The 144,179-nt window shown below is 38.1% G+C and overlaps 5 protein-coding genes across 5 annotated transcripts; all 5 read right to left on the bottom strand.

Moving 5' to 3' along the window:
- Positions 1-33,104: 33,104 nt before the first annotated feature.
- On the bottom strand, positions 33,105-36,370 carry LOC140245727 (protein rolling stone-like). The gene is made up of 2 exons (XM_072325260.1): positions 36,289-36,370; positions 33,105-33,607 (listed from the first exon to the last, which is right to left on the bottom strand). The coding sequence occupies exons 1-2, from the start codon at positions 36,368-36,370 to the stop codon at positions 33,105-33,107; spliced, it is 585 nt and encodes a 194-aa protein (XP_072181361.1).
- Positions 36,371-54,455: 18,085 nt separating this feature from the next.
- LOC140245725 (protein rolling stone-like) lies at positions 54,456-70,833 on the bottom strand. The gene is made up of 3 exons (XM_072325259.1): positions 70,741-70,833; positions 55,463-55,691; positions 54,456-54,964 (listed from the first exon to the last, which is right to left on the bottom strand). Exons 1-3 carry the CDS (start codon positions 70,831-70,833, stop codon positions 54,456-54,458), a joined length of 831 nt encoding a protein of 276 aa, XP_072181360.1.
- A 15,090-nt stretch (positions 70,834-85,923) lies between these two features.
- On the bottom strand, positions 85,924-92,665 carry LOC140245724 (uncharacterized). The gene is made up of 6 exons (XM_072325258.1): positions 92,393-92,665; positions 91,475-91,622; positions 89,313-89,438; positions 88,539-88,660; positions 86,956-87,181; positions 85,924-86,432 (listed from the first exon to the last, which is right to left on the bottom strand). The coding sequence occupies exons 1-6, from the start codon at positions 92,663-92,665 to the stop codon at positions 85,924-85,926; spliced, it is 1,404 nt and encodes a 467-aa protein (XP_072181359.1).
- A 5,904-nt stretch (positions 92,666-98,569) lies between these two features.
- On the bottom strand, positions 98,570-105,049 carry LOC140245723 (protein rolling stone-like). The gene is made up of 5 exons (XM_072325257.1): positions 104,848-105,049; positions 104,269-104,393; positions 103,931-104,062; positions 100,812-101,037; positions 98,570-99,087 (listed from the first exon to the last, which is right to left on the bottom strand). Exons 1-5 carry the CDS (start codon positions 105,047-105,049, stop codon positions 98,570-98,572), a joined length of 1,203 nt encoding a protein of 400 aa, XP_072181358.1.
- A 127-nt stretch (positions 105,050-105,176) lies between these two features.
- Positions 105,177-134,320, bottom strand: LOC140245722 (uncharacterized). Its single transcript, XM_072325256.1, has 10 exons — positions 134,305-134,320; positions 132,427-132,726; positions 130,971-131,270; positions 130,032-130,370; positions 129,439-129,564; positions 129,051-129,181; positions 126,510-126,735; positions 118,299-118,727; positions 105,885-106,053; positions 105,177-105,189 (listed from the first exon to the last, which is right to left on the bottom strand). Exons 1-10 carry the CDS (start codon positions 134,318-134,320, stop codon positions 105,177-105,179), a joined length of 2,049 nt encoding a protein of 682 aa, XP_072181357.1.
- Positions 134,321-144,179: the final 9,859 nt, after the last annotated feature.

The following is a 144,179-nucleotide window of genomic DNA, read 5'->3' as shown; positions in this document are numbered from 1 at the left end:
GAATTTGTATTGTTACGAATCTAGTACGTCCCTACCTTTTCCTCGGGCCGGCCATCTTTTCAAGCAATGTTTACAATGGCGGCCATCTGCATAATCGCTTCTTAAATACAATTGTTATTGTAATCCCTGCTGCATAGACATGCATACAGTATATTATATCATTAATATCCTTTTATATCGTTGTTTATGCAAGTCAGACGACTCTGTTTTAAATATACTTTGTATGTTTACCACATGTTCATGATTATGTAATTTATGTATATTGATTTGCAGAAAATAAAGTATCTATCAAATAAACAAACAATAATAGATATTTGAAAAATAGAAGGGATTGAAGACTTCCATAGAGATAGCAGGAGAGAATAGAAGAAGTGAAAAAGAAAAAGAGAGGCCTGTCTGCTTTCACTAAAAGTTTACACATTTAGATCATCTGGATCACTGATCTGCAAGGCATGGCAAAATATTTTTACAGTTAAAGGTCATGTTCGGTTACATGAATACGTAATAGATTGAAGGTTTATGAGATACAAATGCATGTTGATTTGCGTTGATTCATAATACCCTCAACATCACTTTTGCGGTGAAACGAATATCTACCAAATAATCCGTGTATTTTTAGATAATTTTCTTCTATTTTTCTTCAGATTACTTGTATACAGCCACACACACACACACACACACACACACACAAACAAAATCTTTCAAACCAAGATTCTTGTTGTGATCTCGTTTGTCAATGAATTGCTAAAGTACTTTATGATTAACAAAAGACATTTGAAGGCACCCTCCCCGAGACAAAGCATAACAGTCATGAGTGTTCCCTCGCCATGTCTTTTGTTAGTCACACTGACATCACAGAAACACGCAAGTTACGCTGAGTCGATAGGAAGGACTCAAAATCCATCAAATGATGCGCTAAATAACAGTACTTGGCCCGAGTATTTATGAACGCACCTGGTTCCAGCTCACACTTTAGCAAAAAGATTGTGACATATACCACTTCCGTAATCTATATGGCAGTCGAACCCCCTCGAGAGCAATCTGACAGACATTCACACACACCGCTCACCTTTGTACAATAGGAGAGCCCAATGCATCACTATAGGTATAAAGAAAGCAACAACAAAAGACATGCATGCATAATAACCTGTGATTAATGTTCCACGTTAATACACGCATGAGTACTCATAGATCAAACAACTCCAAACAAGGCCACAAAGACGGCTAAAGATGGTTCTGATTGCTGATCATGCCTGCGTACATTTTATTGCAAATGCCTCGTAGTTGGCGTTTACAGTAGCTGTGGAGGAACTGTCAATTGCAATTTCACAGCAAATATAGAGGAGTGTAGGCCCCTAGTGAGGGCCTACTGTAAGTTCAACCCTACCACGCTTTGTTCGCTTATACATCCCCATGGATCCCCATGGATCATATTCAGTCATTATTTTGGCAATTATTCTCAATACATGAAATTATACCCCCCCCCAAAAAAAAAAAAATGATTCGTGGGGAGATTTTTCTGATAAATTTCGTATTCTGCGTGTGGATTAATTTTGCTCTACACGGCGCTTACTCACGTGTGGTGTGGACACGTCCCTAAGTCGTCTGCAACAAAGTTTGAAGTCCGGCCGTTGTACGGAATACCACTTTCTGCTCTCATCTTCACTATATATCGTTGTCTGCACGGTCGGTGGTGAGTCCGCCGATACTAGACTGCCTTCCGATGCCATCATGAACGGTGATTTTATCAGTCCTACTCCGATAAAGCGAGAGCTAGTTAATGGATGATGCGTTTTCACCGCGTCCACAGTACAACCTACTTCTCGAGATTCTCCACATAATATAAAAAGCGAAGTCACAGATTCATGGCGACACATTCATGTAGGCCTACATCCAAATGGACCGGTTGACTGAACTAGTGAAAAAGAACCCAGCAGAGCATGGCTTTTTCATCGCCGGGATCATAATTACAACGGTGTAGTACAATAGTCGGATGTTGCTCCCATATAGTATATATACAGTCATGTAAAGTCCATGGTGGGTGCGGAGTATGCCTGGTGGGTGTATTTAAAAGTAACTGCTGGTGAGGCTAAGCACAGTTTGCGTTTTTTTTTTTTTTCTGGGAATGAAAAAAGTAAATTTACGTTGGACGATCTGGTACGGGAATCGAGTTGCTTCAATGCTTGAATTTCCCATTCGGTACATGTACTTATTTGTACAAACGATGCGTGTGGGACAAAGAGATTCCAGGTAAAAAAAAAAATGCAAAAAGGGATCAAATAATTTCTTGTCAGAATTTTGAGATGATAAATTCTCACTAAAACTTTTTTACTAACAGTTTTAAACTTCAGGACAAAGAAAGAGAGTCTAGGGAAAATAATATGCTGAGATATTGTGATCTAATTTTCGAAGTTTTTTTTATTACTAACACTTTTCTTTTATTTTACTAACATTTTAAAACTTCAGTACAAAGAAAGACAGTCTGGGGAAAATGATAATTTTATACTTAAGCATTATATTCTATTTTTTATATTTTTTCAAACATCACATAACATAAGATAAAACAAAATGCGAATTGGTTTTTGTGTAGGGGATATATTTAGATGCGCATATACAATGCAGATGACGGCTAAATTTGAATAAAGAGGAAAGCAGAGGAAGAAGAAGATAAGAAGAAGAAGACGAAGCATAAAAAGAGAAATGTCCGAGATCCGGGTTATGACCGGCTGTGGCAAAAATGCACTTCTCACTCATGAGAATTTGTGTATTTTGTGATTTTGAACAGGCAAGGATAGACAACATGGGGGGGGGGGATTATTGATCATTGCCATATCACTGCACTTGACAGCTTTTCTTCGCGATTTTGACTGAAAATGAGACTGCTCACCACACTTTGAATTAAGATATATTGAATTGATAACAGTCTTTATAAGTTTTGAATTTTACGACAAACTTATTATCATGAGAGGTATCTTAGGTAATTAAAGTTTCATATACTGTTTTAGACAAGAGGACTATTTCTGACCAATGTTTTCCTTTGTAATTTTCCATTCAACTTAAAACTTTTACCAAAATGCCATCATCACTTTCAAAACATGAAGACTTTAAAGGTATTATTTACCTTTGGGAGCAGTGATTTAAAAAAATGCTCAAGGTATTATATTTGATGTAAATGTCTAGGTCAGCTGTATCACAAAACATCCTACCATACGGAATTTTTGAAATAAAGCCTAAAATATGAGGAGATATCACTATCTTTCTAAAAAAAAAAAGCATAATTGTAGAAGGTTTAGTCTTAAAATCATAAGAGTAGTGAGCGCCTGTGTGGTAGCCCTCTCGTCTCTCTCCTCAACTTTCTACTATTTTATGGATTTTTGACATCTGCAATATACAAATCAACTACTACTGAATTTATTTGTGACTCTGGAATCAGCAGGACCAACTTGAAGCTGAGTGAAGCTAGAGCTGCACTGGTGTAAGTGATTGCAGTTTTTGGACTTGACTTCTATCTTGTGTGAGCCCTACACAGCCATGTTCTTCTTGTCTCTCATCTGTTCACTCAAGCCTAAAAGTCTCCCATTGTTTTGGTAAAGAAGCTGAACAGTTCACAATGGAGTTGACCAAGCAGATAGCTATTGTGTGCTTTGTACTTCTTGCAAAAGGAATTTGCCTCGGTGTACAGCACAACTGCTACAGCTTTCTTGCACAGCCCAGGTGGAAATCTAACACACTCAAGTACTGTGGACCACGTGTTAGCTATTATGCCAACACAGTAGCAACTTATCAACTGCTCCTTATGAGATCTGGGGATGTTAGTCCCAATCCTGGACCTTTGGACTCTGCGACTGCCTTGAACGTGTACTCCTCTTCTCAACGAAATCAGCATGTTTCATATGATTCGACCGCTCTCCGAAACATGAATCCTTCTGTTTGTCATGGTCCATCGTACAGACTTAGGAAGGAAGTCCATGAACGCATCAAGCTTCTGGGTATAAGGAGAAGGCAGACGCATCGAGGAAGAAGGGCAATCGGGCGTAAATCTCGACATGTTGAAAGTGCAGTCTCCTATCCCTCCTTCAGTGACGTTTTGCCTCAGGTAACAAGCCAAAGGCAAGGTGTAAAATCTTTTTGTCATCTGAAGAAAGTATCTGCTGATCAAAACATCTCTCTCTGCATGATGAACGCAAGGTCGCTGAAAAACAAAACATCTGACTTTGTCGACTTTGTGATTGACAACGATCTAGATATCGTTGGTGTTTGTGAGACATGGCTCACCACTGATGATGCAGCTCCCATTGCAGATCTTACTCCAAGAGGATTTTCATTCAAGCACATACCAAGAAAGGGTAAAAGAGGTGGAGGTGTTGCACTTCTCTACAGAAGCAATCTTGACATCAAGATGATTTCTTCAACTGATGTGAAATCTTTTGAGGTAATTCAAGTGGATATCTGTCAATCCTCTAAAACTGTACATTTGATTGTGGCATACAGACCTCCAAACTGTAATGCTTTAAAGGAGTTTCTAGAGGAGTTTTCCAATCTTCTGGATGAACAACTCTTTCGATCTTCAAGCCTTGTTATCTGTGGAGACTTTAACATCCAGATGGACTCTCTCAATACAAACACTCACAGCTTCTCGGAAATTCTGTCAGCATATAATCTAAAGCAACATGTAAATGAGCCTACCCACATCCGAGGACACACTCTAGACTTGCTTATCACCCGTTCAGATGATGGAGCAACAATATCTGATGTTTCTGTCAATCATGGTATATCTGATCATATGGCAATCATGTGCAATCTGAACATTCCAAAGTGTGCTGCCAAAAGACAACTTATCATGTCTCGGAACATTAAGGCGATAGACCATAACAAAATCTGCAGCGATCCAATAGTTCTCTCGCTGGATGACAAGTGTACTGCTGCTGAAAGCACTGAGGAAGCTGTTACTGCATATAACTCCACACTTTCTGCCATCCTGGATGATTATGCTCCGGTAAGACGTCGCTCTGTCGTAGTTCGCCCCATGACTCAATGGTACAGTGACGAAATACGACAAGAAAAGTTAGTTCAAAGGCAATTGGAGAGGAAATGGAGATCATCTAAACTTGAGATCCACAGACAACTGTATTGCCAGCAACGACAGCGGGTTCAGGCCTCCATCCGTGCAGCTAAAGTAGCATATCACTCAAAGAAAATTGAAGACTGTGGGAAAGACTCTAGACAGCTATTTAAAGTTGCAAACAAACTCCTGAGCAGAAAGCAAACGTCCTCTCTTCCTCAGCATGAATCAAGCAAAGATTTGTCTGATCAATTCAGCAAATACTTCGTCAGTAAGATTATGGACATTCGTTCATCTCTTCCTGTTGTCCATATGACTGACTTCACTGTGAAGACCTCTGAATGCCTGGAATATCTTTCTCCCACATCTATTAATGAGATATCTGAGATCATACAGAAATCACCATGTACGTCTTGTGAGCTGGACCCAATGCCCTCCTCTCTTCTGAAGAAATGTTTGCCTGCATTTGCTCCCTGCATTGCTAAAATAGTTAATCAGAGTTTTTCAACTGGCATCATCCCACCTGCCCTGAAGACAGCTGTGATTCGTCCAACCCTCAAGAAGCCCAGTTTAGACCCTGAAATCCTGCTGAACTATCGTCCTATATCCAACTTACCTTACCTCAGTAAGATAATGGAACGTGTTGCTTTCTCACGGCTTCTTGCACATCTACAAGACAACAATCTCTTGGATTGCTTCCAGTCAGCGTATAGGCCTCATCATAGTGTTGAAACGCTTCTTGCAAACCTTAGTGATCATATTTTGAAGCAGATGGATCGCGGAAACATCACAGCGCTTGTCCATCTTGACATGTCTGCCGCCTTTGACACTGTCGATCACCGAATCCTCATTCAACGACTAAGATCTGTCGGGGTCTCTGGTACTGCATTGCGCTGGTTCACTTCCTATCTATCTGGCCGTCTCCAGTACGTCAAGATTGATGATTCAGCGTCAAAACCTGTAGCCACCGAGTTTGGAGTTCCACAAGGATCGGTTGGCGGCCCACTCCTCTTCTCACTCTATCTTCAGCCCATTAGTCAGATCATTCGGAAGCACAATGTTCATTATCACTGCTATGCTGATGACATTCAATTGTTTGTTTCCTTCCCGCCATCTGAAACTATAGCAGCAACAGTGTTAAAACAACTTGAAATTTGTGTTGATGAAATCAAAGGTTGGATGAGCAAAAATCAACTAAAGTTGAACGACAATAAAACAGAGTTACTGGTACTTGGGTCAAGACACATGCTGACAAAGGCTAACATGAAGAAGTGTCAATTGAGAATTGGTAACAGTGTTATTAACTCTTCTGAAAAGGCACGCAATCTTGGTGTTGTTTTTGATAGTACCATGTCCTTCAAATATCATGTTGCGTATGTATCACAATCTGTAAGGTTCCAGTTGCGTAATCTTGGTTTTATTCGGAAATATCTCACTAAAACAGCAGCTGAACAGATTATACATGCTCTTATTTCCTCTCGAATAGATTATTGTAACTCTTTGTTTTTCGGCATGTCACAACAACAAATTAACACTCTACAACGTCTTCAAAACTCTGCCGCAAGATTACTGACCTATAGTAGGAAACTGCTCACATTACGCCAGTGTTACGTTCTCTCCATTGGCTTCCTGTTGAAAAGCGAATTATTTTCAAAATTGCTCTTCTCGTGTATCATGTAGTTCACTCAACTGCACCTGAGTATCTCCAGAATTCTTTATATTTTTATAACCCTCCTCGCAAACTTCGATCCTCTACTTCCTTTTCATTTCAGATACCTAAGGTTAAGCATTCATGGGGAACTCGTTCTTTCTCCCACATTGGACCTAAAGTTTGGAAAGATATCCCTGTCTCTGTTCGCCAGTCATCCTCTGTGGAATCATTTAAATCATCCCTAAAAACATATCTGTTTAACATGTTGTAGGAAACAAAACAAAAGTGAATATGTCACATAATTCCTTTTCTCTCTCCCCCTCTCTTCTTTCTTTATTTCTTCTCCTAACCTTAAGACTAAAAGCGCCATGAGCATCTTTTGATGGACTGTTGCGCTATAAAAGTATACACTATTATTATTATTATTATTAAAACATTCTTACTATAACTATTGTACAAATTTTACATTATTTAAAAAACTTAACATGATTATACTGGTTCAAACTTTTATACCGATTGTTTCTCTCCCTAACTGACATTTAAGAACTATTTTGAAGCAGTAATGTTCGGTTTTTGTTTCATCTGCAAATGGGAAATTATGCCTTTAATCGCAGAATGGGTTAAGCGCTACAGTTCTTATCATTAACTAACCTTTTGAGTGATACTTCACTTACTACATATATATTATGATATTACGATTACGAGAATCCTATATTTTCTTTGTTATCATCAGATACAAAAGCAAAATATCTTAAAGTAGCCGCGAAAAGGGAGAATGCAATGGTGATGAAATCAGACACATTTCATATTTTACGATAGGTAAACATCTCTTGAACATGATTCTGACCATTTTTATCATGAAACTATCTTCATAAAGTTAAAAAAGTGATATTTAAACAGACCCTCGTGAGCACCTGAAGAGGAATTGCGAAACGAACAATTTTGCGATCTCTGGGCAGTGACATAGGCGGTCCGTCGTGCTGCTCCAAGCGTCAGCGCTGCAGCAGCGCTAGCGCAGAGAAAATAAGCGCACGCACCGTACAGGCATACACAGTTTGCAATTCCGTGCATGCATCACTTGTTTGCGTTTTCTCTGTTCTCTGAGATTGATCATAGCTAGAAATTCACTGTTTGCACAACCTTTCTTTGCGAACGTTTTATATCGAGTGTATGTTGCCCGTCGGTAGGTCTTTCTCAGTCTAGATTTACTTGTATTTTCTTAGTTGGAAAAAAAATGACATTTTCTCGAGTTATAAGTGTAACTAATTTTTCTTACGATCGCCAAAAAAGTACCGGTATGGTAGTACCTAACCAGTATAAAACTTACCTATTCCTATCCAAGCCCAGGCCCGGCATAAATTCGGCCGAATGTGAATGATTTAAGACATTTTATGACTTAAGAAAATGTCGGCCGAATCAAGCAGTTGAAAAGGGTGATATTGACATTGATCGGGACATTGTGATTCTCGATGTAACTGCGCCAAAACTTCCTCACACTCACACTGTCTATGTCAGCTGCGGTAAGCTAGCCTAGCGCTTACTGTGACCAGCCCGCCCACGGAAGCGGGAGCGTCCCGGGGCTAGCCTAGGGCCTAGGCTAGTATAGGCCGCGTGTAGCCCTGTCTTCATATCGCGTCGAAAGACTACGGCTCAACTGACGGATGGGCCTGGGACTGGTGCGTGTGTGTACCTGTGAGTGTGAGGCTGTGTCTGTGAGTGTGAGCAGCTAGCAGTAGCAATTAGATTGTAACACAACTATTACAATAACTGGAAAGTATATACTTTGTGTAATTAAGTAAAGTTAAAGAACTTGAATAAAAAAAAATACACTTAGTCTAGATTGAGATCATTTTACTTTTTCAGTTTCAATGGCAAGCTGATTCCTTGATAATTTTCAAGAAAAGTGGATCTTTCACTTCGGGCTTTTTTTTTGAGGAGGAGGATGGGGTGCATACACCCCCCCCCCCCTCCACGCTACGGGCCTGTTGTCACTACATACATGTATTTCGTATAGATTAGACTTTGTCACACAGTATCCGTAGCCCTTGCATTATAGACATACAGACACACTAGACTATCTAAATACAGTCTTGTACAGTATGCTATGCCTGAACACCTCCCCCCCCCCCCCCCCCCGGCCAGGTCTACTAAAGTCAGATTAGTATAGGGGCCTGCTATTACTTAGTACTACAAATACCATAAAAGTGATTCTAAATATAGTACTACGAGTAATACTACAGACTAGTACTAGTACTTTGTAGTATACTGTAGTCTGTACTAGTACTATTGTAGTACTAGGATTAGGAAAAAGTGGTAGTAGATGAAGGCTTCAATTTATTTATTCAATTATCTATTTATTTATTTATTTATTTATTTATTTGTTTATTTACACCATGTATTCATTTTTGGACTTGGCCTGGGTATGTGCATGAGTGGCCCAGTCCGGCCTGAACAGGGCCTAGAGGTCTTTAAAGTATAACTTAAGCCTTCTGACTTAGCCTAATGTTAATAAGGCTAAGCCTAAGGGTAAGGAGTAATGTGTACCGTGTACAGTGTAGGCCTACCCATTCTAACGACGTTTCGGTAAGCATGAATTTATTATTCTCTATCCAATTATATCTTCTTAGTCTTACCGTTTAAATTTTCATAGGACTCTAGATACTACATTTTACTAGTCTCCCTTTTAACAGGTTAAAAAGGGGGAAATTCAATATCCAATCTCATGTCCAAAACTTACCAATTCCGGACATTTCCGGGATCAAGCCTGTTGGGATCACAGTTTTGGCCAGGACCAGGTAGCCCGCCTCTCGCTTTTGGGTTCATCCCGCCGGCTTGGGCCAGCCGAGGCTCTGGTTCGTGCTTGTACGCTTGGCTGGCCGTCAGCTTCAACACCGCCAGTGGCAGTGCTCAAGTCATCATCTTCTCCGTGAAGTTCTCCAATTTCTCCGTCTCCTTCATCGCTAACGTTAGTGTTTGAGTTCCAACTCCAAGAACACTCGTCCTCGATTTCAATGTCCATATCCAGTCCAACATCTTCGTCGAGTAATCCACGAAACATTTCTCCAATCAAAGTGTAATACTAATACTAATAGCTAGCGCCGTGAGGAAAACAGTAATACCTACTTTTTTAGACCAATACGCGTTGTTTACATATATATGTTCTGCAAGCCAGCTAGCATAGCTAGCAAGAGCGCGCGCTCACTGCAAGCAAATTGGACGGACTGCCTACGTCACGCATGTCCCGGATGTAAAAAAGTTATTTCGGGAAGGAGGCAAATTTCTTCCCTCGAATACCTCTTTTAAAACCAAAATTTCCCAGTCGGGTAAATAGCTCTGGTTTATATTCTTGCATCATAGCATTCATGAGAGTTCCCTCTTTACATAGAGACCAAATTTAGCACACTTTGGCCCGTTGTAAAATCTTCTCACAGAAACTTTAAACTAAGAAGAATTGAGTTAGTTCCTTTTCATATCGACCTGTTCAAGTATGTCCTATCACTGTTGATGATACTGTTAAGACACAACGTCATTTCGATTTAGGAGTAAAGAGACCAAGGATAAACCTGTACCTCCCCATCTAATGAACATCATCATAATTATTATATCATTATCAGTTCTGTTAAATTTCTAGGCATGTTTATTGATAAAAACTTAAACTTGGAATGATCGTAGAAACGTTATTTTACAACCTGTATTTCCAGAAATATAGGTATTTTTAAAGACGAAAAGTAATCTTCATGAACATGACCTTTTTATGTCTTAACGATTTCTTCAAACTGAATACTACTACAGTAATACCGTCCATTCATATCCAACTCGTAATTCGCACAATTTTCATTTAGTTAATTCCAAATTATTACTGCACAAAAATCTATAAGACATAATGGACCAAATCTTTGGAAAACACACCCAGATTATTTCAAATTATGCAAAACGTTATATTGCTTGAAGGCTAGATTGAAAACTATGTTACTGTCAGCTAGCTTACAATCTATGTACATTGAATCTGAGTATAGATTTTGTTTTGTTGGATCACATCTTTTTTCCCCTTTAAATAGGATTTAAAACTACAACAAATATACGGAATGTTTCTGTGTCTATCATTTCATTTCATTCCATTACCTTCATCATTACCACCATCACTTTTATTTTCATCATCTCATTTTTTACTCATCATTACTCTGTTGTTATCATCATCATAACCTTATTTCTATTCGTATTTATGCTCTAGAATATAAAACATGATGCATTACAGTGTAATATCACATTGTGACCCGCTACAACAAAAGGTTCCGAAAGTCGGGGTAGGACAATTTTTTGAAAATGGCATGACGTTATTCCTTTACTCTTCAGTATCACCGTGTGATGTGCATCGATCGGTCATGGTGGAAAGAAAAAACACATACGCGACCTTTCTAAACATTCTACAGCGAGTCCACCATCAGAGCAAAATAAAAGTTTTCCAGTAATATCTCAGTTGTTACGTAACAAGGAATATTCTTTGAGCTGCAGCGATTGGAAATATCCCATTTTATTATAGTCTCGTCTTTGCTTTTCAGCACCTTCGTCAAGTTGCAAATATCTCGAATAAGCACCAAAGGACTTACCTCTTCTTGCTGTCAGAGTCTTCAGGCATATCACTTATATGAAAATAATCCTTACACATCCATTCTCCCTCCAAACTCATTCTCACATGCAAAATGAAACCGAGCAATGACAATTTTGTGATTGTCATGAATTAGTCTGTTATTTTTTTGTGAATTTTATTTTCATATCCTAATAATACAAAATTAGTCGAAATAACACTGACAGTTTGTACAAGAGAATGAACTGGTTCGTGTATAAAGCAAACACAAATACATACAATAGCACAGAAACATAATACGTATAATAGGCCTACCTGCACATACATGTACATAATAATCGATACAAGTAATTACAATTAATGTGTTAATGAAATCACTGTGAGTTGTAATAGCAATAAGTATTATAAAGGAATATGTATGGAACTTGCAAATAAAAAGTTGAGCTTGTACATGTAGCAAGTTCCCTGAAACGAAAACAAAGGTCGTATATCGTATATCATATGCGTATGTATCCATATAAACGAAGAGAAAAGAGAAAGAGGTACAAGTAAAGCAATGCTACAAGATAACACAGACACACACACAAAGACATGCACACATACACAAACACGCACACACAGACAGACACGAACGAAGACAAAGTTCAAACAACAATGGGAACCCAAGCAAATAAACAACTTGGGACAAAATGGTCATGAGCCTAAGAAGACAATGTGTATCCAGCATGTCAGATACAGCCTAATAGAATAAGATCCGTCTACCGTTTGGTGAACGACAAGATAATGACAATCACTGGACCTGAAAGCAAGGTTATCCACTGTGTTTGGCTTTTTTTTTTTAATGGTAACGATATTACTAGTAATATTAATATTGAAAACAAAAACAAAACCTAAATTGAACGTGTCAAAACTAACATTTTTTTTTTTCATTCAGCAGGAACGGATTTCTACATTTTGGGTTCACATAAGTTCTGTTATTGGTATACAATTATTTTCTCAAAATGCTGCATCGTCCAAAAAAATTGATATTTCCTTTAAAGTAATAATGCTATGATTTCATAAAACGTGCACACTATACAGAGACGAGATAGATAATTTCTCAACTGTAAAAAACAATGCAACATTGTTACAATTTTGCTTCTTTTTCAAGAAATAACGTTTAAATTCTTTGCATAAAATATTCTCATTATCTCAAAATTTTATCATCGAAAAACATCAGAAACCTTAAACCCCGTCTCTACCGAAACTCCACCACCCCTTCAATAAAAGAAACTTAGGGCCGTAAGCACGTTCAAGAAAGAAAAAAAAAAAAGAGGAGAGAGCATGCAAAAGAACGGAGGGATAATCTCACGAAGGGACATCGCATGATCTCGGTGACACATACCTTCCATAGAGATCGGTGGTAAAATAAAAGTCAGGCTTACTGACAATGGGCGATTATCTGGAGACAAAAATTTATTTGGCACCATGTAGACATAACGTCTGTTTGTTGACTTCAGCCGGGCTTTCTCTTATTGATTACTTTCACTGTATCATCTGTATGTACACAAAAATTACCTTCCCTTAAATATTTTTGTGCATAGGCTTTCAAAGTTTTGAATTGAGAATATTGCATCATATTCCCACTCGTGACAAAAATGTCAGTACCTGGAGGGTTTCTTCGCTCTGTTGAAGAAATGTGTTCTGAAAATAGTGTGACAATTTAGAAATGTCATATCTTACTTATTTCTCATCCGAGTTTTTGGTGTCATTTGTATCATTCTGTAGCGAATATTTTTTTCTGTCTTTTGAATTTAATTTAATTCAATTTAATGTAATTTTCTATTTATTATATATATATATATATATATTTTTTTTTTTTTTGGGGGGGGGGGGTGGATTTCTTCTTAAACCGAAAACCGAATTGGCCACACACTTTCATATGGCTCTCAACTCCGCAGCCAGTGGTTCGAGCTCGACGGCTGACATCTCCTCTGCAAGGAGAGCGGCATCTGTTCTTTTACTATCCATACATCTGACACGGTGGGCGTACAATCCTTTCAAAATGGCCTGAGCCAACAGAGCTGCAAAGGTCGCACCAAGCGTGGATGCGGCCGCTATGCCGGGGTGGTTTTTGTAGTCGAGAAAGGAAATAATGAAGTGGTTTCCAGAAATGTCCGTTCCCCCAGCCGTCTAGTAGATTAAGGTGAAGAGCAAGTACACAAACAGGTACGACAGTGGGTAGACGACGTGTACGAAGCGGACGACGATTAGGGTGAGGAAGATGTCAATCAGGCAGACGACAATGGGTAAGTCAAGCCAGCTGACAGTATTAGGATGATTACTCCATCATCCTCCTTCCTTCCTATATGGAACTTGGTCCACCAGTGAAAAATGGATTCAATGATGCAATTAACGACGGTGACGTTGAAGAGAAACCATTGAATCTGGTAACGAAATTTGTCTGAAAATACAAAGAAATATGTTTAAGAGAGAAAGATATGATTTCATTGATCAACATCATAATAATGTCGCACGAAGCAAGAATCAATTATGTAGTATGAAGCAACAAAAACGTAGATGATCAGTTACCCTTTTCTGTGTTCTTAACACTTTGGTGGACATGCATATGAAAAAAAAAAGCAAAACAAAAACTCTTGATTAAATTCTTTTCTCCAAATAATTGCGCCCCCGCAAAAAAAAAAAAAAAAAAAAAAACAGACAAAACAAAACAAAACAAAAAAACAAAGGTAAAACATTGCTTGATTTTTATTTTCAAATTCGATATGAATGTTGATAGAGAAAGAAAGTAACCTACAGTATATCAGAGGCATGGTTTTCAATGGGAAAAAATATTTGCTGCGTGTTCCAACATTCTTGAGCGTGTCTTACTTTGTATGAACCGCGGCAAAAATTTGAATCCTTGAGTACTTGAGGAAGGGTAAAATCTGTGACTGAATTTACTGCAATCATATTTTGTTTTCTTCCCATACACGTGTACACAAAAGATTTATAATAGGCCATTGCAATATAGATTGGTTGAAAATCATGGTAATGCATTGTATTTGTTTTCATTATTTATGAAATATTATAGTTTACTGTAGATGTCGGTGAAATCCTGTATTCTCAAGTGTGAATGAAACATATTCATTATTTCGATCAAGTTGATCAAGATAACTTATTCGTTTTTGCTATCATGAGATTTATGCAAAATTTGATATCACTTTCGTATACATGGTACGATTTGCATAAAATATTATATTTTATATTAAAAATGAATGTGATTCAGCAGCAAATTAGTGAAAAGAATACAGCTGCTCATTTTTACTCATACATGTACTAGTTTCATTGTGAGAATGAGTCGATATCGAATGAAATTCCAAAAGAGAATATCATTAAAAAGACCATGAGTGCAGCATAAGTTTCATAAATTCTTTGAAATTAATGAAATCATCACATTGCGAAAGTGTGTCTCGAAATAAAGCTTTGTCATGGGTAAAGCACGGAAAAGTCTCACGTAAGTTTATATAACCTGACATGGATAACCTTTGAGGAGAAACAAATCATCAACAGATGAATACATCTGGTTATTCTTTAGATATCCTGTCGTTGCTTTTTGTATTAGCGTCCCCTTCCCTACCACCTTTTGATTCCGACCTTACAATAAATGTACCTTCAAGCGTTGCATTCATCCTGCCCTTCCTAAAGTCCAATGCAGCATTCCAGAAAGCAAAGCAAACAAAGCATGTGACGGTTTGAAACTTCCAAATGGCGAAATAAGCGAGGAACTTCGGGCCCACAGACATTCCAAAGAGTACGTTGGCAGTAATCAAAATCGAGAGGAAGTAGGCAGCCACGACAAATCGATAAAGGACGTACAGGCAGATTGGTAATCGTGGCTGAAAGGAAAAAAAAAAAAAAACAACCGATAGGTAGTAATCGTTTGAATATACGGTGCGTATATATAATCGGAATTATTGTAAAAGTCCTTTCAGATAAAATGAACATTGCGGTTGATTACAATTCAAATGTGAAACCCGGAAAAATATGAGCCATAGAAGTGTTTTAAACAAAATAATAATGTCAGTTACATACCTTAAGCTGAAATATGAAAGGAGAATAAAGAAGAGGGTATCAAAATTCTCAGCAGGCTGGCTACACATTTTTTTTTTTCTTTGAAAATAATTCATCAGATGATTATTCTGGTGTCTTTGGTATACACTGCAAAGGGGCTCCGGTTGGTCTACCTCACTTAGATGTAGAATTTTCGTTATTAGCAGATTCCATCTGTTGTGACATAAATTGTCGCCCCGTCAAAAAATGTCGCCCCCTGAAACAGGCGACATTTTCTGTTTGTTTGTTTGTTTTTGACTAAATTGGCGGCTTAAATTGTCGCCCCGTCACAAACTGTCGTCTGGCGACAATCTATGATGAGGGCTGAAGGCAAAAATTGTCGCCCGCCCTCGAAGCACATTTTTTTTTTTTTTTTTTTTTTTTTTTTTGGGGGGAGGGGGTTGGGTAATATCATTCTTGACATAGTCATTGAAATACCAAGTTATAACTTACATGGCTACATCCATGCAAACAAGCCATGTAAAACGTCACTGTGAGGTTTCAAAGAAGTGTGTATGTGCGCGCGCACATGATAATTGAGTGTCAGTAGGTGCGTGTGTGTGTGTGTGTGTGTGTGTGTGTGTGTGTGTAATTGTATATATTATGGAAGAATGTGATTATTATGTGTTTTGGCTGGGCGTGGTGAGGGTACGCTGTATTGATTATTTATCAGCAGCTTTGAGTTTGATGAGTTTGACAGATTTGTATTTGAATTCGGAGTGGTGCTTGCGTGCGGGTGGATGCTGCTTTTATGCATACGGTCCATTATGTCTTACGTATCAACATTGGGAAGTCGTTTTATCAGGAAGGTAGTATCGGTTTGTGTGTGTGGGGGGGGGGGGGGTGTATGTGTGTGCGTGTGTTTGTGGGTTAGTGAATGTGGGTGTGGGATGATTTAGGTTTTGGTTAATCGGGGGTCGGTGGGATGGAAATTTGATTTGAAGAGGGATAGTTATATTAATGGTATGACATTATATTGGTAGGATTTGATAATAATATGATGGATGTAGATTTGTTTCGGTTGGAAGGGGAAGGGTTGGTCGGGATTTTTTATGAATGATCTCATTCTAGATTTGTATGATGTATATGTTTTTTGTGTTTGTTTTTATGTATATGCCCTTGTGATAAGTGAGAAGGAGTTAAATGATCCAATATATTCAAGGGATATAGGTTTGGTACATGTCACAATTTTTTCGTGAAGAAATTGTTAGTAGGGTTGATTCATAATCGAGTTATATGTTTAAGCGATATTATTTGTAGTATAAGTTGACAAATGGATTTGTTTGTGTTTTGAATTGCTTTTGTACCGTTTTTGTTCATGTTGCACCCAGAATGGGTTAATTTATGAATGATTTGAATGAAATCAATAAACATACAGGAAAAACAAAAAAAAAATGTTGAGGTGGTTTATATGCATTATGAAGATTTGTTTGAATGTTTGTTGGTGTTTGTTTATAAATTCGTATGTATTTGCCGTGTGCATGTGGCAGTTCGTTTGTGCTAAAATCAACTATATATAACGATTGAGAAGTTATTTACGGCGTGTCGAAATTATTCGTTCATGCATAAAACTTATTCTGGGAAAAGAATAGTGATATGGAAGTTGAAATTACGACTGATGGAAAAATATGACTGCAGTGAAAAATGAACAAAGAAAGATAACATTGAGGGAGGGTACCTCCCTCGTGTGCCTTTTCTCAGGGTCTCACTCTCCTAGCCCGCCTCACCGCTGAAATTGACACACTCATACTATTTTGAAATCAACGCCGCTGTGAACTCTATAAACACGTGCTCATACACCTTACAGGCATTTTCATTGCCACAGTAGTGCCTGCTGCTCAAAAAGTTCGTTCACACAAACGTCAAAACACAAACACAAACAGACACGTATATACGCATACATGCACATGCATACACACAGACAAACAAACCACTACCACTATACAACCACCTCACATGCACAGTTTCCACATATTGTATCATACTCCAAACACACAAACACACACACACACACACACACACACACACACACACATACTTGGATAAGCCCCCAAACGTGGACTTGCGAAGGTTACCAGTCACTTTTTTAAAATTTCTTGTATAGGCCTTCAATCGTGGACTTGATATCTTATTACCTAACCATTGACCTTTTGACAATTCTAGAAAAAAGAAAACCTTTCAATCGTGGACATGGTAAGCTATTCAAAACGAATAATTGTGGACCTTTTGACATTCCCAGATAAAAGACCATCAAAAGACCATCAAAAAGACCATCATCCAAACCATGGACTTCACACACACACACACACACACACACACACACTCACTCACGCAAACAAAGCTATGCGCAAACGCATACACGAGTAACATTATACGCACCTACAAATCATCCAGAGTACTACCGCGCAGCCCTCCCCCCCCCCCAACACACACACATACACATATACACATGACTTACCAGTCATACCAACACCCCACCGAAGCATAACACCGGAGCAACCACCCCAACCACACAATTCACAATGCATGGCCGGCGAAAATTTGTGCAGTTACGTTTCATTTGGCATTCACAAATGATTGTCGCCATCGAGGTCAAAAATTGGGAAATGCACAAGCATTGTCGTCTGGCGACAGTTTGTGACAGGGCGACAATCTATATCGCAACAATTGCTTTTGCCATCACAAATTGTCGCCAACGAGGTCAAAATTTGGGAAATGCATAGTCATCAAAATTGTCGCCAGACGACAATTTGCGACGGGGCGACAATTTATGCGGCCAACTTCATCACAAATTGTCGCCCCGAGCCGGACGACAATTTTTGACGGGTTGACAATTTATGCGGCAACACCAAAAATAGTTTTTGGTGCTGTTCATATACATAAACATAAGCTGTTAAGAAAGTATCTTTTCTTCATTGGCTCTACAATACACAGCAAAATGTATCAGCAATACAATGAATAATGCAGAATGGCTACAGCTTTTAAGCGTAGCTTGATTTACATGCAGCGCTCGTACATTATGCATATGAAAAATAGGAGGGAGGGATGACCGTGGATAGAGATAGGATAGGATAGAAGAAGGGAAAATTACAAAAAAAAAAAAAAAATGAGAGGCCTGTGTGCTTTCACTAAAGGTTTACACAAAATAACATCACCTGGATCACTGATCCGCAAGGCATGGCAAATTCTTGAGTGGTCCACAATCTACAATTTGCTTTTTAGTGGAATAATAATTTATTTCTATTATTTTGTTGACTATTGTTTATCCTTCGCACTTTGTACTGTGTAAGCATGCTTATGATGGATTTTCTGATTTACCTTGTGTTTTGTTTGTTGGAAGAAAAATGAGAATAAAATAAATGAATTAAATTAAGTTGAAATAAAATATTTTTCATCGAGGTACAGATGGACAGTTACATGTCGTGTTCAGTTACATGAATGCGTAATAGATTGAAGGTTTCATGATACAAAATAGATTAGTGCATGTTGATTTACGTTGATTCATGATACCCTCAGCATCACTAATACCGGGGGCAGACTTTTGCGGTGAAACGAATATCTACATAATCCATATGTGACCCTGCACCACAAAACAAACAAAAAGTCGCCAGACATGGATCTTTAGTTAAGGGCAGATTCTAAAAGAGCAGACTCTAGGCTTTAAAATGGTGTATAACTCAATTCAAATGGACTCACCTAACCCATCTAAATATTGGAAAGAAAGGACACACTATGGAAAGTGTGAACTGATAAAAACAGGCTCTGAAGTACATTAGTGTATTCAAGCGCTTATTCTTTACCAAGCCATGTTAGCTGTGGGATGAAGTGAACAAAAAACAGGATGTTGACCACCGGAGCAACAATAATAAAGGAATTATCCGATTAAGCTGAAATTGAAAATGCTTCATTAGCACATTCAGTACATGATTAATACCAACTGTCAGTGCAGTAGCAGCATTCTCTTTAAAGTTATTGGAGTTGAAAGTGAAGTGTATGGAAAGGGTTTTTGAGAAATGGGAATAGGGTTCTATGAGAAACAACTAATCACAATATTTCTCCAAAAAGTGTTCAAGAAAACTGTTGAAAAAGACTTGCTCTTTCAGAAAATATGAAAAACTCAAGATTGGTTTGGTTAACCTATTTCACCTATTTTCAGTCCTGTGCGACTTATGTTCGTTTTGTGGTGCACGGTCACATTATATTCTTGATAACTTTTTTTTTTCTATTTTTCTTCAGATTACTCGACTACGGCCACAAGAAAAAAAAAATCCTCCAAACCAAGATTCTGGTTGTGATCTCGTCTGTCAATCATTACTAAAATACTTATGATTAACAAAAGAGATGGATGCACCCTCTCCGAGACGGAGCATAACATACATGTGGTTCTCTCGTCACGTCTTTTGTTAGTCACAGTGATATCACAGAAACGTGGAAGTTATGCTGAGTCGAGGGGAAGGACTCATATATATCAAATGATGAGCTAAATATCAACACTATTGGTCCGAGTATTTATGAACGCACTTGATATGGGTTCCGCTCAAGGTTTAAAAAAAATGACATTATCACTTCCGTAACATATAATATTGGCAGTCGAATCCCCTCGAGAGCAATCTGAAAGACATTTACTCACACCCCTCACCTTTGCACAATAGGAGAGCCCAATGCATCACTATGGGTATAAAGAAAGCAACAACAAAAGACATGCATGCATAACAACCGCTATGCTTTGCTGTCAGTTGTGATTTGTTCCACGTTAATACGCGCATGAGTACTCATACATCAAAGAACTCAAATCAAACACGACCAAAAAGACGGCTATAGACGGTTTAAGATGGTAATGCCTGGTTACATTTTAATGCAAATGCCTCGTAGTTGGCGCTTACAGTGCCTGTGGAGGAACTGTTGATTGCAATTTCGCAGCAAATATAGAGGAGTGTAGGCTCCTAATACATAAGGGCCTACTGTAAGTTCTACCCTACCACGCTTTGTAAGCTTACATCCCCATGGATTATATTCCGTCATTATTTTGGCGATTATTCCCACTACATGGAATTATATCTCACTATGAGGAAAAAACGAAAAGGTTCATGGGGAGATTTCTTTGATAAACGTCGAAATCTGCATGGTAATTTTTCTCTAGGACACGGCCCTTACTCACGTGTGGGGTGGACACGTCTCTCAGTCGTCTGCAACAAAGTTTGAAGTCCGCCCATTGCACGGAGTACCACTTTCTGTTCTCATCTTCAATATTTATCGTCGACTGGGCAGTGTGCGAGCTTCACGCTTCGGTTAGCAGCAAGCAGCAAACTGGCCAATGAGATCACTCTGGTCGTTGTTAGGGGCGGAACCTATCTGTGGCGCTCAATCCAAATTTTCGAACCAGTTTCTGCTTCGTTGAAACGCCAAAAAACATGGCTCAGAAAAAACGCTATTTTTTAATCTTTCCTTTGATCATTTTGCTTCAAAATTTCGACAGATGATAGAAGACATGTTAGACTCTAATAATATATCAAAATCAGAAAATCGTAAGTTTTGACCAATTTTAATGCTCTGACTTCAAACTCGATTTTCACGGCTTCGACCGTGAGCGACTTTAGGACCTTTTTGTTGTAGCGGGTCACTTTGGAGTAATACCCACTGTTTTACGGCCTACGGTGGCATATATGCACTTTTGTGAAATGTAAGAAATTTGAACCATGTTACTTTTCGATTGCAATCAATTAGACCAAAATAAGAACGCTGTATATTAGCAGTTAGAAGTAGGCCAAGATTTGTTGTACATGTATAGGGCATACACAATTTCACTTGGCCAAGAGCAGAAGAAGGAACTTTTTCCACATTCAGGCGTGTTTGTCTTTAATTTCACTGAGATAAACATCCGTGATGTAATGATTATTCATGCATCCTTGTCATGCTTAATATGTGCTTGCTATCACATCCACCTGAAAGCAAGCCTAGTATTTGATTGGCAATATAGAAAAGTTTGTTAAAGTATTCAATACAAAACAGTGAAATGGGTGCCTGATACCGACGTGTCTATTAATGGAACATTCTGGTCACCTATGGTTACTCTTTGTTTGAGCAGGAATTCCATAATTATGCCGTTATGTGCACATAACCTTATATAATGGGATGGCTTATTGAGCAGATCTGTATTGAAGCATGGATAGTTTTTTGACCGGTGATAGAGCTGGCTAATTATGCGTTCTCCATCTCGAGTTCGACAGCTGCCACTTCTTCCGTAGCAAGACCGTCTTCTGTTCTTCTCCTATCCATACATCGGACACGGAGGACGAACAATCCCTTCAAAATAGCCTGAAACAGCAGCATTGCAAAGGAAACGACCAGCGCGGTTGCGACCGCGATGCCGGGATAGTTTTCGAAGTCGAGTACGAAATAGATGAAGGGGTTTCCGAACGGGTCCGTTCCCCCAGCCACCCAGTACATAACAGCGAAGAACAAGTACATGATTAGGAACGAGAGTGGGTAGACTATGTGTACGAAGCGGACGACGATCAGGGTGAAGAAGCTTTCGATGAGACAGATGATGGTGGGAAGGAGATGGGTGCCCACGGAATGCAAGGTCACTACGTTTTCCCATGTGCTGTAAATACTAAGAAATAAAAGAGAATTCTTTGGTTCATATTGGCGCAACATATCCGTAGTTGAATAAGAGTTGAATGTTTTGTCCCGTTTGGGTCAATCTGTACTTATTGCAATTCAGTTTTAATTTCAAGAAGGTTTATTAATGTTGATCCTATACACAATTTCAACAATTAATGAAAACCCATTTCAAAGTAATTTACTTTAAAATACGAAATCAATTTAGCATTTACCAAAGACATTAACACAAAACTATCCCATGATTACAAACATTGTATTATAACCAGTTTATTTGAGTGTAAAACCGCGTAAATTTGATCATCGGATTTTTTTTTTTTTTTTTTTTTTAATGAGATCACAAGGTAGCTTTGGTTTACGGCGTCCAATTTAAAGCTCAACTTATAGCCTTCATATGTGCACTGCGTACGTACCTCATTTCTTGAGTGTAACGAGGGATAACACTGTGTTATTGCAAAGGTTCGTTATTTCGAAGGTTGGTAACGAATTCCGAAATAAGTTTCGTGAATTTGGAGGTTTGTCAACCCTTTCTGCGTCAATGAGTCAAATATGCACAAATTTCACACATATACCTATGGGCAGGAAATTAATGTGGCATGCAGAGGGTTAATTCGAAAATAATTCGTTGATAATAAAAAGAAGAAAGAAGGTTCGTTTAATAGTACAAACATTTTGTTTTCTTTTTCATTTTTGGATTAAACAAATCTTATTTCATTTTCGTATTAAAATATGATATGAAAAGGAAATTGAGTAATTTGTGTTTAATGATGCATTGTATGCGAGGCTTCATGCAGCTTACTAGAAAGGAATAGGCAGAAAGAGACTGTGAACATAACTTACAAGGATAATTCCACAATATACTTGTAAGTAATGCCTTATGGTTATTCATCCTTCGTCTCACTGAATTTTAAAGATAATAAAAAGTTTTGGTACCTCAAAAGTTTCCCTGAATTTCCGTGTTTCAGGTTAAAGTATCTATCATAACACTGTGAGACTTACTCGCCCCAAAGTGCTCTCATTTCTTAGTAATCATGCAATTAACTGCGACCAGCAGCCCCATACGCATAGCGACCAGCAGCCCCATACGCATAGCGTAATGGAGCTTCGCATTGTAGCATTCAGGATCATGACAGATTTAGTATCGCGCGTAAATATCAACTTAAAATCCACAAAATTCTTCAATTTGAAGACTTACCAATTAAGTTGAAGTCTTGAAAACAGGCTTTGGGCAACGTTTGGTTCTGCCAATAGTCCCTTTCTGTTCAAATTGATGACTGAATGTGACTCTGTCGAGAGGACCTTGGGAGAGCTACATACACTGATTACTACGACCAGCGCATACGCACACATCACATGCGAACAAATTTCAAATCCATCAACGGATAAGATGTTTGTGTGCGCATGCGCTGGCCGTCAATTCAGTGTAGCTCTCCCAAGGTCCTCTCGACCGAGTCACATTCGTTCATCAATTCGAACAGAAAGGGACTATTGGCAAAACCAAACGTTGCCCAAAGCCTGTTTTCCATGCTTCAAATTAACTGGTAAGTCTTCAAATTGAAGAAATTTTTGGATTTTAAGTTGATATTTACCCGCGATACTAAATCTGTCATGATCCTGTAAGCTACAATGCGAAGCCCCATTTAGCTATGCGTATGGGGCTGCTGGTCGCAGTTAGCTACACAGTATGCGTATGGGGCTGCACGCTGCTGGTCGCAGTTATCTCGCACAATACGTGTACTACCTCGCCGCCGCCGTACGGCGGCGGCTCTGGTACGAAACCATTATTGAATGATTACTAAGACATGAGAGCACTTTGGGGCGAGTAAGTCTCACAGTGTTAGTTATATGAAAGGTACTTTAACCTGAAACACAAACTAAGACAAGGAAATTCAGGGAAACTTTTGAGGTAATACCAAAACTTTATATTATCTTTAACACAATCGCTTAGAAGTACACAATAATTATGTAAAGTTGAACTTATGTACCACTTAGGGTGCTTTAATGAACCTTAAAATGCTTAACCTAGCCATTCCCACATGGATCATTGTTGAACCAATAAGATGACAAGTTGAATAGTACAATTTGTTGAGGTGCAGGTTCGAACCCAAATGGGTGCCGTTTTTTTTTAACCTTGGAGTGCAAACTTGAACCTTTATTTCGTAGTTAAGTGTAAAGTACAGCACTTACCAGTCAAGAATGGATACAATGAAAGAAGGTGTGGCTGTGATGTTAAAGAGAAACCACTGAATCTGGTACCGAAATTTATCTGAAAGTATAATGAAAGATGAGAAAGAGAGATTAATAAGCATTTTGCTTGAAGAAATGCTTTTGAATTTTGGATATTCTTATTTACAAAAATCGTCTTACAAATCCTCAGATTAAGGGAATAGATGTCCTCAGCACGCGGCAAAAATATTATAGTATTGACGGATTTTTTTTTTAAATCTTTTATGTGTGTGAATTGTTATTCGCTCTAAATTAAATGCCGAATGCGTCTTTCAGTTTGCCGTAGAACAAGTATAAGATATATCGGAGAAAAGGTGGGAATGATAATTTTACGCTGTTCTATCTTTTTATATAGGTTTTCATCTCCATGAGAAATGAGTACTCCCATTTTGCATAACTCGTCAATAATTACCATTTTTATATTTTTTTTTACGACGTGTCTATACGACGTGTAGAATCCAGACAGAATCTTGAGTGACAGTCTTAGAAGATGAAACAGGATATTTATGAAAATGAAGGTTTTTAAACCTTCATCTTCATTTTCATTGTTTGACAGTCTTTCCATTTGGGGGGAAAATTATGAGCCGCGGGACCTTAAATTTTACAAGTATATCTGAGTGTGAAGTTATATGTTATTAGAATAAGCAGACTAGTTCTGTGTCGGCGTAAAGGTTGAGTTTAAATGGTCCACTGTATTTTATCGTAGTCATTTGTTCCTACTTGTACCCATGTTACAAAAAAAAAATAGATGGAATATCAAATAGCAGTCTTAGAGGTTGTTGTTATGTTTGTTTGCTTTCTTATCACATTCCCCTTTCCCCGACCCTTTCCCACTCTAGAAATATAAACACTTTACCTTCAGATGCTACGTTTTTCCTGCTCTTCACGAAGTCCATTACGACATTGAAGAAGGCACAGCAGACATAACATGTGGCGGCAGTAAACGTCCAGGCCTCGAAGTAAATAGAAAGCCTCGGGTCCAATGTCTTCGCTGCGAGTACGACGTAAGTTATCAAAAGAGAGGAGAAATACGCTGCGAGTGCGAACCGATAGAGGGCGTAAAACCAGAATGGTATTCGAGGCTGAAAGATAGTATTGAGAGCGAAAAAAAAAATGAAAAGGTTTCAGGTTTCAATTCCAAATGCACCAACTTTCTTCATTCCGGTCATGCAATTTGCTAAATTTGCTTAGAGCTCTCTGAAGAAAGACTATGGTTTAATTATGCAACAATTTCATTATTTTCTGAATCTACGCTGAACCAAATGTAGCCCCCACGATTATATTATATTGGTATCACATATTCAGATAGGGCCTCATCCACGTCAAGCTCTGCTTATGATGACGGTCCCCTGTATTGATTTCTCCTTTGTTAATAGATACAGTATGCCTTAATATGTTATTTTGATTCATATGTCACATCAGACTAATGTTATTACGCAAATGATATTTTTTTGTATTGATTCGTATGTTATCTGTATCGTTCTGTTTTCATTTGCAATTGTATTTGGAGAAAGAAAATGCAAAAATAAACCAAACAAAACAAACAAACGAAGTTAAAACAAAGTGTATCCAGAATCCAAATGAGGATCAGATTGTAGAAGGATTCACCCGATTCATCTACACCTAATACGTTTCTTTACAGGCTGGTTAGGCTTATTTCACAAATTTCGGATGCTTATCATTTTTGTTTTCATTTGGTCAGATACAGGAAGGAGCTCGGGCTGTAATTTATTCAAAGGTGTGATATGGGGGTGGGGCAGGGGTTGAGGTTTTTACTTCAAATCAAAGGTCAAACTGCAGGCACATTTCACTGACTTCACTTTACGGGCCGTTAACGATCGCCGCGACACTGTACAGACATCCTAACCTGGAAACATTGAACTGCACATTATTTGAATATGAGACCATTCTGAAGCAATTTTTTCGCAGAACAATAGATATATAATGTACACTTAAATGAACCCTACACGGATTGGAACAATCATCCCCCAACATTCCCACTGATCAGTTACTATAGCCATCCCCTTTAATGGCCAAGCTTTTGACCTTCTGGCGTGTCTTCTTAATAGAGCTTTAAATGGAATTCAACAAACAAAAAGCAACCAAGTGCAATTTTATGTGAACAAAATTAGACTGAAACAACGACAGTAATATGACATAAATGATCATGCACTCCAGGCACAATATACAACATAGTCGTATTAACAATACAACAGCAAATGATATAATTTAATATTTACACCATACGGTATAGTGGTATTCTAAAAAAATGATTCAAATTAATGCAGCAAAACTAAAATAAGGTAAAAAGTTTTGCTCTATCCTATATTAGTACAGTCGGTACAAAAGTGACTTGAAATTACAAAGAAAGTGCTTTTGTTGAGCAAAAACAATAACAGAAAGGTCTCATGAAAATTGTCGCTTCCTCACAGCATCCACTCACTGGATATCAACAGAACCTAGTCATCTCAACGTTTTCCTGAAAATTTCCTGAAAACATATTAAAGGATATAATACTTCTCTGAGCAAACTTATACCAATTCATTACTCTTAGTTATATCAAAAGTCGTTTTCGAAAACCCACTTATTCAATAAAGCTAAATAAAGCAAAAGGCAATGAACAATCAAGTAGTTAGAAGAATAACATGAAATATCGATGAATAGATGCAAAATCAATTCCAGCCTTGAACCACTCATCATTCTGATCAACATTATCGCAGTGAAATAAAAGTGACTCTATGCCATAACCTGACATTAGAGCTACTTACCACGCTCCTGCATGTGTGATAAGGTTGTCAGGAGCATGTCATTAGACTCATAAAATTGAGAATGGTTTAACAATGCAAATCAAATCGAAACACATCAGTTCTAATTCCGTACTTTAAAATGGGAAAAAATGATCACGAGACTATAATACGGTTTAAAATGAAACGAGAGAGAGAGAGAGAGAAAAAAAAACCACTCAGTACGAGTATGCAGCTATCATTATATGTGTGTGGGGCGGAAGGGAGGGGCACGCATGAGATATCAGAAAAAATAATGAAAGAACTCTGTACTAGACCACAAAAATGACTTAAACAGCGGACATGCCTGCAGTCATAATCTATTGTGTGCGGCACTACGCTCTGCAATTTCGAAGCCTTGCACATAATGAGTGTCATACATATTGCGATTGCGAATCTGTTCAAAACTAACACATATACTTCCTTCCAAAATACTCAATACGCTCTAAGAAAATAGCCTAATATAGTCAAAATGCTCACAGGTAAAGGTCCTATAACTGTGTGAGGCACTGCGCTTTGCAATTTCGAAAACCTAACGGGAAGAGTATGGTTCCTTGCAATTTGTGGATCGTTCCAAAGTACCACGCTCTGCCTGGTTATATCCCATCAAAGAAATCATTGTCGCCATTCAGCGATTGTTCTCATGATTCAAGAACCATACTCTCTTATTATGTATACTGGCTTCAGCAATGTTCATGGTGAGATTGAACTGATATCCCTCATGTCTTCACTATAGAGTATTGTTGTTCTATATTACAGATATCACTTCATACTCACGTGTTGTGTTGACACGTCCTGCAGTCTTCTGCAACCAAGTTTGAAGTCCGCCCGTTGTACGGAGTACCACTTTCTGCTCTCATCTTGACCGTGTTGACTATTCATGGCTGCCTGCACGGTCGGAGATGCATCCTCCGATACTGGCCAACCTTCCGATGTCATTCTAAACCACGTCTTTATTAATCCTATTTTGGTAAAACAAGAGGTGATAGTGTCTTCCACAGTGTAGCCTATTAGAATACTTCTCTAGGTTGTATGTAATGCTATTTCAACACTCTGTTACCGGAGGCAACGACACCACCGTTTACCGGAAACATGCTGCGTGGGGGATTTTGGCCGTTATTTTTTTCTCCGCATTTAAGTTTTCTTAGGTCTTGCTAAGTTTGTTCTTGGCCTGCAGTTATGGCTTCAGTGACTGGGGAGGGGCGGGTGAGTCCCGAAGGTTAAAAGGTCAGCCACGGTTTGGTCGGCGGTCTACCACGGATGCCAGTAATTTATACGCTGTCTCCCGGTCAGTCGCGTCCTGACACTCCAGGTCCCTCATTTTGAGTTTCCTCATATATCTTCTGTCAAGGCTTTCCTCGGATGGAACGTGGCCACCGGGCAGCCTTAGAGCACGTTTGTGCCCACGGCATAAAAAGAAGGCCTCTCAAGCAATAGCAGTCATCGTGCTCTAAGATTTTGACGAGACAACATCATGAATGCCCAAGATGAGTTTTACGGGGGTCACTGAATAGGAATCTGGATGATGCAACTCTTGCATCCAGGAGAGTTTTGAGGTATTCAAAATGGCCGCCAACATTTGAAATTTGTATAATATATTCCCTATCAATGGTGAAAATATGCTTTGAAAGTGACTTGAGAGATTTAACATAGAGTAAATATCACTAATTCATATTCCCTTAAAACGTGTACAAGACTCCCAATATTGGCTAATTTACTTATTAGAGTGGTCATTGATTACAGAGACTGATCCTCGATAATCTCAGCAAACTTCGTCCACAAATGTTTAGTGTTCAACACTACTGCATGCAGAAGAAACAGTATGTCTGACTACGCAATGAGTTAACAGAATATACATCTGGCAGAGTCTTGTAGGGTTCGTTACTGGCACTCGTATATCGTAATAATAAATCACATCCAAGACTTCTGCTGGCGCTGGTTTCATGGCCAATACTTTGATATGTATTATCGAAATCTTTGTTATGAAAATCTTTAATGAGATCTGTCAATTGAAAAAAAAAAAACAACTTTTTTTTTTATAAACTAAAGTCACAAAAAGTAACGAAGCTAAAGGTAAATATGCTAAATTTTGTAATATTCTTACTTCTGTGTTACGTGAGGCAAAAAATAAAAGTTTTCTTTACTGTTTCTTCTCCATGAGAAGGTCATCAAATCCACGTGGAAAGTTATTAATGATTTACTTTGGAAGAGACCAAATAAATCGAATATTCACCAGATAGGTTAAAACGATACTGAGTTAAGGGATGATAAAGAAATCTCTGAAGCGTTTATTGCATATTTTGTTAATATCGGACTCAGTTTAGCTAATGCAATCCCGGACACGGATACACCTTTTTCTACGTATTTAAGTAATCGCAATAATCAACCTTTTTTTTTTTTTTTTTTTTTTTTTTTTGAATGCCTGTATTAGAATCCGAAATTGTTGATATCGTTAACAATCTTAAACCTAAAAAAAGTGCTGGTCATGATGGTATTCCTGATTATCTTTTCAAACATATTGTACATGAGATTCCTGTACCTCTCGCCCATGTATTTTATTTGTCATGAATGAATGATGTACAGTATAGTGCCCAACAGGTTGAAAATTACTAAAGATGTCCTAATACATAAAAGGGGCAGAGAAGGTGAACTGGGAAATTATCGTCTAATAGCGTTAGTAACTACCTTTTCTAAATTACTTCAAAGATTGTGTGTACAGGTTAAACTATGTTAAACTACTGTAACGTATTGATAATAACCAATTTGGGTTTCTCAAAAAGCATTCCACAATTCATGCTATTTTACTATTGATTGAAAAAAAAATCACTAAAGCCATCGATGCAAACTGTCACACAATACACATGTAGGTATCTTTCTAGACTACTCCAAGGCCTTTGACACAATTAACCATGGAATATTATTGTACAAATTACAACAATGGGATTCGTGGAAGGGCCTTTGATGGATTGGTTTGGAAGTTACCTTACTGAAAGAACTAACTTTGTTAGGTTGAATAACTACGAGTCTAGTTCACAGCCTATAACTTGTTAGATACCGCAAAGACCTCTTTTCGGTCCTCTACTGTTTATTCTTTGTATGAATTATTGTCGCAGTTCCTCCTCTCTGTTCTATTTTTCACTCTTTGCCGATGACACCAGCATTTTTTACTCGAATCAAAACGCTCAAGTTTTACTGAATACCATTAATACTTAATTAAAGACAGTACAAAAATGGATTCAGGCAAAAAAAAAAATGTCACTGAATCTTATCAAAACCAAATTTATGTATTTTTCTTTTAAGAATACAATCAATACGCTACCGGGCAAATTGTTTGTAAACGGCATGGAATTGAATCAGGTTCAATCTATAGAATTCCTTGGTCTTTATACTGATTGTAAGTTAACGTGAAAAGTTTACGTTGATTTTCTGCGTAAACTACTATAAAAAAAAAATGTTGGTATTATGTTTAAGTTAAAGCAATATTTTCCTAAGCATATTCTGCATTCATTGTATTCTGCTCCTTTTTTTGGCCCTACATTGTATATACGTTATGGATTCCTGGCATGGGGAAAATACTGTACAACAAGACTTAATTCTCTACTTGTGATACAGATACGAGCCATACGGATAATCAAATTCGCAACATTTATGGAACACATAAATGCTTTCTTCATTTTTTCCCCTGTAGAACACTCAGGATCCAAGATTTGCATTATTTCAATATCGGATCGTGCATGTACGGCTTAAATTCAGGTGGTATCCCCGACGTGTTTTTTTTTTTTTTTTTCGATGTTTAATTGATAAGAATACTGACGTCCATTCTTATCCTACCGGAGGAAAAAGATTCTTTTCATCTTTCATCTTGTACGAACCGTATCTGCTCTAAGAACAGCAAGTACCACAGGAACTAAATTCTGGAATGACCTGCATAGAAAAATAATCCAATCTCTTAAATCATTAAGCATAAACTTAAACTATTTTTCTTTAATTCGTACTTATAGCGACTTTTTTCAATCCTCCTAAACGTTCTTTGTTCATACTTTGTGTTTCGGTCATTGTATCTGACATGACGATGTCTCGCTCGCAATTTCTTCTACCCCCTGGACTTTCTTTGTGCATACTTTTTATTTCTGTCATTGAATCTCACTTGTGACAACGACGCTCTTTGAACTGTCAACTGTCATTCCTTTTGATTGTAAATAAAAATTACCTCATATCGTCATCTTGAAATCTGAACCCTACAAGCAATGCTTCTATGTAGATTCCTCGTATTTCACTTGTGTTATTGCCTTAACTGCTATATTTCACAATTCACCCATGCGTATTTTTTCGGGTTTGTTATCATGTTTATGGTTTATTTGTTGAAACATGGAATATGGAACAATAAAAGCAAACAAACATATAGGATTCATACAATCCTTATCCTTTTGTCAGCAGAATACAACTGAAAGGATCCACACAATTGGGTGATCACAGCGAAAATACCAAGAATAACAGACAATGTTTCTTTTAGATCATAATTTTGGGACTACATTTATATTAATTCAGAAATTATGATACAGATATTCTGGCGAAATCGAGAGGTGACATGCATATGATCAGCTAAAAGAAGAGGAGAAGAAAAAAAAAGTTTCCAAAAGTCAGATATTGTACAGCATATGTAGATGATCAATTTTTTAATGTATTGAAATGCTCTCTCACACAAATGAAATCAATATGTACTATGGTATTTGACAATTTTTAACAATACATAAGTAGTCAATGATTGAATGAAGCTACATTCTTAGGATCTAGCCATTTACGGACTAAAGTTATTTGTGCTTTCTCACGACCAATGCCAACTGTGCGATTTGGGCCTACGATAGTGATCTACACAGATCTTACCTAAGTGGGAGCGATATACGACCCCCTCCGATCCGCAGAAAAGTCGCGTTTTGTTGTTGGCATCACCAACAGTCGCACCTGAACTCGTGCCCGCAGTACAGGGATGTTGACTTGCTGCGGTGACCGGATCTCACTGATTGGCCAATGTTTGCGAACGTAGCGCCAATTTGAAGTTTCATCAGGGTTTGTATAAACAGTTGTAATCAATTTCACAATTTTTTTTTTCTTGTAGCAAAGTCATTTGGAACATGTTCAAAATTTCTTTGCGACAAGAAAAGGTGTTTACCACTACAGCAATGAAAACAGATCAGATTGCAAAACTGTTTACGAACCCTGACGAACGTTCGCAAACATTCACCTAAGTGAAATAAGCAAGTCCAGATCGGCCTCGATCGCATGGAATCAGGCTGACTTGCGGCAAATTGGCGCGATTCACACAGATCCGAGGTCGCTATCACTTCGCGCTAATTTGAAGCTGTAAAACGCACAGTGCGCATTCTGCCTTATACAAGAACACATAACTGAATTATTATTTTAGTGACTTAATAATAACACAGAAGTAACATATACTAATTGATCTTTAAGTATTCTTTTTTGTTATTGTTTCGTACATTATAATCAATAGACTAATCTATTGTCAATAGATTATTTTAATCAAATGTCCACTATATGGCGACTGATATGCCTCCATTACTCTCCAAATGTGTTAAGTGTTCCTTCAGCCAGATTTCATTTGATAACTAAATTGTTTCAGAGCAAGTATCTAGGTATTTGAGCATGTTTACTTGACTTTTAACCCTTGTCCCCCCCCCCCCAGTGATTGTGATGGCCCATAATCTACTTCAAACAATCACTAACTGGTATTTTTTTTTTTGGCAGTACTTTGAGCTATTTTCAAAATATGAGAAAAATAGTGACATCTTATCATTGTCACTTAAACCCTTGACGCCATGGCCTAAGTCTTGCCTTACAGAACCATTGCGCACCCTGAATTTCCTAGGCACAGCTCCGTATACTCATATATACATAGCTCCATACACAAGTTTCACCACTTCGTGGTGGAGGCATAAAAAAAAACAAAAAAAAAACAGTGATATGTTAGCACAGTAACATGTTCATGTTTTTGCCGTGCATATATTGAACAGTTTTTTTCTTCAAGTCATGAATATTTTTTGAACGGCGAGGGCGCTAGTATGATAACTACATGCTCATTGATCCGAGCTCAACAACTGACACCTCATCTGTAGGGGAAACGTCTCCTGTTCTGTTACTATCCATACACCGGACACGGATGGCGTACAACCCTTTCAAAATAGCCTGAAACAGCAGCGTTGCACAGAATCCGGCCACCACAGTCGCGGCCGCGATGTAGGGATAGTTTCCGAAGTCGAGCAAGAAAAAAATGTAGTTGTTTCCGAACATGTCCGTTCCCCCAGCCGCCCAGTAGATAACAGCGAAGAAGAAGTACATGATCAGGTACAGCATTGGGTAGACCACGTGTACAAAGTGGACGACGATCAGGGTGACGAAGATTTCGATCAGGCAGATGGCGGTGGGAAGGTGAAGATTGCTGACTGAAAACAGGGTCGGCACTCTTTTCGTTGTTGAATAGAACCAAAACCACCAGTCGAAAACGGATAGGAAGATGCAAGGAGTGGTTGTGATGTTGAAGAGAAACCATTGAATCTGGTACCGAAACTTATCTGAAAAATATGAATGTGGATTGAGTGAAAGCAACAATATTAGTAGAACACATCAGAGAAGTATGAGGGAAATCGAACGATCGACTCAAAAGTTTGGGATTTTTTAATATCGGTGCCGTCATCTCTGGATACGACAACGACTACATTACATGACGTCATTTTTATGGGCAATGAAATAAATAGAAAATGCAAAGAAAATATAACATATTTTCTAGCATAATAAAAGAGCACTTGACTTACCTTTCTGAGAAAGTAGCCGGAGTAAAAGTTAGCTGAATGATTTCAATTTTGATTTCAAATTATTTTATTTTCCACTTAAATAGAACAGAAAAACTACAATTAGGGAATTCAAAATCATTAACTGAATAAATAAACTTCATTGGAATGTACAACAGTTTGTCTGAGTATAAACACAAGGGTCTGTTTAGAGTTGATCTATGGTCATAGTTTGCGAAATATGATGGGGCCTACGTAAAAGCAAGCTTGTTCAGCCGCAGGTCCCAGTATAAATCAGACTTATGGAATTATGAAGTAAAAATATCTATGTAGACCCTACTGTTATTGGGAGGAACTTACCAAAACAAAACAAAAAGTCAAATAAATGTTACTATCAAAAGCACATTACTAACTAGAAAAGCACTTAGAGAGCACAGACCTCCGCCAAGCCAGCAACTCATTTCTACCCTTACACGCGTGCAATTTCCCAAAAATCAAAGCCTTTTGTTTACGTCATTGCACGGCGCCTTGCCCGGCGAACATGGAGCACGCGCTTTAGTTCGCGTATGTAAACCTCCAGTAGGCACAGCTTCAACCCTAAGTTTGTTGATCTTATATGCCAGAAAAACACAAATTTTTCAAAATTGGAAAAAAAAAAAGAATCCCGGTTCACAACCAAAATTGAACGAGGTGTTACTTGTGCAAACATCGACTTTTCATGCAAGTTTCATTCTAATCGTACACAACTTTTTGAATTATTTTGCAAACAGACAAACTAACGCCCATGAATACTTAACCTCCTTCTCCCTTGGCAGAGGTAACAAGTGAAGGACATTGCATGGCAAAACGACTGAGATTATAAAATGATTCAAATGGTATGAAGGTAAATTGTGTAGATTTATGGCGTAAAAGTATGGTTATAAGTACATGATTTAAGAGGTGGGATAGTGTGAAATCTGTCGGAGATGTACGCAATACACACAAGGAGGATACAGCTCAGGAGTCGCATTCCAGCAGGGTTCGTTGAACAAGGCCGCTTGACCTGGCACGCTGTTGTAAGTTGTACTACGCTGTACTACGTTTCGTCTCATGGTGCAGATCTAATTATTATCATTACCCGTATTAACCCTATTCTAACTGGGCTATTTGAGACCAAGTTTTTACTGAGGGGGGGGGGGGGGTCAATTTGACCCCCCCTTCAGATCTCGGCCGCCGATCGCGCGATTGCCCCGAAATTTTGCCTGAAGATAGAGCTGGATGTCAACTACAAGATTACATCGTCATACAATAGAAAAATATTGCCTTTCTATTTTTAATAAATTAATTATGCAAATTTGTGCATGAAATCATATTTTTACCTATAACTCCATTAAAAAGACTGGAGGATTGCTAAATGTTTGTGTCAGAATTCCTCAAGACACTTCAAACAATTTTCGTATAAAAAAAATAGCTCAATTGAAATTAATTTCTTTGTTTTTTATTGTTTTCTTAATTTCTTATGTATATTATTGTTTTTTCAACCTTTTGTTTTCTATTGTTTTTTTTGCCAAAACTTGTTGCAGGCACTCTTTCAGGCTTATCTACACTAGAATCAATTAATTTCAATGGTTAAAAGTTGAAATAATCTAATGTATATCAATTTAACCAAAAAACACAATTTGCATTGGATTTGCACACGATATCATGAATTTGAGCTGTTTTTTGGTTGACATGCATATGCAAAACATTACGTAACTTCAAAACGGTGTACCCGGACGTCGCAAATTTGGTCTCAAAATATGCGGGAGACTTCAATGAAAAAAGTCGTGAAACGACGCGGCAAAAGCTTTGCGCGTTGCGAAATCGTGGCGCGCAGTTAGAATAGGGTTAAACATCTGAACTGGGGCTCTACAAAAATGTATTACCCTCGTCATTACACGCGGAATTGCGCGCCAGCAGGGCGAAGAGGGGTGAATTTTTCCCCTTTTGGCAAACGCCTATGGGATTTGCGTGTTAAAAAACGAGGGGAATAGCCTATAGCATCCGGGCACTTCACGCTCCCAGTGGGGAAAATTTGCTGTTGATGACAGATTCTCGCTGAGTGGTTTCGCGACGAAGAGCAAATACCCAAGTAGGTTAACAAGTAAAATTAAAGGACGGTCGCTGTTAAGCTCATTTTAAATACACCAAATCCGGCACGGGTCAAGGAACGGGGTTTTCGCTATGGTGCACCAAAAGGACCATGTCTGGCTCTTTTACAATATCACTTCCCCGCTAATAATTTTCTTACAATATTAATCTTCTATTGTTGATTTTGGTCATCTTGATTTTGACATAAGGGAAACATTTTGTGCGATTTTTTAACAGAACCAAAACATGGTTCCATTTGGCGTACCATAGCAAAAACCCGGCCCGTTGCTCATACCGTGCCCGGTGTAAACGCGCCATTTCTGTGTGAGCTGGCTGTTTCTACGCGCGCCGCATACCTGGGTTTCGCGACAGAGGGCAAATTCCCATAATACCGATATGGACCTTCGGGGGATTGCCGTCACTAGAACTGTTTACCATCGTCTTCGACTCGGGCAATATAATTCTACTTCAGGCAAGAAATGTCGTATCCCCTCAAGGCAAGTCCATATATCATTATTACCTCCGCCACGCATGGAAGGAGGAGGTTAAGTGTCATCGGATTTGGTTGGTCTGTTTGCAAAATAACTCAAAAAGTTTTGTACGGATTAAAATGAAACTTGCATAAAATGTCGATATTGACACAAGGACCACCTCACATAATTTTGGTATCAACTGGTCCTTTAATTTTTATGGATTTTTGAACGATTTTTCATCTTTTGCCATCATAAGGTCAACGAACCTGGGGTCCAAGCTGGGCGTACTAAAGGTTTACATACGAGCACTAAAGCGCGTGCTTTGCTCGGGCGAGGCGCCGTGCAATGACATAAACAAAAGGCTCCATTTTCTGGGATATTGCACGCGTTTAAGGGTGGAAATGAGTTCCTGACTTGGCGGAGGTCTTTGCTCCCCGTTTTCTTTTCAAATTATCTACCTCTGCCAAGGGAGGAGGTTATGTTTTCTTCGGCGTTTGTTTCTTTGTCCGTGTGCAAAATAACTCAAAAAGTAGCGAGCGGATTTGAATGAAACTTGCAGGAAATGTCGATGATGACATAAGAAACAAAAAATTCAGTTTTGATGGTTATCTGGCAATTTTTGTGAATTTATTGAAGGATTTTTGATGTTTTTGCATATACAGTCAATGAACTTGCGAGTTCAAGATGCACGTATATTTCTTGTTAAGGTTTCCATACGCGCTCTACAACGCGTGCGCATGCTATGATGGGGCGAGGGACCGCGCGGCTAGAAGCTGATGACGTAAGCAAAATGATTCTATATTGGGAAACTGAGCGAGTTTCAGCATGCCTGTACGGGTGGAAATGAGCTGCTTGGCGGAGGTCTCCGCTCTCTGAGTGCCTTTCTAGTTGTAGTGACTATTTACATCGTGTAAAATCTTAACTGATCTCAATTCGTGGTCCTGCAAGAGAACATGAGCACAAAAGAGTTTTGAAGATGTGGGTGTAAAGGCATTGTTTACAAATGTTTCCACGGTGAAAAATGTGCTCTGCATGTTCCTGATACTATATTAAAGGAAGCTATGTGAGAGAAATGTGGTAAGAAAATATTTGAATCTGTGAGTGCTTTAGAAGGAGTGAAATTATAGTGTAACCGAATTCACGATTATCATAGTACTTCCCCTAGACAGTAGCGTTATAATTAGAACATTACAGAAACATTTTAAAAGTATGGTAGTACATTGTATTTCTTTATTGACATCATAATTTTGTATGCTTGTGTGTGTGTTTATTCTCTTGAGCATTATGACAAAGCACAGCAAAGTTTTATAATTCACTAGAATTAGTAAAGTCATCACAATCAGTGCTGAACGGTGTCTTGGGATTAAACAAATCAAATCAATCAAACAAACAAACAAACAAACAAAAAACAGGGGTAAATACTGGCAAGTCTCAAGCTGCAGGTGTCAACGACCCTGCATGCCAAGAATAACCTTTGAGAAGAAACTAAGCACAACAGTGGAATGCGTCTCTAAATTGGGCTTTTGAGGTCCTCTCGCTCGATCGCTTTCGTGTTAGTTTCCTCCTTCCGCAGCCCTATTCGACTCCAACCATATTACAATAATTGTACCTTTAAGCGCTGCATTCCTCCTGCTCTTTACAAAGTCCAATGCAGCATTCAAGAAGGCAAAACAAACATAGCATGTTGCGGTAAGAAACGCCCAGAAGTCGAGGTAAACGAGGAACTTCGGGTCCGCTGCCTTCGTTACAAGTATAACGACGTAAGTTATCCAAATCGAGAAGAAATAGGCGGCGAGTGCGAACCGATAGAGGGCGTACAACCAGAATGGTAATCGTGGCTGAAAGTTAGATAGGGAGAACAGAAAGATGATAAAAAGATACAATAGTTTTTACCGTTCATTCTTAAACCTATTTCATTAAGTTCAATAGATTTGTAGTTCAATTTCTCCCAGAGAAATTTGGAATATGCTAATGCTAGATTCAAAATCGTCTTTTGTCGATCATTTTCGAACAAAGACTCTTCAATTCAGTCATTTGTCACACATTTTCGTAATTTCGAATTCTTATTCGTCCGTCACACTCGTTGCACATATAAGAGCAAAAGCAGTACGTCTTTTAGCGATCATTTCGATGAATTCTTCTTTCAAATTTTTCTCATATCTTTCCTATATTGGATTTCTTGGTTATTTCATTTCCTGCAACTGTTCACCTCTTCCTCATTTAAGATTAACACACACACACACACGTGTTTCCTACCACATACTTTTTCACAATGATATTTTTATTGGAATTATGTTTGATGTCACCATAGTTTTCAAAATGAAACGAATACTAACATATTCAACTAAATCAAAGTTATCAAACGAAAAAAAAAAAATCTTCTGCTTAATCGTGCAAGGCAACCGAATGGAAGAACAGCGTGACATGAAAGCCTCCTCAAAAAAAAAAAAAAAGATACACATACTCACATACTCACAGACAAACACACCCTAACCAGCAAAACAAAGTGATCCACTATTTCTAGGCACATTATGTTTAAATATTATTTCACGTGTGCAGTGTCGCAGAGTTAAAACACGTTTTATAACGTAAAAAAAAAAAAAAAAAACATAAAACAAAGATTCAGTGCCTTTCGGGTTTCATGTCCAAGTAGATCAACTTATTAATTTTTATTCCAAGTAATGAATTTTTCAAAGTGGAAGGGATGTGTCTTCTCAAACTCTGCTCAGAGATTTTTAAAGACTTCAGTCTCACTGTCTCACTCGGCGATTTTTTGCATGATACATGGACAACATTCAATATCCAACCATGAGAGAGCTTGAAAGGAGATTCGTAACAGCTACCAAAGGATTGCATTTTTGTTCTGTCATAATTTATTAGCAATAATCAATCCATATTTCAGCTGGAAACACTCGGAGAGCGGATACCTCCGCCAACTACCTCCTTTCTATGGACCCATACACGCATTATTTTATAGATATCACTTTTATTTCCCCATGATAGAGAAGCCAGACTTCGTCATTGGGCGGCTAGCTTCAATTAGCTATTTCATGCAGTGCGCGTGTGCACACCTCAATACGCGCACCTGGAACTCCCTCGTTTGTTGACCCTACTCTCTCTCTCTAAAAAAAAAAAAAAAAAAAAAAAAAAAGAAAGAAAGAAAAAGAAAAAAAAAGAAAATTGATTGAAAATATTTACACTTGAAGGAGTAAATGCAAAAAAAAGAGTGAATTTTAGAGTGAAATTGGAGTGCATTTTGAGTGAAAAATGTTCATTTTCACTCATTTTAGAGTGACCTCAGTGTTTACTCGAATATTTAGAGTGATCCCTGAGGTCACTTTAAAACGAGTGAAAATACAACGTTTTTATTCAAAATTCACTCCAATTTCACTCTAAATTCTTTCTTTCTTTTTTCGTATTCACCTTTCAAGTTAATATTTTCACTCGTTTCTTTTTAAAGAGAGTAATGCCAATGATTCATATCCTTTAAAAAATTATAAGAAGGTGTCTTTCATCCGATCACTACCGAAATTTAAACATCTGTTCCTTATGTCAACTTCAACTTTTTCTTTAAGTTTCATTCAAATATTTTACAGTTCCCTTGAAAACTTACAGACAGACGGACAATGTACAGTAAGCATGACAGTGACATTTCATTTACGGTTTCTACTACTGATTTCGATATTGATGACTATGACATTATAGACAATGATTATGATGATACAGAGTAAAATGTAATCCGCTAATGTTACTTTTATCACTTTTACTACTGATGATAGGTTGTTAAAAATAGCAGGCTCTGCTTTAGAACTGATTTTAACAATCGAAATTTAAGTAGCTGTACATTAAATCAATCTTAAAATTTTTTTGATGACAAACCGTGACCTATCCACACACACCTTCATGCGAAAACTTACTTCGAAAACGAGTCATTGCCACGGAAGCAATACTAGAAAACTCTGTTTAAAAAAGATATAGACCAAAACTCCAAACTAATGTCTGGAAATGTTTAACAGTCCATCATCAATGTCAAATTGCAAACATTAATTGACATGGTTGTGAAAGGCCAAAGCCATGCCATGTTTTCAAGCATTTTCACAGTAATACTCATGGTTATTATTATGCGTCAACATTTAGCATGGACAGTACAAGTGAAAAGTTATTTCGTTATAGTGCTGATTGTTTTGTTCAAATGACAAATGTTTATCAATGATATTATACGTATTTGTTCACATCTAAACATGACTGTATACAATATTGAGCTGCCTGTGTGTCGCATTACAAAAAAGTTCAGATCTTTATGAACTTTAGATTAAAAAATAAATAAATCAGCCACAGTTCCATTTTTGGAAAGCGTAGCAAATGACAACGTCAGTATGGCTTACCAAGCCACCATAGACTGTGCATGAAACGTTTAGAAAGTGGGAAGCACTATGAAAAAAAAAAAAAAAAAAAAAAAAACTGAATCTAATCACCATACCAAGGTTAAGATAATTGTCTTGGAATGTTCTAGTTGCTTATACCCCCAATCTGTTACCCTTTTACTGTTACCGTTATTCAAAATCTGATTGAAACAAAAGTACTTAGAAAAGTAACATATCCACGGGAATATACACATATTCATATATATATATATATATATATATATATATATATATATTCATATATATATATATATATATATATATATATTCATATATATGATTGCTTTTTTATCGAAACTTCAAACTGGATGTCTGGATATGTGTGATGAACCCATCAATGTGTGCCAAAAGGATACACATTTTCAAAAATACACAAAACATGCATGTTACATATTGTGAAAACCGAAGCATTTATAAATTTAGCCGCTTCGTGTATCATTTCTATAAAATTTGTTGATGATTTAATATCATCTTTCTGAGTCCATGGTAAGGAATTATGAATAATTGATATATGAATATTGCTTTCTCAGGGCACTTCAAGATGCAGGCGACTCCTGTTATAACGATAATCCATGTAGTTAAATACAGCAAAATGCTATAAGAAGAATAACGAAATGAAATATCAGTGAAATAACGCCAGATTAATCATTCCAGCTTTCTAGACAATAACAACAGCTTCACTATCCGCTACAAATATGGCTGGAAACCAAGAAAATACTTTCGATGAGGGGAAAAAAATATGAAAAGTGTTATTTCCTCATCAGCATCCGATCACGGGACATCAACAAAGCCTAGTTATCTAAATGTTTTCCTGAAACCATATTCAAGAGCATCGCATTTCTCTTTAGCTTCCCCATGCATCAATTCCAGCTATATCCATAGGCAAAAGTACAAATTCATTACTTCTACTCATATTAACATGAAAAACACCCAACAGTTATTCATTGTAGCTAAGTAAATTAAAAGACAATTCAGAAACGTGGAATCATGAAAATAACACGAAACATCGATAAAGACATGTAAAGACACTTCCAGCTTTGAAGTGTTCATCACTGTGATCAACAGTATAATAGCTCAGTAAACAAAAGTTATCACTTACAATAATAGAACATCAGCGCTATCCAGCATGCCTCAAAGTTATATGCTTGTCATTTAGCAGTCGTTTTCACGATTCTTTAACTTTAATTCTCTTACTGTATACGTTCCGTCTTCAACATCAAAATGAGAAACAATATTCGTTTTTTTGTGAAATTTAGCTGATAAAATTCATGTTTTCATTGTAGAGTTTAATCATTGTAGTTCTATAACAGCTACCACCTCATACTCACGTGTGGCGTGGACACGTCCCTAAGTCGTCTGCAACAAAGTTCGAAGTCCGTCCATTGGACGGAATACCACTTTCTGATCTCATCTTGACTATTTGTGGTCGTCTGCATGGTCGGTGATGAGTCCCCAAATACTGGACTTCCTTGCGATGTCATTATGAAGATCTACTTTATTACCCTACTTTGGTAAAACAAGAGGATATGGTGCGTCCCACAGTATATCCTACTATACACCTGTACTTCTCTAGGTTGTATGTAACGCTGTGTTACTCTATTACCGCTTTCACACCAAACTCCTCCTGACGTCAGCCGAGCGCACTCTAAACAGAACGTCTCGGTTTTGATTCCAGTATTAACACGAGGTTCTGGTAGAGCACAGCTTTATACTATGCAGTTACAGTTTTATACAGTTTTCATACAGTTTTATAGTATGCTTGAGTGCGTTCAAGTGAGCTCTGTATACCTCGGCTATATAGTGAATTCTTCAAATAAAATCCCTTTGTTGGTAATGCAGCTCATTATACCCTGAAAATCAATTCAAAATATGAAGTAGAGCCTTAAACATTAAAAGGTGAAAATCAAACTTCTTGATTATTAAATTATCAATAGCGTCATCACTGATTTTATTTTCATTGTCTATATACGCTATTATTTCATGCATACTGTGCACTAAATTGTGTGTAAGATGTTTGTTTGTTGATTTGTCTATTTGGTTGTTTTTTTTTTTTTCCAGCGTAGGTAAGTGATACAAAGTACGCGCTAACGGCCACGTTCTAGGATTTCTGGTTCCTGTCGACGTCCTGGGTGTTCATGCGGAGACCTTTCATTCCGGAACGACAAGCAGTGTTCTCCACTGTTCGTCCACTGTTCGTCCACACTTATCATGCTTATCGTCTAAACTGCTCACCAGGATGTCTCTTTCAGGTTACGTTTCATTCACCAACAGTGGTCTAGGGTGAACAGTGGTCGGCCTCTGGACGTCATCCACTCTTCAGCGTCCGGTATGAAAGGGGTTTATGCTACCGGCGGCAACGACAGCACTGTTTGCAGGAAACATGCTGCGCTGAGCATTTTGACCATTATTATCATTTTGTTTGTTGCTCCACATTTAAAGTCACTCTTGACCATGTGGAGCAGTGATTGAAAAAAAGATCAAACAAAGGGAGTTATCACGTTCGATGCATATGTTTAGTCCAGCTGTTACACAAAACATCCAACCATATAAAGTATCCCAATAAAGCCACGAGAATAAGAATATCACTATTTTCTTTTCTCAATTAACGATAAAGGTAGACGGTTTATTCTAGAAAAAAATTCATTAGAATATTGTTCACGTTTTGCATATTTAACAATACTTATCATTAATTGTGACCGTGCACCTCAAAACGAACATAAAGTCGCACACACTGATTTTGCGTGAGGACTGAAAACAAGTAAAATGGGTCAACATAGCCGAACTTGACTTTTTCATATTTTCTGAAAAAGCGGGTCTTCTTTTACATTATGCTAGAATTTGGTATCATAAAACGGGCAGGAAAGTGTGTTTTTAAGCAGCTTATCTCGAACATTTTTGATAGAATAGTGTGATTAGGTGTGTCTTCAGAATCCCTTTTTCATTTCTGAAAAACCTTGTCCACACTCTTCACTTTCAACTCTATTAACTTTTGAAAGGATAATGCTACTGCTTTGAAAGTTGGCATTGATTATGGACAGAATGTGTAAATGAGGCATGCCTAATTTCAGTTTAATCTAATAATCCCTTCATTGTTGTTACTCCGGTGGTTTACTTCCTGTTTTTTGTCCCATTCATCGCACAGCCAGCACGGTTTGGTATTAAGCGCTTGAATAGGCACTGTACTTCATAGCCTCTTTTCTCAGTTCACACTTTTCCTGAGGTTGTGCTTTCTTTCCAATATTTAGATAGGTTAGGAGAGTCCATTTGATTTGAGTTATACATCATTTTAAAGCTTAAAGTCAACTTTTTCAGAATATGGTCTTAACTAAAAATTCATGTCTGGCGACTTTTTGTTTGTTTTGAGGTGCACTGTCACAATTATACTGATTAAACACTTTTACATTGTTTGTCTCTGTTCATAACTCGCATTTTAGGACAATTTTGAAGCACTAATATATATATATATATATATATATATATATATGAATAATATATGAAGAGTTTGTTCGCAAAAACTCGGCCGTCAGATGGTAAAACGGTCTATCTCGAAAATTGCTGTTCTGAGAAAAATGACTTTAAAGTTTAGAGGTTTGAGCTTTTTTACGAGATGGGTATAATGCATTTTTTAGCAATGGGACAAGAAGAAGCATATCAAACACTGATAACTGAAGAATTTTGTGCGTATTTGGGGTTTTAATTATAAAATAAATGAGATTTTTGTGCAGATAGACTGTTTAACCACAGCACATGTATACACTCCGCTACACATCATAAGATGGTAAAATGGTCTATCTTCTAGATAGACCACAGACACTATTGCCATACTATGGTAAAATGGTCTATCTTTTATAGTTAGACCATTTTACCGTTTTATCTTGTGGTTTTAAAGTGGTCTTTCTTCCCAGATGAAAGTTTTGCAAAAATACTGAAGTTTAGCGTACGGCCGGATGTCAAGCGCGTTTTTGCCGAAAAATGCCTTTTTTAGCCAAAAATTTGAAAAAATATCAAAAAAAAAATCAAGATTTTTACTTTTTTATCGAAAAAAATAATAGTTTATAAGTACCTTTTAAACTAGAAATGTGTTATCTTCCATTTAAAGTGTAGAACCTAACTAATATACATTTGAAAGTAGAATATTACACGCACATATATGGCGCAATGAAACATAAAACCGTGATTTACTTAAAATTTTACTTTGCAGAATCTACCAATATTTCAGTTGTTTTTTTTTAAACTACCGAAATCAGTCTATTCAAACGTTTTTATTTGTTCGAAATATAATATATGTTCTGATATCTTATGCAGCAAAGAAATTATAAGATAAGGCGAAAGATAACTCGTTTTATGTTATCCTAAATGGGACGATGTATTTTTTACTGGACGCGCATTTTGAATGGAAAATCGAATGTATAGCGTAGGCCCACATATATTGTACATGGTATAGTGCGTGTAGGTATACTTATCTTACATAATCGGCGAAATCAATGGACAGGTTGGATAGCTGACTGCAAAAACCCTTTGTGACACCTTGATATGACTGAAATGTGCTTATTTGCCAGAAAAAAAAATACAAAGAGGGCTGGTCAGTAATGTTGTTACCATGGCAACTGATCATTTAGGTCACTCCCAGAAAATTTCAAATATTCATGATTTTAAAACGTAGAAGTGTTGAAACATGTTTTTGTATGTGTGTGTGAGAAATGTATTAATCTTACTAATCTGTTTAACAATGAAACCTGCTTATACCAGTTATATATAGATTGCTTACTATGTTTGGAAATGGTTGTCATGGAAACCGTGATAACAAATCACGTTTTACTTGGCAAAATTACGGTACCAAATCTCCCATCCTGCATACTCAACCTCCCCCCCCCCCCCCCCCGAGAAGCTTGGGAATTCATGGTTATCAATACAATACTATATAGTTTGCATTCTCGGGCCCTGAAACGCAGCCCTGCAAGGGATAGGCACGAAAGCACTTTTACATTTGTAATGTTCTAAGGCGAGGTGTTTGCATTTAATTTTGATCTATCCTCCCGCAGAAAACTTACTAAATGTTTCTTTTATGATTGATTGTTTACATGAGCGTTGTTTGGAACGCACAATTATTCGGCGACATAAGAATATCATATATGTATCCTAGATATTTGTGTGAAATAATAAGGCAAATATCACCCTCAAAAAAAGAGAGAAAACAACAAGTAAAAAGGAAGTAGAAATGAAATGCGAACAATGCAATAACAGCCTCATTTCCCCTTCCCATCATTAAGTCGGTTAAATCATCGAGTCTATAATATTTATCCTTGGCCAAGTTCTATGACCTTGGAGCAGACAGTCATGTAACAAATGGTTTGTTTGCAATTCGATTGTGGTTTTTTTTTTTTTTTTGCGTGTGTGTTCTATATTATCACATCTTTGTGATTAAAAAAAAAAATCATTTCAGTTATCATAAACACTCTAAATTCCCAGTCAACCAACAAAACGTATTACACAATGTGCACATCACGCTCGCAACCATCGTCTCAAACTGCGTTTACGGACTATATCAACACACAATGAAATACAGTAAACAGTAAACGAAGCAATTTCTCTCTTTCTTTTTTTTTAATAATGATTTGCCATCAGCGCACATTTACTAGAAAAGCAGCACTTGACATCTATGTTGTTGGTTATCAAAATGCTTTTTATTTATTTCGTTTTGGAAGGTAAAGAACCTCAGTCTCGATTTGTGGACATCTAAAAACAAAAACAAAAATTCCATCTGAAAGCAATCTTCTTAAATGAAAGAATGAGTCCTCAGTGATTTTTTTTTATCATGAACAAATGTCTGTGACATACATCCAAAGACTTTGAAAATCAACAATACAAATTGCACTGACTACATTAACTGCATTGATAAACTCTATTTGTTTAATGTGACGTATGCTATGTGTCCACCATCACAAACGTTACACCAGTTAGAAAAACAAAATTTTCTCTTTAGGCGATATTTCAATATCTCTATCTTTTTCACAGTTTCTGGTTACATATCCTAGCTAATTATGACTGTACGCTGTTGCATTGAACTTTCGTCACTGTATAACTAAATTAGAATGGTGACTGCCAGAATTTTAAAATTCTACCTTTAGTCTGATATTATTTTTGTGTTCTGCAGACCAGTGCGATAAGATATCTGTACTGAGCATTCCTCTCTCAGTGAAGAAAAAAAAATCACCTCTCCAAAACATGTGGGTAATGCTTCCCTCTAATACTTTCCCTTATCCCAAGTACCAGAATACATTGCTGGGGCCCTGAATAGCTAACATAAATTATATTTAGTATTACTAACATCATGACAATTATGGCACATGTGAAAAAAGAAAAAACAAAACAAAACAACTGGAAAAACATACATCTTGACCAGATCATATTCTTTTCACTACTTCTTGTACTTGGTGTTTGGGTTGGAACCTTTTACTGATGTCTTATATATCTTAAACTAGAAAAAAAAAAACATGCTCTGTGCTATTTCCTTTCAGATTCAGCAACTGTTCTTTTGTGAAGTTTTCTCTTTTTAAGCACTTTAATGTGCAGGTTTTTTTTTCTGACCAACATGTCATATATTTTCCTCCATCTGATGAAGAAAGGCAAAGTTCACTTCCCTTTTGTTGACCCCCCCCCCCCAAAAAAAAAAAGACATTCCAATCTGGCAGACCTCTACTCTAGAGACTAGTATTAATTAGTGCTAACGTTCAGAGCTAATGTTAGGATATTCTATTCAGATCAAGATCTAGAAATGTTAGATTTAACGTGAACTCTTACTTTTATGGAGCAAAGTTAGCCTAACGTTAGATGTATAATATGTATCATTTATGCATAGATTTTAGAACCTCAAGAGGGTCTAGATGTCTAAACTTAGGTCTATCTAACGGTAGGCTGGGTCTTACAATAAAACTGCCATTATATACTAGCGTAAGGTTACTAGAAGCCTCTAACGTTAGGTAGAATCAGTGGCCCAGATTTTGACTAGACGCCAGCTATTTCTACTTAAGACTCGTTAGATTTTATAATAATTATACAGGTCTAACTAGGGTGAGTACTATATTTGATTAGACTCTAAACGTTAGTAATAGTAGATCTAGCGTTAGAGCACTACGCTATACGGTACCTTCTGTATAGACTATGCACAGTCTCTTGCCCTGGACCTGGCTCTAACGTTAGCCCTACAAATACAGTGTACATCTAACGTTAATAGTAGGCCTAATAGGGTGGGCCTGTACTGTCTACGGTATACAACTGCTAATGTGCTAACGTTAGGTGTTAAGTTCATTGTGATTAAGGCCTAACGGTTAGCTCGATTGAATAATTGTTTTGGCATAACACTTAACACCAACAGGCGTAGAGCCCTAATTCACCTAACAGTTAACACATTCTAACCCCTAACGATAGCTAATGTCCAGAGTTAAAGAGAGTGTAATCGTTAGATCCCATAGACCTAACGTTAGACGAGGATTCAGTCTAACTGCATGTGATGAGGCCATAGATTAGAAACCTTAGATCGAACAAGACACCTAAATCTAGACGTAAACCTCAAGCAAGGCCTCTTTTCGCACCGTGTCAAGACGTGCCTTACGGAATAATCGGTGTTCCACACCGCCGGCACGGTCGGGTGGCGGCCCGGGGGTTGGTAGGCATGCCCGCTGGATCGGTGCGAAATGCAGTCATAAGGCATCGGCCTATACGTTAGATTCTACTAGCGCTTGAACCTTGATATTTTATACCAAATCTCAAATCAAAGTTATATATCTAACTGTTAGATCAAAACAAATTTAAAAGTTCCCTTATGCAGTGCAGTAGAGAACTATGTATTTATTTACTAATTTACTTACATTCGAGGAAATAGTCCCCTTTTCAGTCACCACGTCTCCAACTCAACGACTGTTCCAACATTTTAGTCCCGCGAGAGATTTTTACCTGTAGACGATGTACGCACACGTATACAAGCAGCGCGCGGCCGTGAGGTGGTAAATTGGTCTAACTCGAAGATAGATCATTTTACCATCTGACAGCGATGATCAAAAAATCTCACTTAAGAAGGTTAAAAGGTTTATGTAAAAGATAGCTCGTTTTACCTCCAAACGATATTACCGACAATGGGCTAACTCAAAGATAGACCGTTTTACCATCAAATCTGAAGGAAAAATACAAAAAAGTACCAAGATAGCGGAAATTATCTCTAAAACAAGACATGATGGGATTTTCTCGATAGCACCATTGGAAAGAGCACCCTCACATATCCCGGAAAGTGAACTTAACTCAAAAAGTCAAATTTTCGAGTTAGACCGTTTTACCATCTGACGGCCGAACTGCTAAGTCCAATTTTGAAGATTTTGAAGTACAGTCTCTGTCATAAAGTACAAAATAATACCTTTTAAATGATATACTGGTCACTACATATAAAGGTACATTTTTGAAGTTGTGGTCAAAAGAAGCAAAAATTTTTCTTATTATTCTCTTTATTTTTCTTGACCTTTAATCGCAAATATCTCCATTTGGCAAATATGGACTTATCGGTTTTTGCAAACAAACTCTTCATATATTGTATACATCACATATATCACTTTCAATATCAATATCACTGAAGGAGATTGTTAATACATTCAATGCAAAATAATAAAATAGACGACTTCCCAAGTGTTAACTAACTGATTATTCTGGTCATCTGGTCAGCGCAACTTCATTCTTTGTTTGAACAGGATTGCTGGAATTGTTACGTAAAGCGTATGCATTATAACGTCGTTCTGAAAACGGGTTTCGTACCCCTTACCGACTGAGAAAAAAGAAAGAAAGAAAGGTCAGTCATAAGTATGCTCATGAGCTGACTCCGAACTGGCTTATACACTCTTTCCCATTCAGTCACATTCTGACAGGTACCTCACATTGAGGTTTCCTCGTTTTCTCTCATGTTCTGTCAAGGCTTTCTACTGCTGATGGAACATCGACACCAGGCAGCTTTGGAGCATATTTTTTGCCCATGGTGTAATCATTGTACTTTGAAATTTTGACGAGACAACATCGTAAATGGGGCACAAAATTTCAGAATTTCGATGAGGTAACTCTTGAATCCAAGAGATCTTTGAGATTTTCAAGATGGCCGCTGATATAGCCGCCTATCAAAACTCGAAATTTCTATAGAGCTTTTTCCTTTCATTTTTAAACTTCTGTCATTGAATTTAATACATTAGTAGTTTAATTTCGTCCCGAGAAATCTGGAATGTGGCAATCTTAGTTTCAAATTCGTTGTTTTTTTTCGACCATTTTCGAGCAAAGTCTATTCAATTAAGTCATTTTCAGACATTTTGCTGCACACATATCAAATAGCTAAAACAGTTTCGTCTTTAAGCGATCATTTTCGTCAAATTTTCCTTCAAATTCATCTCATATCTTTTCTGTTGTGATTTCTTGGTTATTTCATTTTTCCTGCAATCGTTCACTTTTTTTCACATTTACACACACACATACACACATAAATACACGTACACATACATGCACAAATACAAACACACCCTAATCAGAGTACACACGGAGACAAACGCTTATGTACTGTCATGCAAACGAAAACATTGATCCACAATTTTAGAATCATTTAATTTAAGACAATTTTGCATGTGTAGAGTTTAAGCCCGTTTCAATGTAAGGTAAAATTAAAAGACATTTTTTGCCGTTTTCAATGTTGAGTAAGTTTGTTTCATACAGAAGATGCAATAACATAAGATCAGAAAATAAAAGAGCTCAAGTCCAAATGTTGTCACAACATTGTCTTTACTGTGTATATTTAATCTTCTCTGATAAGGTCTGCTTAGAATTGGTTCACCTTCACAATAAAAGATCGATTCCATGTTTGGAAAATTCATCAAAAATTGCGCGAAAAGAGAAAAGTTTGATCCTTACATTTTCCAGGTGATGGGCGACGGGATGAATTTCAATTAAAATTGACGATTTTGAATGCATTGTCTTTGAGAATGGGTGACAAAAAAAAAAAAAACATACGATGACAATTGACTAATTTGAAGTTAGGATTTGCATTCCGTGTGCTTCTCGTGAAGAATTTGAATTGATAACAATCTTTGAAATTGATACTTAAAAGTGTGAAAATGAACGGGAAAAGCAATGTATACCTAACAAATGGTGAAAATGTGTTTTGAAAGTGCTTTCAGAGATTGAACAAAGAATGAATATCAATCATTCATATTTCTTGAAATTTCTAGAAGACTCCCAATATCGGCTAATTAAGTTATCTGACTGTCTGAGTGGTCATTAACAATAAGGACTAATCCTCGATAACCTAAGTTATCTTTTCCTTATCAACATTACCACTACGATTGAGATGGGCGTGTCTTGTCCACTGGATGGTTAGTATTAAGCACTACTGCATGCAGAGAAAACAGTGTCTGATGATTGTGAACTGAATTAACCAAGAAAAAAAATAATAAATTTCGTATAGCCTCTCAGGGTTCGTTACTGGCACTCATATATCGTATCATCTCCAAGACTTCTGCTTGCACTGGTTTCATGGCCAATTAGAAATGGGATTTGAGGCGTACTCCCTTTGAAAGCAGAATAAATCTGAAAGGATTCATGTTGCACGTTTGGAAGAAATGAAACCTGCATTTTCAGCACAGAGATATTGGCTCATGGTGGTACTGTGTCTAGGATATCGATAGGCCTTTACAAGTATAACAGAGACCGTTACTGTGTTAAAAGTTTTGATGGGCCTGCAAGATGATGGTAAGTAAACAATGCAGATCACTGTGCACAAGAACGAGCCTGATGAGTGCAGAATTTCTGATGGTGTGGTGAGGGCAAATATTTGTAAGTAACTCAGCACATGCAATCTATCTCACACCCCCTCCCCGCCCCCACGCTCCGTTCACCCCCAATACTTATACCCTCGATAAACATCATCTATATTTGTCAACCGGGCTGTTTCTGCTTTCAAGCTTAAGCTTTCTAGGATGCAGCCTTTTCTGTAATTACCCCCCTTAGATTGCACTTTTACATTATTTGTCTTTATTATCAATGTACAGTGTAATTTGTATTAAAGAATTGTCAATATTTTGTGTTCACCGAGTCTATTCATTCTTTAAAAAAAAATCTATGATTGTACAAAAGAAAAATGTGTTTGTGTAATGCATTTGTCATGAAATTGCAGAAACAAATAAATATCAAATATCAATCGTGTGGAACCAATTCTAAAGGCATCTGTCTGCCGAATCCCAATGAGAATCATGAATAACAAGACGGTATCATCAGCTGAAAATGTACATACACTGTATACGCCTCCATTACAACTTGTCTTCAAAGTAATTTTTGATGATAATTATATATTGATGTATTCCTTCTACGTCATTTACGCTAGAAAAAACTTGCTCTTACAGGTCTCAATGAAAGCACAAATATGAATCGGGTAGTTGCAACATTAGAGACACAGTAAGCATCAGCTTAAAATTCCGGATCTCCTGCCGCTTATAAGGGCTGGCATCCGCTAGGGCCCAAATAAGATTGGGAAAGATTGCGCTTAGGCAAATATGGTCAATTTGGCATTCTTTCCGCGTCAGGCGCGAACATTGTATGCGAATAATGGTCGTTCCTTGGGGCAGTATATCATTTTGTGTATTGATGAGAGACATGCCTGAGAATCAGTTGGAAAAGGGTGCAAAATGAAAATGCTGACGATAGCAGGACAGCGAGGGCACATCCGAAGATCACACTCAGAGGGATAAAACCATGGACTATAGAGGACAATCAGGATGGCATTCCGACAACCATTTTGATTAGCGGACAATAATGATCAGAAAATTATGCAAATTAATAAATTCTAACATTGGTCTTTTTCAGCTTATTATCATGCTTTCAACTAGTCGCATGGCTAGTTCCTCCTCCTCCTGGCATTGTAACCAGCCCCAGACTAACCACGCATCGGGGCATCCGTCATCTCCACAGAGAGCCAATCCTGATGGTTGCTGTGTCTCAATACTGACTTTAGATGTGTGTAACATTGATTGATTTAACAAGTGTAACGAATGAAACGATTTGCATAAAGTAGATGAGTAACAAACATGAAGGGAACTTAAACTTAGAAGAACTGAAGGGACCTGCTAAGAAAAAGTTCGAAAAGAATGCATGGTAACAAAGATGACATCCATGCATTCATGTATGATTATGCCAATCAAAGAGAACGAGGTCTGTACATGCACAGACCATGTAATTAGAGTGAAACATGCATTTACATAGGTTAGGAAATTGCCACGACTTATTCAAATGAATGTTAAGTGGTATATTTGTGAAATGTTATCGAAGTACTCTCATTTGATAATAATGTCATTTCTTATACACTCCGTTGTGTTGCGTATGCGGCATAGCAGATGTGCATAAGTATGAATGTAGAGAACCTAAGATTGCAGGTCAATGTCTGGTCAGTAACCAATATACCAATCGCCAATACTTATTGTGGGCATTGTCTTTAACATTTCACATTAGCAGTAGTCATACAACCATCTGTGATACTTTCCTCTTCCCATCACCTTCTCCCACACATATTAACAAATTGTGCTGTTTCGGTGACGCCATTTCTCCATGAGGAGACTATGATATTCAATTACGTCACACATGGACAACGGTATAAAAACATAGAAAATTCAAAATGTAGATTTTCCTAACATAATGAAATAACACTTGACTTTAAGTACCTCTTTCCGAAAACAAATAGATTATATTACCTTTAACATATATAAGTATCGAGAGGCGGAACTAATAATGTACATTGCAATAAAAACAAACAATAATTTTGTATAATTATATTCTCTGTATTGTTGTCCATTATTCACTTATCAAGCGACGACAGCATCGAAGTTTAAAAGATTTTGTCAGTTTTGAACAGATTGCCGGATTTCTACAAGCTTCGCTGATATGTTCAATTACATCGCTGCATTCACTGAATCGATATCATAAGTTCCAATCTCTTACAAAGACTACGCTTATGCCACTCAAAACTGTGTAGAGTTTTCTAAATCTACGCCAAAGTAAATGTAATCCTCTTTGATATACACAATAGTATGTCCAGCTTCCAAATGACATATATTTTGCTGAAAGATTCACCATCATCAAACCCAACTTAACTAATTTTCCACAGACTTCGATCGTTGACTAATTTTCTATATTCCCCCCCCCCCAGATTTATCATGGTATCTTTTGTACGAAAAAGTGAAGAGGCTCGAGCTGGTTCACTTTATTTACACGAATGAGACCTATATTACAGGCAAGTTCCATAAATCATTTTTCATTCTTCATCAAAACAAGAACAAGAACAAGAACAACAACAACAATTCTCAATGGAAGAATATCGGAAGTACTAAATTTAGTACTTTTCACTAAACCTCGTTAAACCACTTTTAAGGATCTTTTGTGAACATTGGCACAGTACATGATATATCCTATGGGTAGCTTGCGTTCCCATGAGATGTGTTTTCCCAGAGAAGCCAAACTCAAAGTGGGTGTACAGTTTCACAGAGAAATTGGTAATTACAAGTGTGCAACTTTCTAAACCTAGCCCTGTTCATCTGCCGGTGTGAAACCTATAAACTTAAATTACTCAGTCTGTGCTTTGAGCTGGGCAGCTTCAGGTTCCTCCTTCCTTCGAGCACGAACGGCTTCTGTTCTCCTCCTGTCCATACATCGGACACGGAAGGCGTACAATCCTTTTAAAATGACCTGAACCAACAGCACTGCAAACGTTATGCCTACCACGGTTGCGGCCGCAATGCTGGGGTAGTTTTCGAAGTCGAGTAAGTAATAGGTGAAGTGATTTCCGAACGGGTCCGTTCCTCCAGCTGCCCAGTAGATGGTGATGAAGAGCAGGTAGATGATCATGAACAAGGCTGGATAGACCGCGTGTACGAAGCGGACAATGATCAATGTGAGGAAGATTTCGATGAGGCAAACGACGTTGGGAAGGAGGTAGATGCTGACGTAAAGTAAGAGCGATACCTTTTCTGAATTGGCAAAATACAGCGGCCCCCAGTCGAAAGTGGTAACGATGATGGAAGGAGTGGCAGTGAGGTTAAAGAGACACCACTGGATCTGGTATCGAAATTTGTCTGGAAGTTAAACGAACGATATTTAAAAGAGAAAGAGAATAATCATGGTTAACACATTTAATGGTAACACGTAAAGCAAACAAACATGTAATCATTATACCATTTCAGCTAAAATCATCTTTTACCGATTGTGACCAGAAAATCACATTAAAACGCCCATGGAATCTTTGGTGACAATCCTAGCAAATTACGAATGGAAAGTATGATCGAACGTGAGGATTTACAGAAAATAACTAGAGCAATGATTGCAGTGCAAGTTAAAACAAAAATATTAATAATATGTACTTTATGGTCTTAGTGAGTGTATTTCCGAGAGCCACCAAAAGGGGGAAATCAGTCAGTGGCAGAATTCGTCATAATCAGTTCTGTCAATATGCTAAGTAGTCAGAAGGGTATAATGATAAGGTATTACAGAAAGGGTATGAAACATGTCACTATAATGTTTGGACATCATAACTTATCATTTGAGGCTTTGTTTTTATGCAAAGAATACTGTACCTTCAAGTGCTGCATTCTTTTTCCTGCTCTTCCTGAAGTCCACCACAGCATTAAAAAGGGCAAGGTATACATAACAGGTGGCGGAAGTATACGTCCAAGATTCGTAGTAGATGAGGAACTTCGGGCCCAGTGTCTTCGCTGCGAGTATGACGTAAGCTATCAAAAGAGCTATGAAATACGCGGCGAGAACAAACCTATAGAGGACGTACAAGCAGAAAGGAATTCTTGGCTGAAAGAAAGAAAGAAAGTAGAAAAAAAATGATGAGCAAAGATGTAAGGATTCAAATAGTGTACGGAACGGCTTATCACTGCAATTCGAACACGCCTTCCTGACCCGAGAAGTCCAGCGCGACTTTACCCAAGTAAGAGTTTTTACAGAATAATACATTATGAATGAAACTGAAATCTGGGAGGTGAAGTAAGGAGAGCACTTGAAAAATTCAAGATTGACCGTCAACTTTGGTCTGAAAGCGTTCTCACATAGAGAGAGAGAGAGAGAGAGAGAGAGAGGGGGGGGGGGAGGAGAATGGTTTACCACACACAGTAAAATCTTAAAGACAGTTTACTTAATGTTAAACACCCAGTGACGTAAGGAGAGAAGGTTGGCCCGATTGAAACGGTCTTCATTCGCTGCTTACTGTGATACATTCGGAAACCACGGCCTGTTATAGAGTAGAAAGGTGCACGTCATGAGTCCAATGTCCACAAGTCATTCAGTTCACGAGTCAAACAGAAAACGATTTCACCACCCACGAGTCACGCATTCCACGAACTCTCTACTGAGCAAATAGGACCCATAAGTTCGACAATACTAGACAGACAAGGTTAACGAGTCCGACGTTCCATTGTCGGTTTCATGGGGCTTTTGCCTATAGTGTCAAACTCGTGGGCCTTCTTTGCCTAGTGTCGAGCTTATGGGCTGTATGACTCATGGGATGTATGACTCATTGACCTTTTGTCGTGGGAGATTTTATTCGTGAGTGTCTCGCTCATGGGATGGGTGCACGTCACGAACCCATAACCAACGAGTCATGCCTATTGGTGTCGGTCTCGTGGCCTTTTTTTTTTGCCAATTGTGGGTGTCATGAGCATGTTTTGTGCAGTGTCTACAATCCGTCTCATGGACTTACTTTGCTATATATAATGTCGAACTCATAGGCTGTATGATCAAAATAAATTGTGGGATGTATAACTTGTGGGCTGCATAACTCGCGGGCTGTATGACTCAAGGACCTACATTCAATGTCGGTTTCGTGACTGGTGGGTGTCGGTCTCATGGGGTGACCCGCATGGGATGACCCCAAATGAAATTGCCGGTGTCACAGGCGATCCGTTCCGACAATGTCGATAAGTTCCGCCGGAACTAATCGGCGGACTTTGGCCAGTATATCGGATCCCCGGATCCAATCGGCGGGATGTTTGCCTCACCGCCGATACGATCCTCCACCGCCGATTCGATCTGGGTCTCTACCTTACAATGTATACAAAGTGGTAATGGGGAAACACTCCTTTCAGTAAAATGTACTCTTCCAGTCTCCCTCTACAGCCAATGAGCTTCTCCAAATCTCTCTAACCAGCCAACCGAACCTAGTTGCCAATTTCAGACCCGGACTACAAAACGATTCCCTTTTTTTCTCCCTTATCTGTGTGTGTGTTGTTGTTGTTGTTTTTTTTTTTTTTTTGGGGGGGGGGGCGGTCTATCTCTATTGGGGTATAAATGTCTTACACAGAGATTACTTCAAACATGCAAAGTATTCTAAAGGGATACCGTAATAGTTTTGGTTGAGATGGGCGATTGAAAATTTAACGTTTTGCAAGATAATTAGAAAGCACATTTGAAATTGAGAGCATACGATTCTAAGAGAAATTAAAAATACATTGTACAAAATCGGTTTGGACTAAAAAGATACATGTGTAGTGGGCAAATAAGGTGGGTCCATCCTTTAATTAGGGCCTCTTTGTTTATACATTGCGTATAAAAAAAAAAAACGCAACAAGATTTGATTCCAAATGTGTGAAGATTGTGTTAACTTTACACCAAAGTGAGTAGCAACATCTTAAAACCACATATGTCCTCTTTAAAATGATATCTTATTTATGGATACACGGTCATGGATGACTGAGTAATCATTTTTTTGTACAATGGGTCAAATTGGACTTGGGACCAAGTTTAGACACTGCAAGAATCAATGCACCTTATCAGAAATTAACTTAACAAATGGAATAATGAAATTAGTGTCTTCTTTCGGATATCTCTTTTTAACATTACATCCCATGTCCCTCAACATGGCCACCATTCCTTTCCACACAGAGATTAGCTCTTTTCTCCATCTAACGCACAGCCCTGCGAATCATTGGGGCTTGGTGGCGTAAAGCTTCAAACTCATCAGTGATTCTTTGTCTCAGAGTTGCAATGTAAGGTGGAAGGGTAATGAACACATATGTATCTATCTCTTGTAGGCCTATATAATTATGTATATTACTGTGCTATCCTAGCGAAGGCAACTGATCAGTCCTTTTGAGTATAGCTTTCAAACCGCTGTATGATGTTATATCATTTGATCGGTTAGTATAGTTAGCACTGGTTTATTAGTAGATTGAACGATGCTTGGGCTTAATAATTCGCTTTGTTTATCATACACAAAGCACATGTTCGCGATTTCATTTATAGATTCCCAACATGGGGAGAGATTTAAAGAAGAAATTTATAGGAAATAATATCATACAAATTGTCTGTTTTCCATCATTTAATGTTATTTTGAATACTTTCTGACATAAATCATGCAATAAAGTTGTCTCTGCTTGAATATAAGAATCTTTATTTTTACCAAATTTGAGCACTGGAAAAAGTTCGATGCGGCTACGAAAAGTGCCAAATCTGTGACGTCACCACGTGTGTATGCAACCCAGTGGGATTTACGTATCTATAGGCAAACTGTGTGCACTTTTCAGGAAATTGGTGTGTAATTTGTTGTCAATCTAGAATAAATCGTCGGCCAAAACTATATATTCACATCGTGAAATTATTTGTCTGTGTTCATTGGAATCATATTTTACACCCATAAATATACGGAAAAACAAAGTTTTAAAAGCACAAAACCTATCGTCAGCTCAAGATTCACGATTGCCGTGATCAGCTGTTCCTTCGTACAGTCACAATTTGCTGTTATTATTGACACAACAAATCGATCATTGTGGGGAAATTGTGTATAGCTGAGGTAATCTTACATACTCACGACGGATGATAACTAAGTCAAAGAGCTGTAATTGATTGGAAAGCATTTTTACACCCATAAATTTACGGAAATACGACGTTTGAAAAGCACAAAACCTACCGTAATATAATCTAAGACACGATCGCCAAAATAACAGTCATTTTTGCCGTAAGCGAAGGCGATTTGGTCTTTAGACGTAAGATTTTGGCCAACATTTGAGATTGACATCCCACTTTTCTGTTCAAAATTCCATATTTTGTAGGTTGTATTTCGAAATGTTGTTGATATCAGTCAGAAACTAGAAAATTTCCCCTACAACGTGATACCAAAATGTCAATTTGGTCCCTGAGGTAGGTCATTTTTTGACCTTTTTCGGGCTGTAGCGCGAAATCACATTTGCCGAGAAGTTTCGGGTTTTGCCAGAGCGGGTCTCATATAGCCGTACGGCAAATCAGCTCATACACATTAGGTGACGTCGCTCAAATCCGATGTTTCTTGTAGCGAACGGAGCTACGTGGTCATAGATATTGGGTGTTTTTTCAATCTCAAACAAAGTTTGGGGGTAAAGTTATATCGTCTAAAAGATATCCAGTTTTGTTAACTAGCTTCTTAGCTTTCCGTAGATATCAAACTTGTCATATTTCTAGATTCTCTATAAATTTCTGCTTTAAGAAAGTATATTCATTTGCATTGTCAATTATAGAAGACACCAAGACTTCTGTCAAGTGGATGGACCCCAGCGCACTGCACATGCTGTATACATGTCAGAGCTTCTGTGGGAAAGGGACACGGACTTGCTACGCTCTGCGTCGGACAGTGTTGCGTTGCCTTTTTGTAGTTGGTTTTAGTGTTGCATCTTGCTATTTTTAAATGTTGCTTTGTTATAGTCACTTTTAACCGTTTGCTTTAGATTCGTTGCGTTGCTTTTAAGAGGTGTTGTTGCATTGCCTCTTGTTGCTTTTAGTGTGCTTTTTTGTTATTAGTTGTTTTAAATTTGCTATAAGTTGCTTTTCGTTGTTTTAAATTCGAGTATAATCTTTGAGTATTCCTTCTTTTCCCAGTCCTTATTAAATAGAACCAGGTGACTGATTTTGTCTAATTGAGTCTGAGCTAGTGTAGGTCAACACTGACTGGACGTGTCCAGCCGGTCACATATGTTAAGGATAATATTATTCCCCTTGCCTTCTGAAAGAGAGAAGTCGAGTGTTCTTTTGTTATGCGAGAAAAGTGAAAATAAGGTGAATTTTCTTTATACTTTCTTTATACCGTTGTACTCATGTGAGATCACAAGCTATAGCAGTCTCTCATCCAGCCATGACTGAGCAGAAACTTTACAAATTCATAACTTTTGAACGGATTGTCGGATTTCCCTCAAACTCTCACTGATGTGTTCTACTAATATTGCTGCATTCACTCAACCCACTTACCATGTCTATGAAGGTGAACTTGTCCTGAAAGCAGAGTGCATGCAAAATATGGGGTATCTAAAACTCACGTAAATTTTTGACTTTTAATAATACCCCAACGTGAATATCCAAACAGTCCACCTGTGTCCGAAATCCGGTGTTCCAGATGTAGTACTCATTAAGTTTCATACATACATGTATATGCGTTTTAATGGAAAAGACATATAATTACATGCAAATGTAAAAGGTGTGAAGTCAATAGTGGCAATGGGATAGACAGAAATTAAAAGAGATAAGAAAATGAAAAACAGCTAGTAAACTACCTGTAACATGAATTGACAGGAAACAGACAGAAATATGGTTTAATGTGTCCCAAAATGGAATCTATATAGATAAAAATAAATAAATGAAATGAAATCCACATGCATAGCTCAATTTTGTTTGCAGACTAACCAACATTCTTTTTTTTAAAGTTATACAGCTGTACAATCATTTTCTTATCAGAACAAAGCTCATTGAAAAAGCATGTTTATCCACGCTGTGCCCTCCCAGCAAAACCCCCCTCTCTCTTCCTTCCCACTTCAAGCAGTCTCTTATAAATGTATAACTACAGTATTATCATGCTCATCGTTGGACTACTAGTATTCTTTGAAGTTTTATGTAAACAAAGGCTAATCGCACCATACTGTCTGTGCAACGGCTCCAGATGATCGACTCGCACGTATGTGTGCGTGCTATTTAGCTAATACATTGCACAGTACAGTGGCGGATCCAGAGGGGGGCGCTACCGGCGCACGCCCCCCCCCCCCCTTTATTATCCGTGAAAAACAAAAGAAATTAAAAAGAAAAAAAAAATGAAATGAAACCGGAAGCGCCACCAGAAATATTAGTCACGCCCCCCCCCCTTTAGAGAATTCCTGGATCCGCCCCTACAGTAATTATCTATTTCTGCCCACCACTTGTACGAGGCTATAATATGATTCACTTTAAGGGAAATTATCAGAACGTAAAAATATGTTTGTCATTAATATCATTTAAGAAATGAGGAAATAGCTTGCTTAGATTTTTTTTCTTTTGGTTTGGTATCCACAATAAATATAGATATTATTTTGTTTTTAATGAACCCGGATAGGATCGGCGGTTGCGGAACGTTTCTGCGTACTGCCTATTGTGCGGTATATTCGTTCCGGCGGAATCAATCGACTTAATTCGGCCAGTATATCGGTTCCCCCGGAACCTGGAACGGATCGCCTGTGACACCGGTCAACGATTGTGTCCGCAGAAACGTAACGGTAACGATCAACCCCAGCCGAGAATCTTTGGCTGTGTGTCTGTTGTGTATACACGATTGATAGTTCAGTTCAGTTCACTTCACTTCAATTCAGTTCACTTCAGTTCATTTTATTTTTCTCCAACATAATCAGAAACATATATGCATAGTGTACGTGAAAGTAAAGAATTTCAACATAAGTAGTCGATAAAAGCGGGGGGGGGGGGGCTCATACAAATAAGCATTATAAATCAATCAGAGGATGGAGATGGGGGACCTATTAAAAAGCGAAGCTTCTAGATTGTGGGCCCCCAGTTGCAATATGCAATGCACTTACGAAAAGAAAGGAAGATATTCGTGGTCACCAAACCCAATAAGCCAGTTCACAGTTACAATCTGAGCATGTGCAGATAAAGGTCATTGCAGACCTTCTCTTGAAATGGATTTGCAACTGAGGTATTCAAAACCTAGATAGGTCTTCTTGACATCTGTGTTGTAAATGAACCAGGTGCAGATTGGTATTTACAGGTGAATGTGCATTCTTTTCAGCCACATTAACAAAAGCCATTCATGCAGCACTGACATGTAAACTATCACTAGCCCTTTAGGTCGCCCTATACTGCGGTTGCGCAACCATGCGTTTCCAGTTTCTAAAAAGACGCGCGCCACGTAAAATGCACACGAGTACGTGTACACAGGTGTGTACATACAGCTGTGTGTAATGCACGCATATGCTTGGAACAAGGAGGTGTTTCTCTCACCAACAAGGTTTGAGAAATAAAGTAACAACAGTCTCATTCCCTTTGATCCCATGTCTCATGCCGCTACTCAGAAATATTTGAAGTAATTATGTGCTAAACTGGAGCTGCCTCGCAGATAGGAAGACAATTGATTCATGTGGCATTGTATCATGACTCCTCACTCTCAAAGGAAGATATGTCTTTATGATGGTAATTGCTTTTCGCCGTCCCTTCTTAGAAAACAAGCGGCACATTAATATTACAGGCAGTCAGGGCTTTGGAAAGGGCTCTCGAAAGGGCTATGGAAAGGGCTATGGAAAGGGCTATCGAAAGTTGATAAACGCAGCCGACGAAAACAAGCGGCACATTAATAGTACAGGGAGTGGACAGGGCTTTCGAAAGGGCTGTAGCGGTTTTCTATATCTATGGCTGCGTTTATCAACTTTCCCCTGTTTAAACGGCTTTCGATAGCCCTTTCGATAGCCCTGGTGCCGAGAAAGGAGAGTTGATAAACGCACCCTTTCGTAAAGGCTTTCCTAAAGGCCTTTCAAAACAGCTTTGCGTTTATCAACTCGTAAAAAATCCTTGAAAGCTGTTTGGATAACCTGTTTCTACCGAGAAAAGGAGTTGATAAACGCACCCTATGTATCATATTGTCTGGCATTCTGGCTGTTGTAAATTACGCTGTCTGGCGGCCACTGTATTTTGTCAACATCCACGCGAGCTTTCTTTGTGCGCCGACACATGACAGGTGCGCACTACATTCTTCGCTTTTGTCATCGTGCCGAGGTACGCGTATTTCACATTCCAACGGTAGTGGGATTTTCATAAACACACCCCTTGTTTTGCTGTCACGGAAACAAGCTACCAATTAGTGACGAGCTATGCATCTTCATCAGCCAATTACCATTCTCAAAGCTCCTGTCCGTGACACGTTTTCTCCGACCACGCTGTTTCATTTTCCACGCTTCCTCACTTCACGATTAGCTTTCATCCCGAGAGCGCGTCCTAATCGTTGGAGTCACTCACGTCCGCATACTACGTCCGTATGTACTTCCCACGTCTTCTCGCGCTGACGATACCTCGCGCCGTGGACTGTCACTTCATACGGATTATACTCGATACGGATACACTTTCCCGGATTTCGTACTTCGCGACATTCGCTCCATTTTATACCGCGATTCGCCCTTTCTTCAGGCTACACTCCAACCTGGGGATCTTTACATCGCTACATTCAACGCGACCGGCGCCTCGTTACATCGCTGCATTCAACGCGATCTGAACGATCCAACGATCGCATGCGATCGGATTGAATTTTGATACGTTAGATCATTTTTTTTGTCACTTCAAACTCATCTGACGAACAGAATGATAATGAGACTTCATATCTATGCTATGAATATTGAAATTTAGATTTAATAACTTACCTAAAATGATGGTTATATGCAGCATGTGTGAACGGTTCACGAACGGTACATCGTCTTTCACGCCAGGCCATTTTCAATATCCGGGAGGTCACATGATCTGAATGCCCTTTCAAAAGGTCGCGCTGCTGTCGACCGTGCTGCTACCGCGCACCAACACTCAAGCAGCGCATCGCACGCACGCAAAAGATTTCCGCAGAGATCAAGGCGCCATTTTGAATTCTGCAACGATGAACCCCGGCGGTACCTGGGAATCCGCCAGAAAGTATCATTTTTTGATTCCACGGACTTATCACGAGGGCTCTCAATGGACTTACGAACCTTCTCTAATACAAGCATGCACTTGAGGTGAGTAACGTTTGGTAACGTGTACACTGTTTATATTAAGAACGTATAAATTTTCGTAAGTTTTGTAGTTGTGTTGTGGTTCCCCACTTTGAAGGTGCCCGCTCGCTGGTCAGACGCTGTATTCGCGTAGCGTATTAAAAGCGTCTGGTCGGGCTAATCAGGCCTGCAGACGATGGCCAAAAAGTGGCTTAAAAAAGACTCAACTGGCAACTATCGTATAACAAGCAAATTTTAACTTTTTTAAAAAGTATACATCCTGACAATATCCCACGTGAAATTTACCCAAAAAAATCTAATGGGAACATGCTCAAATGACGTCATCAAAATGGCCTCTTAAGAACTGCAATTTTGCCAGAGTAATTGTCACTTCGACATCTATAATAATAAAAATGGAATATTTCGGAAAGGAAGTAATTCTAGCTACAGTAATGCTATTTCTCATGTACCTCAGGTCATCAGCCATCAATTATGCTCATTTTCAGTTGAGCTGGTGAGTTGTACGCATACCAATAGCGTTTCTATAGCAACCTTACACTGACGTAGTAGAAATAAACAAAAAAATCATAATAATTTTCATAATTTTCATCTAATTTGTTGAAATATAATAAGAATTCCTAAATATATGTTTTATGATGTGTCTTGTTGGTTTCAGCGAAGTGCCGAACCAATTTCCGTCTTACTCATGTGTTGATACGGGGAAATATAGTCATTGCCATGGTAACGCTTTCATGAAAAAAAAAACCCTAAATGATAAAATGTAATTCTTTCTACGCAAATAGTTATAAATTAAGCTTAATAACTTTCAAATAAGTAGGTGCCCAGTAAACGTATCTAGTCACTAGATGACTCAACTCATTGTAAGGCTAACCATGATCACCAAAATTGTTTCCATGGCAACGAGAAAGAGCTTCGGAAGCAGGTTTACGCAATGGAATGAAAGTGCAATTTCAACATATCTGTCAAGTGTCATTTTGCTTGTGTATTCTGTTTATCAAAATATATTAATATGGACATGATGGATGTCACATTTGAGGTAAAGAACTATGTGACAATCTGTATTAATTGCATTGCATTTCTTGGAAACAATCGTGCCCTTGCTATAAGGCACGACAGCATGTACGTTTGAAACATATTATATATTCGCGTCATAGGATAATATATGTTTTCTATATTGCCAAGAGGATAAAGGGCATTTTGGGGACACACGGCACCGGGTCGCCCTTCAATAAGCACCCTCTTTATCATGTAGATCTTGTAAGGTAAATCTTCTTCTATCATTTCGATGACTTTTCATTGATGTAAGAGTATATTTGCTGCATTGCCGGACCTACTTTTAAAACCATTCACGTTAGAACAACTGTATTTGCGTTGCTAACATCCATATTTTGTAATAAAGGCCGTTAGCGTAGGTGTAAATTTAGACACCTCCCAAAAGCTTACCTTTGAATGTTCACCTTTTTGACAATGTAGTTATTGTAGAGCAATGCTTCCTCTAGTAATTGGTTGCATTTTTGGATACAAAAGTGCCTTTGCTATACGGCACGATGGAATTTCGAAAACATGTACGTTTGGAACATATTGTATTTGCGTTATATGATATTACAATGTTTTCTATATTGCGGTGAGGGTGGAGTATTTTTGGCACATCCCACAGGGTTGCCGTTTAATGCGCACCCTCTTCACTGTATAGATCTTGTAAAGTTAAGTCTCTTCTATCATTTCCATTGCTTTCCGTCGATGAAAATTGTATTTGCCGTATTGCCGGGACTACTTTTACAACCATTCACGCTAGAACAACGGTATTTGCGTTGCTAATATATGTGCTCTGTAACAAGAGGGCGTAAGCTTAGGTGTGAATTTAGACACTTCCCAATGGATTAATTTTAAATGTTCACCCTTTTGATAATGTATTTATTGTAGAGCAATGTCTCCTCTATTAATAAGTTGTATTTCTTGGACACAAAAGTGCCTTTGCTGTACGACACGATGGCATTTTGAAGACATACACGTTTGGAACATATGATATATTTGCATTATATGATTTCATATGTCTTATATATTGCCGTGAGGGTGGGATATTGTTTGGCACATACTACAGGGCTGCCATTTAATGTGCACCCTCTTCACTGCATAGATCTTGTAAAGTTAAACCTCTTCTATCATTTCCATGACTTTTCATTGTTAAAAAGTGTATTTGCTATATTGCCGGAACTGCTTTTAAAACCATCCACGCTATAGAACAACGATGTTTGTGTTGCTAATATCTATATTTTGTCTTAAGGGGGCTTGAGCGTAGGTGTACTTTGGACAATTCCCATGGGGTTGTCTTTTAACGTTCACCCTCTTGACGATATGGATATTGTAGAGCAATGTCTCCTCTATTAACTACAACGTATTTTTGAAAACAAAAGTGCCCTTGATTTACGGCACGATCGATGTTTGAAAACATGTATGTTTGGAACATATAGTGTATTCGCGTTCATGATATTCAATGTTTTCAATATTATTGTCATGAGGGTGGTGCACTTTGGGGGCACATCCCACAGGATTGGCATTTAATGTGCATCCTCCCACTAAATAGATATTTTTTGAAGCAATGCTTTTCCTATCATTTCCACGACATTCATTGATATAAAAGTGTGTAGCTGTATTGCTGCAACTACTTCTAAAACCATGCACGAAAGAACGTCGGTATTTGCGTTCATAGTATCCATGTGATGTAATTACGGGTCTTGAGCGGCGGTGTAATTCTGGAGATTTCCCAAGAGATTGCTTTTGAATGTTCACCCTTTTGACAATGTAGTTAATGTAGAGCATTTTTCTTTTTGTAATCATACTGCATTTCTTACAAACAAAAGGGCAATTGCTGTACAACCGTAACGATCGGGAAAATGTGAAGGCATGGGAAATTGAAACATATTTGTGTTATATGCTAGTGCATGTTTCTATATTGCCGTGGGGTTAGATGATTTTGAACACATCCCACTCGGTTGCCGTTGAATGTGCACCCCTGTGACTATATGATGATTGCAAAGCAGTGTCTCTACCATTCAAAAATCATGAAAAGTAAAGTGTCTTTACTTGCCACTCGGCAAAACGACTTTACATGCATGTACAAGTGAGTTTGCTTTGGCATAAATGCATGTTTTGTTAATCTGTTTCAGGACCACTACGGTCAGGGTAGGGGTAATCTGGGCACTTCCCAAGGGCTTGACAAAATATATATTGTAGAGCAACGTGTCCTATATCACCTTAATAGCATTTCACGAACATAAAAGCGCATGTGCTACACAGGCAAAAGAGCTTTTCAGAGGTATGTAACCATGGAACATTTTTCTCTGTTGTATACTGCATGTTTTTCATCGCCTTTAGGATGCATGGAGTTACTTTGAGCACCTCTCCTAAGGTGGTCTTTGCAAGTGAACCCTTTGGACTGCATAGATATTGTAGATCAATGTTGTTATTTCATCTCTACCCCGGCAACTTTTATAGAAAAAAAAGTGTCTTGATATGGCAGGAATCCAGTTCAATACAATTCAATTTAATTTTTATTTCATTTTCAACAAGAACAGATCGAGACATCACTTTCTTTGTTAAAGAAAATGAGGTGCGTAAAACTATGTCGAATGAAAAGAATTTACAATGATTATAGCACCATACGATAATTATACATAAACGTAAAACTCAAGTGATAGTCATAAAACTCAAGGAACGTTTTTTTTTTTTTTTTTTTTTTTTAGACATGCACTTTTGGAACGACTGTAATTGCGTTGATATTTGCGTTACAAAGGGTCATGTATAGAGGCAATTAATGTGGGTACTTCCCATATAGCACGCTCCCTTCGAATGATAACCATTTTAACTATGTCAGTGTAAGTCAAAATTGCAGAGCAATATATCGTCTGTTGACTCCGTTGAATTTCATTTAATAAAAGTTTCTTTGCTAGAGGACCAAAGGGACTGTTTAAAGGCATGTACCCATAGAACATCATTATGTATTTGCGTTGGTACATGATTATTGCATGTCTTAGACTGCCTTTGGGTGGGATAATTTTGGGCGCTCTCCACGTAGTTGCCTTCGTATGTGAACCATTTTCACCCTACAGATATTGTAGAACAAAAATTCTTCTATATCTTCCACTGAATTTTAATGGAAATGAAACTAAAGGGACGTTATGCACAGAGTTTTTTCGCTTCAAACAGCTGTATTCACGTGTGTATAATTATGTTTTGTACCGAGCCGTGAGGGTATAGGGATGAATTCGGGTACCTTCCTACGAGTCGCTTTGACTGTGCACCACTTTTTAAAGATAATTATACACATTGTAGGAAAATGTCTCTGTTAATGCCAATTCTATTTCATGGAAATAAAAAAAGTCTTTGCTAGACAGCCAAACGACTTGAAAATAAAATCTCGTACGCTTAAAACAACGGAAATCGCGTTGGTTGATGCATGTTGTGTAAATGGTCGTGGGGATATATGATCGACTGGGGTGACTTTGGGCGCTACCTACAGGGTTTCCTTTGACTGTGCCATCTTCAATATCTCAAAACCCTCAAGGATGCAAGAGATGAATCATCAAGATTCGAGCAAACCACCCTCCAAATAGAGTTAATTCATTACAAATTTAGACAAATTATAGATGTTGACACTTGTTTAATTTCGTACTTTTAAGCTATCATTATCTGTTGGATAACAAACTCTGATTTTTATGATATTATTCATGCTGGTTTACTAAGGCTGTAAAGTTTGTGTTTGGTGAAGAGAAACTGAAATATCATATTTGAACACTCTTGATATGCTCATATCGGGCACTTTGATGCATTAGAGTATTCCGTTGGCTCGGAACCCTTTGCATATTATGCAAGAGGCCGAGAGTATATACGTGGAAATATTTACATCGCACTAACTCACATTGCAAACATAGGTTTCAACATTTTCGGTGTTCCAATCTGAAACCTAGAAGCATTGTTTTCATGGAAACACTGTATTTTTATCATTATGGGAGCTAATTTGCATACTATGCAAATGAGGCCCAGACTATATGTACATGGAAATAGTTGCATCGCACTAACTGACATCGTAAACATAGATTTCAACACTTTCGGTGTTCCAGTCTTAATCCCAGAAGCATTGTTTTCATGGAAACACTGTATTTTTATCATTAGGCCTATGGGAGCTAATTTGCATATTATGCAAATGAGGCCCAGACTATGTACATGTCATGGCGAATGTTTGCATCGCACTAACTGACATTATAAACATAGGTTTCAACACTTTCGGTGTTCCAATCTAGAACCTAGAAGTATAGTTTTCATGGAAACACTGTATTTTTATCATAATGGGTGCTAATTTGCATATTATGGAAATTTAGCCACTATGCCCCACTGGATTTCTTGGGACTTTGAGTAAGGTGTTTGGGAGCCCATAACAAGTAGCACTGCAGTGGAATTTCCTACTGCAATTAGTATAGTGGGTGAAACCCTATTTTGACTGGACTAATGTGATCTATGACAAAATGTGTACAACGGTATCCAGTTTCTGTTAATAGTGCTTCATTTCTTTCAGAAGTACAGTATCTGTTGTAGTAGTCCATCGAGTATAATGAGCTTGCTTTGATATCGTACAGAAATCCATGCAAGACCCATTTCACCGACATTAATTTCAGTGAGATCAGTGTCAATTAGTGTTTCCAGTTTCACTTAGCAAGTCCTCGTGACTGAAACATAATAAAAAAAGTGAGATAGCGAGACTGAAACCAGTGAAGTGAAAATGAAACCAATGAGAAGTTTGGTGAAACACCCTACAGGACTGTAAGAAAGGAACAGCCATGAACTAACAAGGGGGCTGAGGTGGAGGAGGGTCTCGTCTAATATGAGAAATTAATCTTATGTTCTATGCCTAATTGGCTTGAAAAAATTTCAGATTGTCCTATGATTGTGCCAAATTCAAAACGAAAAACAACAAAAAATCCAGCTTGATACTGAGATGGAATATACATAATACACCACTTATAATGAAAATTGTGATATCTGGACAGCTGTGTTATAATGGCTACAGGCAAATTTGAGTGTAACCATGGTAGCTATGGTCTCTCACAGGTTAGGTCTCAACTCTAGTCTATTAAATTTACATACTTATGTAAATTTAGAATGGTGTTTATCGTTGAGAGGGTGTTGCGTTTTTTGTTTGAGAAAAAAAAAATTTCAGCATAAAGTTGCCATAGAAATGACCTAATTTGGGCTCAGATTTTTTGAAAAGAGGTCACAAATGGGCCCAATTTTGTTTGAAGAAAGGCAGGAAATAAATACATACACTGGCAACTTATCTAATGATTATAATGTCAGTTGTATAATGAACACTTGAGATATCCTAAAATTCTCATTGATTTATTTTGGTTTTGGGGTGGCCATATTGATGACGTCATTTGAGCATGTTCCGACGCAGAAATTTCGGGTAAATTTTACTGGTAAGTTTGTTAAGAAATATACTTTCAAAAAAATACACAATTTGTTTGTTATACGATAGTTGCCAGTTGACCCCCATAGGTCCCCCAAATTCAGCCTCAATCCGCAGGCCTAAATCACATCGCTGCTTCTGTCCTGCTAGCGCGTGGTCTGTGGTGTGCAGACTCTACCACAACCAGCTAGGGACCGTGCAGCTCTTCTATCCAGCGCTCCAGCTGTGGATCGACTCTACCCTCGCTTGTTCTAGCCGCGGCACTCGGAGGATACTCCACGCTGCCGCTGGATATTTTGTACATATTTCTATGGGACACTGTCGTCTTCGGACACCCTAAGTGCATTCGGAGTTAGTCCATATTATTTCATATCAGTTCGGGAAGTGCAATACCCATTACAAGGACACTGTTCACCTCTACTGGTGCCCTGGTGCATTCTACACTACTGATACGGTCGTCTACCACTCCTGCTGGTGGTGCCCTCAGCTCTGTTGTCCTGTTAGCCATTCGGTGAGTAATTGTTAGGTATTTCATTATAGGCCCACACCATAAATACCTACAGGGCTATGGAAAGGGCTTTCGAAAGGGCTATGGAAAGGGCTTTCGAAAGGGCTATGGAAAGGGCTATCGAAAGGGCTTTCGAAAGTCGTTTGGGGAAAGTTGATAAACGCAGCCTAATTAAGACACACCGAAGTACGAATAAGAACATAACAAATGCAACAGTACAACGAAAATCGGGACGGGTGTCAATGAAGCAGAAAAGAAAGAAGAAAGGGAGAGAGAAAAGACATGGTGTTAGAGGCATTCAAATGCACGGGGCATTATCTTTAATCCGAAACATTAACATATGGCCCAATGACAATAATACTGATTATATCAATCCATGAGATTCACCCATACATTTAACTTATATGACAGGAACAATATCTGCTTCCGTTTCCATTTACATGATGCAGCTAATGATGGGGCATTTTTAATATTGTCACTTAATGCATTTCACAATCTTGGCCCGTCATAAGAAATGAATGTCTTTTGTGCTAACATGGACCTGAGCAAAGGTAGATGATATTCTGCAGATCGTCTGGTGGGGTATTTATGAAAGAATAAATTTTCATGAAACATGATTGGTAAATGAAGCAGGTAAGGTCCCGTCTTTTAATTTAAACATGAACTGACCAAATTGGAAATAATAAAAATCTTTTAGTTTAAGCAATTTATTTTCAAAAAATGATGCATCTGTGTGAGATCTTATATAAGAGTTGAAAATAACACTGAGTGCTTTTTTTTATAAAAACATATATATTTTCTATAAAACATATTTTGATTGGCGTTGTCCTAAGCCAATAAACAGTAATGAAAATGAGGCAATATCAGAGAGGAGGATAAGATAAGCAGCGGAGTAATTGGGAGGAGAAACTTTACTCTGTTAATAACATCAGCACTCCCAGATATAATTCTGGAGATGTTATCAACATGACATTTCCAAGACAGTTTGTTATCACCAATAATCCCTCAACACTAGATAAGGGGAGCATTTTCTACCAAAATCTCAACAAAAACAGTATTTGTTGGGAAAGAAGATAATATTATTTAACGTTATATTTGATTTCTGAAAATTAAGGGGTAACTAATAAGCTCTTATCCATTGTAATATCTTAACTTATTCCTCGTTTATTGTTTCCACAAGTATATGAGCATTAAGACGTGAGAAAAAGAACTGGATTCATCAGTAAAATGAATGAAAGACACAATATCAGAAGATTTACTGAAGTCATGTACATACAGTATGAATAACAGTGGACCTAACGGACTGCCGTGCAAAACTCCACCTCTGCCCACAGTGCACATTTTATAACTCAGACATATTCCCATTTAAAGACGAAATCCGGTCCAAATATTAGATAGTCTTACGAGTTTAACGGCAAATATTTGAATGAATTCGGATGAAAAATAAGGAAGTAATGACATTTTGAAGTTTTGCTAATTTGTGCAAAACATTTCTTGTACAGTGGATATAGATATGCAAATGAGTGAGCTAACCATGTCATACCATTACAATTTTCCATTGATGGTGTACACAAAAAAATGACGAAAATTCAATGTTTCTTTTATTGAAATTTGAAACACGATCTTATTCCTGGTTGAATAACTTCAGAATAGTGATCAGTTTGATATACGGGGGTATGAGCCTCGGGCATAATTGCGTTTGCATGAAAAGCTGGAAATGTCATTTGAAGTTTTTTGTACAAACTATATGGCAAGTTGTGAGGGAATGGCATGCTCACTTTGCCATTTGCATATTCATATTGACTGTTCAAAAACTGTTTCCACCCAAAATGGCGAAACTTCAAAATGTCATAACTTTTTCATTCAATTTCGATCAAAATTATACCGTTGAAGTCGTAATATTTTACTCTTTATTATCAGACTAACTTATATTTGGGCTGGATTTAACCTTTAAAAAACATATTGCTTTCAGTTGGAAAGTCTACGATACAGTCAAGTATTACAACCGAAACTGGAGATTTTGCCTATACATGGACACAAATAAAAGGTCCTCAACAGGGGTTAGGTGGGGAGGAGTTGGATGTGAGTGGGCTTTACGAGAATAGCATCATAGCTGGAGTACATTGTTATACACGTAACCATTTTGTTTAAAACAAATGCATTTACAATGGAAAAGTTGCTCCTACTCTGGTAAGGAAAATACCCTTCTAAATCTTCATTCTAAGAAAACGTGGTTTTTTTTTTTTTATGAACCTTTCTGAGCACACAATTACACTATCATCATTTATTGATTTAAATTCTTATTTTTGGAATATAACCACGCGCAAGAATTATCACTGTGTGTCTGCAGATACGCAGAATAGAATGAGTTGTAAGACCGCAATTATGACTTGACATTATGGAGTGTGTGAATTAATTTGAAAAGATATCGGAACGTTTGAGACAAGAAAATTATTAAAAACCAAATTGAAGCGTACAAAGCATTCTAGAAGAAAACCAACCTGAAGTAAATCATATTTCAAGTCAAGGAAAATGCCAAAATTCAGGCCCGTTTCCTCATCTCTTATCGTAGCAAGGGTAAGATAATTTGTTTCCAAGTACGGCTCCAGTGTGTGAATTTTGTGGAATACCATAAAAAGTTGCTTTAATACTGACATAGAATCATAACGTGGGTATTCTTGTTCTGTACAGAATCCCCTCCAACCCTTTCCTCTTTTAAGAAGGAAAATTCCTCTCCAGAGATTTCGAAAGATGGAGCCAGGTACAATTCACAGCACAATAACGCATTACTGAAAAAAAAAAAATCATGCGTTTCTATGATGTTTATTTTTTATTGCTATGGCAAGTTCCGTATACACACGCATGAATAATCACAAATGGAAGGACTTCAAACATGACCACAAATAAATGCGAATAAAAAGCTTCCAGACACATTGATGCAAATGCCTTCAACTGTGCGGGGCACCCGTGTGCTTTGCACATTTGGAGCTTATGAATGAAAGAGTGCAAAACAATCAATGTGGCATATGTTGTGACTGTGAATCTTTGCACACTACCACGCACTTATATATCATAAATAAAATCTGGAACAAAATAGTTTTCCATTTGCGATTGTTATTATTATTCGTGAATGGTTAGCTCAATGTATCCTTTCTTCAACACTATCTTGAGAATGAACGCAATGTTCAATGTGAGATTTATCTGACAAACTTCTCGTAATGACGTTCTACAGTTACCATGTACCTCCAATACTTACGTGTGGTGTGGACACGTCTTGCAGTCGTCTGCAACAAAGTTTGAAGTCCGCCCATTGCACTGAGTACCACTTTCTGCTCTCATCTTCACTATTCATGGTTGTCTGCTCGGTGGGTAGTGAGTCCCCTGAAAGTCAACAACCTTCCGATGTCATCATAAACAGCGATTCTGTTAATAGTTTCCTATACCATAACCCGCGTTCGCAGGGGAACCTGCTTCTATAAAGGTTCCTGTATTATGTACACGGTACGAGCAAAATCGTAATAGAGATTCATGGAGAGCATTACTCTTATTGACCGGTTGACTGATCAAGAGAAAAAGTGCTTGATATCATGGACCTACTACACACATGGACTATGAACGGAGGGCCTTTCTTTGATCCGCCCTGCATCGGCGCCACCTGATTATGTGCATCTTGATGAGTACATTCAGGTGTTTGGACAATGACGATTGTGTAATCGTTCATCGTCACTGACAACTAGACAAAAGAACCGTTTCCCTCATTTCGGGTTTATTTCGCCGAGGTGCCTTTCCAGATTTAACTGCCTTTGGAAAATTGACAATGACGGGGAGCCGCAAACCCAGCTCAAATCATGACAAATTTCGTGTCACAAAATTAGTAATTACTGAAGTGGATGCTTGTGGACGCGCATGTAACGTTGCTTTATGGAAAGACATACTGTACATGTCGTCTACCATTACTGTCCATCTTTACTCTGAAACAATGTGCGAAAAATGGGAAAAATTAGATTACAAATTACAACCAGCCTGCCGAAATACTAGCCTTTTCTTATAAAGTGCGTGCATTTCGCAAATGAAATTAACTGAGCGATTTCCCAATGTATACTACAACTGCACATGCATCTTTCTTGATGTAAGAAAGTTATCGTCTTCTGTGCATGTAGTTTTGAGATATCTCAAAGCGCCGTCTTGCTTTTAATCCAGGCTGGCTGTCGGTGATGCACGATGAGATCAAAGCAGGAAAGCATCTTTTAAATGTTATTGTGACACTTTTCACAGAAACAGGTGTTTGAATTAATAAATGAGCGATGTATGTCCATGTGTGGCAGGTCCATGTTGATATACCTATTGATGGACAGTATGCATTAAAAAAATAAACGAGCAGTTGCTCGTGCTAGCTTTTTGCTTGAATCCGTATGCATAAAAATAAGGAATAATTGAAGAGTTTGTTCGCCAAAACCGATAAGTCCACTACATATAAAGGTACATTTTTGAAGTTGTGGTCAAAAGAAGCAAAAATTTTCTCATTACCCTCTTTATTTTTCTTAACTTTAATCGCAAATATCTCCATTTGGTAAATATGGACTTATCGGTTTTTGCGAACAAACTCTTCAATTGCTTGCGAGCATAAACTTTTGCTAGCAAATTTGTGCAGGAGTGGTATAATTTACCAGAACTTTCTCCCTAGATGTTTAAAAAAGATTGTTGTTTCAACAAGGGGAATGTCCAGTGGTAATAGCGCGCAAAATGTGATGAGAAACAGGTAGGATGTCTGACAACTATGATGGAGAGTAAGCAGACCTTGTAGAGCCCACTAATGTCAAAATCGACCACTAATATTTGACGGGGCGACAATCCTTGTCGCAACAAGAATTGTCGCCATCGAGGTAAAAAATTGAGAACTGTACAAGCGTCACGGATTGTCGCCAGAAGACAATCCGTGACGGGGGCGACAATCCGTGACGCCAACTCGGTCAAGGATTGTCGACCCGAGCCGGGGACGACAATCCGTGTAGGGGCGACAATCCGTGTCTCAACAAATGTCATAATGACCACTAATGTCACAACACGTCGACGACAAATGTCAAAATCGGATTAACCACAAATGTCACAATACGTCGACGACAAATGTCAAAATTTCCATTTTTACTGCAAATGTCAAAACACGTCACAGGGGCGGATTCAGGAATTCCGTAATGGGGAGGGGCCTTCACAAAATCAAAGGCTGGCGCAACACCCCCGCCCCATTTTCTTCTTTTTATTTCTGCTGTTTTAACAAAATATAGAGAGGGGGCACCAGAGGGGATGCGCCCCCTCTGGATCCGCGATTGCGTCAACAGCAAATGTCAAAATCGGATTAACCACAAATGTCATAACATGTCGACCACAAATGTCATAATGCGTCTAAGGGGAGGATCCAGGTATTCCGTAAAGGGGAGGCGCCTTTACAAAATCAATGGCAGGCGAAGCCTCTCCCCTTTCTTTTTCTTTTTCCTTTTTTTTTAAAAACAAAAATAGAGACGGGGAGGCGGATCCAGGAATTCCGTAAAAGGGAGTCGCCTGTACAAAATCAAAGGCTTCCGCACCCCCATTTTTTTTTCGTTTTATTTCTGTTGTTTTAACTAAAAAGAAATAAAAAAGAATAGAAGGGGGCACCAGAGGAGGATGTGCCCCCTTATCAATCCGCGAATGCGTCAACCACAAATGTCAAAACTTATTGCTTGCATTACAGGGGCGGATCCAGAAACTCCATAAAGGGGAGACGCCTTTACAAAATTAAAGCTGCCGCACTCCTCAACATTTTTCCTTTTTATTTCTTTCGTTTTAACTTAAAAGAAAAAAGGGGGGGGGGGGGGACACCTGAGTGGGATGCGCCCCCTTCTCGATCCTCGATCCCTCCTCGATACTCATTGCTTGCCTTACAGGGGCGGATCCAGGAATTCTGTAAAGGGGAGGCGAAATTACAAAATTAAATCTGCCACAACCCTACTTCATTTTTTTTCTTTTCATTTCTTTTGTTTTAGCAAAAAAAAAAAATAGATAGGGCACTAGAGTGGTGCGCCCCCCCCCCCCCATCCGTGAAAAAAAAGACATTTGTGGTTAATCCGATTTTTTTTTGTGGTTGTGCTTGTGGGGGGGGGGGAGCATCCCCCTCTGGTGCCCCCCTATTCATTTTTTTTTTTTTTTTTTTGGTGGTAAAAACAGAAAAGAAAAGAATATGAGGTAGGATTGCGGGAGCTCTAATTTTGAAAAGGCGCCTCTCCTTTTTTGAATTTCTGGACCCGCCCCTGTAATGCAAGCAATGAGTTTTGACATTTGTGGTATACGCAATCACGGATCGAGAGGGAGCGCATCACCCTCTGGTGCCCCCATGTCTTTTTTTTAATAAAACAAAAAACTATAAAGAAAAATGGGGGGAGGGGGTTGTGCGCCAGCCTTTAATTTTGTGAAGGGGCCTCCCCTTTACAGAATACCTGCATCCACCCCTGTAATGGGAGCAATACGTTTTGACATTTGTGGTTGACTCAGTCGCGGATCCATAGGGGGCGCACTAGCCTCCTCTGCCCCTCCTTCCTATTTTTGTATTTAAAGAAAAGATATTAAAAAAACGGATGCGCCATGCTTTAATAATGTAAAGGTGCCCCCCCCCCTTCACGAAATTCCTAGATCTGCCCCTGTAAAATACAAGCGATGAGTTTTGACATTTTTATGTGGCTGACGCAATCGCCGATCGAGATGGAGCGCATCCCCCTCAGGTGCCCCCTTTCTATCTTTTTTTTTTTTTTTGTTGTTGTTGTTGCTAAAACAAGAGATATAAAAAGAAAAAAAAGAGGGTGCGGCAGCGTACATAATTCTGTGAAGGCGAATCACCTTCACGTACTTCCTGTATCCGCCATTGTAATGCAAGCAATGATTTTTGACATTTGTGGGTGACGCAATCATGGATCGAGAGTTGGCGCATCCGTTCTCTGGTGCCCTCGCTCCCCCTTTCTTCCTTTTTTTTTCCAAAAATATAAAGGAAAAAATTGTGGGGAGGGGGGTGCGCCAGCCTTTAATTTTGTAAAGGGGCCTCCCATTTACGGAATTCCAGGATCCGCCCCTGTAATGGAAGCAATGAGTTTTGACTTTAATTCTGGTTGACGCAATCATGGATCGAGAGGGGGTGCATCCCTTTCTGGTGCCCCCTTTCGTTTTTATTCAAACAACAGAAATAACAAGAAAGAAGGCTGGGGTGCGGTTGTCTTAAATAGGCGCCTCCCCTTTACGGAATTCCTGGATCTGCCCCTGTAATGCAAGCAATGAGTTTTGCCATTTGTGGATGACGCAATCGCGGACAGAGACTGGAGGCGCACCCCCCCCCCCCCTAGTGCCCCCTTTTTTGTTTGTTAAAACAATCATTTGAAACAACAGAAATAAAAAAAGAAAAAAATGGGGTGGGGGGGGGGGGCGGCAGCTATTAATTTTCTAAAGGCGCCTCCCTTTTACGGAATTCCTGGATCCGCCCCTGTAATGCAAGCAATGGGAATTGACATTAACTTGTGATTGACGCAGTCGCGGATGGAGGGGGGGGGGGGAGAGGAGGAGGGGCCCCCTCCCAGGCTTTTTTTTTGGGGGGGGGGTAAAAAAAGAAATAAAATGAAAAATGGGGAGGGGGTTGCGCCAGCCTTTGATTTTGTAAGGGCGCTTCCCCTTTACGGAACTCCTGGATCCGCCCCAGTGACGCGTTATGACATTTGCAGTAAATGTGGAAATTTTGCCATTTTGTGGTCGACGTGTTATGACATTTGTAGTTAATCCTATTTTGACTTTTGTGGTTGACGCAATCATGGATGGAGGGTGGGGGCGCATCCCCCTCTGGTGTCCCTTCTCTATATTTTGTTAAAACAACAGAAATAAAAAGTAGAAAATGGGGGGGGGGGGGAGGGGTTGCGCCAGCCTTTGATTTTGTAAAGGCGCCTCCCCTTATACGGAATACCTGGAACCGCCCCTGTTACGCGTTATGACATTTGCAGTAAATTTGGAAATTTCGACATTTGTCGTCGACGTGTTATGACATTTTTGGTTAATCCGATTTTGACATTTGTCGCCGACGTGTTATGACATTAGTGGTCGTTATGACATTTGTCGTCGACGTGTTATAACATAAGTGGTTGTTATGACATTTGTTGTCGACGTGTTATGACATTAGTGGTTGCTATGACATTTGTCGTCGACGTGTTATGACATTAGCTGTTGTTTTGACATTAGTGGTCGATTTTGACATTAATGGGCTCTATTACAGACCTCTCTCCACGTGCGACCTGGCACATCCGGGCTACTATAATCAGCAGTATAGGGGAAGCACACGCGTATTGAGAATCAGCTAGTACGCGTGTGTGAGTGTTTATAGATGTGTGAGTGTGTGTCTGTGTGTGTGAATCTTTGTCAGGAGATGTTTTCACACACAAACGCCCTTTTAAACCCGTCTTTGGCGTGACGTGCCTTTTAATGAAATTGCAAGCATTTGCTTGTGCAAGGCAAGCAAAATGTTTCTGTACAAGCAATCCAAAATTATACATATGATTCAAGCAGTTTCTCGAGCTTCATCGTTTGCTTGACAAGCTTGTGTTTGCGCTTGAAGCAATTGGTACGTTTTATTCATACGTCCCAATGGATGTAAGCAATCGCTTGGACTTGATCTTTTACTTGAGAGGCTTGACCTTGTGCTTGAAGTAATTGCTTGCGAGCAATTGCTACCTTTTGTGCATACGGCCCAATAATGCCGATCTAGGTCTCACCTTAATGCTTACCATATGTACTTTTTTGATTTGATTGACAAAGAGGATTTGATATTTGATTTCATATTTGATCAAACCATCAATATACCTCACACGCATACACATACGCACAACCACACACTCTTAAAAAAATCGTGACTCTGTTATTTAATGAATCCTCGATGCGCTGTTGTATAAACTTTTCATAATAATAAAAAAGGCAGTGAACAGAAACGTGTGAGCAGAACTGTTAGCAAAGTAGGACATTTCTCGCTAAAATGACCTCCTTTCTACAAGTATTATTTTGAAAATATAGAATTTCTTGCTGATACACGTGTTTGGATTATCGCAAAACAAATCGCCTGAATAGTTTCAAATGATATTCAGAAAAAGAAAAACACAAACATACACTTGATTCACTCATAAAACATCAGGTAGAATGACTCTTATCATCTTCCTATGTAGTACAACAGACTTTACAGCGAACATATGCGAGCTATAAAGTGCTGGAATGATCTTAGTGCGGAAATGAATCAAATTTCTTCCTGTCTGCTTTTCCTTTATTATTTAAATCCTTTCATCTAATTCATTTCCAACAAAGTTGGAATAGCCGATAGATATCTAAATACACATAATTACATACAGTTAGTATAGTATAGCATTGCAATCAAGGAAAATACAGTGAGCTGAACCACAACTGATATTGTGACAGTGACAAATAACAAATTAAGATTCTTGAAAATGGAGAGGACTGGTAAAATTCATAGTTTGTAGATATCTTGCAGTCTCATCATAAACAGTACTTAACAACTTATTGCTGAACTAATAAACCTTGGCGAATTGTCTTCAAAGAAAGAACAGAAAGAAAAAAAGAAATAAGAAATACATACATACAGACAAACACAAGGCAGTTCTCTTGAAAGAAAAAAAAAAAAAAAACCAGGGATAAGCTTTGAAAAAGGGACTGAATGAGACACGGACAAGGGGCGAAGGAAGAGGAGTTGAGGGGTTTAAACCCAAAGCACACCAGGAACGAGATGCATGGTCTTTTGAAAGCTTTTTTTTTTCTCTGTTTTGCTCCTTAACAAAAATGTGGCGGAAACATAACATGTAAACATTTGGTTTTTTTTTTTTCTTCAAAGGCTGTGATTTGCAGATACTTCTGCACGCTCTTGATTTTCCTGGTTCCCTAGTTGCACAACTCACGAGGTGGATCTTACTTTGACCCTTCATTCCACGGTAAAACAGCTACGTGGAGATACTTTCTCATGATGTTACTCGAAAATTAATGCTCTACATCGCCACCTTCAGTGACCTTCTCGAAGTCTTATCAATGCACCGAGTTATACTTATTAAATTATTATTATTGGGTCCTTTTTCACTCCTTTGGTACAAATTCCCTCCCATACTTTACCCCCCCAATCCAAAGCACATACAATACATACCACATTATCATTTCAATTTTTTAAAAGATGTTTCAATTCTCTGTTGTTGGGGAATGCAGTTGATTTTTTGTGTGTGGTTTAATCCAACAGCTGCACAAGTTTTTCCTCATGACTTTATAGGTCACCTCATGTTTCTCTTTCATACTTTCATGTTCTGTTACGTCACGATATTACAATATCAAAACGGTCACTTTTCCTCTAAAAAAAAAAAACCCATAATGATTTTCTTTTCACTTCAATCCTACAGATAGTAGTTTTCTTTTAAATTTCTCTCGAAATTTGAGAGGGCATAACCTGAACAAATGAACAGAAATCAGGAATCAAATGACTGGTTTGTCGGTTGCAGGAGTGCTGTGGAAGAGGCGTATTTTTGCCATAAATGCCATATTCTTGACTGAGCGTATACAATTTTCAACGTCCACTTTTTGCGACATATCAACTTGGAATCGTCTAAGTTTTGGAGCATTTGTTTCTCATACTTTTAGATAACCAATGCACGTAAAACAACAACAACAACAACGATACCGACACACACACACACACACACACACACACACACAAAAGATGATGTTGGTTGATGTTTCTCTCGTACTGAGTACGGATGTGCGCAGGATTATTCAACAGTCTTCTATTTCCTTTATTGAACTGAAACAAAGATTCAAAATATGTAAGAAAGAGTCAATGAACACTTTTTATGCACATAGCATGTAAGAACCCATAACCGAATCGCCTAGAATTCAGAAAAAATAGACGTCCTAATTCATATAGCTTTTTAAGTTTTTTTTTTTTTTTTTTTCTTGTGAAATGATCTTCCACACAGAATGTCTACTACAAATGAAACTGAAAAATATTGAAACTGACATTACGAGAATCATCCCGTATAAACATGATGAATGTCTGACATTACTTTAAAGCCCTGGTCACAACTCGCCGTGCGTGCTTTTCGTCCGTACGTTCTTGGCGGAGGCCACGGCGTTCACGTTTTTTCTAAAAACGTTGGGAGGAAGTGACTAGCGCAGGGAGGAAGTACGTCAACGCACGACACTCGCACGGTTGCGCAGTATGTAAGTACGTGGCCCGCACGCCACGCCTAACCATGAGGGGTTACGTGCATCGTACGTTGTGCACGTGGTAAGTGAGTTGTACGTGCTTACAACTTACAATCTGCGTGCGATTGTTACGTTCTCTTGCGGAGGCTGTAATTACACGTGCTGCTCACGTAAGGTATCCCTACTCTGTCGCATGTTGTAAGTGCGTGCAAGTGCGATGATTTTTTTTTTCTCCCCGTCAGATGCTAGGGGTAGGCCTAATTATAGGACCACCTTCCAAAGTTCTTCAGATGTATAATCATACTTCTTCTCCATAGATGTATATGGTAGTTTAACCTTCTGTGTGTCATATTCATTTCATGTCTATAGGTTGTTATATATTCTGTTGAAAGAAATGATATTGAAATAAATAAACTAAGTGAAATATATGTGAAATGTGAGCATATTTGACTCATTGACGGAGAAAGGATTAATAGGCTATATCAGGTATAGGACATAGGTTACATCACGTATAAAATGGCATTGTGTACCTGATGTAGGCTTATAGGCTAATGTCAATATCAGGGGCCCGTTTCATAAAACTTGTTATCAGTGACAACTGCCACATTTCTATAACAAATTTGCTCTCGGCCAATCAGATGCAAGGATTTCAGTAGCTTGTCACATCTATGACAACTTGTCACTGATGACAAGTTTTACTAAACATGCCCCAGGACAATGACATTGTATAACATTATTTGGATTAAAACATCCTAACACATTAGCACTTGAGGCGAGATGCGTATGATTTGCTGTTATGAAGTCTGCCATCTTTATACCCAGTTTCAGAGGTGGTGGCATTTCAGACATGGAGGCATTTTTTAGCTAGATTTATCAGCATATTAATAAAACAATGAATGTAGGCCTATGGGTTTGCAGTTTCATCTGAGACTAAAGGTGTCACGTTTGCAATTAAGGCCCTATATAAGGTAATACTCTCATAGAAAATTCTTCCTTGCTTAATTTCAAAATATACACGTTCTCAATTTCAGAGAATGGTTCTGACTTTATCACTGTTCTGCATATACAATGATGATCAATGCCTTTTAACCACGCATGTGCAGATCTTAAATGTAACATTTGTTTGTTCAAAACTCCAAAAATCTTGTCACTTCATGCATTGACCATTCAGAGCTCAAGATTTCCATATGTTTTGCTTCTTCAAGAAGTTTTTTACTTTGTCTTATGTGCCACAAAATATGGAACAAGTGTATACAAGTGTGTGTATATACATCTATATATATGCAAGTGTGTGTATATATACATATATATATATATATATATATATAGTTGAAAGAAATTGGACTGAGGCGGGACGTTGCTCTCGATCTTAGTCTCCCTTTTATTTGTCAAGCTTTCGGCCCGTCATTGGGCCTTCGTCAGGACCTACCAACAGAACGATTATTATATGAATAACCTGATGTGTCATATAATATATAATGCAATTTCACATATTACCAATCTTCTCAATCCTTTCCTTTATATACACAAATCAATCATTCAATTCAATACAAATATCCACTCTAACCTCCAGTCATCATCAGAATAACATCATATGTCCAAAAAATATATAAATAAATTCTTATATCATAATGCTGCCATATAATAATCATATTGTCTTATAATTCTTAGCATGATGATCACAAACAGAATCATTATACATATATATCATATTCATATGTCTATTTGCATTGCGTATGTAGCATGTATATATCCGCATACGCACACAATAAATTCTTATATCGTAATGCTGCCATATGATAATCATATTGTCTTATAATTCTTAGCATGATGATCACAAACAGAATCATTATACATATATATCATATTCATATGTCTATTTGCATTGCGTATATGTATACATCCGCATACGTACACACACACCCACATACATACGCACATATATACATATTCACATACACACACTCTCACATATGCACACACCCACAAAACTCCGGTTGATATAATACTATCTAAATCAACATATCCTAGTATCCAGATAGTATTATATCAACCGGAGTTTTGTGGGTGTGTGCATATGTGAGAGTGTGTGTATGTGAATATGTATATATGTGCGTATGTATGTGGGTGTGTGTGTACGTATGCGGATGTATACATATACGCAATGCAAATAGACATATGAATATGATATATATGTATAATGATTCTGTTTGTGATCATCATGCTAAGAATTATAAGACAATATGATTATCATATGGCAGCATTACGATATAAGAATTTATTGTGTGCGTATGCGGATATATACATGCTACATACGCAATGCAAATAGACATATGAATATGATATATATGTATAATGATTCTGTTTGTGATCATCATGCTAAGAATTATAAGACAATATGATTATTATATGGCAGCATTATGATATAAGAATTTATTTATATATTTTTTGGACATATGATGTTATTCTGATGATGACTGGAGGTTAGAGTGGATATTTGTATTGAATTGAATGATTGATTTGTGTATATAAAGGAAAGGATTGAGAAGATTGGTAATATGTGAAATTGCATTATATATTATATGACACATCAGGTTATTCATATAATAATCGTTCTGTTGGTAGGTCCTGACGAAGGCCCAATGACGGGCCGAAAGCTTGACAAATAAAAGGGAGACTAAGATCGAGAGCAACGTCCCGCCTCAGTCCAATTTCTTTCAACTATATGCATCCAACAATGCGGCACCGCTTACGTTCGGGACCCAGGGAACTATTTCTCACATTATATATATATATATATATATATATATATATATATATATATATATATGTATACGTATATATATATATATATATATATATGGATATTACTAATCACCTACTAGGCAGAAGGGTTCTATAACATAATCGTTTTGGGTTGTGACACAATTCGAAAGAGTTTTGAAAGCCCTTTCAAGTGATATAACAATCATTTTACTGTGTATGCGATTTTTCGATCCTATAATCCTTGCAGGGAATTTCTGCCCGGTAGGTGAAATAGAACAGTATGAATATATAATTGCCATCATCATGACATCTTGGAGACAAAAATTATGATACTCGTCCGTCGGCTCGATTCGTGTACCTTGCAGAGATCACTGCGCACAGCTTGCGTTTTCAGGGCGGAGCAGGCGCTTATTCGGCAAGTTCGGTACGGTCTGCGTGCTCTATTGAACAGTTGAACTCAGGGAAGTGTCGGATAAGCACGGGCTGCGCGCTTATTACGCGCTCAACACGTACGTGCTACGTGTGCCGTCAGCCGAGCAAGTGACGGTGGGAAAATTAAAAAAACGCACGGAGTCAGTGCGTTGTACGCACGTTCGCTGTAGAGTGCACGTACGTTGACCGCACTTAGGGTGAATCCGTAGCCCGAACGCAGCGAAAGTTCCTCGGGTCCTAAAAGTGCTACGGCGTGTCTGCGTGCTCGAAAATTCGTGCGGAGGCGGTACTTACTACGTACGGATCCCCAAATTTTGTAAGTAGACAGCACGCACTTGCAAGTACGGCGAGTTGTGACCACGGCTACACAAGACCCAAACGTAAAGTGCCTGCAGATAAAAGTTTACCTTTTTATTTCGTATAAATGTGAGAAAAAAAATTAAAGAAACATCAGTTAAGTGACACGGAGATCAGCGTAATTCATCTATGAGTCAACTTTACATTTCAATAAATCATTGAAATGGCATCATTCTTATGTTGGCAATGATTAGCATAATTGCGTTTGGCTGTAAACATTATCAGCTGGTTTCTATCCACTATATAAGCAAATATTGCACAATGATGGCGCCCCGTCACATTCGAAAATTACTCGGTAAGTTTTTCGAGCTCGACATTTCCACTTGACGGCTCGTCTGTAGAAGGAACAGGTTCTTGTCTTCTGCTGTCCATACACCGGACGCGGAGAGCGTATAATCCCTTTAAACCGGCCTGAAGCAGCAACGTTAACAATGACACGCCCATCACTGTTGCGGCCGCTATGCCGGGGTAGTTCCCGAAGTCGAGAATGGGAGATATGAAGGGGTTTCCGGACGGGTCTGTTCCCCCTGCCGCCCAGTAGCCGACAGCGAAGAGCACGTAAAAGATCAGGAGAGTGCCAGGGTAAACCACATGTAAGAATCGGATAACGATCAGCGTAATGAAGATGTCTACGAAGCACACGACGGTGGGGAGGAAGTTAAGACTGATGAAAATTAAAGTCGGAATCTTATCATATACGACATAGTAAAGCGCCCCCCAGTCGAAGCCGGTTGAGATGATGGAAGGAACGGCGGCGACGTTGAAGAGAAGCCACTGAATCTGGTACCGAAACTCATCTACATTGTATAAGTATAAAGAACAGCATTCAAGACAGATGTTTCAAGAGAGATATAAAATAGATAGAGGAGTAACAATGAGCAAAACAATGTGGAACCAACGCATACTTAAAGGAAAACGAAAATATTCATCAACAACTATATTATGTACGTTTACCATGTACATTTTGGAACATTCGTCCTATTCATTACGTGCAATTTCAGGGCAACCAAGTCATGCACTTAGCAGCGAAATGTTGTGACGTTCCTGAAAATTATTTTCTTTTCTCTGAGAGCCCACAGGATATGTATAGGAGATCTTATAGCATGCTGTACTATCAAAAGAGAGTATCACACTAAGCGGCAAATATTTCCGAACGTAGCAAATTTTGGTTTCCTCAGGGATCGTAAACAGTTGCATTCGAATTTATCAAATAAGTTGCATTTTCGCAAGCTTTCTTTATTCCGCTTAAAATTGCATTCGTGTTAGCTTCTTCCCACCTCAGCCCTTTTCAACTTCAACCATGTCAACTTAATACCGTACCTTCAAGTTCTGCATTTCCTCTCCTCTCCACAAAGTCCAACACAACGTTGAAGAAGGCAAAGCAGACGTAACATGTGGTGGCTGTATACGACCATACTGGGATGTAGATAATGAATTTATGACCCAATTTCTCCGCTCCAGGCACGAAATAAAATATCAGGAATGGGAAGAAATAAGTGGCGAGTGCGCATCGATAGAGGGCGTACAACCAGAAAGGTATTCTAGGCTGAAAGAGGAAAAGATGAATGCAGTTGTTATTTTTTTTTATTATTGACACGCGTTTTCGAAGAAACTGTTACACAAAGTTCTAGTAATATAGTTGACTTCTTAAGTTCAAACTAATTCTTGAGTGTTATCAAACAAAGATCTAACCATGCAAGGCGTTTGAATTATTTTGAATGATATTCGCTATAAGCTGAAAATTTTCGAACACTATACGTTTGCGAAAAAATTAGCTAATTATTTCTATTTTTTGTTTGTATATATATATATATATATATATATATATATATATATATATATTTGGAGGGGGGGGGGGGGCTGACATAAGAGGGATAGGGAGGGTGTAACACAAGAACAATGAATGTGATTCAAACGAAGAAATATAAAACTTTTTTTTTAATTGTCCCTGCAAAAATTGTTATAAGGCTTAATCTATCAAATAATGTATTATTCTAATGAGGATCATGCACATAAATAAGCATCCAAAATCCAAATAATGTCATAATAAGACTATAAAGATGATAATTATAGGCAAGTGTTGTCAGAAGATTAGACAGGCTTTCCTTCTTCTTCATTTGTTGTTCAATTTATTATGGTAAATGTCAGCCAATGCAGAGAATATGAATACATTTGAAACTGACTCTCCTCTCTTAGTATTCTTGAAGAAAAGAAAGAAAAAGAAGAAAAAAAATCCCCTTCCCTCATCTTCAAAATAGAACACAAAATGCCAGTATCATGATTATCCTTTGATAAAGAACAGTTGTAATATACACTTGTTATCACCATATACCTATATATATATATATATATATATATATGCAAGTAATGTGATGTTTACTGCCGTTTGAGGCACCATGTCTTACCAACAGACATGATAATTATGCACGCAGTGCGGTGTGTACTTAAAGGGTGTGTACAGTTCTGGTCGAGGTGAGGATTTAGCTTTTAACGTTTTGCGAGATATTCAGAAACCACTCTATGAGATGTCAAAGAGCACGCAGTTCTAAGGGGTATCAAAAGTTTATCTGATGAAAATCGGCTTTGAAATGGCTGAGATATCCAAAAACAAGGTGAAACAAAGAGATCCTAATAAAGTTGTGGCATGTCGCCTTTTATCATTAGCACTTTTTTGGATATCTCGGCCATTTGAAAACCAATTTTCATCAAATAAACGTTGAATTCTTCTTAACATTACATGCTCTTTCATATTTCATAAGAGGCTTTGCATCATCTCACTTAGAAATGTTCAAAACATGAATCCCCACCTTAACCAGTACAGTACAGTCCCTTTAAATCGTAATGAAATTGCTTTGAACTTTGCACTCATGCACCACCTGTCGATGAATCATATCCATACTCACGTGTGGTGTGGACACGTCCCTCAATCGTCCGCAACAAAGTTTGAAGTCCGTCCATTTAATGGAGTACCACTCTCTGCTCTTATCTTCACTACCCGCTGTAGTCTCTGAGGTCGGTGGCGAAACTGGACAACATGAATAGCAATTAAAAAAAAAAAAAAAAAAAAATCTTACTCCTGTAAAGCGCAACTGGCTCCCTTTCCTCCTAGATATTGATTGCCAGTGATTAAAAAAAATCAAGTTATCACATTTTGATGCATAATTTATGTGAACATGTGTAGGTCGTCAGTTGTATCAGAAAATTAAATCCTACCGTATAGAATATCGCAATATAAACATTAGATATTTGGCGATAGCACTATTTTTTTTTCCGCTAAACCATAAAATTAAACGGTTTAGTTTAGAAGCAATTACATTATTAATATTCTTCACTGTAACTATTGCTATGTATAGTTAACAATACTTAACATCGATTATAATTTTCATAATTATCACAACGTTGGTTCTTTTTTCTTATAACTATTCTGAAGCACTAAAGCTATATTTTTATTTAATCTGCAAATTAAGTAATGCCTCTAAATTCTATTGATGAGTCTGGCAAGATACTGTATGGCAGGAAGTGATCAGCACATTTTCGATTGTCAAAATAAACGACTATTACAAGAGTCACTGTGTAGGATGTTAGAGAACCTCCTAGTTAATTCCATTGGACTTGCTATTGTGAAGGAAGCAAAGAAACAAACAAATCAAATAATATAGAAAAATAAAAAAAGACACCTTTTGGGGGCAGGCAGTCCAAATGACATTTTTGCCGAAGCTTTCGAACAAGAAGAAATATGATGGATACGGCAAAAGGTATACCGATGATGAGTCCAATGATGAGACCGAAATTATCTCGTTTTCCTGGAATTTGATATAGACAAAGTGAAATCACGTTATTCACTCATTACTCGAGTCCTACAGAGGTCATCAAACATGTAAATAAGTACCTCAATGATTTTACAACCTATAACCCATATAGGGGATCATGAACTACGCTTAGTCACCTAATAACTTAACTGACGAGTTATTCAATTGATAGTCAGAGTTTCACCAAACTTGCAGGGTATGTGTATGATGAAACACGAAGGAAACATATAAATTTGGGGTCACGAAATCCAAGGTCAAAGGTTAACCCTATAAAGCCCAAGCTATTTTGACCCCTTCCAGGCCCAAGGGGGGGGGGGGCACATTGTGCCCCCCCCCCCTATATAACTTCTTTATTATATGATGTATGACCGTCATATTTGGCACATGGGTAAAGCAACTCATACTCTACATGACCCAACATTTTAAATTTCTCAAGGTCATCCACTGAGGGCGCTATTTACCAAAATATACAGAAATACATAGAAAATACGCTAAAATCATATATTTTTCTTTTTATTTCTTTATCCCAGTATATATGTTTTTATTTCATATCAATCATTTTCATATTTACCAAAAAGGAAAAGCAAGTCAACCTTCACTATTTGTTATGGTTGAAATTTCTCAAGGTCAACACGTGGGGGCGCTACTCGTTACAATATAGAGAAATATATGAAACCTATGATGTATTGCTTGGAATGGGTTCATATATTGGTATCACATTTCATATTTCCAAAATATTGAAATTTTGAGTTTGCAGATTGATAATATGATAAAAAAAATGATATTACAGGCAAAGCTTGTGTGAAGATAACACAAAATAAAAGGGTAGTCTTTGGAAAATGCTGTATTTTCGATTATTTCTATTATATCCATTGTTTGATGCCTATGTCATATAAAAAATAAAGGAAATAATAAGAAGACCATTTCAGAGTAATTCACAACCATAATTAATTCACATTTTGGTCCTTCAGCAAATTACAGCCAAGAAAACCCCCATTTCATCCATTATTATATTGTTAAGTGAAATTGGAACAGAAAATCATTCAAAATCTGACTGACATGGTTGTCAGTTTACGGTAGCCATGGCAACCAGCAATATCGGACATAGCTAAATTATATATCAAAATGTTTGCAATAAGATTTTAGGAAAAGTCACCAAATTTGGTTGAAATCGAGTGAAGGGTGTAGGAGTGGCAAACGAAAATATGGTAGGCCCCCCACCCCCCCCCCCCTTGGGCTTTATAGGGTTAAAGAAACACAAGGAACACAGAAAAGCTTAATCTCCCAATAATTCAATATAAAGTATAAATGTCGCTTTAGAATCTATGAATACAAAATAACCATATTTGTTTGGCAGATAAATGATAATGATAATGAATAACATTTATATAGCGCTTAATACTGATGTTTCTAAGCGCATCAATCCGGGGAAAAAAGAAAAAGAAAAAGTATAACGTAAAAGTAAACTACAGCATTATGTACATATTATGATACAACGACGCAACAACAACAGAAATAAGGTTGTGGAAACAGATAAGTTTTCAACAATGACTTAAACCTATCAACATTTTCAGCATTACGAATATAAAAAGGGAGTTTATTCCAAAGAAGTGGGGAAATAATTACAGAAAAGGCCCTATGACCAAACGGGTACAGGTGCGGGGACCACGTGATAATTGGAGAGTGGAGGAAGAACGGAGAGAACGGGTTGAAGTGGAAGAGCGGAAGGAAATTAAGTCTTTGAGATAAGATGGGGCAAGATTATTGCATATCTTGTAAACAATAAGGAGGATTTTAAAAGTGATGAATGGGGAGCCAGTGGATGGATTGGAGAACTGGAGTAATGTGGTCAGAGATGAGTGCTCCTCTAGTTTTGTTTGTCTGATTGTTCATTCGTTCGTTTTTTTTTTGTTTTTTTTTTTGTTCGTTTGATTGTTTAGCAGTAGTAGCAGTAGTAGTAGTGGCGATAGAAGCTTTGACAAAATTCGTTATCATTCAGAAACACAAAATTGAAAAACTTTTCACAGAACCTGATATAGGCAGAAGCGTGATTTCTTTAGTTGACGTTCCGTTCATAGAGTCACCGGTAGCTTTGCACATCAAAGTTCGCTCTGTCCCATGTTTGGCTGAAACATTAATTTTCTCGAACCTCTCGTATGTGTCGTCAGATAGTGTTGTCTGTCTCATCGGTCCATATCATGGAAATGTCAGGCTTGAATCCACTCACGACACACGTAAGTATAATGGAAGTAGCGTTGGACGGAGTTTGGTAAGTACACCTACTTTGATGTGACTGGCTCTTATCGACGCATTCCTCGATTGTATGTTTTGATGCTATCGCTAGGGGAAACAGGAAATTCATAGAATGTCACACCTTCAATACTAAAAATATGAGCCTTATGTTGTTGTTTTTTCTTACTCGCCAAATTACTATGACAACTTTAGCAGATTGCATCTCTCTCGTGAAAAAAAAGTGTTAAATGTTTGCGGTATGGTTTGCTATTGAACATGAAAAATGCTAAGAAGATTAAAACTTAACAAGTGTATAAAAATATGAAGCATATTCATCACATAACAATATCTCTTGCCATGATTGTCACAGCTATTCAATGTGTCTTCGGAATTGCAAAATTCCCTTTCTGCCACTCCCATCTTATTCAAGTGGCAATGATTATGAGGCTTACATCGCGATGCTGGTCGAGGAAGGTTTTGTACATCCTTATAAGTGATTTTGTTATCTTATTTTGATAACTCTAAAAATGCAATGATGTATAACTATTTGAATGTGGTAATGACAAATTTTTGCCATCTAAATTCCTTTCTCCATGTCTCCTTATGGCAATATGATAGCAGGTGAACTTACAGATAACCGTCAAAAAGACGGAATTCTCAAAGTTGTCGAAATTCTTCAAAACCACTTGACAAAGGTAGAGACCCTCATCTGCTACCTTCAGGTCGGTGATGACAAGGCTAAAGTTCTTGTCGATATCGAACCCTTTCTCCAAGCTCTCAAAGTTCCCTTCGTTAAATTCAGCCTTAGGCAGCTGCTGATACGAAATGGTCTCCTTGGCCCAGATCACAGCCAATGGCTCCCCTTGGAAGTGACATGGCAGTCGAATGTCTTCCCCTTTCCATCCTTGAACGCTGGAGACAGTGTCTACCACTAAGAGTACAACGATGAAAATTGGAGTATTAGCAAGTCTCTTGATCTCCTGCCACATCTTCCATTGTTTCTTTAAAAGAGAGACATGAAAATGAAGTACTTGAAATCGAGCACAGTTATGTTATATTGTACATCTGGATCGGCTGCCTTTTCTATTTCTAGAGAGGTTATTTCTGTCATTCGACATAAAAAATTAAGGAAATATAAACATTTCAACATTATCATTTAGGAGTGTAAGAAATATTCCTACTTTTGATTTTTCTTTTCTTTTTTCCTGCAAAATTTCTGCAAACAATGTTCTACAGTTTTAGAGTTATTGTAGAGAATATCATCGCATCTCGTTACTTTTTAATAACAAATTGGTAATTATGTATGTCCTTAGTGTATCGTTAGTATATGATTGCATTATTGTACACAATTATTGAAAACTGTATTTATGTGTTTGTATGTGTGTATGTGACCCTGCATCACAAAACAAACAAAAAGTCGCCGGAAAGATTTTTAGTTAAGGGCAAATTCTGACAGAGCAGACTCTAAGCTTTAAAATGACGTGTAATTCAATTCAAATGTATTCTCCTAACCTAACTAAATACTGGGAAGTAAGTACACACTCTGGAAAACGTGAACTGAAAAAACAAAAACAAAAACGAGGCTCTGAAGTACAGCGTCTATTCAAGCGGTTAATCTTTACCAAGCTGTGCTCGATGAGCGATGGAAGAGGCAAAACACATGATGATAACCACCGGAGCAACAACAATGAAGAGATTATCAGATTAAACTGAAATTAAGCATGTTCTTTTAACATATTCTGTCCATGATTAATGTCAAATTTCAAAGCAGCAACAATATCCTTTCGAAAGTTATTAGACTTGAAAATGAAGAGTGTGCAAAGGATTTGAAGAAATGAAAATATGCCTTTGAGACATACCTGATCATTGTATATTTTGGTGTAGTGGTTGATTTGTAGTATAAGTTATTTCATTGTTTGTACTCTGTTTTGATGTTCATGACATTTTTATCTCTACATAATGTGAGCAGGGTCCCCTGATAGAACAGTTAACCAACTGAAAGAGCTACCCTGCTAAAAGAATATTGAAATGAATAAATGAAACAAATACATAAATTCTACTCTCCTCCAAAAAATGGTTGTAGAAATACTGCTGGAAACACACTTTCTCATTCATGTTATGATCCCAAATTACAGAAGAATATAGAAGAAGGATAGCTCTTTCAGAAAATATGAACAACTGAAGATTGACTCGGTTGACCTATTTCACCTTATTTGAGCCCTGACGTAAAATCAAGTGGTGCAACTTTTTTTTTCGTTTTGTGATGTAGTAATGTAGTTTGCGATATAGGAATTGTCATATCACGTTTATCAATGCTGATTTGTTTTTGTTTTTTACTCTCTTTGAATTTCCAGAGAGAGTCATTATTGCGTTTTCCTTCTCAGACATGTGCAGCAGGGTACTTTTCTGGGATGTTCCACAATTTTTTGAGCTTCAATACTTTTAGATTTACACCAATACTATTGGTTCTTGGACTAGGATTTAGAACAAATAGCTTGATATCTGGAATGCCATTTATGACTATAATTTCAACAGGATAAGCAAGAACGTGGCATACTCTTGAAAACTAAATTTTGTGTTTATTTCTCTTATTTGTTATTCTGATAAGAGAGTAGAATACCTTATATCTAATGATGTACAAAACGTTTATATCATTCGAGCATCGGTTTTGCATACATATTGCAGATATTTTTCTGCAGCATCTAGCCTGTTCAACAATCCGCATGATCGGGCAGAGTTTAATCGAGCTGGTCTTGGAAATGATTTATTTAATTTTGTTATTTTTCTGTTCAATAATAATATATGCCATTCCCAATGAGACTTAATGGAAGACACTGAATGACTGCCTATAATATACTAATCTGTATAGACGTATGACGTTCTTTAAATGATCACTCAAATAACATTTTTGCAAATCTATCTAGGCAATTACTTAGAATACTCTGCTGTCGCACCGATTTAACGCATTTACTCCAAAGAGCACCGACTACAAAGACACCAATAGCCAACTTTGAACAAAAAGATGACTTTTGCGTCGAATTCACATGAAAAAATTAGCTGTTTTCGGATAGGAGGTGAGTACATCTGAAACAAAATGAGCGAAAATTGATGGAGAAAAGATGGTGATTACATTTATATTACATGATTGTTCGGTTCAGCGCCGTCCGCTTAAAAAAAGGCAACAAACAAACAAAAAACTTTTAGGTGATATTACTTTGTTGAGACCTGATGAAGTTATACTGAGTGTAAGTTTATGAAAATAAAACCAAATTACCTTCTGCAGTGGGGCTACAGAACACAGAAGCTGCAAATATTGATAGAACGAGAACGCATCTTTTATCCATCACATTACACAAGGCAAAATGAATAAACGTTTCGATGGCAATGTCCAACGAGCCTGTCACAGTCATCGCAGTTCTCAAATAGACATGATTGTCGAGCACACTTCATGCAATGCATCCTTTCAAAACAAGCGCAATTCCTAAAAAGAGCTAGTGTGAATGGGGAAAATAATATCATACGCAGCTGTTTGTCGAAGTCCCCGATTCTTGCAGATGATGTGGCATAAAGCATGCCCGTTTCACAAGGCACATACGTTAGTGAGCTTTCGCAAGCACGACACGGTCAGAACTTGAGCGTGCCGTATGCAGAATTTGCTTCTGAGCATGATCCAATTCGAGAAACGTCCCGTCCAAGGGAAAGCGAAAACGGTTCTCGACCCAAATAGCGTCTGGACCCGATACTGGACAGGATGAGCCAGCCAGCCAGACAGCCAGGCAATCAGCTCTCTTGTCGCCACGCCTCCGTCCACACAGGAAAGCGAAACTACTCAGATATAGGCAACGGCGTAGCCAGGATTTGATCTTAGGGGGGGGGGGGCGGTTAGTCTGCGAGGGAGCGAAGCGACCGAGCCCGAGCGAGCGGAGCGAGCGAGGGGGGGAGGGTGTGGGAGGGGGCTGTCCCCCCTGCCACGGTAAGAACTTTTTGCATTTTGATGTTGTAAATGGTGCAATTTGATGCATGTTTTTGCGCGTTTTATCGACGTGAAACAGTCCCACTTGTTTAAGGTAGCAGTATATTTTAGTGTAGATTATTATTGAACAATTTGCCTATAAAATGGTATGATTTTAAATACACTTCTTGTATTAATTCTTTTCACTGAATATGATGAACGCGACTGAACCCGAGCGAGCGGAGCGAGCGAGGGGGGAGGGGAGGGTGTGGGAGGGGGCTGTCCCCCCTGCCACGGTAAGAACTTTTTGCATTTTGATGTTGTAAATGGTGCAATTTGATGCATGTTTTTGCGCGTTTTATCGACGTGAAACAGTCCCACTTGTTTAAGGTAGCAGTATATTTTAGTGTAGATTATTATTGAACAATTTGCCTATAAAATGGTATGATTTTAAATACACTTCTTGTATTAATTCTTTTCACTGAATATGATGAACGCGACTGAACCCGAGCGAGCGGAGCGAGCGAGGGGGGAGGGGAGGGTGTGGGAGGGGGGTGTCCCCCCTTCCACGGTAAGAACTTTTTGCATTTTGATGTTGTAAATGGTGCAATTTGATGCATGTTTTTGCGCGTTTTGTCGGCGAGAAACAGTCCCACTTGTTTAAGGTAGCAGTATATTTTGATGTAGATTATTATTGAACAATTTGCCTATCAAATGGTACAATTTAAATACACTTCTTGTGTTAATTCTTTTCACTGAATAACAATCATGAACGCGACTGAACCCGAGCGAGCGGAGCGAGAGAGGGGGGAGGGGAGGGTGTGGGAGGGGGGTGTCCCCCCTCCCACGGTAAGAACTTTTTGCATTTTGATGTTGTAAATGGTGCAATTTGATGCATGTTTTTGCGCGTTTTATCGACGAGAAACAGTCTCACTTGTTTAAGGTAGCAGTATATTTTGATGTCGATTATTATTGAACGATTTGCCTATAAAATGGTACAAGTAAAATACACTTCCTGTGTTAATTCTTTTCACTGAATATCATGAACGCGACTGAACCCGAGCCGGAGCGGAGCGAGCGAGGGGGGAGGGGAGGGTGTGGGAGGGGGGTGTCCCCCCTCCCACGGTAAGAACTTTTTGCTTTTTGATGTTGTAAATGGTGCAATTTGATGCATGTTTTTGCGCGTTTCATCGACGAGAAACAGTCCCACTTGTTTAAGGTAGCAGTATATTTTGATGTAGATTATTATTGAACAATTTGCCTATAAAATGGTACAATTTAAATACACTTCTTGTGTTAATTCTTTTCACTGAATATCATGAACGCGACTGAACCCGAGCGAGCGGAGCGAGCGAAGGGGGAGGGGAGGGTGTGGGAGGGGGGTGTCCCCCCTCCCACGGTGAGAACTTTTTGCATTTTGATGTTGCAAATGGTGCAATTTGATGCATGTTTTTGCGTGTTTTAACGAGTTGAAACAGTCCCACTTGTTTAAGGTTGCAGTATATTTTAGTGTAGATTATTATTGAACAATTTGCCTATAAAATGGTATGTCATTTAAATGATATTCTTGTATTAATTCTTACACTGAATATCATGAACGCTGTCTGCAGTTCAGCAATCAAACAGAAAAAGCATGCACACGAGGGTGTATAGATAGGGGCATATCCCCTCCCACACGAAGGTGATTTTGTGTTTTCAGACCTGAAATTCAGCGATCTGGTGCAAATTTTTGGTGCAATACTTTTTCATCGAAGTGTTAAAATCACGGAATTTAGCTCTTATTCCGAATGTGCACCACCTGTGTGTAATGTATAAAGTCTAGTGAGGTAGAGCTTAGGGGAAGGGGGATTCCCCCTCCCGCTCGCGGAGCTTTTGCGTTTTTAGAATTGAAATAAAGCGATCTGGGTATAGCCACAGTCTACTTCTATGCATGGCGGAAGGGGGGGGGGGGGAGGGGCGGGCGAGCAGGGAGAAGGCGTGGGCGAGTGTTATCTCCACCCTTCCCTTCCGATGGAGCTTTTGCCTGAAATTGAGATATCTCGTATACGCATATTTGATGGAATCAACATTTGGGAAAATATGGGGGGGGGGGCTGAGGGAGGAAAAGGTCGATTAAAAGGGGAAATTCCCCTTATACAAGTCATGAGGGAACCTTGAGTTTTCGGAATATAAGTGATAAGTCTTGTGCACTCAGAATTATTCATATTTTGTGTGTGTGCGTAAATCTAAAAAGTGTACTAAGCTAGGGAAAGAGGCACAGAGGGGGAGGGTTTGGGAGGGGGATACCCCCTTCCAAGCACGAGAGATTTTGCATATTTTGAATTGAAATTCAACGATCTGGTGCACACTTTGAGTGAAATATTCAAAAAAATATCTTATTTGATGAAAGGTTGCAAAGGAGACCCGCTTCATGTGCACACATACAGTATACACGCATTTTTTTTTCCGCCTCCCAAATCCCCGGTCCAAATCTTAGGGGGGGGGGGGGCGACCGCCCCCATCGCCCCCCCCCCCCCCTGGCTACGCCAGTGCTATAAAATACAACTTATATACTCTGTGTACAAAATTTCATATTTAAAGCAGAAATCTTTTACACTCTGTACCTAGCACTTCAGCCTCAAAAGAAGGCATCATCATAATCATAATCATAATTACACCCTAAATTGTGTAGAACGTAATGTTAATCCCATAATAACTCTTTGTCAAACAAAACTTTGGGAAAGTTATCGATATTTAATAATGTCTTAAGATATACACTGGTAGTCATCAGCATTTGCTGTGTGATGTTATGTATGTATACATGTATGAAGATTTGACAAGGTGTAGGAAGGAAGACACTGCATGATTTCATAGCATGGCCGAGATTAGCTATATTATACACGCATTTAATACGTTTTCATTGTTAGTCAAGAACAGTTTGTCAGTGGTGAGGGTACTGCCATCAGAAATACGTTGTCAGTGATTCGAGCGCAACAGTTGACGACTCTTCGGTAGCAGGAATGGCTTCTGTCCTTGTCCTATCCATACATCTGACACGGAGGGTGTACAATCCCTTGGAAACGGCAAGAGCCAAGAGCACTGCCAAGGTTGCACCAATCACGCTTGCAGTCGCGATGCCGGGGTAGTATTCGTAGTCGAGAATGGGAGATATGTAGGGGCGTCCACCAGGGTCCGTTCCCCCAACCGCCCAGTAGATGACAGTGAAGAGCAAATAGATGATCAGGTAGAAGCCTGGGTAAATTGCGTGCACGAAGCGGACGACGATCTGAGTGAGAAAGATTTCGAAGAGGCAGACGACGGTAGGGAGGAGATCTACGCTAATGTAGACTATGATGAACATAGGTAGATTTGCAACCGAAACGGCATAGTATACGCCTATCCAAACACCTCCGGTTACGAGTGGGCAGGAAGCTGCGGCGATGTTAAAGAGACACCACTGAATCTGGTACCGAACTTTGTCTGAAAGTATCAAAAGATATGGGATCAAGAAAGATAGATTAACGGTAATCAACAGAAACTGTCACGACAAAGGACTAAAAAGAAACGAAAATGATTAAGGGCCTATGCCTGTTTATACTGTGCGCTAACGACTTTGTTATAAGCATGACAAGAGAATCGGGTACAGTTGGTTTCGCCCTTATTACCGGTTATGTAAGATTCATATAAACAAAACTGTGTGTGTGAGAGAAAGGTTATTAAGAAATAATTAACACAGACGATTGAGTGGTATATTAAGACATGTAAAGGATATAATGGAGAAACGAGCAGCAAAAAATGTTACAACGTTGCTAGAGAATACATTTAATTTCGTTTTTAATGACGCGTGTTTCTAAGAGTGCCGTTAATATTTTTTGTGAAATGAAGCTATAAAAAATATGGATTGAAAACTATTGTTTGATATGAAGTATAATTCAAACATTGTCAAAAGGAAACGAAAATTGGCATATATGACCAAACGAAAATTGGCATATATGAGCAAACGAGTCTTCCCTACTCATTTCAAGAAAATAGACCATGAAAGAAACGGTTTAGAAGCGTAACTGCTTTGTTTGACATCATCACAATTTTCTATAATTGGCTGTTGTTCGCGTGTGTGTGCGTGTGTGTGTGTGTGCATGTGTATTTTAAAGCACCTGAAAAATCATTCTATTGCTAAGTCAGCAGAGTTTCACAATTCGTCACAGCACGTAACCACAATGTCAAAACGGCGTGTTTAGCATAAGGCTTTGTCAAGGGGTAACCACATAAAAATATCGAGCCTGGCATAGACAGCCTTTGCGAAGAAACATTTGGATGCATAATAGTGCAATACAAAATCAACAAAAATTCGCACAAACTTTTGTTGTTGTTGTTTTTTTTTTCGGAATGAAAATAGGTGAAATTGGTCAACCTAGTCAATCATGTTTTCTAAAAGAGCAAATCTTCTACATTTTGCTAAAGTTTGAGATCATAAACAAAATTGGAAATTGTGTTTTTAGCAGCAGTTTTCTGGAACACTTTTTGTAGTTTAGAGTAGTGTGATTAGGTGTCTTAGAGTCCCCTTTCATTTCTTAAAAAACACTTTTCACACTCTTCACCTTCAACTCTAATCATCTTTTAAAGGAGGATACTACTGCTTTGAAAGTTATTATTAGTCATGATTAGAATGTGTGTATAGAGCACGATCATTTTCGGCTTACTGCGAGTATGAATTTTTATATCCTGATTTTGTTCCATCTACTGCACTCAGCACGGCTCACGGTCAGATTAAGCTCTTGAATTATCCACCCTATGACAATAACTCAAAGCCTCTTTCCTCAGTACACACCTTTCCAAACTGTGTTCTGTCTTTCCAATATTCAGATATGTTGAAAGAGTCCATTAGAATTGAGTTATACATCATTTTAAAGCTTAAAGTGTGCTCTTGTATAATCTGCTTTTAATAGCTTAAAATCCGTGTAGGGCGACTTTCTGTTGTTTTTGTGATGCAGGGTCACAAACCATATACATGATGTACAAGGCTCGACAGTATCGGGCCACAAAACCTTTTTCGAAATCTGGTAGCCAAACATCAAATGTTGTGGTCTCGGGTCACCGCTAACCTTGGGTCGTGGATTAAAGTTAGACTTTATAACAGAACCTCTCGTTGCCTTTCATGTTTAGCTTCAACCTCCCCCGCCATTCAAGCCCAGCTATATGAATACCTTCAAATGCTGCGTTTTCCCTGTTCTTCACGAAGTCCATCGCAACGTTAAAGAAGGCAATGCACACATAACACACGGAGGCAGTATACGCCCAGACCGGGAGGTAAATGAAGAACTTCGCGCCCAGTACCCTCACTCCGAGTACAACGTACGTTATAAAAAATACGAAGAAATAGGTGGCGAGTGCGGTCCGATAGAATGCGTAAAACCAGAATGGTATTCGTGGCTGAAAAAACAAAAAAACAAACAAAAATTTTGAAAGAGCTTTCGACGATATCAACAGCAATTTCAAACAAGCTGTTCAAATGAATCCGCATACATAAGGCCCGGACGACATCATTGAAAATTGGTAAAAGTCTCTACTCATGAAAAAAAAAAAAAAAAAAAAAAAAAAAAAAAAAAAAACACGTCATTGTTGCTTTACGCATGTGGATATGAGTGCATGATTTTAAAATGTACGAAACATATGCAAAATAATTCCCACACTATCTTTTGAAGTTCCTGAAGAATCTCCCTTTGGCCGACTTTATTATTTTTTTTTTTGTCATTTAAATGATTTCAAATATTTATCTATTTTGTCATTAATTCTTTTTACCGATGATGCTAATATCTTCTTTCACACCGAAACCCAACAGCACGTTTAGATGAAGTGAACAGAGAATTAAAGTCAGTTCAAATGTGGATTCAAGCAAACAAGTTGCCTCTCAATGTCACGATATAAGAATAAATGAAGAGTTTGTTTGCAAAAACCGATAAGTCCATTTTTGAAGATTTTGAAGTACGGTCTCTGTCATAAAGTACAAAATAATACCTTTTAAATGATATATTGGTCACTACATATAAAGGTACATTTTTGAAGTTATGGCCAAAAGAAGCAAACATTTTCTTATTATTCTCTTTACATTTCTTGACCTTTAATCGCAAATATCTCCATTTGACAAATATGGACTTATCGGTTTTTGCAAACAAACTCTTCAAATAATGATTGTTTAAGTCGAGTTGAACGGTTCAAATTTTTAGGTTTTTGAATTGACCAAAAATTATCATGGAAATATCACATAGATTTTTTGATCTAAGATGCTTTCAAAGAGATACTGGAATCTTGACAAGCTCAAACATTTTTTTTTTGCCAAAATATATTTTGAAATAATTATAGTCCACTCTTATTTCACCTTATCTGAATTATGGTTTACTTGCCTGGGGGTATTATGCAAAATCACACATTGAGAAATAATTTCCAAATACGAGCTATTCGATCAGCCAACCTACCTGGTTTTCATTGTTACGTGAATTATCTCTTCTTTTGAAAACAGAGTCCTTAAGGTTGCTAATCTGTTTTTGTAAACTTAGGCACATTTATGAATCAGTTATCAGCCAACGACTTGTGTGACATATTAACGCATATATTCAGGGAAAAAAAAAAACAAATTGTGCAGTTCATGCAATTCATTACCCCACAAGACAAAGATATTTATTTTACCTTCACGTACTCGCACACTCTTTGCCGAAAAAAAAAAATGCTCTCACCGGACCCAAATTCTGGAATGATCTTCCCGTACATGTAGTAAAATTTTCTTCTCTGTTGATTTTTTAAACAAACACTCGAATTATTGTTACTTAATGAAATTAACTTGCCTGTTTAAAATCATTTTACATGTTATCTTATATCATCTTCTTCTAATGCATGGCTGATCAAGTTGCACTGTACGGTTGCTTTACCTCTGGGTCCACTGTTTATGCTCCCATATAATCCATGATAATCTCTACCATAGTATACTCATACTTTTTAACTCCTTATGAGCTTGGCTCTAGATATATACTTTTATATATATCCCAAATTTTAAGTATTGCATTTCAAGATACACTTTCAAATATACGGGACCTGTTCTATCGAACGACTTGCCAAATGTGATAAAGCTGTCTAATAGACTTTCAATATCTAAAAGAAAATACAAATCATTCCTTGTTCATAAAGATATATTATAAATTTGAAGTTTTATGCAGTGTACACGCACCACACTTTGATTACTCTTGCCTTCTTATATGTATTGTGCACTTTCTGTAGTATAGTTTTTCTTGTGTGTATTGCATCAATGTAACTATCCTTTGCTGTAACAATTGGGATCAGCCATAGAAAGACCAACGGTCTATGTTGATCCCCCAACAATCTGAAATAACTGCTTTTATGTTGTGTTTGTCTGTTGTAAAATTCTTGTAAGTTGGACTTATTTTTCTTGTATTGTTCCAATGTCCTACTGTGTATGTATCGTTCCTGTATTTTTTGTAAATGCTTTTTATCAGGATGTGGAAAATAAATGAAATGAAAATGAAATGAAATAAATGCTCGTATACTTGTGTATTAACATAAATATGGTTATTCTTTCACTCAGTTCCTATTCATTTTTCTTTGTTTGTTTGTTTTTTCTCTTTCCCTTTTCTTCCTCGCTTTTTTTTTTTTTTTACTTCTTTCGCCCTCTGTACCTTGTTATTTTAGCTTTCTTATAATTTCGTCATTAGTACTTTGTGTCCTATCTCCATTGCAAAACAAATTTAACATTGACATTTTGTTGTTGCTAGAACCCGTGGCTACAAACTTTACTTTTGCAATTCCTTAATATTTCACATGTCATTGAGAATTGTCTTTTAGATACACGTGTATAGTGACACACTTTCTAGCCATGATCCGCATTATATCATATTTTATACCTTGCTTGTTTGTATTTTTTCCTAGTATTTATGTATAGACGTCAAGTGAAGTACGGAAATAAACGTGCTGGAACTGATGAATGCATCTCGAGTGTAAGACCAGTGCAGTTTCAGCAATTTAATTCAATTAAAAAAAAGTAATTCAGATACAAGATCCTTGAGACATGAGACATTAAAGTGACGCAAATTCCAAAACAGGGAAAAAGAAAAAAAAATCGTATAGAATCAGGAGGTAAAAAGTGATTATGCACGATTAAACTTACTATTCCACCAGTGTTCGCATGGCATTTTTGGTACCGTATTCAGTTTCATTGTCGCAAATTGACAATGAAGCTCGAAGTAAGATTTAGCTGATTAACTTTTTGACTCCTTGTAGAGTAATGTTACACATGTCATCCCGACGTCATACTCACGTGTTGTGTGGACACGTCCCTAAGTCGTCTACAACAAAGTTTGAAGTCCGCCCATTTAATGGAGTACCACTTTCTGGTCTCATCTTCACTATTCAGGGTTGTCTGCACGGTCGATGTAAATTCCTCCGAAACAGGACAAAGTGAACAGTGATTTCTTTTTTCAATCTATTGCTGAGTTTGTCACAAAATTATTACGCATTCATGGCAGAAATGGTTGATTAAAACAATTTCAATTGTATAAATGCTGCAATTCGACATATCGTTCATGCCTTTTCACTGGTTTAATGAAGAAAGAAAACAAACAAACAAATGAATAAAGAGAAACATGTAACGACACCTCTTTGCGGTACGAAGTTCTGATCGTATTTGTGCCAAAAGTTTGCAACAAGGAGAACCAGGATGGTTACGGCAGCTGGTATACCAATGACTAGTCCGAAGATGAGACCGACAATATCCCGTTCTCCTGAAATTCGATATAGATACGGTAAAAACACGTTATTCACTAAATACTAGAGCTAAAGTCATTAAATATGTTTATGAGTACCTCGATATTTTTTCAATACGTCGGTGATATTTGGTGTAGCCGTAGCGCCACAGACGTGTATTAAAGTTGACTTTACGATTACAACAGCTGTACACAAACACAAGGCCTTTGGCGTTATATTAGCTAAACCTTTTTTTTTAATGCAATTGTTTTTGATAGCAAGGTTAACTCACATTCGTTTGTGTTGTCAATCAGTTTCGTTTTCTTAGAACTACCCTGTGACAAATCAGAATGAAAACGTTCGGTGAAGTATTGATTGCTTATATTTTTGTCGTGCATACTTTTTTTTCGTAGTTGTAGTGGCGGTAGAAGTTTTAATAAGACACGCTATCATTAAGAAAAAAAAAAGGAACTTCAAAAATTTCCAAAAAACCTGATAAAGGTAGAAGAGTGATTTTCCTGGTCGACGTTCCATTCACCGAGTCACCGGTAGCTATGCACGCGAGGGTTTTCTCTGTCCCATGTTTGACTGAAACCTCGATTTTCTCGAACCTCTCATATGTGCCGTCAGATAGTGTTGTCTGTCGAGAAGCCATGGATTTTAGTCTCCTTCCAGACTCAGTGGTCCACATCATAGAAACGTCGGGCTTGAATCCACTCACGACACACGTAAGTGCAATGGAAGGAGCGTTAGGGGGAGGTCGGTACGTACACCTGCTTTGACAGGACTTACTCTCATTGACGCATTTTTCGATTGTATGTTTAGATGCCATCGCTAGGGAAAACAGGAAAATCATGGGATGTCACATATCTGATAGTTACAATTTGAGTTTGTTGCTGTTGTTTGTTTTTTTTTTAAGTCAGAAAATATCTAAGACAATTTTAACAGATTTCATCTTTCTCGTTAAAAAGAAGTGTCATATATTTCTGGTATGGTTTGCTATTGAACACGAACAATGCCAGGAAGATAAAACCCTGGCCAATGTATAACAAAATACTTATTACATATCTCGTGTCATGTATGATTGACACAGCAGCTGCTACTCAATGTGTCTTCAGAATTTTGCAAAGTTCCATTTCTGGCATTCAAATCTTACTTGAAGGGCCATAACCATGAAGTTTAATCTCATTTATGGCTTTGTAATTTGTGATGCTGTTTAAGAAAGGTTTTGCACACTATTTACGGCTCCGATTTTTGTGTATTTGATATTGTATCTTTATGGTCCACATCAATCTCGTGTATACGCACATAATGACAACATCTCCAACATATGATGCATTGCTATTTGAATGTGGTAAAGTGACGACTTTTACGATCAAATAGCAAAGGATAACTTACAGTTAACCGTCAAATGGACGGAATTCTCGAATTTGTCCAAATTCTTCAAAACCAATTGACAAAGGTAGAGACTCTCATCGGCCACCTTCAAGTCAGAGATGACGAGGCTAAAATTCCTGTCCATATCGAACCTTTCCTCTAAGCTCTCAAAGTTCCCATCGACAAATTGAGCCTTGGGCACCTGCTGATGTAATACGCTCTCCTTGACCCAGGCCACAGTTGCAGGCTCCCCTTGGAAGTGGCATGGCAGTAGGATGTCTTCCCCTTTCCATCCTTGAACGCTGGAGACAGTGTCTATCACTGAAATTACAACGGAGAAAATTCGAGTATTTGCATCGTTAGCAAAATGCCTCGATCTCCTGACATATCTTCCATTGTTTCATGGACAGGCTGCAAAATGAAGAACTTGGAATTAAGCACAGTTATGTTACATTCTACATTTTAGTCGAGTCAAAATAAAATTTGACCCATCACAACACATAACTGTAGGAATTCCAGTGCAGTGCAACTCGTTATGGTTTCCTAAACACCATACTAAGAGTCCCAAGAAATCAAATGGGGCAAAACAGTTGAATTTGTATAATACGCAAATTAGTTGTCACCATGATGGAAATACAGTGTTTCTATTCAAACTGTTCTTGCACGTTAAATGTTTCAGATTGGAACACAGTTTTGAAACCTATGTTTACAAGGTCAGTAAGTGCAATGCAAAGATTTCTTTTATTTAGTGCAAAGAAATGGAAAGGGTCCTCAAAGACATAACTTTATCTCACTATTAATTCTACAAAAACAAAATACGGGTTGCAGAAGAATTTCTTGAAAAACACTGTTCCATTCATGATCCCCATCGCATGTATAATGTAGAAGAAGAATAGCTCTTTCAGAAAATATGAAAACAATTCAAAATTGACTTGGTTGGCCCTTTTCATTTCTTTTGAATCCTCACGTAAAATCAAGGGGTGCGACTTTTTGTTGGTTTTGTGATGCACGGTCACATAATGTATCATAATACATAGTGAGATATGAGAAAGAAAGGAGAAATTGGTGCGTTGCTTTGGCATCATTATACCTCTTACTGTCCCTCCTTTTTAGGAAAAGTGCAAGAGTTGAAAAATTGGTCCCCGCCGGGACTCGAACCCGGGTTTTTGTCTTGGAACACAAACGCCTTAAACCGCTCGGCCACGGAGACGCTATAGCGGTTCAGGCAGATCCAAGCTCGAATACCCATGACCTGTTGTGGCGGTGATTTCTTTCTCGCAAAACATTATCCCAATTCACCGGTAAGTGAATCTCTTTTTCCTATTGTATTTTCTGGTAATATTTCCGACCAAGTTAAGATTTAAAGGCATGTCTTTGCTTTATATTTCATTTTATGGTGAATAAACAATGCAAGTCCACCCCTCTATCGTGCATCGAGTCTGCATAGATCATACTATAATTTTGAACATGGCAAATGTCCAGAGAATGTAAATCTAGCATGTCTCCAATTACATTTTCATCAAAGTAAAGGGAATTTAAGACCTGAATATAAGAACGACCCAAGTCCAATTTTTGGCCAAATTCAGTTTGACATGGGAAATTGTACCTTATGCATGGACTCATCTTGTGTACAAATGATAAATCCTAATTACCCCCGGAAGTGCCTGAAATGAATGAGTTAAATCTTATATTAATGTAAGAATGAAGGACTTGGGTCATTCTTACATTCATATTATAGCGCCCTCTCTCATCCTTCTCTCATCTCTATAGCAGAATATCATGTATATGAATCAAAGAACGACCCAAGTCCACATGAATCAAAGAACGACCCAAGTCCACCACACAAAATGTCCTCTCCACAATTAATGTAAATGTTAATTGTCATAATAATATAACATATGTTCTAATTTGTATATACAATGTTGCCTTCCCATCACAGTTAAATAGAATATTATTGGACAAATAAAAAAGATATGAAGTTTTTTTTTTTTTTTTTTTTTTTTTAGTTTACTCGAAATGGTCTTCCATGGACTTGGGTCGTTCTTATATTCATATACTCAATTACAAAATACAAGGCGTGGACTTTTCCATGATTGGATTTTCTATAAAGCAGGGCAAACGCCATAGTGAGTGTTTTATCACTATCATATTTTTTTTCATTATTATATAAGTACCTTTTATTTAACTTTTCAAAGTCATTCCATAATCATTTAGAGCAAAGTTAAACCTTTCCGATATTATCTCACTTGTAATATAACAAGAAATGTTCTGGAAGTTATAATTAAAGATATTCTGTATGTTCTTACTATTTTCTATTTTTAAGCAGAATTAACCCATTTCATACGGAAACCTGGTGACCTGTGTACTAAGTCTATGAGGATTTCAGAATTCAGTATGGAACTGGTTAATCACAAATATCTCACCTTAACAACAATGGATTTAATTCGTTTTGCGATAAAACTCTTAACTTTTATTACTTCTATTCATTTTTACTCTTTTCCCTTTCCAGAGCAATTCACGTTTGTGTGTTTTTTCTTTCCCATTTATGGGCAGAAAGGCACGGTATGGGTTGTTGTACGATATACAGAGACTCAATCTCATATTTAAACCAGCCACACCAGCTGATTCTCGGAGTAGGATTTAGACCAAAAGCTTAATGCCTTGAAAAATTATGTTTGATATATCATTAGAGCGAGAACGTGGTATGCGGCTTTAATTGATTTTTGGGTGAGGCGCTACTTCATTCATGGATTAGTTTTTGCATGAGTATTTCGTAAGTCCATTTTCTTCTATGGCATTTACATACGTGCAATAATTGGACAGAGTTGCATAGAGCTGATCTTAGATCTAATATTTCTTTATCAAACTTGACCAAAAATTACTGGCCTGACGTTCTTTCAACAATAACTCTCATAATCATTTGAAAATTCTATCTTAGTATTTATAAATGTTTACTCTGAATACTCTGCTAATGCACCGATGTAATGCATCATATACAAACAACATAAACAACAAAATCACCCACCGCCAACTGTGAGTAGCAGGATAACCTTTGCATTGAAACGAGAGAAGACATCCGTAATTTTACAGATACAAACATCTGGCATCTGGAACAAAATATGTGAAAATATGAAATTACAATTATTACAGAAATGCGCTGTCAGGCATTCTACCTCAAATTATAATGAATATATTACATACGTGATTTTATGTGCAGGTCTGTCTTTTGAACAACTCATTTCAGTGATATTACTCAATTGAATGTATAATGAAAGCAAAGCCATAATTACCTTGTGCAGTGGCGCCACAGAACAAAGAAGCAATCAATATTAACAGAAGAAAGAGGACGGATCTCTTATCCATTGTAAGTAGACATTGGCGGAGAATATAAAACAAAGCGAATTAATGTTTCAATCTTATGTCTGCGTAAGGATCACATGTGTGCTATCCTTATGATCACCAGTCGTTACAGTTCTCGAAAAATTGGGGATTGAGAGCACTAACTTTGTTGCTATGGCCCTTTCGAAACAAACACAGTCCCTTCGTAGTAATAACTATGATATTGTGGGGGAAATACAGCTGCTTGTTTGCTAGTTTGTAGATCACGTGACATATCCCGTAGATCACGTGAAATAAAACATACATGTTTTACAGCAGACATAGCTCAAGGTTCAAGGTTAAAGGGAGTATGAACGTGCCTATTAGTAAAATTCGCATATGTGACATGTGTATGAAAATGATTTCGAATAAGCACACTTACCGCAATTTCTTATTTTGACACTATCATGACTATGCTGTTTACTCTTTCCACTGTGGCCAAAGTTCTGACTGAAATATGATTTCTCTAATCACACGGGCACATACACAGACAGACTGACAGACACACACAAAGACACACATACACGCTGTAACCCATACTTGATGTACACAACCTTGAAAAAGGTAAGAATGTAGGCTATGACTGTTTTATGGTATCATAAATCTCCCCATCTCCACTTCATCTCTCTATCTCTGTTTCATCTCCCATATTGAATTGACTTTACATAAAGATATCCTACATCATGAATGTGGCCATCGTCTAATCTGTAGAAATGTTCTCTTTCATGCAATGTACATGTATGTATGGTGGGCCTATAGATGTACATTTTTACTATCATAATTTCTTAACAGCCTTTATGCTGAAAATTTTCTGGCCAATATCGGAACAAAAAAAAAAAAAACAGTCTTAAATATACCATACCCGCAATCGACATCTGTAATAAGTGTTACAGTATGTATTACCTGACGGGCAAAAACGTCATTATAAGTTTTTATATACACATAATTCACACCATGATGTGCTGGAAAAATCACATCGTTTAAACATGATGCCAAGTTGCGGGAAAGGGCGTGCTAAGATGATTATGTTAATGCAAAGTTTGATTTTGATATGGAAACGAAATCAATTTGTATGAAAAGTTTGAAGGTGAAATAATGACACGGTAAAGTTATGTCCAGAAGCTAACACGTAAAAGAATTTATTTCGATTTGGCGTGACATACATTTATGATTAAAGTGTAGAATATCGCATTTCTTGTGCAGTTTGTGTAGTGGGAAATCTCCTGGCCGGACGTCTACTTTGCTCTCTTTTACGTTCAGTCAGATATTTTATCACAATACCACCATCTGCTTCAAATTGGGTAATTCCACCAGCCCGATCCGCAAGTTATACGGCCCAAGAGCTCGATTTTAAAAGAAAAAGGTCCTTGAGTCATCAGCCCATGAAATCGGCACTGGGCCAAACAAAAACACAAAAAAGAAAGAAAGAAAGGAAAGGTCCAGCAGCTCGACGCAAGGCAAAAGTGGACCATGAGCTCGATATCATAGGCAAAAAAGCTCCACGAGTCCGAAACTAGGCAAACAAGGCCCAAGAGTCCGACACTGCGTAAATTAAGCCCCTTGATGTAATGGGCCTTATATGCCTTGTGACGACTGGTGGACCGCATATAAACTCGTGGTCCTATTTCTACTTGATGTCGAGCTCTAGGCCTTTTTCTTCCTTAGATAGTGTCTAATAGCTGTGGTGCTGTATGACTCATTGACTCCATGACTCCATTACTCATTAACTGCGTTACTCTTGGGCTGTATGGCTCGTGGTTGTCGAACTCGTGAAGTGCACCCACTTTTAACAATGTCCCGGATCTTCTAAGCTTCCACATCAGAATCATGAGTCGAATTTGAGGAGAAAACCAACCCCACATGACGTCGATTCGGTCCAAGAACATCGTCAACAAATCATGAAATTCATTTTACGAGTTACAGTTAAAGTAATGTAAAGTAAAGTAAATGACACCTATAAAATACAACTTATATACTCTGTGTACAAAAATTATGTACTTATAGGATAAATATTTTACACTCTCTACCTAGCGCTTCAGCGCCAAAAGAAGGTATCTAACACTCTTTCTGAGCCTGTGCATGACTTTCTGCATGATATACATTGGGTGATAAATTGCTATAAACAAATGATATAAATCATCATAATCATAGAATTGAACAGTAATACAGGTGAGAGAGGCAATGAAACACATAAAAATGGTTAATCGGCAGTAGCTGCTCTTGAATCTTAAAGAGTGCTTGCCACAGATTACCTCCTAACACGATATTACTTGTTAATACATTTATCAAAAATTTTTATTTTACAAGTGATGATTTCAGTTTATTTCCTCAATTTGCTAACCCCATGACCACAGAAATCAATTGCTCTATCTGTCTTTGCTGCCCATTCAAGCTACAGTGTCATACAATACTACATTTTTCGTACCCATGACTCTATAGTTTCAGGAAATCAAGACGATTATATTTTCGTTATGCATTATGCGCGTGATCTATGATAATTATACCCTAAATTGTGTAGGTCATAATGTTCATCCCATAACAACTCTTTGTCATGCAACACTTTGGAAAAGTTATTGGTATTGCATAATGTTTTAAGATATACACCGGTAGGCATCAGTATACTTTACAATGCGCAATATTCATGTACAAATACACACCCAACACCCTCCTGTCCTCGTTCCACAACATATTCACTGTGAACTCCAGCGTCCACGCTTACCCAACTCGACATTCCAAAGATTATCACCTCCACAATCCCAAGCTAATGATAGCTCACACGTCAATTAGACACCATGGACCAGACGTTTGGAATAATCTCCCTGAGCAAATCAAGGCAACCACTTAATTATATTCTTTTGAGGTACTTATGAAAAGATATCTTTTATCGAATTATAATGATGTATGAGTGATAAGAAATTTTGGGGTTTTTATGTTCACTTATAAACGCTTTATATCGATGTATTAGGAGCTTAGTAATTTGCTGCATATCAAAATTGTTGTTATTGTATACAGAAGTATATAGCAGACATACATGTGACACGCGACACAAAAATACACTAGAAACAAACCCAATCATGTATCATATACCCAAACGTTGAATTAACAAAATTGTATTTTATGGCATACACAACAGAGCACAGCACAGCACAGCAGAGCAAAGCACAGCACAGCACAGCACAGGGTACAGAATTATAATAAAAAAAATGCCTATTGAAAACAAATAGACGATAACTATTTTGAAATTTCCCTTTAGTTTTGACCTCACAAACTACTACGATATTTTGGATTTGATTATTAATTCCATTTTGTAGACACGTCCGTCATACAGTTATGTAAATCGAATTTAAGTTTCGAATTTTACCCCGAGGCCTCGATCCATGTCAAGCTGCTGCTTATGATCGCGGTCTCCCGCTTTTCGTAATTATAATAGCTAGAAATGCTTAATTTCAAAATCAATTAATTCAAATCCCCCTCTTTTATTCTTTGTTTTTTTTTTAATTCGTTGATTGGAACAAAAGTGACATACTCTGAATGAATAAGTAATCATTATTTACACAATTCATAACTGTTAATTAAATGGTTCGCTTCTGAATATTTTCTTTTTGTGTGAATGATATTATGCTACACGTCTCATACATCGAATACGGTCATGTTCATAGTGTGTGTATATATGTACTGTGATTTAATTGTAAAGACATCAAGCTGGCTTTTGTGTTGTGTAATGTTAATTTCTAAATATATGTATCTATTTGTTTTTTGTTTTATTTGGAAAAAGGCAGTAATAAAACCAAACCAAAATTGTTGTGTGACGCTAAATATGCATACATGTATGAAGATTTGACAAGATGTAGGAAGGAAGACACTGCAAGATTAATAGCATGGCCAAGATTAGCTATATACACGTACATATGTATTTAACACGTTTTCATTGTTAGTCAAGAAGAGTGCTCCGAGCTCAACAGTTGAAGACTCTTCGGTACTGAGTAGTGGGGGGGGGGGGGACTTGGTGGGGGCTGGGATCGAATGTTTGCACCCCCACCCTTTTGCATGGAATATAAAGTGAGAGGGGAATGGTAGGAAAGGTGTGATGACTTTTTGTTCTTGTTTTTGTTTATTTTTATTCTTTTGCTTGTCGGCCGACTTTCGGCAAAAAATCAAGCAGTAAAAGTATTAAGACTTTGTTGCTGTTTCTCTTGTATTTTGATTTTCTCTCTTCTCGACTGACAGGCGATTTTGACACCCCCTCCCCCTCTTTCAAAAACGTAGCGTCGCCCTGAATAATGCCCAAATAAAACCAATAAAATGGTAATATGGATCTCCATTTCTTTGAATGTCATAAAGTAGTACATATTTTCCTGTAGCTATTGTATTTTTCAATTCTTTTGATTTAAGTCAATAAAGCAATCATCCCCAGGGGTATCGTTCGGTTTTAACCCTAACTAGGCCGGGCTATTTAGGTAAGATCATAGAGCCGGGGGGGGGGGGGGAAGGCTCCCAGCCCCCCCCCCCCCCCCCCTCCAGATCTCGGCCATCGACAGGGCGATCGCGACGAAAATTGGTACACACACTGCCTATGATGTAATCTGAAGTACCACGAAGTTAAATTTTCAAAAAAATTATCATTTATGCTAAATTATGCTAATTTATGCATCATGATGTATGAAATCAGACAATTTCGTATAAATCACTAAATAAAGCTCAAAATGGGCACATTTTTTGTGAAAATATTCTTTTTAGTGTCTTGAGCAAATACAAGGACAAAAAAAATTGTGCCATCAGAAAAAAATTTCTTAAGTATTTTATTGTTTTTTGAATTTCTTATGTATTTCTTTGTTTTTTCGACTTTAAGTTTTTCATTGTTTTTTTCGATGAAACTTGTCCGCGACATTGTTCCGAACAAGAAAATATGTTATCAATTGATCTTAATCAATAAAACCCCAAAATAATCATGCTTTTATGAAATTTGCCTGTTAGCACAGTTTGCATTGAAATTGTACACAAATTCACGTTTTTGAGCAATTTTTGGTCTGACATGCACGTACATATTTATGTACAACTTCGGAACCGCGCGCCCGGGCATTGCAATTTTGGTGTCAAAAGATGCGAGAGACTCGAAAGAAAAAAAGTCATGAAACGTCGCGGCGATAGCTTTTCGCGTTAGCGATTATCGCGCGGAACGTCGAGGGGGGCCTCGGAACCCCCCCCCCCCCCCCGGCCTAGTTAGGGTTAATGGTGGTGGTTGGGGGAGGGACTTGTTCGGGAGTTGGCATATCTGTGCGAGGGAAGGGGGAGGGTGGGGTATCCCCCTCCCCTTCCCACACGAGGAAGATTCTGCATTTCAGACCTCAAATTCAGCGATCTGGTGCACATTTTTAGTGAAATTTTGGATTTTTTCCTATCAAAAACAAGTAAGAAAAAGGAACATTCATTGAATGCATAAAATGTCGGTATCTGAGCTCATGCTCCGCCTGTGCGACATCACTGCGTAGGCCTACTATAAATAGTGGGGCCTATCACCGGCGTAGCCAGGATTCGGTCTTGGGGGGGGGGGGGGGTGGCGGCGGTTAGATGCGAGGGAGTGAAGCGACCGAGCCCGAGCAAGCGGAGCGACCGGGGGGGGGGGGGGGGTTCCCCCTCCCACGTGAGAACTTTTTACATTTTGGTGTTGTAAATAGTGCAATTTGATGGGTTTTTTTGTGCGTGTTTTATCGAAGTGAAACAGTCCCACATTTCAAGGTAGGAGTACATTTTGATGTAAATTATTATTGAACAATTTTGCCTATGAAATAGTATCATTTCAATAAACTTCTTGTACTATATTACACCGAATATCATGAACGCGACCGAGTCCGCGGAGCGAACGAAGGGGGGGGGGGATGGGAGGGTTGTGTCCTACTCCAACGGTCAGAACTTTTTGCATTTTGATGTTGCACATGGTGCAATTTGATGCATGTTTTGGGTGTCTTGTCGATTTGAAACAGTCAGGGCAGTCCCACTTGTATAAGGTAGCAATATATTTTGATGTCGATTGTTATTACACAATTTGGCTAAAAATGGTATCATTTTGAATAAGTTTCTTTTATTAATTCTTACACTGTATATCATGATTGCGACAGAACCCGAGCGGGAGGGGGGGGGGATGTTGGAGGGGGTGTTCCCTCGAAACACACAAATTCCCCATCCTAGAAGTTCGTTAATCCGAAAAATGATAAAGGGTTCGTTAATCCGATTATTCGTGGCGATACTCCGAAGATTCGTTAATCCCAAAATGAAATAGGGTTCGCTATTCCAAAGGCTCGTTGATATGAAAATGAAATAGGGTTCGTTAATCCGAAGGTTCGTTGATCCGAACATGAAATAGGGTCCGTAACGATCCTTCGGAATAACGAACCTTATTTCATTTTCGGATTAATGAACCTTCGGAATAACGAACCTTCGGACTTAAGAACTTTCGGAATAATGAAACTTCGGAATAACGAACTGTAACCCCAAGTCTATAGAGGAGACCAAACAATGAGAGGGTGGCAAGATACCTCTCCCATAGCAGGGAGCAGGGAGAAGGCTATCACCACCCTTCCCGTACGAGGGAGCTTTTGCCTTTTTTTTTTTTTTTTGAAGTTGAAATTGAGACATTTCGTATACGCATATTTGATGGAATATTTGGGAAATTATAAGAAAAAAAAAAACTACTGATCTTGGGGAACTGAGTGAGGAAAGGGTTGATTAAAAGGGGATATTCCCCTAGTACATGAAGAAACTTTCCGGTTTTCGGTATATAAGTCATAAGTCTTGTGCACTCAGAATTATTCAGATTTTGTTTTTTTATCCTGAAAGTGTACTAAGGCTAGAGAAAGGGCACACTAATCAGAGGAAGAGGGTTTGGGAGGGGGTATCCCCCTCCCAAGCACGAGAGATTTTGCTTTTTTTTTAATTGACATTCAACGATCTGGTGCACACTTTGAGTGATATATTGAAAAAAAAAAATATGATCTTGCTTGAGGAAAAGTTGAAAGAGAGATACGCTTCATATACATGCATACAGTATGCACGCATTATCTTTTTACACCTTCCAAATCCCCAGTCCAAATTTTGGGGGAGGGGGGAGAGCGACCGCCCCCATCACCCCCCCCCCCCCCTACGCCAATGGGGCCTATACATGAAAGTTATGGAGGAGCTTTCGCATTTTTAGGATTGACATATTGTAATGATCTGATGTGCACTTTTGTGGAATATTCACAAAATTATCAATCCCCAAAATGTGCAGAATCTAAATCAATAGATAGGAACCCAGAGGGTGGGAGGAGAGGGGAAAGTGAATAAAAAGGGGATGAGGGAATTCTTAAATTTATTAGAATTGAAATAATACAAGTACATCTGATGCAAACTTCATGAAACATTTGAAAATCTATCAATCTAAATCTGTACTAAGTCCATAGGAAAAGGACCGAACGGAAGAGGGGGTATTCCCCTCCCAAGCGAGAGAGATTTGCATTTTTAGAATTGAAATTCAGCAATCTGGTGCACACTTTGGATAAGATATTTGGACAAAACGCAGGAACATTTTTCCTCATTTCGGGAATTATTGAGGGACAAAATAAAATGACATGTTTGACCCCCCCCCCCTGTCCTCCAGGATGAACGTCCCTGCATACGAGTGGGTTTTTGCATTCTTAGAATACACATACAAATGAAAAGTTATGATGGAATTCGGAAACCTGTGAATCCCCAAAGTATACTTAAGTTTTTAATGGGCAACCAAGTGGGGAAAGGGTTGATTGAAAAAAGATATCCCCTCCCACCCGCGGTGGATCTTTTGTGTTCTTTGTTTCGCAACTGAAGCGACGGACATGGTGCACACTTAAGATAAAACATTTGGAAATCTGTCAATCTAAAAAGAAAAAAAAAAAGGAAAATGTCGTAAAGGGGAGGGAAGAGTTTTTTTTTTTAATTTTCAGAATTGAATTTCTGCAATCTGTTGCACACTTTGGATAAGATATTTGAACAGTTTTTTTAGTTAAAAAACGCAAGAAAATTTTCCTCATTTCGGGAATCATTGGGGATCAAAATGACATGTTTGCCCCTTCCTGTATTCAGTAGAAAGAACTGAACGGGAAGGGTATGGAAAAGGGGTATAGGCCTATCCTTCTCTCACTCGAGGTAGATTTTTATTTTCAGAATTGAAATTCAGCCATCTTTGGTTGAAATATTTGGACAGTTTTCTGTAAAAAGATTAAGAAAATTTCCATACCTCGGGAGTTAGGAGGAGGAGCAAAATTATATTTTGTCCCCAATACTTTTATGGGGGAACCACCCCCCTCCCCCCTTCGTCGCCTCGCCTCTGCATATGGGGGAACTTGTGCAAGTGAAAGCTTTGGTGTACACTCTTTGATAAAAATATTAGGAAATACGTCAATATCAAAAGTGTACAAAATATATCGAAAGAGACCCTGTAGTGGAGCTTTTTCTTGTTTATGATTGCTATAAAACCATCTGGTGCATAGTTCTGGCTTTATTTAGACAATTTTCCATAAAGAGAGTTCCAGATTTATCCGCTTCCTGGGAATATTCCTTGGGGGACAAGATTTGTCTGCCCCCAACATTTAGATAGAAGATAGAATCGACTCCCCTGATCATCCCTGTGTATGCCCATAGATGTATCATGACTGAGTCATCAGAGTCATCATTGCTTCAGGAATGATTCTGAAAATGCATGGAGGGGGGGTTCAGTTATGGCGGTATATATATATATATATTTTTTGTTATTGTGTGTGTGTTTGTTTGTATTCGTGCATAAGTTGCAGATGGTCCCGAGTTGCTCACGTCATAGCATGTTGACATGCAAGCCTATTATTATTTGACGTTTTCAACGCCTGGACCATACCTTATGTCGATATTATTTTCCTCGCTAGCGAGCGCTTGAGAAAATTATGTATATACATTATACTACGAGATAAAATACCGTTCAGCTCTGCTACCTCTCTGAAGGTGACGTACATGCAATATGCCAATATTGATAAAATCACATTTCTGCGTTCTCCATTTTTTTTTTCAAGTTTCGGGGGAGGGGGGGGGGATTGTACAGGCCATCTCCCCTCAACCATTTTAGGGGGAATTCATACCCCCACCCCCCCGCGATTTTGCCCATGCTTCGGTAGCAGGAATGGCTCCTGGTCTTGACCTATCCATACATCTGACACGTAGGGTGTACAATCCCTTGAACACGGCCAGAGCCAAGAGCACTGCCAAGGTTGCGCCAAACACGCTTGCGGTCGCGATGCCGGGGTAGTATTCGTAATCAAGATTGGGAGATATGGCGGGGTATCCAAACTGGTCCGTTCCCCCAGCAGCCCAGTAGATGACAGTGAAGAACAGGTAGATGATCAGGTAGAATCCTGGGTAAACTACGTGCACGAAGCGGACGACGATCAGGGTGAGGAAAATTTCCATGAAGCAAACGACGGTAGGGAGGATATCCACGCTAATATAGACTATGATGAAAATAGGTTGATTTGCCGAAATGAAATCGTATACGCCTATCCAAATACCTCCGGTCACGAGGGGGCAAGAAGCTGCGGCGATGTTAAAGAGACACCACTGAATCTGGTACCGAACTTTGTCTGAAAGTATCAAGAGATAGGATACCGAAAAAGGTAGATTAACGGTAACCAACATCAATTGTCACGAAGAAGGACTAAATTGACATGACAATAAACAAGGATCCTATGCTGTGCGCTAACTACTTTGCTATAAGCATTGCAACAGAATCGGATATAGTTGCTTTCGTCCTTATTATCTGTTATGTAAGATCCATATAAACAAAATTCTGTGTGAGAGAGAAATGTTATTGAGAAAGAATTAACATAGAAGACTGAGTGTTATGTAAAGACATACAAAGGATATAAAGGAAAAACGAAACGATGGCCTCACCAGCAAAAAATAAATTAAAAAAAATGTTACAACGTTGCTGGAGGATGCTTTTCTTAATGCTTTTTTAATGATGCGTGTTTCTAAAGGTGCCGTTGATATTTTGTGAAATGAAGCTATGAAAAAAAAAAACATGGGCTGAAAATTATTGTTTGATATGCAGTATTAGACCGGGGGCCCAGGAGGTTTATTCAACTGAAAAGCGGACAAGCAACTGACCTCATAGGAGGTTTACATGGACCCTGGACATCACAAAAATGCATTGCTGCCGGGTCTCATCGTTGGCCTTCCCGCCAAAATCACGCAATGTATGACGTCACTACCGGTTGGCCCTTTTCCCAAATTTTTGAGACATTTTGAGTTGAATGATCATTATTAAGATGTCAGTTTCGGCATCTAAGAGGGTCCTAGATATATTTTATTTGGTATCCAACTATTTTGGAGTATGTATTCACCATCTATTTGCCCATTTTCTATGTGGTAATACTCCTGAGGGTGAATATATTCATGGCAATCATTGTCGACGTCGCTGTTTTAGAGAAAATGACACCTAGATTTTGATCACTTTCTAGAAGATAGTTGTTAATACTCTCTATAAATATCTCAATCTTGTCCAACGGTTGTAAAAATCTATATCCAGCCCTTCTTGTGATTTGAGATAAGTCTAGTCTGTTCAAACATTAAAAAAGTATAACCCTTCCACCATTTAGGGTAGTGCCCTCTGTGATCCTAACCTGTGCAACACAAAAACTAAACTTTGAAACAAAGCATTATTGGACACATGTTGGAGATTAATGTTCGTAATGCGCACAAAAAAAAAATTGTATATCTCGTCAGAATATTATAATGTTCTTCACTTAAAGCTTCTAGATACGTTATGGAAGAGAGTACAGGAACTAGGCAATATCTAAATCTTGTACATGGGCAAACAGTATTTGCATCATTATGACCAAGAGCGAAGAGTCAAACTAAATTCGCAATATTTCGGGACACAGCCTTTAGAATGTCTTCGTCATCACTGACGCTTCCATCACTCTCATCGCTTTCATCACTCTCATCGCTTTGCTCACTCCATGTCTATTCGGATTCCTCATCGTCTCGGTTTGCATTATCTGAAGGACTGAACGATGAGCCTTCGAGAGATGCGGGGACTGCACTTCCTTGGTACCAGTCTGGCTCAAAGTGCTTCTGGGTAGATTTCCACCCATAGTCTACAAGACTGCCGTGCTGTCATGGCTCTCTTCCACATTCTGGAAACATACTGTGCTCTTGGATGTGATTTTTAAGTGTTGTGGCACAGAGAGGAAGAGAATTAGTAAATAGCAGATTATTTTATTCAGTTTTGCAAGGGGCAGTACCTTTGTCACCTCCGCTGCTCATTCGCTTGAAGACATTGTATAATATCTGGCATCATTTATGTCTAATGTTGCAAAGCCATACAGTGGGCAGATGAAGAATGTGGCAGCTCGAATATCTACTTCCTCGTTTGAGAGAGACTGGAAAGATTTGATGTATGTTGCACTATTTTCCATCTTTTGATAAGGTTTTACTTTCTCTTTCCTGGAGAAACGTGAAGTGAAATCGCAGCCTGTCGGGGAGACCAATATGTGCATCGGTAATGTCAGGTTGCTTCTCTTCGAGAACTGCTGCAATTTTTGAGACATCAACTTACCTTTTGTTTTTACCCGAACCAAAGTCTATAATTATTTTTCCTTCATCCGACCTGGCACAGTACAGCAAGATGATGAAGACGTCTGTGTCACTGGACCTATCGAAGATAATGCCCTCTTATTTGCATATTAGCTTCTGCATGATGGCCTTGCAAGTGTCTCGGCATATCTGCTTACAGTTGGTTGTTGACATTCCTCAATTCTACAAAGCTTCTGCCGTGGGAAACATGCAACATTTTCTGGTGAATAACTTGTCCATACTGGGGCTTCCTCCATTCCTACATTATATATCTTGCAAACTGTCCCTTGACTGAAGAACTCTGGAGTAAATCCTTGCTTCTATAGCGCTGAACCTGATCTGTCCCAGTAATGAAGAATTCATGTGAAATAGAACATTGGAGGTTTCGATCAGGAACGTCTCTGGCTGCGTGCACTCTGTGTACTGCTGTTTTAGATCTCTGCATTTTCTGAGGCAAAGTTTAACATTTTGATTCTGGGAACTGACTTCAGGAACCTGGAACTGTCAGCTGCACATTCATCTTGAAACTCAGTTCGTCTTTTCTACCCTCGTTCAAGTGTTGTCAGGAGAAATTGCCTCGTTGTCTCACTGGCCACGTTCCTCGATGAGATATTGATGAGCTCAGAAGGGCCATCATAGACAAAGGGGTTGTATGTGTTTTTGCCTTTTCCATCGCGGCCACATTCATATGGTGTGCCAAGTTCGGTCATATTCACCCTCAATGGTACCATTACAAAAAAAAAAAAAGAATAATTATATGGTTGTCCATACTCTTATCTATTGAGATACCAAAAATTAATAATTTAGTACACTCTAAGATGATCATACAGACATGTTATTGATGATGCTTCTATGGAATCTGTCTCAAAATTTGGAGAAAATGGCCAAATGCCACAAAAAGAACATGGTGTTTTTTACGTTGCAAATTTGATTTGATCAAGATCAAGTGACCATATTTCCAGCATGCTGTTAAATTTGTAACGGTGCCATTGAGGGTGAATATGAACACGGCACACCATACAATTTCGCCGCAATTGAAAAGGCATTGCTCTCTAGAATTCTTGAATCATCAGATGAGGCGGTTATATATGTTGCAACTATGTGATATCTGCCAACAATAACAGCAGGGAAAGGTCTCAAGACGTAGAGGAAGACGCTGCACTGGGTGAACTTTGTGCGAAATACGAGAACTTCTTCAAAGACAAGTGAGATAACGAGGCAATTTCTCCTAACAACACTCGAACGAGGGCAGAAAAGACGGACTGAGTTTCAAGGTATGTGCAGCTGCCAGTTCCAGGTTTCTGAAGCCAGTTCCCAGAATCAAAATGTTAAACTTTGTTTCAGAAAACGCAAAGAGGTCTAAAACAGCAGTAAAAAAGAGTACACGCAACTGAGGGAGCCAGAGACTTTTTCGGACGTATGCTAGCTGTTGCAGCTGAATCAAGAGATACATTCGATCTTAAGCACATTCTTAGCTACCCTCTCATTGAAGTACCCCTTTCGCTGGCCCATCAAGTAATGGGGACACCCCTGAAGACTGAGAAAGCAGCTTTGACAAAGCTGCTTAAAGGGACTGTACAGTACTGGTTGAGGTGATAATTCAGGTTTATATCATTCCTAAGTGAGAAAATGAGGAAACTCTTATGAAAAATGAAAGAGCATGTAATTCTAAAAAGGATTCAACGTTTATTTGATGAAGATTGGTTTTCAAATGGCTGAGATATACCAAAAAAGTGATAATAAAAGGCGACAGGCCACAACTTTTATTAGGATCTCTTTGTTTCACCTTGATTTTGGATATCTCAGCCATTTCAAACCCGAGTTCCATTAAGTAAACCTTTGAGTCCCCTTTGGATTGCATGCTCTTTGCCATCTCACAGAGTGGTTTCTGAATCTCTCGCAAAATGTTAAAGGGCTCATACAGTTTTCAGGTTTTTAACATTCTTGGGTGAGATAATGAGAGTCCTCTTATGAAATATGAAAGAGCATGTAATTCCAAGAGGAATTCAACGTTTATTTGATGAAAATTGGTCATGAAATTACTGAGATACCCAAAACAGAGTAATACTAATAAATTGTGGGACCCACGTATTATTATGATTGCTTTTTTACTTTGTTTTTGGATGTCTCAGCTATTCTAAAACCGATTTTCATCAAATAAACTTTCAATTCCTCTTAGAATGGCATGCCCAGTACTATTTCATAAGTGATTTCTTGGTATCTCGCAAAAAGTTAAAAGCCAAATCCTCAGCTCCAACAATACTGTACCATCCCTTTAAAAGCTAAATCCTCACCTCAACCAGAACTGTATAGTCTCTTTAAACGGCAAAACGAAGAAACAAATTTTCCTGTGATCTCAGCAAGAATGATTGACGGAGGCATCATCATTCATGAGACAATTCTACAACACAGCAATTCAACATATGGCCAAGGGTCTCTTGAAGAGAGTTTGCTCATGTCGCGGAGAGGAAATTTACTCGGTACTAGACAAAATATACCAATCCCCCTCCATCAAAGATCCTGATGGAAACCTGCAATGTTCTACCTCACATGAGTTCTTCATTGCTGGGCCAGATCAGGTTCAGCGCCATAGAGGCAAGGATTTACTCAAAAGTTCTTCATTCAAGGAACAGTTCGCAAGATATATCGGAGTGGAGGAAGCCCCAGTATGGACAGGTTATTGGATAGAAAATGTGGTGTGTTTCTCAAGGCACAAGCTGTGTAGAACTGAGGAATGCCAACAACAAACTGTAAGCAGATATGCCGAGACACTTGCAAGGCCATCATGAAGAAGCTAATAGGCAAATAAGAGGGCATTGTCTTCGTTCGGGTCCAGTGACACAGACGTCTTCATCATCTTGCTGTACTGTGCCAGGTCGGACGAAGGAAAAATTATAGACTTTGGTTCGGGCAATAACAGAAGGTAAGTTGATGTCTCAAAATTGCAGCAGTCCTCAAAGAGAAGCAACCTGACATTAGCGATGCACATATTGGTCTCCCTGAGAGGTTGCGATTTCACTTCACGTTTCTCCAGGAAAGGGAAAGGAAAACCTTATCAAAAGATGGAAAATAGTGCAACACATATCAAATCTTTTCAGTCTTTCTCAAACGAGGAAGTAGATATTCGAGCTGCCACATTCTTCATCTGCCCACTGTATGGCTTTGCAACATTGGACATAAATGATGCCAGATATTATACAATGTCTTCAAGCGAATGAGCAGTGGAGGTGACAAAGGTACTGCCCCTTGCAAGACTGAATAAAATCATCTGCTATTTACTAATTCTCTTCCTCTTTGTGCCACAACACTTAAAAATCACATCCAAGAGCACAGTTTGTTTCCAGAATGTGGAAGAGAGCCATGACAGCACGGCAGTCTTGTAGACTATGGGTGGAAATCTACCCAGAAGCACTTTGAGCCAGACTGGTACCAAGGAAGTGCAGTCCCCGCATCTCTCGAAGGCTCATCGTTCAGTCCTTCAGATAATGCAAACCGAGACGATGAGGAATCCGAATAGACATGGAGTGAGCAAAGCGATGAGAGTGATGAAAGCGATGAGAGTGATGGAAGCGTCAGTGATGACGAAGACATTCTAAAGGCTGTGTCCCGAAATATTGCGAATTTAGTTTGACTCTTGGTCATAATGATGCAAATACTGTTTGCCCATGTACAAGATTTAGATATTGCCTAGTTCCTGTACTCTCTTCCATAACTTATCTAGAAGCTTTAAGTGAAGAACATTATAATACTCTGACGAGATATACAATTTTTGTGCGCATTTATATACAAACCCAACATGTGTCCAATAATGCTTTGTTTCAAAGTTTAGTTTTTGTGTTGCAGAGGTTCGGACCACAGAAGGCGCTACTCTAAATGGTGGAAGGGTTATACTTTTTAATGTTTGAACGGACTAGACTTATCTCAAATCACAAGAAGGGCTGGATATAGATTTTTACAACCGTTAGACAAGATTGAGCTATTTATAGAGAGTATTAACAACTGTCTTCTAGAAAGTGATCAAAATCTAGGTGTCATTTTCTCTAAAACAGCGACGTCGACAATGATTGCCAAGATTATATTCACCCTCAGGAGCATCACCACATACAAAATGGGCAAACAGATGGTAAATACATACTCCAAAATAGTTGGATACCAAATAAAACATATCTAGGATACCCGTTAGATGCCGAAATTGACATCTTAATAATGATCCTTAAACTCAAACTGTCTCAAAAATTTGAGAAAAGGGCCAACCGGAAGTGACGTCATACATTGCGTGATTTTGGCGGGAAGGCCAACGATGAGACCCGGCAGCAATGCATTTTTGTGATGTCCAGGGTCCATGTAAACTTCCTATGAGGTCAGTTGCTTGTCCGCTTTTCGGTTGAATAAACCTCCTGGGCCCCCGGTCTATATAATTCAAACATTGTCAAGGAAACGAAAATCGGCATGTGAGCAACTGAATCTTTCCTACTCATTTCGAGAAAATAGACCATGACAGCAACGGTTTACAAGCGCAACTAAATTTGTTTATTAACTTCACAATCTTGTATAGTTGACTGGTGTTCTTTTCATTTTGTGTGTGTGTGTGTGTGTGTGTGTATGCGTGTGTGTATTTTAAAGTCCCTGGAAATCATTCTATTGCTCAGCAGAGTTTCGCAATTCGTTATATCAAGTAACTAATATCAAAACGGCGCGTTTAACATAAGACTTTGTTAAGGGGTACCAGATAAAAGTATCGAGCCTGCCATGAATAACCTTTGTGAAGAACCAGTTGGGTGCATAATATGTCACAGTGGAATACAAAATCCACAAAAAGTCGCACACACTTTTTTTGGTTGTTTTTTGTTTAGGACTGAAAAATGGGTGAAATGGGTCAACCTGTGATATTGAAAATGTGATATTTTGCATGTTTTTTTTTAAAGCAAGTTTCTTCTACATTTTGCTAAAGTTTGAGATCATAACAAAATGGGAAATTGCGTTTTTAGCTGTTTTTCTGTAAGACTTTTTTTTTTAGTTTTGTAGAGTAGTATGATTAGGTGTGGCTTAGAGTACATTTTCATTTCCTAAAAACCCTTTACACACTCTTCGTTTTCAACTCTGATAATCTTTGAAAGAAGGATGCTACTGCTTTGAAAGTTGGTATTAGTCATGGTTAGAACGACCAGTGTTGATAGAGCATGATCATTTTCCAGCTTACTGTGATAATATGAGGTTATACATGCCGTTTTTTCTCCCATTTATTTCACTCAGCACGGCTCCCGGTCAGATTAAACACAATGCAATTGAATTATAGACTCTATGACAATACAGATTCACAGCCTCTTTTCTCAGTACACTCCTTTCCAAGGTGTGTGCTGTCTTTTCAATATTTAGATAAGTTAAGAAAGTTCAGTAGAATAGAGTTACACATCATTTTAAAGCGCAAAGTGTGCTCTTTATAATGTGCTATAACTGAAGGGTGACTTTTTGTCGGTTTTGTAATACGGCTCACATCCACTGTGCAAAGCTCGACACTAACTTCTACCTCTGATGGCTAATTCGAACCACTAACATCTGCACATCTGAAATGTTGGTGGCCCCAAAAAAAGGAAATAAAAGCAGACATGCAATCCTTTAGTTGCCGTATTGGACCACTAAAACCTTTTTGGAAATCTGGTGGCCAATAATCAGTTCTAGTTCTAACTTTGGGCCCTGCAAACAACTTCGGCTTTATAACAGAACCTTTCGCTGCCTTTCATGTTAGCCTCCTCCGTCCTCCCTTTCAACACCTACAATATGAATACCTTCAATCGTTGGATTTCCCTTGTTCTTCACGAAGTCCATCGCAACGTTAAAGAAGGCAAGGCACACATAACACACGGAGGCAGTATACGTCCAGACCGGGAGGTAAATGAAGAACTTCCCGCCCATTGCCTTCACTCCGAGTACAACGTACGCTATGAAAAATACGAAGAAATAGGCGGCCAGTCCGGTCCGATAGAAGGCGTACAGCCAGAATGGTATTCGTGCCTGAAAGAGAAAAACAAAAAGTTTGACACAGTTTTTGACGATATCAACAGCAATTTCAAACAAACTGTTCAAATTAATCCGCATAGAATAAGGCAAGTACAATAACATTGAAAGTGGATAAAAAAATTGTACTCATGAAAAAAAAAAAGTAGTTAAACACGTCATTCTTCCTTTACGTATGATCACATGGGTGCAAGATTTCAAATTGCTCAAAATTTTATGAAATATGCAAAATAATTCCCATATCATCGGGACATTTATCATCGGGAGCATTGTGATATTTTGACAGGCATGCTAGTCATGCTAGTGGCGGGGCAATATTCTTTATTTTACACAGATCTTCACATAAAACACCTGTACATGGATATCTACGAGTTTCACTGAAAATAATGGTATGTAATGGAGATATAGACAGTAATTAGATTAAAAAAGATACTTACGTCATACTGACGTTCGAGTAATCACGTAGTTAACAGTAAAGAAAAAGAAAAGAATGCTGGACACGGTCATGACGATGGCAGTACGAATATCTTGCCCGAAATTGTTAATATATCTGCAATTTTGACTCCTGTAACATATGTATTGAATTTGTTCCTTGTTACTGGCGCAGTGCCTAGTCATATACAAATTGCCAAGTTGTTTCAGTTTATTAAAAACGTAATAAATAAGATGTAAGTAATTGTCGTCCAAATTCTCTTTTGACCACAATTTCCAAGATTTCGGACATTTGATATATTCTCGTGTAATCAAAGGTTTAAGATGAATGCAATACTTTTTTATGATTCTCAATGTGGATTTAAGAACAAAACACTCTACTACTTACGCTCTGCTTGCTGTTATCGATCAAATAGCCCACGCTATCGACGATTCATTACCTACAGTTTGTATATTCCTGGACCTGTCCAACGCCTTTGACACTATCGATCACGATATTTTGTTTTATATGTGACCGTGCATCACAAAACGAACAAAAAGTTGCACCCCTTGATTTTACGTGAGGACTCAAAATAGGTGAAATGGGCAAACTGAGTCAATTTTGAGGTTTTCTTATTTTCTGAAAGTGCTATCCTTCTGCTATATTATTCTTTAGTTTGGTGGGATCAAAACATGAATAGAAATGTGCGTTTTCAGCACTTTTTTCTACAACCATTTTTGGGGAGAGAATAAAATTGTAGGGTATATCTTAGAGTTTCCTTTTTAATGTATTGAAATCCTTTACACACTATTCACGTTAAAATCTTTTAAATTTTGAAAGGATAAAACTACTGCATTGAAAGTTGGCAGTAATCATGGACAGAATGTTGTAATAGAACATGCTCAATTTCAGCGTAATTCGATAATCCATTTATTGTTGTTGCTTCGGTGATTTACATCCTGAGTTTTGTCCCTTTCATTGCACAGCTAGCACAGCTCGGTAAAGATTAAGCGCTTGAATAGACCATGTACTTCAGAGCCTTAATCCATTATAATATCTAAACTAGTTTACTCATACTTGGCACTCCTCATGATCTTGACTCTAGATATATGCTCGTATACTTGTTTATTTACATAGATATGTCTATTTTTTCACTCAGTTCTTATCCATTTTTCTTTGTTTTTTTTTTCTCTTTCCCTTTCCCTTCTCTTTTCTTTTATTTCTTCCGCCCTCTGTACCTTGCTATTTTAGCTTTCATATAGTTTCGTAAATAGTACTTTGTGTTTTATCTCCATTGCAAAACAAATTTACATTGATATTTTGTTGTTGCTGAAGCCCGTGGTTACAAGCTTTGCTTTTGCAGTTCCTTAATATTTCACATGTCATAGAGAATTGTCTCCTATGTACATGTGTATCGTGACACACTTTCTACAGTCATGACCCGCTTTATATCATATCTTATACCTTGTTTGTTTGTATTTTTTTTTTCTGAGTGTCTATGTATAAACGTCAAGTGAAGTATGAAAATAAACGTGCTGGAACTGTTTAATGCATATCTAGTGTACGACCAGTATAGTTTCAGAAATTGAAAAAAAAAAAAGCAATTCAGATACAAAATCCTTGAGACATGAGACATAAATTTATTCAATGGAAATGGAAATAAAATTGAATTGAATTGAATTGAATTGAAATGACGCAAGTTCCAAAACAGGAAAAACGAAAGGTATAAAGTGATTATGTACGATTCACCTAGCAATTCCACCAGTGTTCGCATGACATTTTAGGTACCGCTTTCAGTTTCATTGTGGCAAAATGATGCCGCTCGAAGTAAAATTTAGCTAATTAACCTCTTGACCCCTTGTAGGGTAACATTACACATGTCATCCCGCCTCATACTCACGTGTTGAGTGGACACGTCCCTCAGTCGTCTGCAACAAAGTTTGAAGTCCGCCCATTGGACGGAGTACCACTTTCTGCTCTCATCTTCACTATTCACGGTTGTCTGCACGGTCGATATTAATTCCTTCGAAACTGGACAAGGTGAACAGTGATTAAAAAATATAAAAAAGGTCTAATTAAAGCACGAGTTGTTTTTTGTTATCTATTGCTGAGTTTGTCACAAATTATTACGCAGGCATGACAGAAATGGTTGATTAAAACTACTTTAGTCGGATGAATGCGGCAATTCGAAAGGCAGAGAATGTTACAGACATAATAACTTTTCACTGGTTCAATAAAGAAACAAACAAAACACTCAACAAATGAATAAAGAGAAACATGTACGACACCTCTTTGCGGCATGAAGTTCCTATCGCATTTTTGCCAAAATCTTGCAGCAAGGAGAACCAGGATGGTTACGGCAGATGGTATACCAATGACTAGTCCGATGATGAGACCGACAATATCCCGTTCTCCTGAAATTTGATATAGATAAGGTAAAAACACGTTATTCACTACATGCTAGTGTAAAAGTCATTAAACATGTCCATGAGTACCTCGGTAATTTTTCACTACGTCGATGTTATTTGGCGTAGCCGTAGTGCCACAGACGTGTATTAAAGTTGACTTTACGAGTACAACAGCTGTAAGCAAAATTACATTATTAAAGGTCCTTGCCGTTATATCAATTAGCACTCTTTATATTAATGAACGTGTTTTCGATAGCAGGGTAAACTCACATTCATTTGTGACTAAAACTACCCGCTCAGATTAAGTTTCAAGTTGCCAAATCAGAATGAAAACGTTTGTTGAAGTATTGTTTCTATTTTTGTCGGGCATCCTTTTCTTGTTTGTAGTTGAAGTGGCGGTAAATTTTTAATGAGACACCCTATTATCCTCAAAAACAACAACATCAAACCAACTTAAAAGATTTCGACAATACCTAATACAGGCAGAAGAGTGATTCTTTTGGTCGACGTTCCATTCACCGTGTCACCGGTAGCTATGCACATGAAAGTTCGCTCTGTTCCACGTTTCACTGAAACCTCGATTTCCTCGAACCTCTCGTATGTGTCATCAGATAGTGTTGTCTCTTGTGAAGCCATGGATTGTAGTCTCTTTCCAGACTCATCGGTCCACATCAAAGAAACGTCGGGCATGAATCCACTCACGACACACGTAAGCGTAATGAAAGAAGTGTTAGGAGGTCGGTACGTACACTTGCTTTGACGGGACTTACTCTCAGTGACGCAATTCTCAATTGTATGTTTAGATGCCATCGCTAGGGAAACAGGAAATTCATAGGATGTCACATATCTGATAATTACAATATGAGTTTCTTGCTATCGTTTATATGAGCAAATAACTAAGACAATTTTGATAGATTTCATCTCTCTCGTTAAAAGAAGAGTGTTATATAATTCCTGATTTCCGGACAATGCTAAGAAGATAAAGCCCTGGCAAATGTATAACAAGTTATTTATCACATATCTCGTGTCATGATTGACACAGCTACTCAATGTGTCTTCGGAATTTTGCAAAATTCTATACTTGCTACACTCCCATCTTATTTTATCATTTTATCTTATTATTTTATTATCTTATCTTTAAATGCTATAATTATGAAGTTTAACGTCATAATGGCTTATGTATCTTGTAATTCTGGTCAAAGAAGTTTTTGCACACTCTTTATGGCTCCGATTTTTTTTTTTTTTAATTTGATATCGATCTTATGGTCTCCATCAATCTCATGTATGCATAAACAAATAATATGCCAACATCTCCAGCATGATTATGATTTATTACTATTTGGATATGTTAGTGACGACTTTTACGATCAAATCCCCTCCTCCCTGTCATGATATAGCAAAAGATAACTTACAGTTAACCGTCAAATGGACGGAATTCTCGAAATTGTCTAAATTCTTCAGAAGCACTTGACAAAGGTAGAGACCCTCATCTGCCATCTTCACGTCAGAGATGACCAGGTTAAAGTTCATGCCCATGTCGAACCCTTTCTCCAAGCTCCTAAAGTTCCCATTGATAAATTTAGCTTTGGGAGCCGGCTGATACAAGATGCTCTCTTTGACCCAGACCACAGATTCAGGTACCCCTTGGAAGTGGCATGGCAGTCGGATGTCTTCCCCTTTCCATCCTTGAACGCTGGGGACAATGTCTACCACTAAGAGTACAACGATGAAAATTGGAATATTAGCAAGTGTCTTGATCTCTTCATCACGCAACTTCGATTGTTTGTTGAAGAGAGAAGCTTCCTAAATAAGAATCTGAAAAGATATTGTACCGATTCTGCCAAAATTCAATGAAACGGTCAGTTACATGCAGGTTTAGCGATATTCGAATAGTTTGGGTGCAAAACCCAGATTTTGGGCCTCACCTTCAATCCTTTTACCGTTCATCCAATGAATCTTGATAGCCTTATACCCTATTTCGAAAATGTCAAATCTAAATTTGGATGGTGCCACTCTTACACATCCTTGAGGAATGTGAGACATTCAAGATGACCTCAAATATGGCGGCCAAATTCTGATGTTCCTTTAGTAGAAAACTAAATACAAAATATATATTATACATATATATATATATATATATATATATATATATATATATATATGTGTGTGTGTGTGTGCATACATGTACTGTGTGTGTATATATGTATAGTATATATATATATATATATATATATATATATATATATAATTGATGTTTTTTATAATTTGATTTCTGGATTATGAAACATATGCATACTCGAGGACGTTAAGATATTCAAGATGGCCACCAAAAAAAAAAAAATGTTATTTTCTATGATGAATGATTAGAAAGAGCTGATAGTTTCACCATCATTCATGGGAACTGAATCCGAATCTGGATGATGTACTCTCTTCAAAAACAAAAACGAAAAAAAAAAAAACTGAGTGAAAATATTCACTCTTGAAGGAGTGAATAATATTTTGAAGTGACATCAGGGATCACTCAAAAATGTTCGATTGATCCTTGAGGTCACTCCAAAATAACTTGATATTCAAGCCAGTATCACTCTTAACTCACTCTTTTCTGTTATTTACTCCTTCAAGAGTAATATTTTCACTAGATTGTGTAGATTATTTTTAGTGAGTATCTCTTGCGCCTCCGAGAGTTTTGAGAAATTCAGCATGGAGGGGAAAATGGTTTATATTCGAGATTACTTGAGATGTCGGCTACAGAATTTACATTCCAATATAAGTAGTTTCTTACAAATGGTAAATATTTGGATATGTTAGTGACGACTTTTACGATCAAATCCCCTCCTCCCTGTCATGATATAGCAAAAGATAACTTACAGCTAACCGTCAAATGGACGGAATTCTCGAAATTGTCTAAATTCTTCAGAAGCACTTGACAAAGGTAGAGACCCTCATCTGCCATCTTCACGTCAGAGATGACGAGGTTAAAGTTCCTGTCCATGTCGAACCCTTTCTCCAAGCTCTCAAAGTTCCCATCGATAAATTTAGCCATGAGCACCTGCTGATGTAAGACGCTCTCCTTGACCCAGAACACAGCTGCAGGTTCACCTTGGAAGTGACATGGCAGTCGGATGTCTTCCCCTTTCCATCCTTGAACGCTGGAGACAGTGTCTACCACTAAGAATACAACGATAAAAATTGGAATATTAGCAAGTGTCTTGATCTCATCACGCGACTTCAATTGTTTCCTGAAAAGAGAAGCTACTATTAAAAATACGAATCTGGAAAGACGTCGCGCAGATTCTACCGTGAAACCTATCCCCAAATTCAATGAAGTGGTGAATTACAGGTTAAGCGATATTCTAATAGTCTGGGTGCCTAAACCAGATTTTGTGCCTAATCTACAATTCTTTTCCCGTTCATCCAATGAATCTTGATAGCCTTATACCCTATTTAGAAAGTGTCAAATCTTAATTTGGATGATGCAACTCTTACACATACTTGAGAAATGTGAAAAATTAAAAATGACCTCTATGGCGGTCAAAATCTGATATTCCTTTAGTGGAAAACTAAATACAAATATATACAGTATACAGTATATATATATATATATATATATATATATATATATATATATATACATATATGTGTGTGTGTGTATATATATATATATATTACATATATATATATATATATATATATATATATATATAATATATGTATATATATATCATATACATCATCTATCATAATAATACACTCAAACAAAAAAGTAAGTAGCATTTTTCGGATATATCTCAAAAAGTATTTTACCGATTTTCATAATTTTAGCGGAAATGGATAGGGAATCTTATTACTCCTAACATGAATGGCATATCATTGCCACCTAATATCATCATTGGTGTGAAAAATACATTTTATGTCAAAACGCATGGATAAAAATGGCACTTTAGTGATTTGCTTCGACTTTTAAACAAATAATGAAATAATCACTTATGATTCTAAACTTTGAAGTATGGTTTATAACACATTTCTCTATCTCTTTGTTTTCATGGACACACAGTGAAATATTTGATAATAGACATGTTCACCATCCTCTTCAATTATCTCTTCCTCATACTGTTAACTAAAGTTTGTACTTGGCGCTGCTCTATGTTGGCCCATGCTCTCTGCGAGATGCTCTGAAATTCTTGCCGCGAAGTGTCATTTTTTATCTTTTTGCTCGCTTTCCGCTTAATGATATCCGAAAGATTCTCTCCTGGATTAGAGTCAAGGGATCTTGCAGGCCCCTCCATACGTTCGATGCCATTTCCCTCAACAAACTGATCTACAACTTGAACGCATGATACAAAAAGGCGTCCGCACATTCATGTGATCAAATCAAATTGGAATTAAAAAGCGCATGGCGCTAAATCCAAATCTTCGGACACGTTTCTGTTACGTTGAAAGTTGGGAAATCATGGCCCAGAAAAACGCTGATTTCTTGCTTTTCCTTTGATCATTTAGATTCAAAATTTCGGCAGATAATAGACAAAACATTAGGTTACAAAGCTATGCCAGAAACAGAAGTCCAATTGTTTTGACCAATATTGATGATGTGATGACTTCAAACTCGATTTTCTCGGCTCAACAGTCAGCCGCTTTAGGATTTTGTTGTAGCGGGTCACACACACACACACACACACACACACACACACACACACACACACACACATATATATACACACACACATATATATATATGACTGTTCTTACCTCGGTCACGGGACATATCATTTCTAACCAGCATGATAAGCAAAAACAGTTCTCACTCTCCACTCTCCACTCCCTGGAAAACGTTCCGGCCAGTCGCAACCATTTCACACTGATTAACCAACATAAACTTTCTTATCCTACATCTACAATCTTTCCAATTTTGTTAGTTTGATATTTAAGTTTGATCTTACGGATAATTTGAAAGTGTCATTTCAGGCTATAGATATTCCGAACAAAAACAAATACACAAACAAACAAACGCACAAACATTAAGAAATAAGGCTGGAAGATGAAATAATGATTCTCTTGTTATTGAATTAGTTGGCCTGTTTTCAATTATCATTTCTCAAAAAATGGGAAAAACGCTTGCTCAAGGTATATCCCGGCTGCAGAACAAAACTTAACATAATTCTTAGGCAAGTGAAACCCCATTCTATTCTTAACTCCAACAAATAATCATAAAATTATTGTTTATATTGTACTCTCTTTAGATGGAAAACGAAGTTCTGGTTATGATGACATAGATGATTGTATTCTTAAGGATGTCATATTTTCACTTGCAGATCCTCTGGCTCATATTTTCAATTTCAAGATTTCAAAGGTGTGTTTCCAGATGAAATGAAATGGGCTTAATAGCTCTAATATTATGAGAAGATTCAGCAAATTGGATGTCATTAATTACCGTCTATTTTCTTTATCATCATCATTGTCAAAACATTTAGGAAAAAAATAGAATTACTGATCTTCCTAATCTGCGCAAAATATTTTCAAAGTCTGCAGCTTCGCAGTTCTTATTTTTAATGACAAAGCAGATAATACAGTCGGAAACCACTATCATTTGTGAAGTGGCTTTGAAGTGGCTGAAATATATGAAAGAATGTGTGTAGGGGTGGGGGTTTGTGTCTCTACTTCTAGTGGGTTTCAAGGTTTTGTCGTTGCTGTTGTTGTTTCAACTAAGTTTTCATTGATCTTTTACCAAGAGGGACCCACACTCTCTAAGCATTGTCTTTTCAGTGAGTCCCTCCGTTTTTCGCACAGTGAATAACGATACAGGATAATCTAGAAGTATGTCTATATCTGTAAGATATCGGCTATTACGAGGAAAATTTCCCTGACCCAACGTTCCTCCCACACAAATGTAAAGCGCCACTTTTATATCGAGATCGGCTGTTCTGAAATAATTGCTATAACGAGATAAGTTGTGTGACTTCCAAACAAAGAAAAACACAGTAAGGCAAATTAAGGTAAAGCGAAACCTTTTTGAGTAAAATTTTGCCCCTTCAGAATCCTAAGGGTTCTATGATATAGAAGCCTTAGGATACATTGTATAATATTTTGTGGGCTGAGTTGCGTAATGAAAGTTTTTATTACATGGAAACTAACTGCTAGGCGCGTACTTTGAATTCGGCTACCTTACAAATCCAAAAAGTAACTAGAAACTTCAAAAACTATCGATTTGTTTTATGAACCAATATTCTTAGATTGAAAAAAAAAACACTGCTAAACATGCACAAAGCACGAATACATAATTTTCAAAATGGTCCAGTGGTTAAGGGCCATATATTGTAATAAAATATTTGCCTGGAATCAAATCCCTTACGAATAGAAGACAGGCAAAAGGCAAGTCTAACCTTTTAACCTTCATAGTTAAGATTAAAATGTTTGATTAGAATCGATACAAAAAAATTACCAAATTTCAGCCCTATGGACATGGAGGTACACTTAATGCTATGAACATCTTCCTACCTAAGGTCAAGGGGGTGAAAACTTTTCTCGGATATACCTCGATGTTGCTGAATGAATATTCAGTGCTAAAGTTACTTCGTCATCTCCCCTTTTTCAAAGAATTTGCAAAGACGGCGGCCTTTTTTGATATAATGCTAACTTCAAAGTTCTGTTATGCCCCAGGGTCCGCTATGTCCCACTTTCCCCTTCACATGCACAGAGTGTGGTGGAGAATGTATGGCCTTATGCATGGTTATCATGACGTAGCAGGCGTGAGACAATCTGGTGATGTGATTGGCTCTCTACTGAAAAATTCCCATCGACCTCTGTAGAGGTCGGTGACAGAGGTCGGTGACGGGGTCGGTGGGAAATCCCAATCTTCACGCACGCTCTCATAATGTACTTCGGCATAGAAGATGTGTTACACCATGGAGGTAGAAAAACCCAGTTTCTTCCTCCATGGTTACGTACACAGCTCTGTATGCATTATGCAGAACATGTCCAAACCTCCCACATACAACACACGCTTACCAGAGCCGCATTTCAATGTACCAGTTCACAGACGATCGTGGCACAGATCTCATGCAGAGTAAACTTTAGAAATTTGAACATTTATTGGGAAACACATTCTTTTAAAGGCGAAATCATCTATTTTCACATAAATGTGAGTAATTCTTTAGGCTCTAAAGATTAATTCGGATGTTTATTGGGGGGGGGGGTTCACAATTAGATCAAATTTATGTTTAATTCTTTTATTTCACAGAAACAGAGCAATATCAAAAAGCACGGGGGGGGGGGTCGCTGAGCCCCCTGAATCCTCCGTAGTTACAGGCCTGATTCTTCTTGTTGTTGTTGTTGGTTATTTTTATTTCCGTCTTCAGATAGATAGAATAGATCCTGACCAAGTTGCATATACATTGCATATACGTAATAGTATGAAGAAACGGGGGATTGACCGTTCGGCCATAACTGCAAAATGTGACTGTTCTTATTCAACAGGGTCCCGAGTTTACAATGCAAGAATAATACGCTGTATACACACAACATAACATGAGAGTCAACAATAATCAGAGATATGTAAAAAAAAAAGCAAACCAAAAAACAAACAAAAAAAAAAACAGAGCGAGGAAAAGAAAAGAAAAGAGACAAACCTAAAAAAAAGAAACATGACTCATATACCCCCAAACCCACAAAAAATACTACAAAAAAAAAAAACCAACGTTTGTGTATAGCACTTCATTGCGTCTTTTTTTGTGTGTGCTACACAGCTGCTCTATCTAGATAATCAGATATTAACATTTGAAAAGATCTCTAAGTTAATGCATTAGGGGACCTACGAATTGCAATGGGCAATTGATTATACATTGACATTCCCCTATATGCTTGTGCACTGATACAGGAAAATCATTAGTACACTGATAAGTAACTCCCTGATCTGAAACTTACACATTTGATAAATTCTAATAACCTCATCTGATCATACATTCCAGATTGTGATGCATGCTGATGTGTAGATGTGGGTTACAATGTAAGTATAATGTATGGCCTGACTTACAGACTTTTCCTTCAGAGTAGGTGCAAAGATAACCATTAACCGCACATATGTATATATATATATATATATATATATATATATATATATATATACATTGTACCTAAAGTATATGTGCCAAAAAGAGGTTTTCCCATTCACTTTGCATGTAATGTCCCATGCGTAAGCAAACTTTGATTAATCATAAGATGAAGGACCAATTAAATTTCAACATCTAGTTTTGCTAATCAGGAGTTAAAATGAATGAATTAGAACTTACTTCCTAAAGTATGATAGGTCAGTGTTAAAAATCTGTAAAAAAAAAATGAATAAAATAAAAAAAACATACTCAAGACCTTAACACGTATGGGAAACTTCGCTCTGGGAAAATGCATAATTTGCATAATCAATCTGCTGAACTTGTCTTACCAAGTGGCAACTATACTAGATCATAGAGGGGTCAAGTCAATACAGAAACTAGGTCAAACACATTAATTCAACTGGTTGTAGATGAATATTTTTCATTAATCTTGTCCAGTACGTAATGTTTGTTTTTGATTTACGCAAAATAAGGCAGTATTTGTTGCATAAGTGTGCATAATTAAATATTTTCTTTGCTGGAAATATAGAATCTAACTCTTTGGCTACAACATGATATCAAATTTTTATTTCATTCTTAATCAAATCAAGATGACTTGAACATCTCAGGGGACATTATCTTGGGCATGCCCCTACATGAATATTCCATTTCAACGTCAATATAATTTCCAATATATATATATATTTTTTTTTTTTGGGGGGGGGTATTTTTTATTTTGACATCTAATATATTACACCTTAAAAGCATAAATCTGGTTCTAATAAGTATACTGACGGTACTTAAAAATTTGACCAATAATTCTCTCATACAAACTGCGAGGTTATCAGTGTTAATCTAAATGATTCTTCTGTCCAATCTGCATTGTATTTCTAATCAGTCCTGTCGTGAAGAAAGTGAGATGTGTGTTATTCTACTGTCAAAAAAGGAAATAAACTTGAACTTGAACTTTACAAATACTAAACTGTATCTTAATTGGGAAGAAACGAACAAAATTTGCCAAATGATCTGATGAATCGCACTGAAATATTCCAATACTGTTTTCCTCATAAAACACAAAATAGTAGTGGTAAAAACAAGAGTAGTAGGTGTAGTTGTGGGTAGCAGAAGTAATAGTACAATTAGTGAGCAGACGAATTAGAAGTAGTTTTTTTTTTTGTGGTGTATCTTCTTTAACTCTTTATCAAAAAATTTCCCTATAACTGCGTTTCTAGTTATCTGTCTCATTTTTCATTTTAAATGTTAAGTGTTTTGTGTGTGTGTTGTTGTTGTTGTTGTTGAAACATTAGTTCTTTTACTTCATCAATCATTCCATGGTGAGAATACAACGCAATCCTATTCCCTCCGACATACATCCAGTCTGTATATACTTCAGACTTTTAGCAAGTAATAATCTTGTCCTTTTTCAGTATAACATGGGCAGCAAAAAGGCATTTTAGGGGGATGCTATACGACTTTTAGATCTCAAGCATTTCAGATTTGCACCAGGTGATGTTATTAGACCAGGCAGCGTTTAGCCCTACGTCTACCAAAGGATGGTAATTGCATCAATATAAATAATTTTCCTCTGCAGCTCTGCAGGTGAAATCACTTGGTTGAGACCCGAGTGCACTGACTTGATATGAATTAAAAATCTTAAAAATAGTCACACTTACCTCCGGCAGTGCGGCCACAGCGCAAAGAAGCAGTCAGTGTTATCAACAGAGCAAGGAAGGATATTTCATCCATCATAGGTAGATATAGACAGAGACAATTTAGTCGGAACAGAGTAAATAAACGTTTTGATCCTGACGTTCGACCAGCCTATCCATATCACCACCACAGTTCTCACAAAAATGCGCTACGATTGTCGCACACATTCATGCAAAGAACTAACAGCATTGTTTGTTGTACTTTCACTAGTCTTGGCGAAGTGTGTATTCCGCGGATTGCGTAGCATAAAACGTACATGTTCATGTCCATCTAGTCATACATGCACAGTACGACGTCGTGCCTGTACGTTCGGGTGTGGCAAGCGCATATTAAACAACGATTCCGGATTTGGCTTACATGCAGCACATTTTCCGTTTCACACCGAAGATGTCTTAGATTACTTCAACGGCCAAAGTCCAAACTCAGATGGAGAAAACCTACTCTCTTTCAAACTGGTCCTTCTTGGATGGCCTTTAGATGCGCTTTGTATGCGTTCCAACCGGGAACAGTGCATGAGAGAGCATCCATTATTATTGTCAATCAATCGAAAGAATAATCGAAAGAAAGATCGACAGAATAATTTGTATTATGCTGATAAAATCAAACGTACCCAGGAATCTCATGATAAATACACTTCATGTCATATAAAAACGTCGGTCACACAAAGGCGATGAAAAGCGGAAATATTTTACTAATCAGGTAAGTTTTTTTAAACATGATATTCAAAATACTTGGAAAGTCATCAATATGGCTATCAACAAAAATAAGGACAAACCCCGAATTACCTTAATCAAATATGGTGATTTATTTGTTGATGATGGTTCCTCAATAATTGATATCCTTAATCAGTATATTTCACAAATAGGAAGTGATCTTGCCCAAAATATTCCACATACTGACTTGAATTTTCAAGATTATTTAGAAGTCTCCAATCATAGGTCATTGTTTTTTATGCCTTTGCATATAAATGAATTATTAGATATACATAGTTCAGAATTAAAAAAAAAAAAAACTATGGATATGACGGCATTGATAACGTACTTTTAAATAGTATTGCAGATTATATTGTTGATCCATTTGTACATGTATTTCATTTGTCTATAAAGTAATGGACCGCTTTGTCCCTGAGGCTATGAAAGTCTCTAATGTAATTCCTGTCCATAGAAAGGGGAAAGGGAAGATGTCTCCAATTATAGACCAATATCTTTGCTAACCTCTGTTTCGAAAATGTTAGAAAGGGTTGTTTGCACCAGGCTTTTGAACTTCTTAGACACCCGTGAAATTATTTATGATTATTTCCTGCAATCCTTACCTTCATTTAAAGGGTTTCAAAAGCTAAAGATAAATTTCATCATACTATTGGGGTCTTCCTCGACCTCTCCAAGGCCTTTGATACCATAGACCACAACATACTACTTCACAAATTATCCCATTATGGTATCAGAGGAAAGGCCTTGAAGTGGTTCAGGAGTTACCTTACCAGGCATTCCGCAACGCGTGCGATAATGAGGCACGAACGACAATTTTATTCAGAATCACGTTTGAGCAGATGGTGCCCTTGAGACTGACGAGATCTTGCGATACTTTACAAGAGTTTTTGCAGAGGTTGTAGCAACAGCTTTCATAGCTTTTGCAGTGCATTGTTTGACCCAGGATGGTTGGGTAAGATATAGAGCTGATTATGGTCATTAATTTGATACCTAATTCCCCTATTTTTCATCTCAATAGTAGTCAATTTTAGCATCAAAGTAAAAAATTCTTTATCGATTATTAGGTATAGATATAGATGTCCGTAATTTCTTCAATTACACAATCGTGAAACTTGAGTGAGTATGATCAATTAAAAAATGAAGAGGGGCACGTAGAGCCCACTAATGTCAAAATCGACGACAAATGTCATAACACGTTGACGACCAATGCCATAATGACCACTAACGTCATAACACGTCGACGACAAATGTCAAAATTGCATGAACCACTAATGCCATAACACGTCGACGACAAACGTCAAAATTTTCATTTTTACTGCAAATGTCATAACACGTCGACGACAATGTCAAAATCGGATTAACCACTAATGACATTACACGTCGACGACAAATGTCGAAATTTCCAGATTTACTGCATATGTCATAAGGCGTCACAGGGGCGGATCTAGGAATTCCGTAAAGGGGATTCGCCTGTACAAAATTAAAGGCAGGCGAGACCCTCCCCCCCCCCATTTTCTTATTCTTATTCCTGTTGCGTTAACAAAATATAGAGAGGGGGCACCAGAGGGGGATGCGCCCCCTCTCAATCCGCGATTGCGTCAACTGCAAATGTCAAAATTTCCAAACGTAATGCAAATGTCATAACACAGGTGCGGATCCAGGAGTTTCGTAAAGGGGAGGCGCCTTTGCAAAATCAGAGCTGCCGCACCCCCCGATTTTTTTCATTTCTGTTGTTTAAAGAAAAACGGAAAGGAGGCGCCAGAGAGGGATGCTCCCCTCTCCATCCGCGATTCCGTCAACCGCAAATGTCAAAATTTGATTTATCACAATGTCATAAGACGTCGACCAGAAATGTCATAACGCGTCACAGGGGCTGATCCAGGAAATCCGTAAAGAGGAGGCGCCTTTACAAAATTGAAACTTGCCCCATCCCCTTTTTTTTTCATTTCTGTTGTTTTAACAACAACAACAAAAATAGAAAGGGGGCACCACAGGGGGATGCGCCCGCGAAACCCCTCCCCTTTCCTTTTCTTTTGTCTTTCTTTTGTTTAGACAAAAACAGAGACGGGAGGGGCCGCCGCGCCCTCTCCCCACCTCTAGATCCGCCGCTGCGTCAACCACAGGTTAATGTCAAAACCCATTGTTTGCATTACAGACTCATGAGGCGGATCCAGGAATTCCCTAAAAGGGAGGCGTCTTTACAAAGTCAAAGGCTTCCACACCGCTTCCCCATTTTTCTTTTTATTTCTTTTGTTAAAAAGAAAGAATAAAAGGGGAGGGGGAGCACCATAAATGGATGCGCCTCCTTCTCGATCCGCGATTTCGTCAACCACAATTGTCAGGAATTCCCTAAAGGGGAGACTTCTCTACAAAATTAAAGGCTACTGCCTCACCATTTTTTTTTTATTTATGTTGTTTGTAAAAAAGAAAGAAAGAAAGGGGGCACAGGAAAAGGATGCGCCCCCTCACGATCCATGATTGCCTCAACCACAAATTAATGTCAAAACTCATTGCTTGCATTACAGTGGCGGATCCAGGAATTCCGTAAAGGGAAGTCGCCCTTACAAAATTAAAGCCCCCACATTTTTTTCTTTTAAGTTTTATTGTTTTAACTTGAAGAGAGAGAGAGGGGGGGGGGGCACCAAGGGGGATGCGCCCCTTTCTCGATCCGCGATTGCGTCAACCACAAAATGTGAAAACTCATTGCTTGTATTACAGGGGCGGATGCAGGAATTCCGTAAAGGGGGGGGGGGGTGGCACCTTCACATAATTAAAGCCTGGCGCATACCCCATCTTTTTGTTACTATTTATGTTGTTTTGAAGAAAAAAAAAACGGGGGGGGGGGCATCAGACTTGGATGCGCCCGTCTCTATACGCGATTGCGTCAACAACAAAATGTCAAAACTCATTGCTTGCCTAATACCCCGTTCCCACTGCCGATCAGATCAACTCGATCAAGCGAGATCAATCCCGATCACCGATTTTTACCAGAGCAATCCCGACCAAATGCTCCATCGTTCTTCAACACGATCCCTTCCCGACCGCTATTCGATCTTTTACGATCCACACCCGACCATTCTCGACATCTCCAGAATCTCTCCTCGACAACCACACAGATCTCTACTCGAATATCCCGATCTATACACGATCGCTACACGGTCAATACTCGATTTCTACTAGACTTCATAGACCAGCTCGACATGACTCGATGGTACGTTCCCACTGCCGATCAGATCAACTCGATCAATCCCGATCAAGCTGTTTTGGCCTGGTCGGGCTCGCTCGGCATTGGTATTCGGGGTCGATCTACCTTGATCGGCATCGCTCCTGCTTCCTTCACGATAATTTTGGACATGTCCAAAATATTCGAGTAAGAAGCCCGAACACCAACAGCTCGGGTAGTGATCGAGAAGAGATCGAGCTGATCGGGAATCGGTCGTATAGAAATCTAGTGTGGTCGGGACCGATTTTTCCCCGAGCTCAGTTCCCGATCATCTCGAGTTATACTCGAATGCTACACGATTGATTTCAGATCATCTCGATCCAGGATTCATCAGTTTCATGAATAACTCGACCGCTACACGACCGATACAGGACTGCTGTCGATTGATACTCGACTAAACTCGATCATGCTTCGACCGGCACTCGATCAAATACCGAGCACTTTTTGACAGTGCTTGCAGCAGGTGCTGACGTACTTTCTTAACACTCATTTATTGTTCATGAAAAATATATGCAGTTCGTGGTCACATTAAAAAGTTAAATGTCGTCAGTATCTTCAGCCACTCCTGGCCCACTGAAGAAAAGAAAAGGGCCACGAAGAGAGAAAAGACAACAAATCCTAAACAGCAGACATGGCAGAATTAGACTTTCCAGACAAAAAATTCAGAAGAAAGAAAGGAAACACGACTGAAACTGAGAAAAATTCGGTATTCTGGCAATATGACTGTAACGTGAAAAGAAATTTTCTAGATTATGTACTTTAGTTATAAATTGAGAACTGTTTCTTGAATTCTTTTGCTAGCTTGTCTGTTTCAAAGTTGAAGTTGATTACGTTGATATATAATCTATTTCTTACGCTGACGTGTTAAAACAGTAGTTGTAACTTATGCTCAGTGCT

This window comes from Diadema setosum, unplaced genomic scaffold (genome assembly GCF_964275005.1).
Source record: "Diadema setosum unplaced genomic scaffold, eeDiaSeto1 scaffold_24, whole genome shotgun sequence".
Lineage (NCBI taxonomy): Eukaryota > Metazoa > Echinodermata > Echinoidea > Diadematoida > Diadematidae > Diadema > Diadema setosum.
The sequence above is the reverse complement of the archived record's forward strand: the minus strand, read 5'-3'. Positions and strand labels throughout refer to the sequence as shown.

Excerpts from the sequence above, each read along its gene's own strand:
- LOC140245727 (XM_072325260.1), bottom strand. The coding sequence starts at position 36,370 with ATGGTAAACAGTTCTAGTGACGGCAATCCCCCGAAGGTCCATATCGGT. Across the intron at positions 33,608-36,288 it reads CCCTCTGTCGCGAAACCCAG|ATAAGTTTCGGTACCAGATT; the intron begins GTATGCGGCGCG and ends CATATTTTTCAG.
- LOC140245725 (XM_072325259.1), bottom strand. The coding sequence starts at position 70,833 with ATGGCTAACAGGACAACAGAGCTGAGGGCACCACCAGCAGGAGTGGTA. Across the intron at positions 55,692-70,740 it reads GCACCAGGGCACCAGTAGAG|CCAAGAATTCCTTTCTGCTT; the intron begins GTGAACAGTGTC and ends TCTTTCTTTCAG. Across the intron at positions 54,965-55,462 it reads AAAGAATGCAGCACTTGAAG|ACAAATTTCGATACCAGATC; the intron begins GTACAGTATTCT and ends TTTAACTTCCAG.
- LOC140245724 (XM_072325258.1), bottom strand. The coding sequence starts at position 92,665 with ATGTGGCAGGAGATCAAGAGACTTGCTAATACTCCAATTTTCATCGTT. Across the intron at positions 89,439-91,474 it reads CACGCTTCTGCCTATATCAG|GAAAACGAGATAATTTCGGT; the intron begins GTTCTGTGAAAA and ends ATCAAATTCCAG. Across the intron at positions 87,182-88,538 it reads GGGACGTGTCCACACCACAC|CCTAGAATACCTTTCTGGTT; the intron begins GTGAGTATGGAT and ends TTCCTCTTTCAG.
- LOC140245723 (XM_072325257.1), bottom strand. The coding sequence starts at position 105,049 with ATGATGTGGACCACTGAGTCTGGAAGGAGACTAAAATCCATGGCTTCT. Across the intron at positions 104,063-104,268 it reads AGAACTTCGTACCGCAAAGA|GTTTCGGAGGAATTTACATC; the intron begins GGTGTCGTTACA and ends TCACTTTGTCCT. Across the intron at positions 99,088-100,811 it reads GGAAAACGCAGCATTTGAAG|ACAAAGTTCGGTACCAGATT; the intron begins GTATTCATATAG and ends TGATACTTTCAG.
- LOC140245722 (XM_072325256.1), bottom strand. Across the intron at positions 130,371-130,970 it reads CGTCCATTTGACGGTTAACT|CGATGGCATCTAAACATACA; the intron begins GTAAGTTATCTT and ends CTGTTTCCCTAG. Across the intron at positions 126,736-129,050 it reads GGGACGTGTCCACTCAACAC|GCACGAATACCATTCTGGCT; the intron begins GTGAGTATGAGG and ends TTTCTCTTTCAG.